This window comes from Cryptomeria japonica, chromosome 1 (genome assembly GCF_030272615.1).
Source record: "Cryptomeria japonica chromosome 1, Sugi_1.0, whole genome shotgun sequence".
NCBI lineage: Eukaryota > Viridiplantae > Streptophyta > Pinopsida > Cupressales > Cupressaceae > Cryptomeria > Cryptomeria japonica.
This window is the reverse complement of record NC_081405.1, coordinates 257,999,833-258,144,011: the sequence shown is the minus strand read 5'-3', so window position 1 is coordinate 258,144,011 and position 144,179 is coordinate 257,999,833. Positions and strand designations below refer to the sequence as shown.

Genomic DNA, 144,179 nt, shown 5'->3' with positions numbered 1-144,179 from the left:
AAGTGTTGTTGGATTCACAACGGGTTCACCAAAATGTATATGCTTAAATTCATCACTGCTTAACTAGAAATAAGAAAAATCACGAATTCCTATTCTAGCAATTCAAACATAAACCAATGAAATAGTTGCATAATAGAATCAAATTTAAACAATATAAAACTCCCTATTCTAGCAATTCAAACATAAACCAATAAAATAGATGCATAATAGAATCAAATTTAAACAATATAAAACTCCTTATTCTGCATCACACCTTCCATTGTTCTTCTCTTCTTTGTGGTATGATGGCTCTCAGATATTATGCTAGCAACCTGTAATTGACACAAAGATTTGAAGTTCGTGATTGTGATTGTTCTTGATTGTTCGTGATTGTTGAAAATGGAGATTGAATGCTGAATTTATAGGTTTTTGGAGAGGATTGATTGAGAGGTGGAACAAATTGATCAAGAGGTGGAACTCAAGTGAGCTCACATGGTGATTGATAGTTGAACTGTTGATTTGGAGATGGAATAGAATAGATTGAATAGTTAATTGAGTTAACTGATTGAGAAAAAAGTTGATTGAAAGATGAAAAAGAATGATTGGAGGAGAATTAATTGATGACAAAGAAAACTTTATTTAGAAAAAGCTAATTGGAAGATAAAAAAATGAATGATTGGAGGAAATTAAAGAAATGATGTAATTAATCAATTAAAATAGATGGAATAGTTAACTGATTGAAATCTTTATAGAAAAAAGAAAAGTGGAAGATAGAAATAAGAATTGAAAAGATAATGATTTAATTAATTAATTAATTTAGGATGTGCTTGCACTAAAACTTTGATTTTCAAATTAATCTTTGCATGAGATTTAATTAAAATATGGAATTAATTTTAATTTCAATTTGATATTTGAATATATTTATAACTTTGACTTTGATTTTCAATTTGATTTTCGAAATCATGCACATGTATTTGAAATTGATGAAATTAGAAGAATTTGAATTTGAATTAGGAGAATTAAATGAAATTAGAAGAATTAATTAGTTAATTAAATAATTTAAAGAAACTATTTAATTATTTAAAATTTTAATTTAATTAAATAATAAGGATTAAAATCATAATTAATTAAATAATTAATATTTAATTAATATTTAGAAAAAGGTTGAATGATTAATTGATTAGAAATAGAAATTGAGAATGAATTTATTTAAATAATAAAGATTATTTCAATTGAAAGATTAAAAATCATAATTAATTAAATAATAAATACTTAATTAACATTAGAAAATGGTTTAAATAATTAAACGATGATAGCATTGAATTGAAATAATTTTTATTTTTTTGATCGATAAAAGGCCGAAGCCAAAATTTTATTATTTTTTTATAAAAAATATTACATCTCCATTCAGTGTGGGCATCGGTAGGAAAGAATGGAGATAAGAAAACCTCCGGTCTAGCCCAGATCCCTTCTGGGATCAGATATTATAACCAACTATACATTTTTACAAATCCTCATCAGAGGATGGAGGCTGACATATTAAGACATTTTAGATTCTTTCTGTACATAAAAACTTTCAGCACTTTCCGGTTGAATCCATCTTCCCAACTTTGGCTAATCCACTAATGCTTCGAGCTTTAACTTCTGTCTTGTTTCCTGAATCTGCAAAACCTTATTGCAACTTACTTTGCCAGACTGTTAGAAGCATAGTAAACATAATAATTTGCTGCAATCATACAATGAATAATTACATCTTTCTATTTATGTAAGAGGATTATAGCCTGGATATCCCTTAGCTTGAAACCATCTTAACCTTTTGGGTTTCAATTTAAGAGATTATCCAGGCTACAATTCTGCCTACTAATGGAAAGGATCAATTTCTATCAGATTCTTAATTACTTTTAACTCTGCAGAGATCAGATTCTCCCAAACATAAATATTTTCATATGCATATGTATGTGTATTTATATGCCAATATGTGAAAAAATCTATCATTGAGTCTGCCAGGATCATAAGAATATACAGATGCACACAGAAATAAATATGCCTGGAGAAAGGAGTGAAACAACAAAAGGGCAGAGGGACTATCCAGATGCTTTCATCAATAGAACCAACTAATTATCTGAATCCATGACTAAGTCTGGGTTAACCTCTACTACCCTCCACAAAACCTCAACAAAAAACCTACCACCCATTCCTCAATCGTTTGAAAGAACCCGAATGAACCCTACACGATATAGACAGGGTATCTCAAAATCGAGATAAATCGAATGCTAAGCTATTCTGTAAAATCCTCTACTGTCATGCAAACATCGAGACAGAAACCAGAAATATCTGTCCCAGTTTTAAAACAAGGCTTGTATCCTAAGTTAGAAATATTACCAACTCTAACCGATATGTAGAATCTTGAAGACCGAATATCAAAAAAAGCCAGTAACCATAGCTCGAAGACACATAGCCTGGCAGACCTAGATTGCCATTAAAAGCTATGATTTAATCCTTATTTAAGTCTATACCTTCGCAGCCCAGGACCATCTTAACTCATATTACATGCATTGGAGGGATAACCTGCAAGAGCCAGAACAGAGAAACCAGACTTCTACCAATCACCCCTCTACACGACTGAAACACCCCTGGCACCCACTCACAGACTTGGTAGTCAAGGAATCGGTCAGGAGAAAGTATGCAATCATATATGAAGGTTCAGATATGGATCTATATAAATATATATATATTTATATATATACATACTCATATATATATAGATTCTGTATATATATATGTATATATGCGTGTGTGCAATTGTGTAAGTTTCTATTTACACCCACACATACACACACATATACATATATATATATATATATGAGAATATGAATATATGTATATATATATGATTGTATATATATACACATATCTATATATATGAATATATATATATATGTATATATTTATATATATGTGAATACATCATATACCATGAATCAATCCGATGAATATGGGATTGACTATAAATATATACATATATATATGTGAGTACATATATATATATATATGTGTATATATATATATATATATCTGAATCTTAGTATACCAAAATACTGATATAAGGAGGCTGTGGCCACCCTTCCTAGAGCTTATAAATGTGGAACTAGGAGAGGACTAGGAGAGGAGTGATATGAAGGGGTGACACGGCCATCACCTAAAATTAATCCATGGGGCTATCCTTCCTAAAAACATACGAATTACCATCTGCCCCTAAATTGGCTAACTTGTCTGCTATAGAATTGCCTTCCCTATAAATATGTTTAACCGAAGTTTCCTCAAAGTATTTGATCAAATCCAGAATACTTTTTAATTCCGCTTTCAATTTCCAGTTTGACACTTCCCTAGTCCTGACTGCATTTATAGTTAACGACGAATCCCCCTCTATTTCTAGATATTTAATCTTGAGTGATTTAGCTATAATCAATCCCTCCCGCAATGCTAAAAACTCAGCCATGTTATTCGAAGCCAAGCCAATAGGCTTATTAATGCTAGCTATCAGTACACCGTTATCTTGATGAATAGCACACCCTATACCTACTAAACCAGGATTCCCACGAGAGGCACCATCAAAGTTTAGCTTAGCCCAGCCCTTTCGGGGGGGAGCCCATTTTGTTAGCTTCCTATCTATCTCAGCCTGCTTACCTCCACTCCCAATAAACGGGGGGATTATCAAACCCCTCCACTTAGATCGAATAACCTCATCCCATCTGGTTAAATTAATAGACTTTTCCTGTGCATGTCTTAGTCTATTATTGACTTTTTCCACAATTGTTGCCTCGATCTTATTTAGAAGTGATTCCACCCTCAATTTTGATTCTTTAAAGATCCGCCTGTTTCTCTCCTTCCAAATTTCCCATATGAGAATTGCCGGCGCAATTTGCCACACTAAGTGGTATATATCCTTTGTGTGGGGAGGTTGCCAACTAATCAGCCATTCTGAAATGTCCCTAGGTCTCAGTGTCGGCCAGCCAAGGCTTGAGCAAAGCCAATCCCAACATCTCTGACTGAAACTACAATTAAGGAGCAGGTGATCCACATTTTCTTCCTCAGATTCGCAAAGAGGGCATCTCGATGGTCCCATGAATCCTAATTTTGAGAACCAATCTGAAGTAAGAATCCTTTTTTGGGAAGCTGCCCATGAGAAGATACCAGCTTTGGGTAGACCCACGTTATTCCAGCATAGGCTAATCGGAATATTAGGATTGGTTGCAGCTCTTCTGAGTTTCAAAAGTGAGTAACCTTCTTTGGCTTTATAAATGCCTGATGAACTACCCGCCCAAATTATCCTGTCTTTCCCACTATGTAATGAAAAATGCCTATGCCTCAAATTATTCCAGAGGATTTCCTTGTCTGCATTTGTCAAGTTCATCTCATCAAGGGGTTTCCACTCCCAACCCAAAGCGGGGTCATTGGATATAAGCTTGATATAATCCTTAACAAACCTGTCCCTGATTGATTTGCAATGTTCTATACCTTCTTCGCTTATTCCTATTTTGTCTAGGGCTGAATAACCCCCCCACGAGTCTTCCCAGAACAATGCCTCTGATCCTTCCGCAATATCCCAAGTTAGATAATCTCTGATCACCTCTCTACATTCTAGCCTAAAATTCCAAACTTTGGATCCCTTTGGCAGTATTTCCGTCCTTAGTATACTATCAGGGTTGGAATTAGTGAGATATTTAGCTTTGAGGATCCTTACCCATTTAAGATCCGGTTTCGAGTACATTTTCCAGACTAACTTCGCCCCCAGAGCCATGTTTTGAACCCCCAAATCTTTGATGCCAGCTCCCCCTATATTGATAGGCTGGCTAATTTTATCCCAAGAGATTAACGCAAATTTCTTTTTGTCTGAATTCATATTCCAAAAGAACTTCCTCATCTTTTTTACCATTTCTAGACGAGCACCTTTAGGTAATTGCTGGCAGGACATTGGTATATCAGGATAGCCGCCATAACAGCTTTTAGTAATGTAATCCTCCCAGCTAAAGATAGGCATTTGTTCTTCCAAGAATCCAACCTGAGATCCATCTTTTCAAGGATTCCTTTCCATAATGAATTTATATTGTTTCCCTTATCCATCAGAATCCCAAGATATTTACAAGGAAGTTTCCCTTTATCAAACCCTAATATATTACAAATATCTGTCTCTATGTTTTGCGAAGTGTTAAAGAAGAAGATTTCCGATTTATTCTTGTTCACTTCCTGACCAGAAGCTAATGCATAAATGTCAAGAATCCTTTTGAAAGCCATGGCTTCAGACCTATTCACACATCCCATCAGCATTGTGTCGTCAGCAAACTGCTGGTGGGTTATGGCCTCCATTCCATTAGTAATTTTAATGCCTTTGATAATCTGATTCATCCGAGCACTTGAAATGATTCTCCCAAGGCCCTCTGCCATTATGATAAATAAGAAAGGGGATAAAGGATCTCCTTGTCTAATCCCTCTAGATATCTGGAAGAAGCCAGCTGGGGAGCCATTTATAAGTAACGATACCCTGGGAGATGAGATGCATTCAAAGATTAAATTGATCCATTGTTTAGAAAAACCAAAGGATTCTAAACATTTACACAGAAATCTCCAATCGACTTTATCATATGCCTTCTTAATGTCTAGTTTGATCATCATAGCAGCTGATCGATTCTGTTGTAACGAGTGCATGACCTCTTGAGCAATAATAATGCCATCAAAGATAGATCTACCTGGTACGAAACCGGTCTGTTCCTCAGAAATTATGCACGGAAGGATGCCTTTCAGTCTATTCGCTAAAATTTTAGTAAAAAGTTTGTAAATAGTGTTACATAAGGAGATAGGTCGAAAGTCTTCAAAATTACTTGATTCCTCCTTCTTTGGAATCAAGGTAATGAAAGTGTTGTTGATCTCCCTTAAAATACTCCCAGAGTTTCTAACAGCTTCCAATGCTTCCACTACCTCCTTACCAATAATGTGCCAGCATTTTTGAAAAAAGCAAGCAGGAAAACCATCCGGGCCGGGAGCTTTATCAAGGTTAAGCTGCCCCAATGCTAATTTTACTTCTGATTCTGTAAATTTGTTGTTAAGCGCTTTGTTTTGGTTTTCAGTTATGATCTTAGGAATATTCCTAAGCAAAGTTAAATTGGCATCTTTAAGGGAAGATTCCGAACTGAACAGGGTTTTAAAATGGTTTACCGCTTCTGTAGTTATGTCCTTTTGATCTTCCAGTAGTATACCATTATTACTCATGATCTTGTGAATACTGTTAGTGTTCCTCCTAATTTTTGTACTGTTGTGGAAGAACTTAGTGTTCCTATCCCCATTTTGAAGCCAATTCTCTCTAGACTTCTGTTTCCAAAATACTTCTTCTTTTGTTAATGTATCCTCATATTTCCCGAGAAGCTCCTTTTCTTTGAGGAAGCTATCCTGATCCATTCCTAGTCTAAACACTTTTTCATTTAGATCTGCGATTTCTTTTTCTAATGATATTTTGGTTTCAAAAATGTTACCGAAAACTTCACTATTCCATTTCAGTAACTTGCTCTTGAGATGTTTTAGTTTATTTACAAGGCAAAACATCTTTGATCCCTGGAAACTTACCTCAGACCACCACTTGGAGACGAGATCATAGAAATCTGGATTTTGCATCCACATTTTTTAAAACTTAAAGGGGCAACATCGCGGCGTAGCCTCTCCCTCAATATTGAGTATAACAGGGTAATGGTCAGATCCTGAAGATGGGAGTAGCGAAGCTGAGAGGTTAACCGCTAGATCGCTCAAGTTCCCTCTAAAAAGGAATCTATCTAATCTTTCAGCGATTTGTGTAAAGCCTGATCTTCTATTGTACCATGTATACACACCATTACTTGTTTCTATATCTATCAGGTTGTTATGAGCAACCCACTCTCTAAAGTCTTTTAAGGACTGCGGTTCCCTACGAATACCACCCTTTTTTTCTGATAAATTCAGGATAGCATTGAAATCCCCTCCTAGAATAACAGGGGAAGAGGTATCTAGCCCCATCATAAACGAGATTTCTGACCAAACCCTGCGCTTTCCTGCATCCGGGATCGGGCCATAAATGTTTATTAGGGTGAATGTGAGATTGCTGTGTTTGCTAATTACCTTTCCCATTAGCCAATTTCTATTACCTGCTATAGGACGAAATATTATACTCCGCGGATTCCAAATTATTCCAATACCACCAGAAGCTCCCCTGGCTTCCACAAATTCGCAGCAAAGAAGACCTAATTTCCTTTTAAAAGCCTCAGCTTCTACCTGGGCTAATTTAGTTTCTTGTATGAGAACGATGTCATGTTTCCATTTTATAATGTTGCGTCTAATTAGACGCTGTTTGTTAGGGGCATTCATGCCCCTAACATTCCATGAAGAGATTTTCATGGGGCCGTGGGAAGGCCCTTCCCCTTCCCAGCATCAAAGAAGGCTGTTAATTTGCCTTGGTCTTTTGCATTTCCATCCTGCAATCTTAATTCGCTCAAAGATTTTCTGCCTCTACTTTTAGCTTCTCTAGCGCAGTCAGGAAAGTTTTTCCCGTCATATATGTTTTTTATCCCTAAGGTTTGCTGGGAAACTATCACTCCCTCTCCATCATCCTCTCCCATTTGGGACTGAGCTATTGTGTAGTCATTGACAGGAATAGGTATGATATCTCCTACCCTATTCTCATTATTTTCTTCCTCATCCATAGAAGCAAAGAGTTCCTGAATTAGGAACCTCTTCTCAGCTTCCTCTTCCGGGGAAAGATTTTCAACTACATTATTATCGAATACCTCAAGAACTACAGCCATTCTAGAAGACATTTCTTCTTGATCTGCCTCATTATCTTGTCCCAAATTTTCGACTGACTTTGTTTCAGATGGAAATTTCAATGAATCCACCGAATCGGAGATTCTTTTTGTCATCTCCACTAAGGCTTCTTCTTTTATAGAGTTTGCCTCATCTATTATTTTATCAAGATCACTAATGTTACTGGATTTGTTGTTACTATTTTCCTCAGTGTTAGCCACTGGAGGGCTACTATCATGTATAGGGGATGCATTTGATGTGATTTTTTTATACTGATCTGGAAGAGGGTTTTCCATTTGCTCGATACTATTAATCAGAACTGGGCATGATTTCAGCCTTATATCAGATTCATTTATAACCCCATCATAGAAGGTGGGATGAATGCTCCACTCCCCCCTGTTCGATACTAGCATGGTGGGTTCTAAGTCCGGGGAATTAATGTCAGATTCAACTAAGATTTTGATATTCTTGTTTAAAACCTCTTTTCCTAGTCCTTCATAGCCCAGAAAAGAACCAAACTGTTCCCCTATATATTCTAAGATTTTAAAATCCAAATATTCAACTGGTAAAGTACCCAGATTAATCCATCTAGGGCATTTATTTAAATTCTGTGAGTGTGGGTCAAAATTCGGTTTCCATTCACATCTAAAAAAACCATAGCCTTTATACAGTTTTACCTTACCATGGAGAATGTCATTTTTTGTATTTTGATTATCACACAAAATTGCAAGAAAATTATTTTCCAGGATAGAGATACTTACTTGTCCCGGGTATAGGGCCGTCCACCAATCGATAATTTTTCCTGAATCTTCTCCAATTCCTGCCCATTTTGCAAAAACCCCACATTCGCTATATAAATTGAATTGGGGTTCCATCAAATTTGTCGGGATATTACATATTCGCCTCGGCCTTATTCTGGGTTTTGGCTCAAAATTTCTAACTTTCCCGAGCGGCACCAGGTTTGCCCTAGTTGCCGGATATTGGTTTGTGGCTGTGGGTTTGTGCCAATCGAAGATTAAAGACATATTTCTACTCTCGCTCATCTTCTTCTTGGCATTTTTCGATCGAACGACTTGCCAATTTCCGTCGGAGGGAAGTGACAAGGCTTCGGTTTTTTTTGCCCTAATTACATCATTTTTCCCAAACTCGCCCGCTCTGTAAACCGAATCTCACCATTCATTTGTTGCAGGGTATCCCTTACATGGCGGACTGAAGACAGAGATGCTCCTCGGGCATGTGGCAAAGACTTGTCTGCAACTCCCCGCCGAAAACCTTGCCAAGTTCGCTGGGAAATGATTTCGCATTTCGCCAAATAGCAGAGCAGAACATCAATTGGATTTATTGTACTAGTCAAATTGAATTGAAATAATTATTAAGATTATGAAGAAATGTGAATTTAGAAGAATAAGATTAATTAGCTTAATTAAATAATTAGAGAATTATTTAATTAAGTGGACGAATAATCAATACATTATCAGTGAGACATTTTTAGGTATCTACAATGTGCTCTTCTTTCATTGAGCTCATAGTTTCATTACCTTTGGGGGATGAGTTCAATTCAATGAAATCATACTTGATATACATGGCTTTATCAAAAGCGCATCCTAAGCCTAGTTAGTGGATCCCTTGCATAGTTTCAATAAAAGGTTTTCCCTTTTTAGCACTAGTGGTGGAGATTGCCACGTGTTGGCACCATGGTGTTTCAAGGAAAGCATAAAAGAGAGACTACTAAAAAGTTTTGCTAGCACACCACATGTCTCAGTTATGGGATCTCTCGAAAGGAGAGTGAAGGGGCTCACACTACAAATGGAGTATGCCACATGTTGGCAAGGTGAAGGTCCTAGAGGATTCGGGTGGTAGATAAAAGACAAAGCATTATATGGGCTATTTGGAAGCGAAAACACTTTGAAACATGTTGCATAGCTAAATCAAGGGAATAGATATGCATGCCAATAGATATCTATGTGACTTAGGAATCTATCCCACTTGAATAGTATCTAGTGACTCAGGAATATGTCCCAGTCGAATAGTTGCAACAAAAACAGATGATATTACAAGTGGTGTCCATGTAGTGTGCATACAAGGAACGTAATGATGCAAAATCTCCAACACAAAGACAGTGTTGTAGACACCTAAAATTGTGCTTTAATTAAATATATTTATTATTTAATTAATTATTCTTACTCTAATATCTTTTATTAATTAAATAAATAGTTATTATTTATTTAATCCCATCCCTCTTTTCTAAATTAAATAGATATTTTTATTTATTTAATTTTTGTGGCCTTTCCTCTATTAATTAAATAAGTACTTTTATTTAATTAATTAATTCATTTAGCCTTTTCTTCTTATCCACATGACAACGCGTTTTTCTAAATACCTACTCCTTGATCTTAGCTTCTTATCTTTTACTTTTCCACCTCTTAATCTCTTCCCTTCATCTTTACCTACCCTCGTATCTTATTGACTCTCTTTCATCTATGTGATCATGGTCATTCATCCTTCAACCTCTTAATCCAAACCCTCCAATTTTAGGATGTTCTCTATAAAAGAAGCTTCTTTATCTCATTTCATAATCTTTTATTCAAGCATACTTACATTCTATCAAAATCGTTCTAGAATACATCATCACATCATCTTTGCAATCATAGCTATACATCATCACGACCACATCCATTCTTCCTTGAGCTCCTGTGCAAGTGCAATACAAATATGAGTGCAACCATATCAAACACAAGATCGTGGAGGATAGGAAAACAATGGAGACAAACCTATCATGAATGTGAAGGTATAATCTTGTTTATTTCATTTTATTTACATTGCATGATAGTTCTCCATTGATGTTGTATTGAATTAGTTTGTAGATCTAGGGTTTAGTGGTTGGATCTTTAGGTTTACAAATAGGATTCAAAATTCAAGATAAACAATTGCAATGGCCTTCATGATGATTATCAACACATGATAGATATGCAAATGTTCAGTCTGTTGTAAGCACCATCTCCCACTTGGTGGGATTTTCTATTTAAACCAAAAAGGTGTCTTGTATTAGAGGTTCAGTTCTACTTTTGGATCCCTTTCTTGAGAGTCAATCGTTGATGGATTCTACCATTTTTATACTCAAGAAACTAGTTGTAACTAGTTTAGACCTTAACATTATATGATTATTCTTTAGGAATAAAACATAATAGACTATGCCAAGTTTGCCTTTCTATGTGTCTTTCTCTATTTTGAATATTTCACAGTGTTTTGTGTTATTAACGTTGGATAAAAGTGTTGGTAAGCAGGAGTTTCAATTTTTGTAATTCCTAGAATAGTTTGTGAATTATGGATCATGTAAGAATCATTTACTCTTCCATTTTCCTCAAATTAGAAAATTAGATTGTGCCTTTAGGTGAGACGAATCTATAAATAGTTAACTATTAAAAGAGATAGAAAGGGTCTCACATTTTCACCAAGCCTTGATAGGTGCTTCCCACATAAAGGATATGAATGATATGCCCCACGTTTAATTAACTCTATGTATTCCGTTCTCCTTCCAACTATGAAGGGTTTGTGATGTGTTGTGCTCAATTTTGAAAATTGGCAGTTCCTTGTGATTTCATGAAAGATGATTTTAAGTGTTGTAATAGCTTTGCATCAATGCATTGCCTTAGTTTAGCTATGATAATATTTGATCCTTTTCTTTTCCAAATCCCCCTATAACAACGAATAACCAACTTCTAAAATCCTAGAGGTTGTTTCACAAACCGCAACTTGGTCCCACAATTATGAAAGTTCCAGAGTACCCTTATTTAAGTGGGAGTTTTAGAAGTCAACAAATACATTATGTAACAAAAAATTTACAAAAAATGCATGCACCAAATATTTATTTAATGATTGATATTTAAGAAAGTATGAATTGATCTTATTTCTAAAAATACTTATGTTGGGTAGGAGATAACACTTATTAAAAATACTTTAATACATAAAAAATAAATTATTCTGTAAAAATATACTTAAACATTTTATTTTCAAAAATTTAGTTCAAATCTTCTTTAGGTTCTTAATGGTTTGCTATCTATAAAAGATAAAAAGTAAACATTTGGTTAAACGCATTGATTTGATTGTTCTACTTAAGCGAAAAAAGTGTCAAGTTTTTATGCTTCTGCCCTTATTTTTAAGCTATAATGAGTGTAGAATAGAAATGAAGGCAAAATTGGTTAAGGTTTTACCTTTCAAAAAAACAAGTAAATTAAGTGTAGGTTTATGGATTAAATAATGATCTTGAGAAGAGGTTGTTATTGAATCAATAATGGGAGAAGGTATAAAGCCTAAAATAATCAATGATCCATGAGTGGAAAACTGAATAGTATTTAGAGACAAAATCTAGTTGAAAGGAAGATGTGTGTGTGTGTGTGTGTGTGTGTGCGTGCACGTGTGTGAGTGTGTGCGTGCATATGTGTGTGTGTGTGTGTGTGTGTGTGTGTGTGTGTGTGTGTGTGTGTGTGTATATGTATATGTATATATATATATATATGTATATGTATATATATATATATATATATATATATATATATGTATATGTATATATATATATATATATATGTATATGTATATATATATATATAAACACACATATATACATACATATACATATATATATATGTATATGTATGTGTATGTGTGTGTATATATATATGTGTGTGTGTGTGTGTGTGTGTATACATATACATATACATATACATATACATATACATATACATATACATATATATATATATATATATATACATATATATATATATATATATATATATATATATATATATATATATATATATATATATATCAAGTTAGTTTAAGTTCACAAAAGTTAAGGAAGAAAGTGAAATTTTAAGCAAATTCCTAAAATTCCTTACAAGTATTAATCAAGGCCCAACAAATGATACTCTAATTAATATAAATTAGCCTTAAATTAATATGAAGAATTGAATTTCACAACATGACATGTAAAAGCATAATTGACAAGGGGGTTCAAGATTGTGGATTTAAATTTCATTGGAGTTATTTAACTTGTAGGCTAACAAAGAATGGTTGTGAACCAAATAGGAAGCTAGGAGTGAGTATATATGGTTGTGATGAGCTAATCCTACTACTCTAAGCTTTGGATGGGATTATGCCTATGATCTTGATGAGCTTTTGTGATTGTGTCGTTTTTCTATGATCATGCCTATAAGACTTGTAGACCTATAGAAAGTGCTCATGTTCGCCTAGTATATGATCTCTATCATAGTGATGTTGAGTAACATGTTTAGAGATTGCTATGCAAGGGTTGAAGTTGGAAGCTTCCATACACATTAGTCAGGCCTCATGTTGTCACTTTTTATAATGCAAAAGATGAATACTCTAGAATTCCTCCTTTAAAAATATTTATATAAGATTTTAATCATTCTATAATGCTTTCATAATGTACAAAGTGACGATCTAATGATACTTCTGAATAATCTTTCCTTATTATGATTAACGGCCTAGAAAATGCCTTTAAATATGATAGCCTAGAACCTAATTCAAATAATTTTGTACATAAATCAATAGACAACAATCAAATTTTAAAGTCTACTTGGCCTAGAATGTGTAGGAAGCAAATTGAAATTAGATAGACATAATTGCACTAGCAATCTTGTCCAAGGGATAGTGTTGCAATAGCAATCATGTCTTGGAAGTGTAGATGGATGATGAAATGTGCTAATGAATGTGAGCTAGGGTAGATGAATGGATGGGTGTTTTTTAAATGTGAGTTATAGTAGATGAATGGATGGGTGTTTTTTAGGTTGTGCATTAATAACTCAATTTTAGTACTAAATCAACATTTATCAAGGAATGGTTAAAGTGGATAAAACTAGCAAGGAAATGTACAAAGTATGCAAATTTTCCTCTTCAAGTTGAAGGATCCAATGCCTATGATGTAATGGGTATTAAAAGCTATTTTTTAACTTTTAGATTGTTGGTTGTGACTTTAAGGCTATTGTTGGTGACTTTCACTATCAATAATTTATATATATATATAAGTCAAATAAAACAAATCACGTGATGCTACAATAAAAAAAAATGACTTAATATATAAATGTTGTGCTAGCTTGTATCTTAAATTTGACAATTATTTACATGTCAAAACAATAATATTTTAAATAATAAATATAATATTTTCAAAATAGCCCCAAATCTAAATTGATATTTTTGATATTTTTTTAATTAAACATATTTAAGATATTTATACTGATTAACTCTATGCAATCATTAACTTTACCCAAATTTTACAATTTTAAACTTAAATAATCAATTAGACATTTTGTCTAACTCAAGTAGGATGGAGACTTGAAAAAGATGGCCTCAATTAGTTAATTGCATTAGTAAAATCTAAAAAGACTGGTGAAAAAAATACTATATTCACTTTGGGATTGTATCTTTAGCCAATGGATCCAATGAAACAGGTCTGGGACCTTTCTTGGGTGCTGCTAAAATATTTCAGTAATTTTCATTAGCCAAACTGGTCCTTGAACGGCTTCAATTAGTTTTGACATTGCCATCCTAGACTCTAGTCCTAGATACTAGATTGAGACTCAAAATTGTTTTCTGCAATAACAGAGGAATGAGTGAGATTGATAGTTATCTTCCTTGTCCTCCAATGTAGACTCTAGTCAATAAACTAAAATAAAATACTAGCATGACAAATAACATTAGAAAGCTTGACGACTCACAGCAAATAAATGATCTGGGTAGAGAAATATTAAAGTGGGAAGGTCACAACAGGACGACCTAATCTCCATTTTTAAAGAGAATTATTTACAGCATAATCATGTTGAGAATGATTTTTGTGGGGTGGTTAGGATCTATATAATTAGGGTATGTGGTAAAAATCATTGCAAAGGCTTATGACTTCACTTATTGCATATGAGTGAACTGAAGAAGATATTAATGTCTGAGAATGTTTTTTAAGGTAGTTGGATATATATAAATAATGATTTAAGAGACTCCTAAAACACTGTTAGGAGCTCTTGCCCTGTGGTGATTTGATTAGATTCTTCTGTATCCATCAGTCAATTCAGCACAACGAACCTGCTTTGAGAAAGTTGCTGGAGTGGATGGGTATGTTTTTACTTTAATAGAATTTTGGATTCCATGAAAAGCCATTTGAAAAGACTTGAAACCCACCCAACTAAAATACCATAAGATGTCTAATGATGCCAAGAATTGTTAGGCCATTGGGGTCTACATAAGATCGGTCACATGCACAATAAATAACTTGATGGTCTATAAGCACTTGAAGATGCACGGCATTGGCAATTATTCAATGTTTGAATGTACTGAAGTATACTAGGGTCTTCATATTTGGGTCATTCTTATACTTAAGCTATTCACCAGTCCATTAGAACTTCTGACATTTCATCCCAAATTCCATGGGGAAACCTGAAAGTCAATCCACACTCCTATGCAGGGGAGTGCCTGACTGACTTAAACAGCTTTCAGTTGTTAATCAGGAATCTAGATGATAATTTCTTTTGTAAATGATTTTGATTCAAAAGAAATTAAATTATGTAAAAATTTGATGTAATGCTTGTGTTTTTTATTATATAAGCAGGGAAGGATCCTGATCATTTGGACAAAAAAGGCAATAACTTGTACAATAGGGCATTCAGTGCACCGAAAGCTGTCAATCTGAAATTACTTTTGGGTGGTAATTCACATGTTGATAAATAAATATTTCCATACCCTTTATTTTGTGATTATTAAGTGTATACAAGTGAAGAGTCACAGTGAATGAAATGTCCTTGCACAGAACAAAATTGGTATAGAATCTAGATATCTTAAATATAATTTAAGTACTTCTATTGAATATGTTGTATAGAACAAATAAGATGTATTTAAGATATGTATGCCAATTTACAATATACATATTATTATATATTATTCTTACATTTTATTTTTTTACTTTAATGAAACACATAATAGATATATATTATCAATTATAATAAATAAATAAAAAATAATTCAAAGACAATTTCAAAATATTTTGTTTCACACATTACTTGTTTTCTCTGCTGTTTTAAACTTTTTGTTACGCTTGCTAATTGTTCTTACTATTTTTTGATTGAATGAGACATCATTAATAGTATGTTTATTACTAAATAACATTACTAATATTATACTTATTATTAAATATAATTATTTGACATGTAAATAAGTATTTTTTTTATCACATTCACATTATTATAACCCCCTTCCTGCCACTGTAATTATGTCTCAATGTAATTAAATTTCTCAAAATAAAAATATCTAAACTCAAATGAGATCACAAGTCCCTCCATTCCACTCCAGATATTCTTGGTCTCGAGCCACATGAACCTTCTAGATTTTGATTGTAATCACATCCATTGATTTTCAAGCTATTGAATAGCAGCACTTTCGAAGGTAATAAATAGTATCTTAACAAAATCTAGGAATGATAGAACTGCGTTCTGTTCCTGTTTGGTTCTAGATGATTGGACATGTTTTGGAGTAGCCTTTCATCCTAAGAAACAATTGTGGGCCGCTCATGTCAATTGTGAGGCATGTGAGTTGCAATGAAGCTATAGATGTATCCTTGATATTTGTGAGATTTACAAGATGAGCTAAAAGATGCACCATGTAACTGTCCAAATTCATTCCCTATGTTTGGAGTAAAGCTGAGCCACTGCACATGGTGCATTTGTGCTTTCAGACTTCTGATCCACTAATCCCACTATTGGTACACGGGGCTTGTCACTCTGCATTGATACCTCAACAATGGAGATAACTAGTTGGCAGTGTAACCAATTTCACAATCTGCCTATAGTTCTCACCTTGACCAAATGTCGACATTACATTTGAGTGGGGTGATGGATGGTCCAGTTCTGATTTACTCGGCCTATCGATAATGGTTAGACATTCAATTCTTGCAGCAGTTATACTCTACTCCATAAATTAACCAAATGGTATTGGTTGACAACAACCACTTCCTTCCAATCCTGATTAGACTTCCACCTTCAGAATTTGAGGATCCAAAGTTAATTTGTATACACATTGAGAAACACCAGCAATGGTTATAAGCGACTGTTCTAGCAGCTCACTGCACAAATTCAGAGGCACATACATGAACAAACAGAAAACCGTGGCTTTTAATGCCATCAAATAGCTCAAAACAAAATAACTCTAGGAGAAAACAGCATATACAGAGTTTTGGAGACAACATCTCAAGTCACACTTCATAACCCATCATCAAACACTATTCATCTTAACCATAGGTCAAGAAGTCTGACCCAAATTATTGATTTCAAAAATCTTTGTATCAGAAGTTGTTCTGTTCTAAAAATTGAAGTCCATAAATTCAATTCAAATTTCACTTCATTTTAATCAATATATTACAAACAAGAATAGAAGTCCATAAATTCAATTCAAATTTCACTTCATTTTAATCAATATATTACAAACAAGAATAGAAGTCCATAAATTCAATGAACATACAAATACTAGCGTTTCCAATTAGGTAGATGCTTCTTTGCAGGGAACAGCAAAATGAATACCACAGCCACAAGAGCATTGAAACTTTGTTCATTTTCTATTTTCACATTTCCATATTTCAAAAAGTTACTATATTTTCATATAATTTTGTGTGCAAATCCTCTGAACATGTCTTAGTTCTTCAACTTTATAGACATCGCATATTACTGGATAGGAAAAGTGCAGAAGTATAGTTTAGTGCCATAAATCCTGGATAAAGAACGGTGAAAATCAGAATTCTAAGATTTCTGGTAATACTATTATAGCTGGTTAAAAGGTTCCACCAAATTTACATAGTAATATCTTATACAAACTATTAACACCACTCAAAGGCTGGACCATCGCAACCCTGGTGGGCATTTAGTTAATGAATCTAATCCTTTTGCAATCCTGTACAACTGGCCACTATTTAGTTTAGTAAGGCTTTTTCCTTTCATCTTCTTGCCTCATGAACTACAAAAAGTTTACAAAAACAGTAATAAAGTATAAAAGCTACAGGAAACTAGTATCGGATCTCAACCTCATGTCCCTGCCATTTCCTGCAAGACAGAAGAATGGAAGATGGCAATTATGAGAAGAGCTTCGGAGGCTTTGGAGCTGTCAGTTTAGTAGCATATGGTAAAGTCATTTACTGAGTCATTGCAATTTGGCGTATTTAAGAGAAGATCTTGGGTCATGCACAAAATGGCCATTGACTGCAGAACTAGGCAGAGTTCTCTTCTTGGAAGATGAACTAGTTGAAGCTGCTGACTGCAGTGGAGCATTAGCAGGTATATGAGAAGCGTCATTCTGATACAGAGAACAGAAGACAGGCCTAGAACTTGGGACTAATTGTTTTCCATTACGAGCAGGTGCATTTAGTTGGGTTGGCTTCAGAAGAGGGTTTATTAGGTTGGAAGTTGGCATAGAGACCAAAGGAATATCAAAAGAGTCCAATGGTGGTGGAGGATGTCGCCACTGTGGAAGAGGCCCTGCAAGTAGAAGGGTCTGCAGCAAAGGCCCAGCTTTCATTACAGCTTCCAGCAGCTTGCCTTTCTCTGGCAGAGATTTCATTATTACTTGAGGATCAGCTTCTGGTGGTTCCGGTAAATGAGCATGTACTGCATTAGAGATCAAATCTCCATGCTTCTGCAACTGCATGATATTTGAGGAAGCTCCAGCAATAGTTTGTGAAGATGGCATATTGACTGGCATGGTGGATATCCTATGATTTACAACTGGTGATAAGCAAGCAGCTGATGGAGGTGGACTGCTCTTTATCATCCCACACTCGCCCACAAAGGGTTCATGTGGCAAGGCATTTATTTTCTCTGGAAAATTCACTGAGCCAGCAGCTTGCCACAACGACTCATTCTCTGCACTGAATTGGGAGCACAGTTTTCCATCCTTAGATTGCAACCCCTTGTCAGAAATAAGCTCCTCTGATTGTATATGTTCAGAGGATCTCATTTGTATGACTGGACCCTGTGTTTCTCCTTCTGAAGGGGAACTGTGGTTGATTTCCTGCTGGTGGTGGTTAGCCTTGTTCTGTTCATTGACATGTTGTTGCAAGTTTAAAATATCTTGCTGCTGACATTGCATATCACAGCCATAATTAGATGCGTTTACAGTTGATTGAATTGAAGGTTGATGCTCAACATGCATATTGCGCTCTGCAACTGATGAGCTAACATTTACTAGAGATTGTGACTCCATAATCCGCAAGTCATTTGGCACAAAAGAAGAGCGATGAATTTCAGATATATTGGAAGAGCTTCCCATATTTTTCTGGCACAGCCCTAACTGGTTCTGAGTCCTATAATTCCCAGGTCTGCCTGTGTTGCACCCTAATGGCAACTGAACTTGTTGCATACTTTGTCCAGGAAATGAAGATTGGTGGTATTCTTCACAGAATTCAAATAATGGTTGTTGCAACAAGTCCATGCTATTAGAGTCTGTGAGGTTTAGTTTAGAAGGCTCTTGTATTGACGAGACTGCATCAAACATTGATTGCCCAGGGGATGACACAAAAGAGTGATGCTTGTATGTGCCAGAAATACTATCACATTCTGTGATAGTGGAGTCACCTCTGAGTGATCTTCCAGCAGGACTGTCAGGTGACAAATTTGAAAGACCAGAGTGGAAATCAGTTAGACCTCTCTGAATTAGCTTTTCTTGCAGTTTCTGGCACTGCTCCCTTGCCTCATCTCTTTCTTTGCAAGTTACATGGAGCAGTTGCATTAATTGCCTTGCTGTCTCTTCATGTCGTTTGATTTCATCCTTTGCATTTAATCGGGTAGATTCCAACTCCAGGGTCGTGTATATCAGCAGATGCTTCAATTCATCAGGACTCTGCACCATCAAAAGTTCGAGTATTTGTAAAACAAAATGAAATGTTGAGGAATATTTAACATCATGCTCATAGGTCTACCAAGAGTTAACAAGCTAAGAAATCTCAGAATTAATCATATCTCTCCTTACTTGTACTTGCTACTAGTTTCTTCTATTTAGTTGGAATAGGCGAATTATTAGGTGCATCAGTCCCATTCCCACCAGGTTTAAATATCTATTTCGATTAAGTGCAACATTTGCCAGCAAATAATGATAAATCTATTTATGTATTGCACATTTTTATACAGCTCAGAATTCAATCAAGACAGAAACGTGGTTTTTGGTTTCAATAAGAACATCTCAAGCGTGAGGGAAAAAACCAAGACTCCTGCATTAAACGTATCAACAAGAGAAATCCCATTGAACACACTGTATGTTTCCTTTGGCAAGCTCTGTTGTCCCCGTCTGTGTTGCATACTCTTGACAATGGATGAAATATCAACAAATGCACAGATCAAAATTTAGGAAAGCATGGAACATTCTAATCTTGTTTGACATTCCAATCACCTCTGTTCCTCCTATCCCACAGACTAGATTCACATTTTGTCTACATTTTATTAATTTCAGAAATAGACATGTAACTCAGAAAAAATTAGTATACATATCTTTAATAAATATGTTTGAATTACATCAAGAGATATCATTATGGGAAGCATCTATTTAATAATTTATGTAGAGCAAAAAAATTTATTTTTTATTTTTCACGTTTCACTAGAGTGAGGATTTGTGCAAAGGCATAAGCATATATCGTGCTCTACAGCAGAACAGATGGTACTTTGGTAAAAGGGAGTAGATGGGTTTCAATAGATCAACCTAGGGCACTCAACGATAAGCATCTGCTCTTATAAGCTGTCAGATCTAACAGCTTTCTCATGTTAGCTGATCATCAGCTTCTTTGATGAGGTCAACAACACGCCCAGCAATTTTCTCCAGCTTATTCCCTTGGTCCTTGAAAACACTGAAGAGAATGTAAAAACATAGCCAGTCCAAAGACAGGAAGAAACACTTCTGAAACATCCAATTACCCATAGCAAGTAAAGCCTTTTCTATCTGAAACGTTGGGCAGAGCCTCTTCCAATTTCTTCAGTGTGAGAGTGTTGAATTTTCCAGGTTGCTTATGCATTTGGAAGGCTCGAGCATGTTAAGCTCAGAGGGTTTAATCCCCCAAAACACCGGGACAATTGGAGCCCGGGTTTCAAGCACCCAACTAAGCTCATCCAAACAACAGACTCTGCATAGCGTAAGGAGAAGACCATAACATGAACTAAAGCTGAGCGTATTGCACGTTCTATTGACTTCGTTATGGTTTCCCCTCGTATAGAATTTTCCACGTTGCTTATACATTTGGAAGGCTCGAGCATGCTAAGCTCCGAGGATTTAATCCCCTAAAACACCGGACAATTGGAGCCCGGGTTTCAAGCATCCAACTAAGCTCATCCAAACACCACTCCGACTCTGCATAGCGAGGAAAAGAAATCACAACATGAACTAAAAGCTAAGCATACTGCACGCTCTATTGACTTCGTTATAGCTTCCCCTGCTCGTATAGAATTTGTCTAAAAATACATCACATCATCTCTTCTTTAGATTATAATATAGATGACTGGCAGTATTTTGTTTGGTATAGCGACCATGATGACTAATGAAACCTGACAAGTTCTGGGATAAAAATTGTAAGGCAGAGGATAGGCGTGAGAGTGAGGGGATGAGGAACGGAAGGAGAAAGTATTTACCCTAGCAGTGGCGATATGTGGCAGAAACTTTTTCATCCTTCTGCCAGCGCTAGACGATTTAAAAAGTATCCTTGTTATCCTTATCATCGTTTTGATTTTGTGAACACGGACTATCAAACCCCGTTGCTGTTAGTGATCAACGCCTCTCGGCGTAACAACAAAACCTACCGCTTGTTTCTGAAGGAACTTGCCTAGCTGAGATCTATCGTGCTTAGGACATAGACTTGAAGGTAAGGCTTAAGCTGCTTGAAAGGAAAAGATTACTGCAATCAAAATTGACTACAAATAAATCTTGGAGCTTGACAGTCAGAATGCCCTAAGGCACAAGAATGTTCGTCAAAATTATTGTTAGTCATAGGGACATCAGAGAGGTTTTCACGGCCAAAAAGTGAATGCATTCCCCTTGACTAACAGCTTGTTCCCAAAGAAACATTACCTAGTGTAGACACCTTGAGGTAGATCATTGGCTTAACAGTAAGGCTCAAGCCCAAATTTGATACAAAGAGGTTGTGCATTTGTAGCCATGTAAACCCAACCTAGAATAAGCTTGCTAGAAACCTTCTAGAATTACCTGGGAGGAAATTCTGAATGGAAGGCGAGAATAACCACTTAAGGAACAGGTACGTGCGGTCAAGTTCCCATATGATCGGCATAATTCTGAAATAACCGGGATGAAGCATTTTAATTTTAAGTTGTGATAAAGGGAAAAATGCTCAGGACCATTTAAAGCATGGAAACCAAACGTAGTTCTAAAATATTTGTTCTAAACTAAACAAAAGTTAGGGTATTTCAGGTAGATCAAACAAGAGTTCCACTCTGGTTTGGAAACAACTCATGGCCAAAACAGCAGTTCAAAGTTGAACATCCCCTGTTCATATTATATTCTAATAGAAGCCCCAAAGATCAATAAAAAGCTTTCCTTTTATCAGCAATTTTCTAGCAGTATCAACTCAGGTCTATAAATTCAAAAATGTAAAAATAGATACCCCAACTAAGAAGATGAAATGTGGTAGGCAAGCAAGTGTTTGTAAATAAGGATAGAATGTTTATAATCCCTGTGTACAAACTGCTGTGCAATCAAGAACTCGATCTGAGTTTCTTGCCAGGTGTAAGCAAAAATTTTTCTTGAAGGACATTAGAATTACGAAAGAAACTCAATGAAGCCATTAAGAAACTTTTTCAAACAGGCTAAGAACCTAATCTATAATCAGTATATAATGCATGCTATATGTTGTTATTCTGCTCTGGTGCATGAGTGAGCGAAGTAGAAATCACAGAAATATATATTGGGTCCTCCTTTTACGCCCTTCTCATTAAAATGGAAGCATGAAACTATAAACTCATTTGCATGGCAAGTAAAACAAACACTTGACACGCACAACACCAAATGATCTATTGCAAGAAGAAACCACTTCAACCTGCCATTAAACACAAGTTAAAAACAACCTTGAAATATCAGAACAATAACACAAGAAACCATGGCATATAAAAGAAACTAGACTAGGGAATTCTTCTGCTTGGACTTCTTGTGTAAAACAGATAACGAGGGGCCACTCGAAGAACATCAGAAATATAGAAAAATGAAAAAAGCAGAAAAATAGACACATTCCTCATTAAAAACCATAAATATTTGAATATGGATAACGTCAAAGGGATTTGAGACCAGTTTCATTAATGCCTACTAACAAGAGTTGGCAACGCAATGAAGCTTTTATCACAGGGATATATAACAAGCAACTAGGTTAATTATGTTCTGGTTTGTGGCCTGGACCAGGCTTAGGTTAACGAGGTTGGAAAGTATGCGACCTTCACCACTTTTTCCATCACAGCTACACTTGTCCATAAGGCTTTCCTTATGGAATCGTGGGATCTGCATCCTCTAAATTCTGCATTCTGACTATAAAATGAATGCATGGTGTATTCTTCATGTTTAAAATTTTATTTTATGACTATTTAATTTAAATTTCTATCATTACACCTATCATTTTAAAGATGGGGGATGCAGTCATAAGGCTGCATTCTGTTCCCTATCCGTCGTAATGAAAGCCTTTCCTAAACGAAAAACAGACAAACTCCTCTAGAAAACATTTCAATCTAAGACAGTGGCCAGAAGAGATGGATACTATCAAACACCCAACTTGTCTTTAAAAGCATGCCCCTTCTGGAAACAGAGGAAACACAAAAGTAATGCATTGATGGAGAAAGAGAGACATGGATACTACACAAACACTTTGGTGCATACCAGACCTTCCATAACACACTAACTTGCATGAACTTGACCACTATCACTCCGCAAATACACCTATTTTTCATTTTATAGATGGAGGATGCAGGACATTATAAGGATGTTATATCATCCTCAAATCCAAGATCATTTTAAGTATGGAGCATGCAGGACTTCATAAGGAAGACAATATCATCCTCAAATCAAGACCAACTTCACTATAAAACCAAAGTCCACCTGACGTAGCACTCTAACTTGCCACTAGACCACGTCCTGACATAGGATCAAGCACTCAGATAGTCATCATTGAGCAATGCCAAAAAGCCATACACTCAAGTTGAAAGGTAGTCACATTTGCATGCGTTGCCATTTAACTAACAAAAACCAAAGCAACTAAAACAGATAAAGAAACCACAGAAGTCTATTAAAAACTGAACAACATTATTACAGATATGGGAGTTGAGACAAGCAGGAGGGAAAACTCAGAATACTATAACACACCTGTCCCTGATAAACCCAGTGAGGATACATTCTTCCATCCAGCAGACTGCCCTGCATGCTCATTCTGTCCATTACTTCTTACTATGCCGCCACCTCTAGGGGAGCAGCATTTATCAAACCACTCGACAAATTGGGAAGCAAAATCTGGTATAATAGGGCCAAAGACGAATAAGATTGTACTAAAACAGCCAGAGAGCAAAACAGACAAGTTCCCACTTTGTGAATCTCTTCCCAAGTTCTGCACTCCAAGGTCTACTAAATATAGGACCTTACCTCCCCTGCACATCATCATCAGGAAGTAACTATTGTTTCACACATATCGAGGTCTAACCCCCATCCTAATCACTGAACCGACAGGTGACATAAACATGTACCCTACAAAGATCTAAAAGAGTCCAAAAGTGGCCTTATTTGTCCACCCACCCGGTCCTGAAAAGTCACACCCCCCCTAGCCCACATAATCTTTCCTCCATTGACACCGCTAGATTTCTTGTACCTTTCAGACACCCACCCTCCAATCCAATTACCATATGTTTTTTCATAAAATTTTCTGGGTACCTTCAAATTCCGATCCCGAGTTCCCAACGACCATATATATTTTTAACAATTTTTCCCTGCTCATAATTCCTTCCAGGGTTTCCAATGGCTGAAAATGTGTTTTTTCACCTAATTTTTCTTTTTATCCCTAGCATCCAACGTTTCCAAAAGGCAAATTATTCTTCCAATAAATTTATATCCTTTGTCCTAAAATTGATATGTTTTCACAAATTTTTTTTGGGTATTTCTCTAATATCAATCAATTTCCGCTTTTTTTAAACTGTAAATCCTTCCACCGGTTTTCATTAAACAAAAGTTTGTGGGTATTTCTCCAATCCAAAATTTCCCAAATGAATTTTCCCAGATTTTTGTGAGTAATCCATCCAATTCCATATTTAGAACAAAATTTTTAAATTTTTAAATCTGAACTTTATGCACGAATGGTATGCCTGCAAAGTGTTGACCGGGAGCAGTGATGTGAATCTCTAGGTCTGTCCCACAGCACATATCCCGGGGCGCCGTTGTCTGACTTTACTAGTTTTGACCGAGGTACTCACTGAACATTTGTATACTCTTTATTTGTCCGTATGTAGATGTATGCAGAAACCCTAAAATAATCACAAATGGGTTACATACATTATAATTTTATGCCCTATCTTAAGGTATGTGTCTCTATTTTAGCGCAGAAACGCCTCGAATATGGAAGCTGTGCATTTGCAGCTTAATATCTATCAATTCCAATTCCGACCCGGTTACTGAGGTTCATATGCACTGCCCAAGAAAACCGAAAAACCCGCCATGAAGCCCCCTACCCAGCCGCCACGGCCGCCGCCACGGCATGTGCTTTGCCCCCCTTTCAGTGCGAACAGTAGAGAAAATTTTAAGGTTTGCAAGTATTTTCAAATCCAGCTAATAATAAAAATGACATCTTTCCTTTTACAGACTAAATTCATGGATTCTGCTTCAAATTCGCGATAATGCTCATCTCTAGATCAGTTGATTTCAGGGTACAAGTTTTCCCTCCTCTAGAAGGTCTTTGTTTTCCATCTTACGCGACATTAAGCTATTATCATCCCCGAGCAAAACAAGACCAATTCTCGCAACATATTTTATTTTAAAAACAAATATTTTAAAAATGTAAAATTAATTGATAACTATGTAAGATATCTGAATTAGCTTCTTAGTCTTCCCTAAATAAGGAAAATTAAAATCTACTTTCCTTTAATATTCTTACCATGATATAAATATTTAGAGTTAAAAAGAGACAAGTAATTAAAAGTTTTAGAAATTTAAATTAAATAGACATTTAAAAAATTTAAACATGTATATAAATATTTTTAATATGAAGAAATTTTTAAAAAATAAGTATAAATTTTAAATAATAATAATTAATTTGTTCTAATTTTTGACAATGGTTTTTAAAAAGAAAGATGTGGAATATAAATAGAATGGGAGATAGAATACATGAATGTTTTATAATCTAATTCAATAGAACAACTTAATTATAAAATTAATAGATAGATGAATATTAGAAACAAAGAATTTTTAAGATATGTAAATTAGATGAACTAAAGGATCAATTATGATTTTAAAATTAAAACCAATTTATTTAAGCTATTTTTAAAATAATAATATGAAGTACCTAATAAACCTAATCTATAAATGTGATAAAGACATCTTGTTATGAAAGGATATTAAAGTTGGTGAAATGTGAAATATATGATTATAAATTAGAAAACAACTACAGAAATCATACTTTAGTTCTAGCAAATTGACTTTTCGAAACACATCTTAAATCAATTCAAAGAAACTAAAGAATATAACTAGTCAATAAACCTTCTAAGAGAGACTTCAGAAAAAACTATAATATGTAGGTGCTTAACTCAAGCCAAATAAAAGATAAAACTAATAAAAGATGGAACATATAATAAGAAATCTTAATTTTAAAAAAAAGAAGATAAAAGATATAATGTAAGCTTACCAGTGTTGAAAAGTACATCATATTGTTTGTATTGGACCTCATATTCTCTATATCACATTGAACTTTTTGCTTAGATGATGTTCAATTTACTTGATCGCTTGCTTATAACCACTACTATTGCTGAAATTTGAGCCTTAAAACATGTAAAGAGTCTCCCACTTGTGATGACAACTGTGGAATTGGGGTACACCTTTATATATGAAATGAGCATTCATGGTGTGTTCTCTTATATGGAGGGGCAGAACCAATAAGAGACCTCCCAACGCATTCTCATCGTTAATAAATAAATAAATAATAAAAAGACGTTTTTTTCTTTTTAAATTAAAGCCCCCGCTTAAAATTTGGTCCCAAAATGTCTTGGAAGTCACCTTCGCTTCAAATTTAAAAAATCAAACACACTCCTCAAAACTCATTTTCACTTGCATTATTTTCAAATTTGGGACGAGCCTTAAACAACACCATCTTTTAATCAAATCTTTACATAGTTTTTATTGAAATTATGGACAAGCTTAAGAGATGCAAATAAGTGTTTTTTTTAAATAAATTTTTTTTTAAAGAAGATTTGTATCGAATATATAATTGTTTTAGCTATTTAATATAAGAATTTGAATCTTAGGTTGAAATCTCTTTGATTAATGGGTATCCATTTCATCAAAATCATTATCGAGAGTACAATTGGTCTTATCTTTTATGTTGTCATAGTCTTGCACTCCATGACACTTGATATCTACTAGACTTATTTAGATCCATTTCAACTTCACTAGTATATCAAGGGCCCATTAACAAGAACATCTCTTTAAACTAAAACCGCGGATTAAAAAATATAGATATTGTCATTTTTAAAATTATTTTATTTCCTTACAAAATTATTTATTTATAAAAGAATTATTTTATATTATTATATTTATTTAAGAATTATTTTTAAATTGGGGTTCATTCTTAGTGTGATGGTTAAGTAGTTGCATTGTTAATGGTGCAACCAAGGTTCAAATGAGATATAAGATGGGCGTGTAAGAGGAGGAAGATGCATGTGAACGACATCAAAGAAACAAGGAGACGCCTACACATACCCAACATGGAGTATTAGGTTGGCAGAGGCCCTTTATTGATAAAAAAAATGAATTATTTTTTAAATTATTTTATTTTATTTAAAAACAATTTAAGAATTACTTTATTTTACTTCAAAATTGTTTTAAAATTATTTTATTTTTCTTTACTTAAGAAATATTTTATTTATTTGAGAATTATTTTATTGTTTCAATTTTTTAAAATATATGTAGACTTTGTTTTAGTTTTTATCTATACAACCATGACATAATGTTTAGTGCCTTACTATCACACATCTTAGTATGATAATAAAAAATTCATCGTCATATTTTTTTTTTAAATAAATACATTCAATATAGTTTATTTAGAGTGAATAGTTAAATAAAAATAAAAATTTAACTTACAATTAAAGAGTTTACATTGAACAATAAATATTCAATTAAATTTAAATTTTGTAAATAAAATAAATGTGAGACTTGGCTAAAATATATTGATAAAGATGTTAGGAGTCAATTCTATCAATTTGTAAAATTTTAAAAGGGTTTTATAAGATGAATGGCTTTAAATTTTATAAATTGGTTATAAATTGCTCTAATTTAAATCTATGCTTATAGAACTAAATGTTGTGCTTGTAAAATTGAACCTAATGTGCGTAAATGACCTTACCTATAGAAGTGGACTAGCAAAAAAAGATGATTTTTGTAGATGTGTTGTGAGTTGTTGTACTTGTGTCTAATATGAAGTATCATTGAGAGACACCATTTCAGAACTTACTAGAAAAATATTTTTTATTATTTGGTCAAGCTTCTAGATAAATCAATTTAATGATGAGAAATAAAAGTTAAGATAACAATCTAGCAAACATAATACATAGGATGATGTTGTCAGCTAAAAAGAAATAAAGATGTTTTATAATGTTGTGATGATACTCTCATGTGAATTTTCCTCTCTATTCAAGGCATAGACATGATTTTAAATGGATAAAAGTATATCTAAATATAACAACAAAGAACACAAAGATGCACTGGCTTAATTTATAATGACTAGTAGGAAAAGTACCAAGGCTCTATTTGAAATTTGAGTTTGAATGTTCAAGGTTCATATATGTGCATAAGGAAGTGATCTAAGTCAATTTTACACCCACAAATTTGAACTGAGATGAAAAATGAAAAATGTAGGGATTAGATTCAATTCTTGGGGATGAGTAATATTGGAGAAAACAAGGATAACAAAATGAGTCAAATTAAATACAAGAATAAACATATGCCCCTCAAAAACTTGTTATTACATAAAGATTAATCTATTTAAAGTGGGCCCAAATATATAGAGACAATGTAGTTAAAAATGGCAGTAAGGTTCAACTTTAAATGTGATTTATAAAAGCCTCAAGTTTAGATACATGCATGTGGAAGTGACTACATGGTCAATTTTAAACCCTTAAATTTGAATGAAGGTGTCAAACGAGAGTTTTAATTATCATAATTAGTTCTTAGGGATGCATGGCAATGGAGATAAATTAGGATAAGTTGACCTAAATTTAACAAAAGAATATACTAATAGAATTGTTATTGTATGAATGACAATTTAGTCGAAGTGTACCAAAAACATGAGAGAAAATGACATGAGTACATGATTTTCACCATCACACATGAGTTATGTTATTTTTATGTATCAAACATATGTATGGTGGTGTATTCAAATCCCTTAAGGGAGGGGATGTGGTCCTCTATTTGTGAATTCACTAGTTCTTGATTATTAATCTCATGAGCTGTAATGAATACACACATAAAAGTTTACACTAAATTTAACAACATTTCCACCTATTGAAGGTGTCTTGTATCTAAAGTATGTTAAATAAATAATAGATATAAAATTCAGGGTTACATAATTGAATTAAGTGTGCATAACATAATTTTTGGGTTTGGAGGCTAAGCATCCCTAATTTTTTTTTGCAAGTATATTGGTATCAAGTGCATGAACCAAGGACTAAGAGTAGGGGTACATCCATTCCACCAAAGTCAGATAAGATTGATGTTTGAACCTAACCTTATTTCTTATGGTACCAGAACATTTGCATACAACAATAAATGGTCCCTATTAGGCTATTTATGAACAAAATATTCTCAATAATAGACCAACAACCACTTAATGTTTGTAATTTTACAATAAAAAATGGCATTGAAAATGTTTTAGTTTATGTAATTATGGAGAGTTTTGAATTGTCTACTTTTAATTTTTTAAATGATATATTTTACACTTTTCCCTTTCATTTTGTAAAACACTTTAATGTGTTTATTTCTAATGTATTGGCTATAATGTTTAAAATGAAGTATTTTTGTGTTTAATAATAGAGAAATAACTTAATCCTATCATGATTGAATTGTGATTACACATCCCAAGGGATTAATCACGATTCTTTATGTTATCCATTATTTATCCTAGGTCATTTTATGGAAAAGGGACAAACCAAAATCAATTTTTTGGGTGCCAAAGTGACCCCAATTTTTTTTTTAATTTAAATATGGGCCTAATTCGACCACTTTCCAACTACCCATTGTGAGTTAACTTAAGAATGAAATATTTTAATTTGCATGCTAGGGTGTTATACGAAAAGAAAAACCTTAATTCATAGTGTGATAATCTAAAAATAAATGAGAGATAACTAGTAGACATATATGGTTGTCAAAGCATTACCATGTGACATCAATATTACATTAACAATCTAGGCATTTTGTATGAATACCTTCTATCTTCAATCATTATAATGTATTGAAGACTTGTTAATTAGGCTTTTGTGAAAGGAGAACAATCTTAGCCTAGAAAACTCCTTCATAGTGTTTATCAACTTTGCTTTAGCCCTGCTTCGGCTCTACGATTTTGCTAGAAGGTCTCACATTTGCTCTGTTAAATTGGAAGAAACGAAAATGGGGGGGGGGGACAGGCTCAGACTAGAACTCGATAAAGTTGATGATTTTAAAGCTAAATCGGCGGTGTGGTTCGTCTGTTTGGAGGGCGGCATTGATAAATTCATGGAAAGCATGAAAGGGAATGATGAAAGACTTTCCAAGCAATTTGTGAATTCCTAGGAAGATAGAAGAGTTACCATGGGGGGTATCTCTTTCGAAATTAATGACGAGGTTATTGCACAGGCGACAGGTCTTTCGATGGAGGGAAGAAAATGGAAAAAGAAGAGTCATATTGCGGATACCACCAGTCTAAACCAGTTCTTCTGTGATGGCAAAAACCCTATGAAGAGGGCGGGAGGAGCTCCCTTCTCTGTGGGATGAGGTATGTTACATTATGATGAAATACTTCACACTCGAGGGAAGGTATGGAATCTTCTATTACTACCATCTCCCTTTCCTTAACCATTTGAGAAATAAGGACTATATTTCCATTCCATTTTTCTTGTTGCATTCTCTAGATGCTAATGTAAAAGATATTGCCGAGGCCAAGAAAAAGGGTAAAGATTTCCCAATCCTTCACCAGGGCCTCATCCTTCATCTTTACAATTTCCACCTCGCCCTATGCCCGCCTCGCTCTATCTCTATCCAGAATGTGACTAATGCCAGTCCTTCGGCCTACCCTACTGCTAAACTTAGTGCTAGCCCCCCTCGGCTCCCAAACATTAGCTCTTGCAGCAAGAAAAATAAAAAGCACTCCCATGAAGAGGTTAAAACCCCCAAGAAAGTCAGAATCCAGGAGATTGATTCTAACATGGAAATCACTGATAAGGTCAACACCCCCTGCTGTTCAAGCAGACTAGCCTCTAAACCCTCAGAAAAACCTCTAAGAGACCCCTCCTCCTCACAGGACACTGGAAACTCAAGCCCTACTGATAATGTGGTTTTGTCCCACCCTAACTTGACCCCTTACTTTGTCAGTTCCACCCATGCTTCCGAAAGCCCCACAACTTCTAAGAGTCCAAAGACTGTAAATTCTCCCTCCCCGACTTTCAGGCTGGAAAAATTGATGGTTGTGGAGGAGGAAAGTAGCACAAAAGAGGAGGACGATAACAACCTGGCGGAAATGGGGAAAAAGGTGGAGGCCATGTCTAATAATGTGCAGGATATCACCAGTAGACTGGAGGCGATGGGAACCAAAATGCATGATGTTTCTAAATTCGCGTTGAATGTGATGCGATGTTCGGCTACCACTTTGTGCCTCATGCAGGAAAGTGCTTCCAAAGGTAAAGGCAAGGACGACGAGGACTACAAGGCCCTGTTCAAATTCCTCACCAAGGAATGGGCTAGAAAGCTCCTCCCCAAGAGGAACCATGGGAAAAAGAAATGATTTGTCTCTATGTTGTGGAAGGTTGGAATTTTGTCTACTTTTAGTAGCCTACGGGTGGATAGTGTTAGCTTATGTTTTTATTTGAACTTTTATGTTTATTGCCCTGTGTGGCATATGTCTAAAACTTTGTTTAAAACTGCTTTATATCTACTAAACTTACGTAGAATGATTATAGTTTTTGATAGAGGTAAAGGGTTGTAACTCTACTGATTTTATGCGAACAATGGTTCTACCACTGTCTTCCTTGTTGTTCCTATGGGTCAGCCCCCTTGCTTTTTGGCTGCTTTTAATATAAAAAACAATATCCCTTTCAAAACTTATAAGTTTCATTCATCAAGGTAAGTATAATTTGAATATCATTTTTAGCATAGAACTAATATTTGCATGTAAGGTTTGAAAATATGTCTAAGGTTTAGTTTTACAAGCCCATAAGTGAACTAGAATAAAAAAACATCAACTTTCTTATGCAGGGGAACCCCAAAAAACCTAAGACTAGACCTAAAGGTGGAGACGTGTGAAAAATTCTTGTAATTTGAAAAGCATGCACAACCTGACACATAATGGATATTGGGTCTAGAAACATCCAAAAGAGGCCGCTCTTATCCACGTCTATTTTTGGACCCTCTTCAAGCACTCGAAGGCAACACACATGTTATACCAACAATAGGACTTGGGAGGCCGATGCAGATCACTTCTAGTGTTTGGATTTGATATTTTAGCATTTCAAGACTCATGGGAGATCACCATCAATATATAGGAAGTAGTTAGGGGAAGGTAGATCCATAATACTTTTTGTTTTAGTAATAAACCCATGGCAGCTTGTGCACCTACATGTGGGGCCAATGGGTTGACTTTTATTATCATGTGAAGGCCTAGGGGCATGTAAGATTGCTTCATTAATCAATAAGATTCTTGCTTTTGTTTCGCATCCCATTCTTGGCTATGTTTTGTGTTTAATTCAACAACAAGGCTAGATAGTCCATTTTGGACCCTCCAACCTTGATCGTATCATTTATCAACTCTCAAAGTAATTTCCCAACAAGTTTTAGTTTCTTGGCACGTCAACAACATCTATCATAGTCAAAATATCTATCAAACCTAGAGCTCAAAGTATCATTATTTTATTTATTTAAATTATATTCATGTATTTAAATATCTTAAATAAGTATATTAGCTCACTAATTCTATGGTTATTTGTTATTTCATTCTTATTTAATTATTCTATTCTATGTAGGTGCACTTGGGCTACACATTAAATTGGTCAAATCAACATTCTTAAACCCATAATATTTTCCTTATGTTTTATCCTTTTGCATTAGGGTTCCAAAACCTATTTTTCTAATTATATATATTTTATTTTTATTTTATTTTGGGTTTATACCCACCATTATTTGTGGTTTTAGTATATTGCTATCTTGCTTAGTGATTAGGATTTAATTACTTAATCTATTTGTTCCTCACCCACCCTCCATTATTTGATTATGATTTATTACTAGATCATTTACAATTGATTTTCATATAGTTTTTCTTACACTTTTGATACATTCTTACACTTTGTATATATAATCTCCTCATCCTTTTGATATGCTCTTATATTTTTTATATATGATCCTCCCATCTTTAATTATTTTGTGTCATTATATCCCATGGATGGTGAGTATTTTCTATAAAGATGTTATTTCATCATGTATGTGATCTTTCCTCCATAGAGATAATAATTGCTTTTATTTTAATCACTTCATTTGTCCATGAATTTCAATTTGATCCTACCTTTCTTAGATCACTGGTGATAATGTTATCCATGAGCATGATGATATTATGTTTTTAATAAATTTTCCTTTACATGATTCATAATGGTGATTAATCTTGTACATGATGGTTACTATTGCTCAAAACCCCTATATACATCAAAAAATTATTTGGTACATGGCAAGATCCCATCTTCATTGGTTAGTAATGATGTTTAGATTAACAACAATGAAACTTGTCTTATGAATTATGACAATTCTATGCATTCACCATTATTTTTTTGTTCTATTGATGATGCATATCATAAGGATCCTAGAGAGTGATATGTGTGATTTATCTTCCATTAGGAATGATAATGATATGCTTTGTGATAATATTTCTTTGAAATCCCATGTTGACTCTATGGATATTCATGATGACCCTTGACCTTGTGATACATTACATAATGATTAGCATGCATTGTACATTAAGATAGCTCATTAGCCTCTCATGTATATATTATTGATGATTCATTGTCTCCATGTACATTACATGATGATATTATTTCTCTTAATGAGAAATTGTTGCTTGATTACTTGGATGGTACTAGTGATGTATCTTTACATAATAATTCATAATTGCTTACTCATTGTGAGGACTAAGATGATGGCATTTATTGATGCATGAATTTAGACTTACTTTGAGTGATAGATAATTATCATATTTGATTCATATTGTATGGTTTATCATTCATTTATGGAATTTATACGCGATTTTATTGCTTACTCACATATACCTATAATTCTCAAGGGTAGTTTGCATGTGTATATGCCTTCTTATGTTCCATATTTTGATCCTTGTTCATCCTCTTAACATAATATGCATATTGTTGCTATTATTCTCATGTACTCTTATAAAGAGACACCTTATTCACCTCTTCTTAGACCTACACCTATATTCTACAAGGCACCTGGTTCATAAATTTATTCTACAATAGGTTGCAATTATCAATGGATGGCTAGAGGTAAAGTTACATCTAATTAGAAAAATTGGATATTCACTAATGTCAATCTTCCCTTTTGCTTATATTGACAACTAAGATGCATAGGAACTATGACATTATTGATCAAATTCAAAACAATTAGGATAATACATCACTTTGATGCAATCACTTTTGGGGGATCCTATGAAGGACTATAAATTTGCATACCTTATTAATAATTCACTCATAGAGTCACTTATTATTGCACATAGTGGAAATAAAATCAATATAGTATGGGAACAAAATTATCCAAGAACAAATTAAATTGGAATTCGTAATCTTAATTTAGACTAAGAATTCTATTGCAAGGGGTCACATAATAGATCTAGATCCAATCTTCAATTACAAGAACTCTTGTGTAAAGTGAGTTTTTATTACTTCTAGTTAGCTTTGAGCTACACTATCTCTTAACCTAAGGGTTGTTACAAAACTATTGATAGATTGATCCTAGATGATCAATTCCCTAATAATCAATAAAGATGATTTTTTTTCTCACTTCATTATGTCGTCAGCCACATTTATACGGTCATAGGTGATGTGCTATGGTAGGACCAACCCAAGAACTACTAACCTTGAATCAAATGCTAAGAGATAAGGATTTTTCCCATGAATATTCATGCATCGCATGATTTACCCCCAAAAATTAAATGCTAACTAGTTCTAGAAGAATCACATATGATTATGTTTCTAAGGAAATTAAGTAGGTATTGATGTGCATAGCCATGTAATATGAAAATGAGCATTGGTAAGAAGGTTCAAATGTGCAAAAAGAACTAGGATTTTTAAATAAATTCATTACTTTAAACAAATATTTTTTCAGAGAATAATATAATTATTGCTAACATTAGAATTATTTGAAATAAAATCAAGTAACTTCTAAATATATAAGCTTTGTCTAAGGGTATGACAAACCATGCTTGATATGATATATCACATCATCAAATAAAACATATATAAGTATTTCTCATACCACCTTATTGAATTTATGGTAGTACTAAAAATATAAATGGATACCTTAGTGGTAATGCACAACCAATATCTATCTAGTTGTGCAAACAAAGTGTACTTTTTGATATAGTTGTGACATGCATATTGATGCAACCATAACCGATAAACCCTCAAAAGAGAACTGATCGGCTTATGGAGCAAGAGTAACACAACAAAAGCAACAAGAAAACATAGCAATATTACATAAACAAATCATATCATTGTCTTAGAACCTCCGACAACCAACCGGTTATCAACATACAGTCATCATAGAACATATGGTAGTTAATCGATTACATGCAGGCTACAAGCCAGATACAATCCATCTAAAACTCTCGGAGTCAACCAGATCACTTATCACCAATCTAAATCTTTATTATGATTTATACTTCCTTTGTCCTACAAATTATTATATAATACCCAATATATACCCTTTGGAACATATCCGGGTCAGCCACAAAAAATTACATTTACCAACACAGGAAAATGAAATGTGTAACTAGGTCGGTCCTAAGAATGAAAGAAATTCCTTTGAAAAATAACAACCAAGAAGTGCGGATCAGCAGGAAGGTTTGTCACATGCCAAATAACATCGGACAAGACCCCAAATAGATCCAAACACCAAGAAACCACTCTGAAAATGAAGGAAAACCAACTAGTAAGCACAAGAACTGTCCCAGAACCCAGAAACAGTCAAACCTAGAGTGATAACTAGCCAAAAAAGAATCCAAATGGACTGAAAATATGGAATTAAGTACATGAACCAACCTAGAGATCAAAAATAGGATATGCAATGAAAAGCAAGCAATGACCAGCACCTACAGATAGGAACACATAAAACTGCACACTGAACTGAACAAGAACTAAACTGAAAGGAAATATTTTTGGTTGATGTAAGATTGCTCATAGACCAGGGATGCTCCTACATCAAACACCCCAAGTAGAAAGAGATGTTCCATGAGAGGCAACTCATGAACATTGAAAATGATTCGGGATAAAGACTCCATGTTCATTTTTTATCCAAACATCTTCCTTATCTGAACACCTCTTCTTTAGCTCCTCTGGGATCTCAATTGGATTCCCTAACCCCTGACTCCCTTTGTTTCTCTTCCTTTGCTTCAGATCTGCACATTGTCTCTTCTTACTACTCTCTTTCTTCTACAACTCTGATTTGTTTTTGCCACAAGACTTCATCCGGTTTGTCACCATAAGCTTTTTGTCATCCGGTTCTATCTGTCCATCATGATTATCTATCAGATCCTTCTATAAACTCATGCCATCTTTCGGTATAACCTCTACAACTGCTTTCTCAGTACTACAACTTTTCTCAAGATTCAGGTTTTTCACCTCCTTCTCTTTCTCCTTCAAAGAAGTCAATGTGAACTTCTGCCCATTTTTCTCAATAGTGATTAGGTTTCTTCTACAATCATAAATAGCTTCTCTATCAAACTGCCAATATCTTTCCAACAAGACATGACAGGAACTCATAGATACAACATCACACAAGACCTCATCCCTAAAAGGCTCAATATTAAAATTCACCAAACATTGCTCCTTTACTTCTAACTTTTGATCATCTTGTAACCAACTTACCTTGTAAGGACAAAGGTGCTCAAGCCTCTTCAATCCAAGCTTCACGACCATCTCCTCGGATACCAAATTATCAGTACTTCCACTATCCATAATAACCTTGCAACACTTACCACCTAATTTACATAGAGTTCAGAAAAGACTCTTCTCTGAGTAGATCTGATATCTTCACTGCTCTGCTCCATCATGACTCTTCTGAACATAGGGGATTCTCCTTGCTCCAGTAGTTCTGGTAGCTTCACCTTCTTCCTTATTTGCCATACAACTTATTTCCATTCCTTGGTTACATTCATAAAATCTATGTCCAGTATCCCCACACTTGAAACATTTTGCTGGGAAATTTTTTGTCGGTACTGCCACTGCCTTTCCTCTGTGTTTTCTGTTCCGGTTCTTTACTCCACTTAGGTTTTGATTCTTCTTCAACATTTTGATTCTTTGTACTCATCTGCCCCTTGAATCTCTCCTTCCCTCTAGGGTTATTCGGTTGTCTTCTTCTCACCTTTTCCTCAGCCTTCAAAGCATACTGGTAAGCTTCTTCAACTATGAAAACCCTCAACATACTCATCTCATCCTGAATATTAAATGCAAGTCCATTTATGTACCTTGCCACCTTTTCTCTATCCATCTCTCTATGTCTAGATCTAATCATCACCTTGTAGAATTCCTCAATATACTCTTTCATAGCTATGTTTCTTTGTTTCAGGTTTTGCAACTTCTTAAACAATTCCAACTCATAGTCTCCCGATATGAACTCGGCCTTTAATCTTGCAACCATCTATCTCCACCGAGTGATCTTCATTTCTCCATTCTCCACTCTGTCTTTTTGTAATTCTTTCCACCATAAGGCGACATGCCCTTTCAACTTAGTATGTGCCAACCGGACTCTCTGCCGGTCCTTGACATCCTCAAACTTAAAGTAATCCTCCAACTCTTCAATCCAATCAATCAGATCCTCTAGGTTCAATGTTCTGAAAAAGTTTGGAACTTCCACTTTATGAACTTTATTCGCTTGCACCACTACTCTTAGGAATATTTCCTCTCTTCCGTCTTTCGATACTTCAACCTCTTTCGCTTCAATCTCTTCACCGACTTCTTCATATTCATCCTTAGACTCCGAGTTCCTCTGCAAACCAGCCAATGCGTTCCAAATTTTATTCCTCACCTCATTCTTGAAATCCTCCATCATCTACTCTACCCTCTGGGGGTTCGTCCTTCTAGGTGACATCTCCTCTCCTACTTTGGTGAATTGCCTCAACTCGCCGATCTGACTACCAATTTCAATTGCCTCTCACTCGACGATCTATTGAGCACACGCGCAACTTGCCTCCAATCAGTGATTTGTCCACCCAAAGGAATGCCTCAAGGTTCAAAAACTACTCTTCCACCAACCGGTTCATAACCAACTTTGATACCAATTGATGCAGCCATAACTGGTAAACCCTCAAAGGAGAACTAATTGGCTTATGCAGCAAGAGTAACACAATGAAAGCAACAAGAAAACATAACAAGATTACAAAAATAGATCATATTATTGTTTTATAACCTTCAACAACCGACCAATTATCAACATACAGTCATCATAGAACATCTGGTAGTTAATCAGTTACATGCAAGTTACAAGCCAGATACAATCCATCTAGAACTCTCAAAGTGAACCGGATCACTAATCATCAATCTAAATCTTTATTCTGATTTCTACTTCCTCTGTCCTACAAATTATTACATAATACCCAATATATACCCTCTGGAACATATCCGAGCCAGCCACAAAATATTACATTTACCAATGTAGGAAAATGAAACGTGTAACTAGGTCGGCCCTAAGAATGAAAGAAATTCCTCTGAAAAATAACAACCAAGAAGTTTGAATCAACAGGCAAGTTGGCCACACGCCAAAGAACATCGGACAAGACCCCAAATAGATCCACATGCCAAGAAACCACTCCAGAAATGAAGGAAAACCAACCGGTAAGCACGAGAACTATCTCGAAACCTAGAAACAGTCAAACCGGGAGCAATAACTAGTTAGAAAAGAATCCAAATGGACTGAAAATTTGGAATTAAGCACATGAACCAGCCTAGAGACCGAAAATAGGATTTACAATGAAAAGCAAGCAATGATCAACACCTATTGGTAGGAACACAAAAAACTGCACACTGAACTGAACAAGAACTAAACTAAAAGGAAATATTTTTAGTTGATGCAAGATTGCTCATAGACCGGGGATGCTCCTGCATCACATATGAACAATGTGGCATACAAGAGAACTTGCAAAATAGAAAAGTTTGTTTGGGTGAATCAAAATTTCCTGTAAACTTGGGTGATGCAAAGATTTTTTATTATGTACATCACCTATATATAAAGGTATCAAATAAAGATATTTAGAAAATATCTAATTGAATTCTCATATTCTATTGTAAATAATTGCTTCTATGATCGAGCCTATGACATTTAAATAGAAGGATTATATATCATTTGATAGAATAGGTCATCCTCCAAAATTTTCTATCAACGAACATCTACCTTTTATAGATTATGGTGAAATATAAAGATATAAGTAAAATGTGCCTTGGTTGATAATTGATCTAGATTTAAATATTATAGCAAGGGTTGTTTAATTAAGTGTGGATGTCATAATTACAAATGTTAGATGTTAAACATCAAAGAGTTTGATGATATTTCTAAAAACTGTATGTGTGCTATTATTCATTTTATTACAACTAGACCACTTACTATTGATTCACTTTTCCATGTAATGTCCAGAAGCTTATTGTATGATATGTTGTCGGGTCATCTATGTATACATGATAAGAGTTTTTCATACCATCTACATTGTATTTGGTTGGAAAATGTTCATATGGCAATGAAAAATATAATATATTAGCTCATTATCAGCCATATAATAATTGATAGATACTTATCTTTGATGTTTTATGTTTAATACGATGAGAGCTACCCATAGGTAGCAATTTGCAAAATAATAATAATAATAATAATTGTTATATGGTTGAACAACATAAATTTATTATAACACAAAATCAATTTACATAAGTGATGTCTAAGAAATAACAACATGAACTTAGTAGAGAACAAGATTCCCAAAACAATGATCTAGCACTTTACATAGTGATGATTTGAGTATACTAGATTACATGCCTATTGGTATAGGAGAGTACAAGTTTGATATAAAATTGTATAACATGCCTTTATATGATCAATTGCCACCTCCCAATTCAAATTGTGTTAATGAGACAAAAGCAACTTTTGTAAATGTGATAGTGAACTAGAAGGTGGTATCTCTAGCGATCTGATTATTCTACTTCTTCTATAGTATTTGATAATATTATATGATCTTACATATAAAGTTATGTGGATAGGGTGTCCAAATAAAAAGGGAAGGAACATTTGGTATATATAGTTTGTACATGTTTGAAGTTCAATGATACATCTTTTTTATCATTTCCTACAAGTACTTCAAGTTATTATATACTTAGTTATTCAATTATGCATGATTATAGGACCATTTTTAGTTTATTTCTTGGTTCATATTATTATATTATTCCATTATGAGTCAGAATTCTTATTGATTTTTTAAATTTTAGTGTATTTCTCATTATTAAAGATGCATCATTCACACACACATAGCAAGAAAAAAACAAAAAAAGAAAATATAATAATATGTCACTAGTCAATATAAGTAATGACTTATCACATGTATCAAGGGTTCAAAAATTAGAAAAATTAACACATCATGTCTAATACTTATCAAGTGGGAGGAACTTTTGTTGAAGACTCATCTATTGTCACAATCCTCATATTCTCTATTGAACTCTACCTTTTTGGGTGGCGATGTCTTGGGCCTACGTTAAGACTGATTATACATAGCCAAGATGATCTACAACCATCCAATCTCATAAAATATTTTCTTTCCTTAAGATACTTTACGCTTAATTTGAAAAATAAATGTTTCCATTATATCACTTATAAGTGGCCCAACATAATTACCATCAATTTGTGTCTATGGTAGTTCAATATAAATAACTCCCCTCTCAACATATATGGTGTTTCTTTCCACTCATAATGAATTTCAATCACCATCTAGTGCAATACACTCAATTATGGTTGCTAGCATGCCAGTTGTGTGTAACTAACTAGAGTCAAAAAATTAGGTGATGTGATCATAATGATTGTAATCACACTCAATCTACTTAATGGGTAAAACTGATATGCCTTGATAAAATACTTTGCCATCATAGAGATAAGATCTATCCATTCAACTATTCTAACTACATATCACATATGACACATGAGTGTTATAATTTTCATCATATTTAAATACTTTGCCATCATAGAGATAAGATCTATCCATTCAACTATTCTAACTACATATCACATATGACACATGAGTGTTATAATTTTCATCATATTTAATTGTGTTATCTATAATGAAAAAAGAAACCAACCTAAAAGTTTATCTATCACACACATGAGACATCAATTCATAATATTAATCTATTATTACCTATCATAATAGGGCTACATTTAGTAGGGCCTCTCCCTCTCCAATATGCATGGCCTCATCTGCTCCCATACTTTGGGTAGGTTTAAATTATTATATCTACTCGATCTCCTCCTACCTCCTCAACTTCTCCATCCTCTAGTGTATATAATATGTGGGGCATACTTTCTTCTGATAATATTTGTTTTCACTTGATAAATCAATATCATATCCCTTGACCATAGTTATGACATCATCATCTTTCTCATCCATATGTCCTTGCATGGAGAATGTCTACCACTCTTGGCCTAAAAGACAACCTTTGATGTCTCCTATAAAGTGAAGGTCCTAATGACAACTTATTGAATGCTAAAATATCATAGGATATTATCATACTGGAATATATTCACATATATGGTTTTAGTATTATCATATTGTCATTATGATAGATTAAAATTCTCTCGAGTTGTATTTAATCCTATGTAATGCTTGTAAGAATCAATTTGATAAAGCTCCCCATTAAAATCAAGAGAGTATAACTCCCCCCAACTATCACATAATGCTCATATCCTATTGAAAGACCTTGGTTGGGCTTCATAGGACCCTATATATGCTTATATTCCCAACAATGTAGTAGAATTATGAATTAGAAACTCAAACTGCTAATATGTGTGAAACTATGTAAGTTACCATACAAATATGTCAGCATTCATCTCCAACACAAGTATACTCTCCAAAATACCTCCATATTTTGCATTGGGTGGATCATGATGTATGAAATTAATTAGTACTTATTGTTAGACAAGACCAGAATAATAAGGATCATCAAGAGCCACCTACACCCCTTGGGTGCATTTGTAACTCTAATTTGTTCTAAGAAAACATCATCACATGCAAGTCCCATGCTACTAGTGCAATATTAATACAAATCTCTATCTTGTTGCTACATGGTATGGTAATTTTCCACCACTTTCCTACCTTAAATTAGCAATGTTAGAATTTACCAACATTCTCCAACGTGACAATCGTCTCACTCTCATGGATAGATATACAATATTGGTCTTTGTACCACCATTTTCTTAGTGGTAACTATCTATCTTGTTGTTAGGTGGTGTAGTAATTTGCCACCACTTCCCTAACTTGAATGCAACATTAGAATCTATCAACGTTCTCCACTATGATAATCATCTCAATCATGGGTACAAATAAGGTATTGGTCTTTGTAACACCACTTTGTTACTATTTTCAATATGTGAACATTATGGCCAAATATTGGAAGCTCACTTATATGACCAAATCGCACACTATCTAACATCCATATATAAACATTTATGAGTTATAATAATAATAAACTCTATAATTGATGATTATGTGACCAATCCTTCATCTTGAGCTCACTTTGCAACCATTACAAAAATAAATAAATAATTGGTAACATATCATGTTACAAAATGATAATTATTGACTAAAAATGAAAAATATTATAGAATGAATGTTGTAAATCATTTTCATGCAAATTGGGTCAAATTTGTGAATCATTATGCGGATCTTGCACACATTTGTGGATTACTTTAGTGGGAATTACTTTTGTGTGCATAAGAGTCAACTTCGACAAAATTGAGGTCATTTCAACATATTCTCAAAATTTAGAAAAAAAGTGTTTCCCCCATTTTTATGATGATTTGAGAAATTTTAATTTTTTAAAAACTCAAAGATATGGTCATACAACAATGAAATGTCTCCAATAGTGATGTATTCTAAAAACCTATCATCTCAGTGTGATGTGTTTGAGCAGTAATACAGTGTGATGATGCTCTCTCTCAAGGGTGATAATAAAAATCGAATGCCTCTTTCTTTCTCACCTCTCCCATAGAAGGTGAATGGATGTTTGCCTTTTGTGCCCTTGTGTTCCTAGACCTCTTTATATATAAACCATTTTCTTAAAAAGAAAAGAATTCCAAATAATAATAAATGATTCTATTTTAAAATAAAAAATACTTTTAATTTTGGAAGGAATTCTATAGTTGAGAGCACTTGAGTTGGAGTAGTACCAAGATGGGTGACTTTTTGACACATCTGAATGCTTCACCCTTGTGAGCATCACCTTGGTGCAATAATTGTTAAGTGGATGTACCACCACTCGTAAAATATGAAAATATAAAATTGACATAAATATATGATCGAGTCTATGCATTAATGTGACACATTGTGAAAAATATCACCAATTTGATAATACATGGTTATCTTTTTATTTTTAAAAATGAAATTGACTTGAAAGTTATGTGATTAATTAATTTTTATTTTTCAGAATTATCTATTATGTTTTTACTTATATAAAAAAACTATTTTCTCATGTTAAAAAAAAAAGAAAAGACAAAGAAGATAAAGAAATGGAAATGGATCCTTTTATCATCCATGATATTAGACAATATATTTTTAGGTCTACAAATGACTTACAATATATGAGATTGAGGCACCTCCAAGATTTAAACTTGTGACCTCTCTATAAGAGTACATATTCTCCACCATTAGACAAACATAAAAGATTGAAAAAGAAAGCAAAACCTTAAACCAAACCATAAAGGGTTGAATAGTAATAACAAATAATTTGATAAAATTAAAAAATAAATAATAAAATAAGACTTTTCGACAATTGTAAAACCCCCACAATACCGATAGTACCTTAAAACTATTTCATAGCCAAAATAGCTTACCTAACACCTACATTTTTGTCCCAAGTGGTGCTCTTCCCCTACAGTCCATGATATCAAGTAATTTGTTTTTGTGTCTACAAATGACTTACAATGTATGAGATTAAGACACCTAACTATGCTACAAACAAGGTGTATGTACCCCACCTACAAGATTTACACTTGTGACTTCTCTTTCAAGAGTTCAAATTCTCCACCATTAGACCAACATAGAGGGTTGAAAGAACACGAGTAAAAAGAGAATGCAAAACCTTAAACAAAACATAGAGGGTTGAACAATAATAACAAATAGTTTGATATCAAAATTTAAAAAATAAATAATAAAATAAAAGACTTTCCGACAATTGTAAAAACCTAACCATACTGATAAAACCTTATAACTATTTCATAGCCAAAATAGCTTACCTAGCACCTCCATTTTTGTCCCAAGTGGTGCTCTTCCCTTCTAGTCTATGATATCAAGCACTCTATTTTTTGGTCTACAAATGCCTTTCAATGTATGAGATTGAAACACCTAACTACGCTACAAACAAAGGTGTACGTACCCCACCTACAAGATTTAAACTTGTGACATCTCTTTCAAGAATGCAAATTCTTACACCAACATAAAGGGTTGAAAGAAACATGACTAGAAAGAGAAAGCAAAAACTTCAAACCAAAACATAGAAAGTTAAACAATAATAACAAACAGTTACGTACCCCACCTACAAGATTTAAACTTGTGACATCTCTTTCAAGAATTCAAATTCTTACACAAACATAAAGGGTTGAAAGAAACATGACTAGAAAGAGAAAGTAAAAACTTTAAACCAAAACATAGAAAGTTGAACAATAATAACAAACAGGAATGGAGGACGAAGACTACAGGGACCTCTTCAAATTCCTCACCAAGGAATGAGCTAGGAAACTCCTCCCCAAGAGGAGCCATGGGAAAAAGAAATAGCCATTTTTCTATGGTTTGAGTTTCTGGTTTTTTCATTGGCCCTAATGGCCTATCGGCTTATAGTTTTAGTTTTTGGTTATGCTTGAACTTAACTATCTTTTGCCTTGCGTGGCATACTTTAATTAAGACTTTTATTTACTTGGTTAATATGCATAGAATGATTAAAAATTTTGATAGAGGAAAGTTTAGAAGGCTGTGATTTTGTTGTTGCTGTGTTGACAATTGGCTTGCCACTGTTGGGTCAGCACCCTTGTTTTGGCTGCTTTTAATATAAAAAACAAATAATTTGATATAAAAAATTAAAAATTAAATAATAAGATAAATGACTTTCCGGCAGTTGTAAAAACCCCACGATCCCAGTACAACCTGAAAACTTTTTCATAGCCAAAATAGCCAAGAGCACCTCCATTTTTGTCCCATTTCTATATCAGTATCTCCGTGTCCCGCCACTTTTAGACTCATACGCGGCCGTCCGATTTATAATCCCGCGTCCCAGAATACCAAATTAAAATTCCCGGTACTAATTTCCCCGCGAGGGCCCCACCACCTAGCTTAATTTTTACGTAAAGAATTTTAATGCAGTGTCCAATCATGAGAACTTACTCACATGCAAAATATTCTTACTTCAGTAAAAAACTGTACTTGTTCATTCCAACAAATGCTCTCTTCAGCGAATCCAAACAAGCCCAGGTCTTCCCACGTGCTTGGAAGCCGTCCTGACCGTCAGATCTTCATCTACGCATTTTGTACTTTAGCGAAAAAATTTCACTGGCCGAAAAGTGCAGCCCGGTTAAAACGGGAAAACATTTACTTCGATGTCGGCAGAAAGAGAGACAATTAAGTCCGTGTTATTATAATTACTCATAATTTAACCGCTTTACCTGTCAACGTACAGTCAAATTATGTTTACGTTAAGTAACTGCCGTCCTACGTTAGGTGAGACTAAGCGAGTCAAAGGTTATTTTTGAATTAATCTTTAGTAAGCACGTGGGTTGTCGCGGCCCGATGTAAAAAACAAAAGTAACATCGCGACAGACGGAATCCAAACTGATTATTAAATAAAGCGAAAAAGTGAAGCGTTTAATTATTGTTAAAATCTCTTTCTATTTCTTTATTTGTTTTTGGCGCGGCACAAGTGTCACGTCTGCGTTATTTTGTGGAAGGCACGCGGTTTCGTACCCAAATTCTTCTCTTCCCGCGTCCCGCCTCTTCAATACGATTTATACAACTTGTCAATTCCGCCCCAAGCTCACGTCACATACTAATTATAATGTTTGCATGTGCATGTGGGAGCCTTCACCCACCTTCAATCTTGTCACTCAAATTTCTACATCACTTTGTAACTTTCACATTCTATCTTTTTTAATCTTTTTCATAATTAAGATATTATTATTATATTTATATATATTATATGTTTTTTTCTTTTTTTATAATCTAGGGTTGTTCCCACGAGACTAATACTTTGGGGATGACATTAATGGTCTATGAACCACTATCAATAAATAAGGTCGAGCGAAGAAAATCGACCTCAAAACTTATATGGGAAGAACTCAAAGCCCTTAGCCAACTATGTCACCAATTCAAACTTTTATCATATTGAAATTAGGTTTCAAAGTACAAGGTGAGGTGAAAGTTTACAATAGTATTATCATAAACAAGGTTTTAAATGTAGATTAACTCTCATGATAGCTTAGTCTTACCTAAGTCTCTCTCCTAGGGTGAGATTAATAACCTTAGGGATGATAGTTGTGAACCACCATAATCAGGTAAGCTTGGGCAAAGAGAATTGACCTAAGGACCTATATGGGAAGAACCCAAAGCCCTTAGCCAACTATGTCAATATCATAAACAAGGTTTTAAAGGTAGAGTAGTTCTTATTATAGTTTAGTATGACCTAAGCTTCTCTAAGAGCAAGACTAATACCCTCAAGGTTGACAACATCAACCATGAGCCATCTTCATTGGATAAGCCTGGGCAAAGAGGATCAAGCTAAAAACCTATATGGGAAGAACCCAAAATCCTTAGCCAACTATGCCACTTGTTCGAGCTTTTTCATATTGGAATTAGGTTTCAAAGTGTGAGGCAAGGTGAAATTTTACAATAGTAATATCATAATTAGCTCTCATTATAGACCTAAGTCTCTCCTAGGGCAAGACTAATACCCTCAAGGATGATAACAATAGTTTGTGACCCATCATCATTGGATAAGCTTAGCAAAGAGAATCAACCTTGGGACCTAAATGGGAAGAACCCAAAACCCTTAGTCAACGACAACACCCATTTAGGCTTTTATCATATTGGAATTGAGTTCAAAGTGTGAGACGAAGTGAAAGTTTACAATAACTATATCATAAACAAGGCTTTGCATGTGAATTAGTTCTGATTAGACCAATATACTTAAGTAATAAGGATACTAAATCTGACATAGATAAATCTTGATTAGATGGATATACTTAAGTAATAAGAATAATAAATTCTACAATGGTAGATTACAATTTCGAATTAGGTTTCAAATTGTGAGGCGAGGTGAAAGTTTACAATAACAATATCATAAGCAAGGTTTTAAATGTAGATTAGTTCTAATTAGATCGATATACTTAAGTTATAAGAATACTAAATTTGACAATGATAGATTAATTCTGATTGGACAAATATACTTAAGTAATAAGAATAATAAATCTGACAATGGTAGATTGTGATCTTCACAAATGTCCCATTCAATCAATCAACAAGTCATGACTGGTAGAATGGAGTCTCAATCTTCTTTATATAAAACTTTAAAACAACATTTAAGAATCTCTTTTATTTATAAAAAATTTCAAAAAATAACATTTTCTAAAATTGTTTGTAGAGTCTTCCGGTTTTTTTCAACTTCTCAAAAAGTCATGTATGAAATTTTTGTATAACTTGATTTTAGAAAGATCTTGTATGAAATCTTTTTATGAATTTGATTAAATTGATGGAAGGTCATGCATGAAATAGACTTATAATTTAATAAATTTGATAAATTTGATGAAGGCCATGGACTTGTAACTTTGTAAACTTGATGGAGGGCCATGTATGAAATGGACCTTATAGTTTTGTAAACTTGGTGGAGGGCCATACAGATGCAACAAAAGTCCCTAAGGATACATTTGCATGGTTGTCATATGAAAGTTTTACTTAGGAGTTCTTACTCCATGTGGTGAATCATGGCACAGGGGCGACTTTTCCAACAAGAATGGAGTGCATATGGTTTGGTTGATAAGTCTAAGGTGGGGGTTGATAACCTAATATTCCCTTAATAAAGTAAGTGGACATTGAATGAATGGAGAACTTGGCCATCAATTCAACGCTAGCCCACCATTTCATTTTTTGGACGATTCAAACATTAAAAAGTAGTGCAAATTAGTTTTTAATGAGATCGATGATGGATTTTGTTTATTCCTTTACTTTAGTGTGGGATTAATCAATGATGGATTTTACCATTTCTTTAATTTTTGTGGGCTTAATCATGGTTTCATGGGTTTAATTTTACCTTTGTGTCTTTGTCTATTTATGTTAATTTTTTTTTTCCACTTTATTTAAATCTATTTTTATATAATTGATTTTACTTTAGTTATATTCGTACATATCTTTATGTATTTAAAAGTTATTATGTTTTAAGTTAATTTTTATTTTTTGGTCTTATTTTGTTTAAATCTATTCATATATATTTGATTCACTTTATTCATATTTATTTATATTTGTATGTATCTAAAATTTATTATCTTTCATTGTTCATTGTGTTTAGATATTCATTGTTTAAATTGATTTTGTAATTCTTTTATCTTCAATTAATACTATAGACATACAATTAATCCCAAACTAGACAAAAAAATGAATTTGATTTTCAAATCTCAAATTTACATTTTACCTTTCATTTTATTGATGTTTTATATGAAATGTTGTTATGTAGAGGTATTTAAAGACATTCAATATTCATTGATTTATTATCAAATATCATGGAAAATAACATTTGTATTTAATGAGCATTCACTACAGGAATATATTTTAACTTAGATAAATAAAAGGAAATTAAATTTGCATATTGACGTTAGCACATTTGCATGACTAGAGATTTCTATCCTCGATCATTTTCATGTTTGTAAATCCAACCACTTCAAAGGGATTGGTTTACAAGAACTTGGTCATAGTGATTTGATAGTCTCCCCAAATATTTCTAAATACAGTTGATACTTAACATTTAACATAGAGTGAAACCAATTTTTCTTGCGCTTTGCTTTCTCGCTTTGCATCATTTGAATTTCCTGCACATGGAAGTTGCTTCGAGGGGGGGGGGGGGGGGACCTTGTACCTCCTCCTCCTATGCCTCTTGTCAATCGAGTCCTACTCCTAGGGCTCCAATGGTACTTGTTGGGGGCTTGGTGGGTTCTTCCATTGTCCCCACAATGTCTGATAAGGAAAGACTTGCATGCACCGCCCAACTTGACAGAAACCCAAGTGCGACAATGATGATAGTCCTACGATGACTGAGAATTTGGAGCATGTGCTTCTAAAGGGAATCCCAAAGCCCAATGGGTGGAAAAATGTGCTCACCAGGGAGTCTCCATTTCATAATATTCCAAAAGTTACCACAGGTCACCTACAAACATAATATGGAGCAGCTATTGTATTGTCTGACTCTATAGTGAATCGTATTGTCTCAACCATGAGCTTCAATCTGGTTTTTGCCAAGTAGAAACTCAAGGGGAGTGTGACAACCAGTGCCATGCCTGGGGGGCTCTTTTTTTTCAAATTTACAACTGAAGATCTCATTGCAGTTCTTACTAAAGGACCATGGTCCTATGGAAAACATTATTTGTTAATCTATAGATGGAAGTCAGGTTTTGATCCAGTTGCAAATTTGAATAAAACAACACCTGTGTGGGTTTGGCTCCCAGGTCTCCCACTCAAGTTTTGAGATGAATAGATCTCTAAATGGATTGGCAACACCTTTGGTCACTATGTGGCTACTAATGGGGTGACAAAATCTAAGACTAGGCTAGTATTTGCATGCTTATGTGTGAATGTGGATATTAACAAAACCCTTCTTAACTTCATTTCTTTGCAATATAAGTTAGGAAGTTAGACTCAAGCTATTGTTTATGAAAATGCTACGATTTTTTGCAAAAAACTATTTAAGTTTAGCCTATCTGATTTTTGAATGTAAAGACCCTCTTAAAAAGCCTCAAAAATTCAAATAGAAATGCATTCTTGAAGGAGAAACCTCTCAAGATGCTATGATTCTCATAGGGGGAGGCTATTAGTGGTGACCTTCCTTTCATTGAAGGGATTATAAAAGTTATGGAGACCCCAACCAGATCTGTCAAACCTTTCACTCTCTATCTCTAATGTGATGGGGAACTATGTGCTCTCTTTAAAGCCTATGACTCATAATTAGATGCTTTCCCCAAAGCTCCCAATTTCTCCCCTTGCTAGTAAGGCCATCTTTTCACCCAGTGACCCCTCTAGTAGACTGATACCACCAACTAACATCTCAAGTATTCAACCTTAGGATGAGGAATGGACAACCCAAAAGAGAAAAAACTATAAATATGAAGATTGATGTGGTAGTGGATTCAAAATCTGGTCGATCATCCTAGAGATTAACAAGCTAAAATGAAGTCGCAAGGGAAATTGCCAATAGAAGGCAACGAACCTTAGAATCTACATCCAAAATCTATAAATGAAGTTTCTAACTTGGAATATGAGAGGTCTTAATAGCCCCAAAAAATAGTATGCCTTAACAAATTGCTTTCTATAGAAGAAAATTGACTCATTTCAAGAAATCAAAATAATTGATGCTACATTTTGAAGAGGGGAAAAAGACCTCACACAATCCTTTTACCTTCTCCTTTGGATGGAGCTTGATGAAGTGAAGGCGCCCTTGGATGATGCTCCACTTGATGTGCTCCTCTTGCTTGCTTGATGTGGATGACTCTTCAATGTTGTGCACAAATGGAATGGATTTGGAAGATAATGGAAATGAGATGATTAAGTGTGGATGTAGGATGATTTTGACATGATAAGGATGCTAAAATGATTTTTCTAGGCTCAAAAGGGCAGCATAAGATTACTGAATTTGGAGATGAAAAATGAAGGGATGGAGTCCTCAATTTATAAGAGGAGAGGAAGAATGGACGGTTGAGATGGATTCAAGATGAAGGGCTAGGATTGCTTGTGAGCTCACACAAGGTCCAAGAGAGGGTGTGGAGACCAAGAGATATGCCTTAAAAACATTTCTTGTCTCCACACTCCTCAAGGTACATTGGGAAGACTTCCCAAGGTACCTTGAGAAGAGAAAAGTGCATTGGGAAGACTTCCCAGTGTGCCTTGAGAGGAGCAAGGGATGTGACATTCCTTGAAGAATGGGGATGAGGAATTTAAAATTCTCCAAAAAGGGATAATCATGGGGATTGGAGGAATAAGAAGGAATTAAAAATTCCTTGGGAGAGGAGATGCCTAGAGGATTGTGAGATTTTGAAGATCTCACATTCACCTAGGAAAAGAGCATTAAAAGCTAGTGGTTGGATGGAAGGGACAAGGAGTTGACTTTGTGGCTAATCATGATGATTAGCCATTAGCAACTCATTAGGAGGGGGATTAGAGGAAATGTTAGGTGGGATTAGGATTTGTAGGAGGATTTGACTAGGAGAGAGAATGAGTGGAGAGAATTAAAATTAGAAGAATAAGGTTAAGTGAGTTTAGGGAGTTTCTAGAAGAATTTATTAGGTTAATGATGAATTAAGAAGATGATTTGTAGGAATCATGTAGGTTAGCTAATTAATTGAAATTAATTAGCCAAGAGGAATATTTGTGAGGATTTAATCTTTTAGAAGAATAAAGAAAGGGATTGATTTATTAAATAAATCAGTCACATGCTATAGTGACAATATCAATTATATTTAATTAATATTGAGGAGAATTTGAATTAACATAATTAATTAATTAATTATGTGAGGAATTAAAAATAATTATTTTTAAGTGTCTACACATTTCAAAAAGAAGTTGACTATATAATTTGGTCAGGCTCCTTCTTTTCATCAGTGATGCTACTGGAGCCTTTGGTGGTGTTGTCACTATGTGGGATCCTCGAAGTATAAGGGGAAGTCTCATCTTAAGCTCTTCTAATAGTTTGTCTATAAGGCTTACTTCTCCCCATGCCTCATGGTGTTTGGTGAATATTTATGCTCCAAACACCCATTCTGGTAGGAAAACTATTTGGGAGGATATTTTTGCTCAAATTTTTGCTACTCTTGTAGTGTCCTAAATTGGGCCTAGTGCATTTATGACACTTATGCATGGTGCCTGGTGCATTAATGGAAAAATCATGATCAAAATCCCATCATTTTGACATCATGAGCCTCAAAGATAAAGTGCCCCCGTTTGCCCCAAAATGCCATTTGGGCCTATTTTTGGAAAGACAAAAAATGCGCTACGTAGGCATCTGCGTGCCATGCTAACGTCTTGATAGATCTGTTGGGTTAATATTTTGTCACTAGTGTACCAATGACAAAATATATGATTCACACATAGCTATGTTGAGAAATTAATCTCTCCTCTCATCAAGGGGAGGTTCCCTTTGAAATTTCTTCTCTAATTATTAAGAAACTAAAATTTGTGGGTAAGTTTCAGGCATATAACTCTCTTTTTTCAGAGTCTATGTATTCTCCCTCCACTTAATTACAATTCTCTGTCACTTTTGATACTTAAAGAAATGAACAAACTAATCCAACAAATTAAACCAAAGATTACAATCAAGAAGCACAAAGTCTTTCTTGAATGTAATTCTAACTAAGCTAATTATCACAAATGGTAAGAAATCCAACTTGCAGCTCAAAGTCTTCAAGTGTACTTCCCCAATCCTTAAAACTACAAGTAATAGCAGCAATACAAAGCCTACCACTAATCACTTAACATTAGAAAATTTACCAAATATGTAAACAACACAAAGTCTATTTGCACAATTGGAAAACTCTTTCATAAACTTTAACAATTTCACCAAAAGATTCAAGATCACAAAGAATGATTATGAGAACTAAACATAAGAATGATTCCAATCACAATCACAATCTTCAGTCCAAGACAAAGTTTGGAAACTAGCGGATTGCTATCTTTATTTCCTTGAATCCACTTTTTTTACATCAAAAGCACAAAGTCTTAATTGAGATAAAAATTGGGCAAAGTTTTGCTAAGCATATTCAAGATCAATATGTACAAATGAGGGTCCTCTTTATATAGGAAAAGAGTGGAGAAAAATGTGGGCATAGTTGACTAATTCAACTGCACAGTCCCACTTGACTACAACTACAACAAAAAGAAAATATGCAGCTGCGAGAAAACTTGCAGCATCTAACAATGCAACTATGTGAAAAGAAAGTGTAAAAAAGGGGACACTTTATTCATCTTTCTCCTCCTCATTGGATTTCTGAAATTATTCGAACTTGACCAGAATAGATTCTATCTCGGCTTTGTCTAGTATTGGGGTAGAGTCGGTGATGATGTGAACACGGGAAACTGCATATTCAGCCTTTATGTATTTCTTTTTTCCATCTTTCAACATTGATGCCAGAACTTCAAAACTAACTTGTATTTCTAGCAATTTATCAAATACATTCAATGAGAAATCGTATTCTGTATAGTGATCCATTAAGGAAAGGAATTCTTGTATGATGGCGTCACTGGTCACAAGGTTTTGATTATCATCATACAAGTAACTGTAGATAGGAATTTGGGAAAACATCAAAGCAAATAGATATTAACTAGCTCAATCACAAAAACTAGATTGCAATGATAAGAAATCCTAAAACATTCAATAGAGATATTGAAAATAAGACATTCAAACCAAATGCAAACCATTACAAACGCGAATGTCTCCTCCAGAATTCTCCATTGTCCTTCTTTCTCCTTCAAATTAGTGTGTTTGTGGATCTCACCTACAAGTGCATAAGCATAATATGAAAGCAAGATTGACAAGACAACATAAGGATACTAGAAGCGTGATTGATTCAGGTCCCTGATTGAAGAAATTCATCCAATTTATAGATAAATTGGAGAAAAGAAAAGATTAGCATGAAGAGATTTGAAAGGAAATTCAAATCAAGAAAAACAAAATTATGACAAGTGTATGACAAATTGCTATGCAAGGTGTTATGACAAATTGCTATGCAAGAAGTTATGAGAAGAATTTGAAATAGAAATAGAATTTAGGAATTTAGGAGAAATTAGAAAATTAGGTGAATTAATTAATACTTTTTCATTCATTAATTAATTCACAAAAAGAGAAGGAATTAATTAGCCAATTAAATAAAAATTTAATTGTGACAAGAAGACTTAGGATAAATAAATAAATTATTTAACCTAGAGGGAAAATGACAAACAAGATTAAATGAATAAATCATAAAACCCTAGAAGATGAATTAGAAATGCAATGACAACAATTAGGTCAAGACAAAAGATAATTGATGTCAATTCAATCATGATTTTAATTGACAGAGGATCAAATGCTGATAAACTATTGAGATTGGTTGACGAATTGACCAAGATTGATAAAGAGACCAAATTGAAAGGCGCAAATTGACGAGGAACAATAATTGATCCAAATTGACATGATTGAAAAGAACAACGATCGATGACAAATCGATCACAAAATTGACGAGATTGACAAGAGGACAAGGATCGATGACGAATTGATCGCAAAATGACAAGATTGAAAAGAACAACGATCAATGACAAATCGATCGCAAAATTGACAAGAGGACAAGGATCGATGACAAATAGATCGCAAGGTGACAAGATTGACAAGAGGACAAAACCCTAATTCTATCATCGATTAGGATTGACGATGTCCAAAATATGACAAATGAGCACGCACATTGATGCGATAGGATAAAATCGACCAAAATCATGACTGAAGATTATTATCAACAAGACCAAATTCGAAAGTGAGACAAATGAAGAATACAGAAGAAGGACTTGATGCTTGCAAATGATAAAGACCAAGTGCGCAACATAGAAGAAATGTCAATGCGATGCAAAAGCCCTAAAATAAGGCAATGCACAAATGTTAAAGTATGACTCCGCAAGCGTTGACCATTTTTAGACGTCTACATTTTGCCCCTCTTTGAGACAATGCGATTCTAAGCGTTGTTTCAAAGAACAATAATGAAAAATGTCCCAGACAATAACAATGACATATGCATGCCCCCTCGAGGAATTGGCCGGAAACATCCAGAAAAGAGGCCAATTGATCGATAAGAATGATAGAAAATGATAGGAGCAAACGGATGAAAGATTGGAGGTCAGATACACAAATGACAAGCAATGGAAGGTGCAAAAGACCATGACCAGCATAAGATGGAGAGGGTGCACGTCCATCTAGGCACTGACAAAGATCTATAAAGGAGACAAGGAGAAGGAAAAGAGCTCATTTGCACTAGCCAAAGTGGAGGAATTGTTGCTCTGGAAAAGGACTCGTGCATAGAGATGGCGAACATTCCAATGGCAGATCACCTCGGGGAACATGTACGCACTTACAGACGACTAGACGACGTGGGAGTAGTGGTATGTATCTCAAAAACCCATATTGTCAATTTCATGAATTTTACTGGATTGCGGGACATTGCGGGGTCCACAGGGAAGGGATTAATTGACATCTGTGCCTGTGTGGGTGCATTCTGCACTTGTGTGAAGATGTTCTGTGCTTGTGTAGGGTACATAGGTGCAACTTGATGCTGCACAGGCGCAGGGCAGGGTACACAGGCACAGTTGTGCACTTGGGACCCTAATTTGACCGAAAACAGCGCGCAGACGATCCCAAAAAGAGGGATAAGGGTAGAATAGGTCAAAATAGATAAGAAACACCCTGATTTGTGCAGGAAACAAGGAAATGCAGCCCTTATGAGAAAACCCTAAAACTGACAAAGTGTGCCCCAATTGTGATGCAGAGTCGACAATATCCATTGATTATGTGGGAGAACAGACCCAACTGCTTCATGTTGCGACATAGACTCAGGAGTACGGACAAAGATACATTAGTAGGACTTGGATTATACTATATTACATTCATGCCCGAGATTAGAGAAAACACAGGACTGCTTACCGCATTGGCATAGCGATGGCATTCAGAGACTTCCTCTTTCCATCTACCGACTGGAGAGACAACTGTGACACTAGAGGACGTGTAGCGTATCCTCCACATTCTGATTCATGGGGAGATGATAGAATATGACCTAGCGACAGGGAGAGATGCGTTATGCACACTATTTGAGTGCAATGCAGAGGACCTTGATATCGTAGAGAGGGAGATCCGTTGGGAGACCATGGCGGCAGAGTACGATCAGCGATATGTGGTGATAGCAGTGGTTATAGCATGCCTATTAGCAGGGGACAGACGAGGACATGGATTCCCTATTGGATGGGGAAGAGTGCTAGAGCGGATGGCGACAGAGGGGACTGTGTACGCATGGGGACCATGTGTGCTTGCCATGCTATATTTTCAGCTGCATCAGATAGCATATCAGGGGGTGTAGACTTTGAGCTGTGGGGTTACACTGTTACAAGTATGGGCATTTGAGCACATAGCCATATGTCGATCGATTGTAGAGAGATAGGTAGTACCACATCGACCATATGTGTACTACTATGGGGGAACGCTAAGACAGGGTCCATTCAGATACATATTGTATTGGCGACATGAACTAGACAGATTGAGAGAGTTCACATGGAGGCCATATCTTGATTGCCCTGGATGGTCAGATGATAGTGATGAGCTACCATATTGTAGACAGGAGAGATACCTGATTGGGTGACCAGTGAATCGCTAGAGAGTGATTGAGATGTACCTACCAGAGAGAGTTAGATGACAGTTTGGAGAGAGGCAGGATGTACCGAGAGGGACTACACACTTTGCCCGATCTCACAGAGAAACGAGTCAGTGGGGGAGGATGATTCAGCCACACATAGCATATGCTGACTTCACACAGCTACAACAGAGATAGTGGGATTGGAGATCAGATGTGGTGGACGCCAGGATGACAGAGGAGTATGAGCGATGGTTTGCACGACGATGGCCAGTGCCATTGACAGATCCTGATATTCCGGTACCTAGGAGACAGGAGGACTTCCCACTCGCTGGAGAGGAGGAGGGAGAGGATGAGGACAGAGATGAGGATGAGGGAGATGATGAGGACAGAGGGGATGATGAGGAGGATGATGAGGATGGAGGGGATGATGAGGACAGAGATGAGGACGAGGGAGATGAGCCAGATTCAGCCGATCAGGAGTCATTGCAGGATATACCCATAGAGCCGGAGACAACTAGCATAGAGGAGATGGAGATATGTAGGGCCACCATAGCGAGTCAACATGATCACATTGTGACATTAGAGAGACATAATGCTATCTTGAGGACAAAGCAGGATCAGTTCAAAGCAGAGATAGCCAAACTAACAGTGGCTCGAGATACAACAATAGCCCAGGCACAACAAGCAGAGCAGAGAGTGACCGAGTATATTGGGTCGATTAGGGATGCCAGTGCACGTGAGATGGCATAGATGTTGGTAGAGACTGGAGAGGAGATACGCCATTGGAGGACACTATATGAGAGTGCAGTTCCATCAGAGCAGAGAGCAGCGTCATATCGGGCATGATTGAGGACAGAGAGCAGGCCACGTTCTCGGAGGTCAGTGAGCAGCATGGGGGTGAGTGGACCTAGGAGACCACCACAACCAGGACTAGGGGCAGGAGGGACATCATCCTTTAGACATGGCAGGGATGAGGAGGACAGAGGGAGCACCTAGTGACAGAGGCACATACTCCTTATGACAGAGACATATATAGTTTGACATTATATACTCAGCCTGCGGGCCATACTTAGGACAGACAGTCCAATTTTGTACTCCGATATTGTTTTGATATATGATATGATATGCAACTATATGATGGGATGCAATGTGTTGTGGCTTATGTTTACTTTCCATGTATGGATAGCTTATGCACTGTTTATGTACCATTGGGGAACATGTATGAAAATATTTTTATGTGTTTTTTGAAGCATTTATAAAATGAAATGGATAAAATGTTGTGTATAATGCAAATGTACTAATCAATGGATGCAGGAGGCAGCTTATGTTTTTTTGGAGATCGGAGAACTAGACCGAACTGACTGCCCAAACTGATGGAAGAAATGTTAGTAAGAAGAAATTAGACAGAGGACAGTTAGAGATTAAGAAAAACTTGCTTTCACAAATGCACAGAAGTAGGTGAGAACCTTTATTTAATGTAGCAAAGCGGATGCAGAGCATCATGGCATTGAAGGCCAGAGCTAAAACGCAACCCCTTTTGCAAAAGACAGACACATCGCACACAAGGAATGAGTGAATCATCCTAGGGTGCATACATCAAGGGTCGAGGTATGTGCGGTGTTCACAAAGCGAATGTACTTATCACAGACACCCAATGATATAGTGGCCCCAGTTTGTGACAAACATTCCACAAACAACAAACACAACAAAAAAGGAAAGGGACCATGAACCATCCCGGTCACTCTAAATCACTCAGTGACATCCTCGAGCAACATAGGAACATGATCGAAGCCAAAGATAAATTAGTAAAAGTATAAGACGCACAAATTCGACCAAGTCAAACAAACAAATTGTCATTGTCAAAAGTGAAAAACAAGAATGATCATGCTATCTGGTTTCAGGGAATGCGGTACCCCGTCTAAGACAGGACACAGTCTGGTTTCGAGTATACCACACCCTGTATAAGACTCACGATAATGTTGACAAGGACCAATGGTAATGTTGATGCTAGTTTGATTGATATGACAACTATGATCAGGTTGAATTCTTGCGTGGTCAAACAGTTCATCTGTTAATGCGTGATTTCATTAAAGCATAGTGTTGTAACATGTGATCTGTTTGTTGTCGACACAAATCTTTGATCGATCGTCGTTGGATGTATGCTCAGCAATTTGTCTATGCACAGGGGGATATTTATTGACAAAATGCAAAATGCTTGTTTCTAGATTTTGAATGTTTTGAAAAAATTTTGTTTTTGTTTTTTCGAGTTTTTACAATTTTTTTGTTTTGTTTTTTTTCAGGACTTTATTTGACTTTTTAGGGATTTTTTCAGGACATTATGTGATTTTTTATGATTTTTTTTGATGTTTTGAATGTTTTCAGGATTTTTTTTCAATATTTTTGATTATTTCAAGACATTTTTCAATTTTTATGATTTTGCCCCCAGTGTCTAGCAAGGCAAGGAATATGACAGGTGAATAAATAGGCTTTCTGAAATGTTGGTGGATAGAGGGAAGAAAAAGGCCTTTTATTATGGAGACAATACAGATGCAATTTTCAAGGGCTATTGCGTGATGGGACAAGAGACTGGATATGACAATGTAAAGCAGGAACATGGCATGAGGGACATGTCAAGAGGTTTTGACAAACATGTTTTGCATTTCACGTCCTTATGTCAGATCAAGATCAAGGAATGAAAAAGAGTGTATGGATAGTGATAAGATATGGATAGGATAAGCAAGACCAAGAATGGATAAGGGACATGGACTAAAGGTCGGGGTAGGATACGGGATAGTGGCAGAAAGTTGCAATAAGCTAGGGAATATGGATGAAAGGTTGTACTAAGCAAATGGATAAAGACCAAAAGCTATGATGGACTAAAAGCTGCAAACAAGATGCATGATGCTCATGAAGATCATTAGCCTTGTCAAGATCAAATGTGGAAAGGGAAACTGGACATGAGGGACAATAGGATATGAAGGGTAATGACAGGGGTTCAATAGAATAATGGAACAATGAAAGACAAAAGGATATGATAGGATAAAACTTGTCCCCAAGTACGACATGCAAGAAATTCATAGATTACGCATGACACCTGTTTGCCAGGTTTTCATCACGGTACTTGCCCAAGGCACTTGTTTCCCAGGTTTTCACCAGTGGACGAATTATTTTTTGCGTTACGTTTTTTTTTTGGGTAGTAGCCTTGAAAAAAATGGACCATGACCTTTAAAAGTATGCTCAAAGACGTTGGTAGGATAAGGACATGGAAAATAAGATGAAACTAAGGCAAGGATTTATGTAAAGGATTGGATCAAAGGGATCGAAGGATGGAAAATATGCATTGGATAATGGATAGGGTATTGGAAGAACTATGCTTGAGTGGATAGAAATGTTGGCAAGATTGACATTGGCACACACCTTGAGGGGTGATGGACTGATGGAGGAAAACTGTATTTTGGATATTGAGATTTTGAGGAAGGAAAGGCTATGGATTTTGGGACATAAGGGCCCAAAACGGATGAAGAAGGTGGGGGAGTAATAGACTTGGAAGGTTTGGATGGAGGAATAGCAATTTTAGATGCCAATTTTGATGTTTCTTTAGGTTTTTGTGCTTCAAGGAACTGCTTAGGGATCCACATGGTTTTTGATTTTTCATGCTTTTGTGGTTCCTTGGAGTGCATTGCTTGCACAAGGGATTTAGGAACCCATATATATTTTGACTTTTGTTTTTGAGCAATGGGCCTTTGTGGCCTTTTGGATATTTCTTTTTCTTTTTGGATCATATTTTTCTTTGCTTTGACATGTCGATTATATTGGACATGTTGATCCTTGAATACATGTGGATTGCTAGACTTATGACGTTTATACTTGGCATCCAAATTGCTTGGAGGGGGAAAGGAATGCATGGATGGATATGAATGAAGTGGAGGTCTTTTCGATGGATGAAATTTACTCAAATATGTGTTCCATTGTTGACCTTGCATACAGGACGCAGGGATATTATAAGGACCTAAGATGGATGGAAGGGATAAAGGGGAAGGGGTATGTTTGGACTTTGAAGGGATGTTGGATTTAGTAGGGGTACCCATGTCTTGAGGAATTTCACTGAGGCCATGACCCTTAATATTTTCTTTAACATGAAGGGATTCTTGCTTATGGAGATCTACTCCTTTGCCTTTATGAATATCTTGACTTGTAGGATACTCTTTTCTTTGGGAAGAAGACGCGAGTCCATTATGAGGTGGATATGATATGAGAGAAATAATGAGATCTTGAAGTGGATCGGATTGCACCAAAGTGGAAGAACCCATTATGCATGTTGAGGGTTCATGAACATCTTGCACCATGTTAGAATCATGAGGGGGATTAGGATCACGAGGGGAACTAGGATCGTGTAGTGGACATGGTTCAATGACAGGCTCTTCAAGAGATGGAATGGGAGAAATAATGGGATCATCACAAGAAATGGTATCTTGGAGTGTGTATGGAGCATTAAGACAAGGAGATGGAGGAACAAAAGGATCTTGTGGAGGATTTAAAGAAATAATTTGATCTTGACAAGGAGGAAGATCATTGGAATCCTCTTTAAAGGTGCTTTGCTCTTGACTTTCAATGGGATCATTTGAAAGGATGAAAGGGATATCTGGATCTTTCTTAGGAAGTGGAATGTCAATGGGATTTGAAAGGGTGTTGTGTTCTTGGATAGAATGGACAGGAATAATGGAATCATTGCGAGTGTCTGGGGAAATGGGATCTTGGTCAACAATTGGATGGGATGATAAGGTTTCAAGATCTTGAACTTCATCTATTTCAAGACACGTTTCTTCATGCTCTAAATTATCCTCTTGACATGGGGTTGGACTTTGGATATGCATGGGGGAATTTGGCAAGGGATCAATGCTTTGGCATGAAGGAAATGCACTTTGAACATTTGTGATGGATTCTGGTAAGGAATCAACGCTTGAACATGAGGAAGAGGGACTTCGAATGGGGTCGTCTAAAATAGGTAATGACAATAAAGTGCATGGTGGCATTGGGTCTTGTATTTCTGAAACATGACAAGGATGTGCATCATGAATTGGATTATCTTGGCAATCAATTATGGATAGCTCTTGGATAATTACATCCTTGGGTGTATTATTTGATGAGGACAATATGGAAGGTTCTTGTGAAACTTCTAAAGGTGTAGGGATAGATGCCACTGGAGAGTCAATTTTCTTGTGGGGGGATGAGGCATTGCTAGAGATAAGTGTATTATCTTGATCTTCCTCAAAGAACTCACTTGGTAGTTTCCTTAAGATCCTTGCAATAAAGCCACCTTTCTTTCAAGGTTTTGACATAGTTGTATCTGGAATTTGAACTTGTTTGGCAAGGAGTTGGTTCTGGTCTGATGTCATGTTTTGATTTTGAACTAGATGTTGATCAAATTGGTTTGACATGTTCAAAATTTGTCTTGGTGCACATTGTAAGTTTTGTTTTTGAATTTGTGATTGTAGTTGTTGATACTGATATGTTGATTGAACTTGTTGATATTCCACCATTGGTTGAACTATTTGTGGACATTGTATAGTTAGTTGGACATATTGTTGAAATTGGACCATTGGTTGTGTCTATTGGAAATGTTGAACAATTGGTTGTGATGGTTGAAAATCTGATTGATAGTAAACACCTTGTTCTTGTTGTGAAGGCACATAATGTTGTTGTCTCTTTTCTTGAAATTGTTTCATCATCTCTATTTGTGAGAGGAGAGCTAGTATGTCTGATCGTTCAATAAGAGATCTTATATCAATTGGCTCAATCTTTGGATTTCGACCTGGAAATTTTTGAAATATTTTGGACATTTGTGATCTATTCTTCTCAATGTTTTTCACTCTTTGTTCCAATATCTCATTTTCTTGAGCTAGTTTCTCCTCTAGGTTTTGTATTTGGAGACTTTGTTTGATCATAAAAATTTTGATCCAAGTTTCGAGACATGTAGAGATTGGATTGACATGATTGATTTCTGAATTGTGATGACATGGCTTCGTAAGAAGGTTGAGACCTCATTTCAACAAACATGTCACTATGCAATGCAACTAATGGGATTGACGAATGAAACCTAAAAGGATGACAATGCAACTTAATGTTTTTGTACCTTTTTGAATTTTTGGAATGACAACTAGATGGAACAAAATGCAATGAAAATGGGACCTTGCTTTGGACCTTTGAGTTTCTATGGTTTGATAATGTTATGCAACTAAGTGCAATCTATTTTTTTGTTATTATTTCAAGAATTTTTGGAAATGATATGCAATCTTAAGCAATGGTAATGCAACTTATTTTTTTTGTTGTTTTTTGAGGTTTGGACAAACTTTTTGGAATGTAAACCTAAAGACTCAACCTTGGGAAGTTGAAATGAAGCCAAGACCTTAAAGGACAAAGGACCAAATGACAATAGGACAAATTGACAATGTCTCACCTATATGCTTTGATACTAAGCTAGGTTTGACAAAAATGATATTAATGAAAGGACAAATTTTAGACAAGGTCAAGACTCCCTAACAACAACTTAGGGTATCATCCAAAGTTTTGATTTTTCAAGTTTGACAAACCAAATTTTTGAGACTAAATGCAAGAAGGCAATGATTATCAAAACAAAATGGAAATCTAGCTTGGGTATGACAATGAAATGCAAACTTAGGGAAATGATTTTAAAACCTAAGTGCAAAATGAGGACACTTGCAATGACAAGGACTAAAATGAAGGGAGATGACAATATGTCCTAGGACCTAAGTTGGACTATGCAAAACCTAGCCTAAAGTGACATGAATTTTGAAACAAAGACATTCAATGTTTTGACAAGCCATGTTCAAATGTTGGATGAATACTTGGACAAATTTGGACTTTTTTTTGGATTTTGTTTTGAATTGAAGGTTGTTGATTTTGAAAAACCCAAGTTGATTATGAGCACTTTTGAAAGTTTGTTTTTTATTTAACTTTTGACAATCACGAAGACAAAATGTTTGTTTGACTTTGACTCAAGACAATCAAGCACATTCACAACAAATCCTATCGCTGGCAAGGGCAATATCTGTTGAATCCTCTAACCATAAAATACAACACTCAGCTGGATAGCTAGACGCTTGGTAGCACTGGCTCCCCCTTACAGTGCACTCACTTCTCGGGCATACCAAGCTTCGAGTTCAAGGGGCATCACTTCCCAAGAACTTGCTATCTCTAACTGAGGAGTACATGAGAGGTGTCTTCGGCATGCACGTATCACAACACCCAAGCCAACAGATAGAAGGATTTTGGCCTTTAAAAACTGGAGATTCTAGTAAGGGCATCCATTCGGGTGGGTATTGATCCGGTGAATAAATCGTCGCAATACCATTCCAGCACCCGTTGTCTACAACTTTCGTTGCATCCACAATTATTTAGAGTGGTTCGGAAGAGCTTGGTTTTAGCCCGTCACCACTTAGGGTCATTCCCTCTCACCAATGCCTGTACGAAGTGCCAGACAAATCGGGAGGCAGGCCCAATTCTAAGGCTTAAAACACACAATCAAATTGAAAAAAAACAAAGCATGCATGGTGTTCATTATCCTTTAAGAAACGAAATGTGCAACTACTTAAAAAATTTGCAAGCAAAATGTTGTTTTTAATGTGAGTCTTTGACCGCGTCCTACATGAGATTCGTTAGTAGTTGTATTCTTAGTCTTTGTCACACGTAACGCCAAGATGCTGCACAAAGAATTAGTACCAAAAAAACCATAATGCAAGAAACAAATTGCAAACAAACAAACTCGCAAGTGAAAACAACTATTTTTACCCCTATTTCTGGCCTCACACAGGCACAGATCTTAGCTAAACAGGTGCAGATCTAAGCTACACAATCGCAGATCTAAGCTACACAGGCGCAGATCTAAGCTACACAGGCGCAAATCCCTTCTGTACAGGCGCAGGAGTGTCCAGAAAGGTCTAAATTGCCCTGTTTCTTGAGTTTTTTACTTGCAAACAACTCAAAAAGCACTCAAAACATGGTTAAATGGGCTAGATTCACGTCAGGTTCACCAATTAATGTAGATAGGAATTTGGGAAAACATCAAAGCAAATAGATATTAACTAGCTCAATCACAAAAACTAGATTGCAATGATAAGAAATCCTAAAACATTCAATAGAGATATTGAAAATAAGACATTCAAACCAAATGCAAACCATTACAAACGCGAATGTCTCCTCCAGAATTCTCCTTGTCCTTCTTTCTCCTTCAAATTAGTGTGTTTGTGGATTTCACCTATAAGTGCATAAGCATAATATGAAAGCAAGATTGACAAGACAACATAAGGATACTAGAAGCGTGATTGATTCGGGTCCCTGATTGAAGAAATTCATCCAATTTATAGATAAATTGGAGAAAAGACAAGATTAGCATGAAGAGATTTGAAAGGAAATTCAAATCAAGAATAGCAAAATTATGACAAGTGTATGACAAATTGCTATGCAAGGTGTTATGACAAATTATGACAAATTGCTATGCAAGGATGTTATGACAAAAAATTGAAAATAGAAATTAGGAATTAGGAAATTAGAAATTGATGAAAATTAGGTGGATTAATTAATAATTTCTCATAATTAATTCACAAAAAGAGAGAATTAATTAGCCAATTAAATAAATATTTAATTGTGATAAGAAGACTTAGGATAAATAAATAAATTATTTAACCTAGAGGGAAAATGACAAACAAGATTAAATGAATAAATCATAAAACCCTAGAAGATGAATTAGAAATGCAATGCCAACAATTAGGTCTTGACAAAAGATAATTGATTTCGATTCAATCATGATTTTAATTGACAGAGGATCAATACTGATAAACCATTGAGATTGGTTGGCGAATTGACCAAGATTGATAAAGAGACCAACGATTGAGATTGGTTGATGAATTGACCAATATTGATAAAGAGACCAAATTGAAAGGTGCCAATTGACGAGGAACAATAATTGATCCAAATTGACACGATTGAAAAGAACAACGATCGATGACAGATCGATCACAAAATTGATGAGATTGACAAGAGGACAAGGATCGATGACGAATCGATCACAAAATGACAAGATTGAAAAGAACAACGATCGATGACAAATCGATCGCAAAATTGACAAGAGGACAAGGATCGATGATGAATCAATCGCAAAATTGATGAGATTGACAAGATGACAAAACCCTAATTCTATCATCGATTAGGATTGACAATGTCCAAAATAAAATAAAATTGACGATGTCCAAAATATGACAAATGAGCACACACATTAATGCGACAGGATAAAATCGACCAAAATCATGACTGAAGATTATTATCGACAAGACCAAATTCGAAAGCGAGACAAATGAAGAATGCAGAAGAAGGACTCAATGCTCGCAAATGATAAAGACCAAGTGCGCAACATAGAAGAAATGTCAATGTGACACAAAAACCCTAAAATAAGGCAATGCGCAAATGTTAAAGTATGACTCCGCAAGCATTGACCATTTTTAGACGTCTATAGTGACAAGGAATATCAACTATTCTGGCTGAAATAAGATCGATTTCTTCATCACCTTCCTTCTTTTCTCGATCCAGCTCCATAGTCATTGACTTTATTGTTTCTTTCTTGTCAGACAATAATGACAGAATTTGGATATATTTCTCTCTGGTTGGAATTACCTTATTCTCCACGAGGACGTCAATTCTAAAATCCTCCATTTTATTCCAAAGGGTTGAACTTCTTTCAATATCTTCTATTTCTTGAGATAAAGAAGTTTTAACACCTTGCATTTGACTTTGGATAACTTCAAAGTCAGCCAACAACTTAATCGTTGAATCTAGAAGATGAGAACCTTTTGATTTCAATCGAGCAATCCACTCATCCACTACTCGACCTTTGATGCCCACCTATTCCACCTTCTTGATGTTGGCATTCTACACTCTTATGAGAATGGTTTATGAGAATGATTGTGTTGTCATTGATGACAAACTGATTGACAAACTAATAGGCAATCGACTGGCATTCACTGGCATTAAGATTTCTACATACACCAGCAAGCACTGACACTGACAGACACTTACATCAGCATTCAGATTACATCGACAGTAGTATACCGACACTCAAGACGACATGAAAATATCTTTTATTGTAATATAATTATCTTTTTGTAAGCCGACTTGGTATATTGTAAAAGACTCATATATGTATGAAGTCTTGTAGGTCATTTTGGTAAGTGATGTGTGTGATGAAAGAGGAATGATATGATCTGAAATTGATAAAGGAATTTTGTATAAGGACAAAAAGGTTTTGGTTATAGACTAAGCTTAAACCAGTACTGAACCTGACATAGTTGATGCTGATTTGAGCAGTACATTGTATTGGATTTAATAATCCATTTTGTAAGTCAGTGAGACTTGTATTTTGTAGTTGAGCAATGAGCTCTAGGCTGTTAGCCTTCCTGCATGTGCAGGCCCCTCATGTAAGTAATATTTATTCATTGGCCAGTGAGTGAATATTGTGGGTTACAAATCCCACCAAGGTTTTTCCTACACTAGGTTTCCTCGTTAAATATCTTGTGTTATGGTGTATTCTCTATGCTGTCTCTGTTATTCTTATTTGCTGCATTAATTCTTATTTACCGGTACACTATTTTGGGATGCAAAGTTTTAAATAAGTATAAATATTCTCTTAACCCGTTAGACATTGATTCACCCCCCCTCTCAGTGTCTTTGGGACTGTCATTGATTCTAACAATGTGTATCAGAGCTTGGTCCTCTATTTGAAAAGGCCTAACAACTTGAGGAAGATTTCGACATCGGTATAAATGGAGAACTTAAGAAAATAATTGGAAGGAGCTCTTGAAGATTTTGATGTAGAAAAATTGAAGAATATCAAACTTGAAGATGATCTAAGGACTGCACATGAATTCATTAAAGGACTTTAGAAGAACTTTGCTATAGCACAAAATAAAAGAAAAGAACTTCATGAGAAGATGCAGAAATATGATGATGAAAAAGAAACTCTTAGAGAACTTGCAAACAAGTTGAGACAAGAAAACAATAATATGAAGAGTGAAATGCAAGATATGACCATGAGGTTATGTAAGCATATTTAAGACAAGAAGAAGAATGAAGAAGACTTGACTAGGAGACTAATGATGCTGGAAATGAAAATATGAGACTTAGTCATGAAAATGATATGTTGAAGACAGATCTGATTCACATGCAACATGATAAAATTGATCTTATGAGACGAATGGGAATTCTGGAAAATGAGTTGGCTACTGCATACAAACACAAAGAAAAATTCAAGAAAAGTTTAGAGGAGCTTGATGACATGCTGAAGAGTCAGAAGCCTAATGGAGATACTAATGGACTTGGATTTGAGATTGGAGAAAGTTTCGGTACTGTAAATAATCATGATCATAGTAAACTGGCAAGACAACCTAATGCTTATAGGTTTAATGGGAAATACTTTAACTATAACAAGTATGGTCATAGAGCAAATCAGTGTAGACTTAGAAATAATCAGAATATTAATGCACCTACCAGTCAATGCTCCAAATGCAACAAAATTGGTCATAATTCATAAAATTGCAGAATGAGTGTGAAATGCTATGTTTGTGGAAGATTTGGGCACTTATCTAATCAATGCAGAACACAAACCGACGTAGGATATGGAAAGGCTATTCAGAAGAATAATGTAACTTGTTATGCTTGTAACAAGATTGGACATATTGCAAAATTTTGTAGAAGCAAGATTTCACCGGCTAACAATAAAGGATCCAGTTTGAAAGGCAAAGAAAAGGTAGATGAAGTAAAGCAAGAATTTTCAAAACAATGGATTAAGAAGAGAGATAAAAAAGTTGATGAAATTATCTCTGCAACGGTAGAATAGAGTAATTCTCCACAGGTAGGAGATTCTTCATCCAACTGAGAAGTAACCCTTTAGGGGTATTGCAGCAAGTTAAAAATCATGCAAATTACCCTCAGTTGATGATGAGAAGATAGATTTCTTCTTTACCGGTAGATGTGTTAAGTTTTCACTTAACCAACGAGCATTTAATGCGGTTGGTGGAAGATATGTCATTATAAATCATCGGATTTCGCTCATTTTGGACTCACTGAACATTCAAATTATTAGAGAGCATGAAAACTGAGCGAAGACATTCAAGGCAAAGGTGCGAAGTGATTTCTTCAGATATTCAAAATATTTTCAGGCAATAAAAGGTATTTTTCAATGGCTTCTTCTTCTGTTCCCGAGTTTATTGCAAACCCTACCATTGTCGAGAACATTAAGAGACCTAGGAACATGTTTAAGATAATTCCCGAAATTGCTAAACAAGATGACTCTGTCGAGGAATTTTTGAAAATTCCTAAAGGTGTAGCATCTGTTGAAGACCCTAGGATTTACATACATTGCAATATAGATGATCTAGGATCTGAGGACTTGAATAAAATGTATGGTGAGGTTATAACTGATGAGCAAGGAGTTATTAAACTGGATCACAAGATTGTGGAAACCTTAGGTTTTGTTGATATTTTGAACTTCCCTGTATTCCCTAAGGAGGTCGCCAAACTTGTGTTAAGTAGAGTTCATGGAGAGTTCGTATGGCTGGAATCGATTTGAAAAATTACCAAAGAAGCAATTAGGGCAATTACATGTTTACCCTCATCCGGTAGTAGACCTGATCAGACAAAGAAGATTCCCAACAAAATGGTGACAAGCCTAATCGGAGCAACATTTGATAGTAGATCACTTAGAGTAAATGATATTAAGGATGCAAATGTGAGATTTGTAAGTATGGTGCTAGGATACAAGACCACTCATGCAAATAGGCTAAATTATGTTTCTAGTCTCTGTATACACAGTGCTTATAAGATGGTAAACAACAATGCTATGATTGATGTTTGTGAATGGTTGAAAGATGTGCTTATTGATAACTTGAAAAAGATTAAAGGAGACAAGAAAGGCATGTTCCGTTTTGGAAATTTGTTGGTATGTTTGATGTTGTACTTTGTTAAGGAAATACCTGGTATTGGTCACAAGGACTTTGCATATGACATCCCGACAGGTAAGAAAATTATGGAATCTTTCACCAGTATGGGATCAAACTGTGAGAATAACATTTTTGAGTATTTCAAGACTTTCAAAGCTGAGATGAGAGCTAGAGAAAGGTTACCACAGAGTATAGTAGATAAATATGACAAAGAAATTTGTTTTGTTATCAAAAGAGATGAGACATGGATGGAGGTAATACTCCCTAGGACTATTTGGGTCACCGAGATGGGATATGAAGTAGATCTTACTATTATGGAGACATATGCTAAAGCTTTATTGGATGCACCGAGAGAACCATTAGAAAAATTCTTTGGTAGTGCTGAGACCATTGAGAGTGATGTAAATTTGTTGAAGAAAAGAAAGAAGAGAGAAAAATACATAAGAGATGCTTCTAAGAAGGTAAGTGAGTTAAAATAAAATGTCATGAACTTAAGCGGTATAATAGCCAGTGAGCTTGAAGGATTACAACTGGAAGCACATGTGTCACCAGTTAGGACATCTTCTGGAACTGATAGTGATAAGGCAGTAGAATTTAAAAGAGTTGAAAGAAGGAAGAGAAAACCTTCACCGGTACCCTCTCCTTTACCTAAAAGAACAAGGACCTTGAGAAAGAAACAACAAGCAGTAAGGGGACCACCCAAGAAACTAACACCAAAGAAGAAATAGCAACCGGTTACCCCTTCTTTGAATGATTCATTGAATGAAATAACTGAAGATGACAATTTGACTAATGCGCATAAATTGTATAATACATTTAATGATTCTGATAGGCAGAGTATTGAGGAAAGCATTATTTTACACTTAGACATATATAAGAAGGTTCTGATTGAAGTTGTGGATGATTTACCGAATGAACTTTATAGAAGATTGGAAGCAAAAAGGATAGCAGTAATGGAGCTAGATAAGAAACTAAAAATTGAAAAACTTCTAGCTGTACATCCTGTTAATTCAAGAGAAGAAATTGATGAATTGATATTTGAAGCAAACCGGTCCATTGCTAGTGGGCACCAGCAAGTGAGCTTGATGGCAGGAAGAGTGAAAGAGATTGTAGATGAGACTGCAAATAATTGGGATATGTTTTTTGTGGAGAAAGAAAAACAAGAGGAAATAAACAGACCTAAAAAGACATTCAAAGTGTATCAGAAAGACAAGGACAAGGGAAAAAGAAAAATTGGTGGAGTTCCAAACATTAAGATTACTGACAATCTTCCACCACCACCTTTGGATACTGCACCGGTACACTCAGAAGATCCACAGGTTATTAACACTGGAGGTATTATACATGATGATACTAATCCTGAATTAGAGATACTCTTTACCATGAATATGGATACTCAAGAGGTAAACATTGTTATGGATAAAGATAATTCAGAGGTTAAAGTAGACATTGTTGATAATGAAAAGATTTCAGAGGAATCGGCACAAACAGTTGACTCTCAGGAAGCTAAGATCCCAACCCAAATAGAGAAACCGTCAGAGACTGAAAAACCCACTAAAGATAAAGGTACTTGCACAGGGCCACCAAAGACAGAGATACCGATAGTTGAACTTTTAGAGAAACAAGCTGAGGCAGAGGTACACACAGAAATAATGAAACCGTCAATCATAGAGACATTAAAACAGTTTGAGAAACCTTTCCAGGTTGAGATGCAAACCTAGGTTGATCCACCGGAGGAAAATGCAAGCAAAATGGATACACCTGATGGAAGCAAAGAGGTAATAAAGATAATTGGTCAGACATCTGACACATCTATAAGTGAATTTAGACCTAGCAATATTACAGAGGTACTTTTGGATTCAATCAAGAAGATAATGAATTGCAATGCATTAGCCTACAAGGCAATTGAAAACACTTTACCTATTCTTAAGTTGATTGCACCAAATTGTAACATAGATCATATTAAGGATTCTCTAGGTAAATTGGACACATTGTCCAAATTTATTGCTAATAATGTAATAACTATTGACAAGGTGAGTGAGGACACAATTAAGGAGAGAGTTGAAAAAGAGAAAAACAAATTCTTTGAAGACACTATAAAGAAGTGTACGAAACACTTGAATACATTATTACTGGTACTTAACTCTACAAGTTTGGAGTACAAGAAGCTACATAGGGAATCATGCAAACCTCACCTTTTGACAGAGGACATAGATAAGGAGATCAGTAAAACACAGAAAGAAATTGATGACATAGCTGATAATATAATTGGTTCATCCAGACATATATCAGTTATTGAGCAGGAAATGGCGGGTTTCGAGGAGAAATTAGAGAAACTTGAGAAAGAGAAGGAAAGGATAAGGTCAAATGCCCGTGAACTTAAAGATAAACTTGGTCCTAAGTTGGAGAATCTTATCTCTCAAAGAATTGAAATCTCTAGGTCATTAGTTCAAGGAGAGTGATCATCAGAAGAACACATGCATTAGCTCATTGACACGATCCAACAAACTGAGGCAACCTTGAATGATAGCAAAAGGTTTATGCAAAGTTTGAATTTAATTTTGGCAGACATTTTTCAGATTGTAACCAACTGGTTACAGACCTTGAGGTGAAATTCTTACACTCGTTTGACTATTTTTGCAATCTTTGTCATTGATGTCAAAGGGGGAGTAGTGGAAGGAGAAAAATGCTTATACAGAGGAGATCACTTGCTCAGGGGGAGCACATCTTTTTGGATATCAAATTTTGGATAAAAGTTTTTTATTTTCTCATGAGTGTTGCCATCAATGCCAAAGGGGGAGATTGTTGGCATTCTACACTCTTATGAGAATGATTGTGTTGTCATTGATGGCAAATTGATTGACAAACTGATAGGCAACCGACTGACATTCACCGGTATTAAGATTTATACATACACCGGTAAGCACTGACACCAACATACACTTACACCGACATTCAGATTACATTGACAATAGTATACCGACACTCAAGCCGACATGGAAATATCTTTTATTGTAATATAATCATCTTTTTGTAAGCTGAGTTGGCATATTGTAAAAGACTCATATATGTATGAAGTCTTGTAGGTCATTTTGGTAAGTGATGTGTGTGATGAAATAGGAATGATATGATGCGAAATTGATAGAGGAATTTTGTATAAGGACAACAAGGTTTGGGTTATAGATTGAGCTTAAACCAGTATTGAACTTGGCATAGTTGATCCTGATTAGAGTAGTACATTGTGCTGGATTTAATCATCCATTTTGTAAGTCAGTGAGACTTCTATTTTGCAGTTGAGCAGTGAGCTCTAGGTTGTTACCCTTCCTGCATGTGCAGTCCCCTCATGTAAGTAATATTTATTCATTGGCTAGTGAGTGAATATTGTGGGTCACAAATCCCACCGAGGTTTTTCCCACATCGGGTTTCCTCGTTAAATATCTTGTGTTATGGTGTGTTCTCTATGTTGTCTCTGTTATTCTTATTTACTGGTACACTGTTTTGGGATGCAAAGTTTTACATAAGTATAAATATTCTCTTAACCGGTTAGACACTGATTCACCCCCCCTCTCAGTGTCTTTGGGACTGTCATTGATTCTAACACTTGAGAACTTTAGTATCTATTGAAGAAACAATTGGCTCAATTTCCTGGGAAGATTGTGTGACCTTGAGAAACACAATGGTTAATTTCTCACATTTCTACTTTAATTCATTCTTTTCATTTATTTCTTGATCAAATCTTCGCATCAAAGAATTTAAAGCAGTTTGAGAATCTAGTTTGACACTTTCATGTGTCTTCACTCCAAGCTCTATAGTCTACATAGTATAATCCCCAGGTTGTAAATCATCCTTATTCTTGTTTGAAGAGGGCACCATAACCTCAAGACATTTCCTTTTGGTAGTCGAATCCACTAGTACCCGAGAAACAGTCTTTGGCTTTTTAGTACCTTTGTATTTGGGGGGAGTCAATTGTTCAAAATCAAATTCATCTGGTGAAATTACTTGTTTCTTTCTTTTGGGTGCTACTACATCCATCCATGGTGGTAATTCTATGTTAGTGAATGGAGTTGTGGCCTCCTGATGAGTATCAACCAATATTTGAGGAGCATGCTGACTTGAAGTTGCAGCAATTGTAGATGCCATCACTGGTATCAAGACTAAAGTGCCCAGTTATATGCCAGCTGATGTAGCAAAAATAGTTTCTATTGATACCTCCTTTGTAACAACTATAAATGGAAGAGTGGAAGGTACACTAGTGGTAATCTTAGTACTTACAAGGGGTGGAACTTCTGCTACGATTGTTGTGGAAGGTAAAGTCACCATCTGTTGTTCTGCAAATGCTTGCTCCATAGTTTCAGTAAAATCCAACATTGAGGATTCAATAGTGGATGAAGGAATATCATCCAAACTAGAAAAATTGGATAGTGTGAAATATTGTTGAACAGTCTCTGATTGTGGCATTTCCATATTTAATTCTTCATCATCAAATCCCTCATCTTCTTGATCTGAGTCAGATTCAATAGAATGAATAACAACCCCTAAATGAGTTGATACCTGTGAGGCGGTGGGAGTATTACTCTCTCCTTGATGTGCTGGTTCTTCAAGCTATACTTCCTCTTGATGAGGAATTTCCCCTTCTTCTGGTTCTTTTTCCTTCTCAGTTTCCTCAATAAACTGTTGCTCTGTCTCCTTTGTTGTTGTCTCTTGCACTGCTGAAGAAGACTCACCCATTTTAGACCCTTTGATTGTGAATTTGATTTTAGGTCCTTTTCCCTTAGATTGTGTCGAAGAGACTGAGGGTTGTGCTTGTAGATCTACTTTTCTTTTTGTCCTTGTTTCAACTGTAGCTATTTTACCAATTGGACCATCACTATTGTCATCATCACCGGAACTGGCAGGAAGCTATTTCATTCTGATCTTCTTCTTTAGTAACCATGATGTAGACACATAAATCTGTCCACTTAATTAAATGAATATTTAGTATTTATTTGATTATTTAACCATCAATCAATAATTAATTAAATTAATATTTAATTAATTCATCTTAACCCTCTTCTCCTATTAATTAAATAAATTATTCAATTTATTTGATTTAATTCACTTAACCAAATTCAGATCATTAATTAAATAAATAAATCATATTTATTTAATTAAATCTTTTCTCACATTTAAATAAATTAATATTTATTTAAATCCCCCAAAATCCCATCTCTCACATTTAAATAAATTAACATTTATTAAAATCACCTTTATCCTCCACCCACTTGCATTTTCCTACAAATGAAAGTTGCACAACTATTTTAAATAAATAAATTATTTATTTAAAATCCTATTTATCCTCACCCACTTGAAACCTTTAATGGCTTCCCTTAAAGTCTTCAAACTTAATGGATTCCTTCTAGAGTCTTCTCAAGCCTTTAATGGTTTCCCTTAAAGTCTTCAAACTCAATGGCTTCCTTCTAGAGTCTTCTTAAGCCTTTAATGGTTTCCCTTAAAGTCTTCAAACTTAAATGCTTCTTTCTAGAGTCTTCTTAAGCCTTTAAAGGTTTCCCTTAAAGTCTTCAAGCATTTAATGCTTTATCTTCCTTTTTCTCATGTAAATAAATTAAGATTTATTTAAATAAAATCCAAAATTTACATTCACATTTAAATAAATTAATATTTATTTAAATATCTATCCAAATGCAAATTACACCATTTGATTGAAATAAATGATTTTATTTTAATTGAAAATCCCAAAATTCCTCCCACTTGCATTCTCCTACAAAATCCACTTGCATGCCTAAATCCCTTCTAGATTCTTCTAACTCTTCTAATTAGCCTAATCCTATCCTAATCATTGTCACATTCCTAAATAAAAGGAAGTCACTTCTCAAAAACCTCCAAAGTCTTCAATAACCATTAAAGGCTTTATGTCTTCAAATGGTTAACCTCTAAAGTCCTCCAAACCATTAAAGGCTCTTACATAACCATTTATGGTTAAATCACCTTTTACCTTTGGTTAGAGACTTTCCTCTAACTTAACCATCCTTTTGACTCATGGATCTCTTCAAAGCATTTATTTCTTTGACTAAGGTAATCATTTAACCCTAGCACATTCATTTATCCCTTGGATAAAAGGAATATCCATTAACCTAACCCTAACCCAACCCCCTAGGGTAACCATCATGTCCCCTCAAGCATTTAATGCTCCTTATCTCTCCTCTCAAGCCCCCTCATGGTGACACTTGTCAACATGGGATTGGGTTGAAAGTTTCACATGGATTTACTATCTTTCAATCCTAACCCTTGTTAAGATTGCTCAATCTTAACCCTTCATTTCCCCATTTCTTCTATAAATAAAACCCTTATCCTCAAACAAAGAAGAAAGCATTAGAGTATTGTTACTATACAGGTATTAGCATAAAGTTTTTTCATAGCACCACTATCTACACTTGCATAGCATTTGTTTATCATATCCAACCATCTTGAATCTCCATATGGCATCCGTGGCTAGTGCTAAAAGTTGAGAGCTACACTCATTTGGGACTTGGGGAGGGGAGAAACAAGGGAGAAGCATCAAAAGGCATCATGGAAGCATCTTAGGGAGGCTCTTCTCCTTTCTTTTGTTTTGTTAAACTTCTTTCATGCTTTTTGAAATCTCTTTTGATATGTTTGGAATGGTTTTTAGTTCTTTGTTTTGTTTTTATGGTTGAAACTAACTTATTAACATTGAAATTTGTTGTTGCCTTGTCCCCATTTCCACGACATCATTTGGTGAACCCGAAGTGAGTCCAACACAAGATTTCTCTATAAAACTACTAACTTTTTTGTTTAAATTGACACACAGGTTGCGCTTTAGCATTTTCGAACACGTTTTAGCACCTGTGAAAGTTCACGATTTAGTGCTTTTGTTCACCAGAATAGCCTTATTGTCTAGGAAATAGTGCTATTGTCCGTATTTTAGCGCTTTTGCATTTAGAGTAGCGTTCTTGTTATTAATTTAACGCATTCGCACACTCTGTTTGACAGAATTTTATTCTGTCCAACAAAGTATTTTTTGCGCTTTTGCTTCTAGTATAGCGCATTTGTCATTGTTTTAGCGCATTTGTCGGTTAAGTAGCGCTTTTGTGTTAAATAGCGCTTCTGTGTTTACACAGAGTGGCGCTATTGTAACAGAGAGTTGTAATTTTTTTTATTGTAACCGGAAATCAAAACCTAGGCTTGTAGAAGCCCACCAATACCTCACTTTTTTATTTTTGACTAACTATTTGTTTGTTTGTGCAGGATTGGAGGAGTTAGATTAGAAAGCATTGAATTATTTATTTCACTTTGTTTTTCAAACTTGGATTAAAACAAATTCATTGTCTCTTTTGGCTTAAAAATTGAACCTCACATTTTCATTTTGGATCATAAAAAGAATCACATCTTTAGTTTTGGGTTTGTAAAAAGAACCCCACTTGCAAGTCAAAAAGAACCACAAACTTCACATCAAAATTTATTTGCAAGTTAGGAACAATATTTATTTTGGTGCTTAAAATCAACAACACAACTTTCATTTCTTGCATCAACTTAAGGAAACTCACAATCAACATTTCATTTTGGGCAATCTAAAAAGAATAAGCCATTTTTCCTTCAAGCTCATAAATGATTTTACTTCAAGCAAGACGTGTTTTTAATTCAGTTGACCAGGATTTTCAAAGTTCCTAGATTACAAAACACTTTGCCTTTGAAGTTAAAAAGAACACCATGATTGTTGGAGCAACATCTCCAAATAGTTAGATCACATTGCAATGAAAATTAGTTAAAAAGAACAAGTGCTTTTGTGGTTGGCACACTTGTACAAAGTTGGTCGAGTGGTCCTACTTCTAACATACACTATCCTCTCCCTTGGCTTTTGTGGTCCTAGGTGCAAGAGAAAAGTGTTAGTAACACTCAAATTTTATATTTTTAAGAGAGGCTTGCCAAGAGACACATCACTCTTGGGAACAACCTCGCACGGTAAATCCTTTGAGCCGCTATAGAAATCAGGTGTGAGCGAAAGCTGTAGCCTTGGGTATAGCTGTTCCTACTGTGTAACTTTTTGAAAGGACAAATGAGCCCCACCACAAGCTACAAGGCTCTTAAGTGAGTCACTGCAGAATGAACTTATGTCCAAAAACATCAAAAAATTACTAAACACATTTTTATGTAGAAACCCACCCATTCTATTGATTGAGGATATTTGTGATAAATTCAGTGCAAGATCATAGATGGTTTTGCTCCTAAGATACTCACCATAAATATTTCCTTGAGTAGAAACATAGCTTTTTGAAAGGCTACTTGTAGCTTGATAAAAGTGGTGACTCCCCCATCATAGGGATCATCTATTTGTTATGCTTGCGCAAGACTTAGTATATCACAACTGTTGGTATTTTGGTATGGTTTTGTCATTGATGTCAACACCTACTAAACACTTATCAACTCTGGCACTTTGGAGAATCAACAACATTCACCGGCAAGCAAGTGACTCATGCACAGTCACCGATATCTGGTACACCGGAAAGATATAATGATCACTGGCACTTGGAATGATATGGAAAACACTTGGTTATGCCAAAGACATTGTGTGGACACTTTGTCCTGGAGTTTTGTTTATTGGTACATTAGCATTTGCATATTTGCTGTTACCGACAAATAGGTCCAGGGTTACACCGGTAGGTTTATCTTTTCCAGATCAGCATGACATGCTATGGAGATGATTAATTATTGTTGTAAATGCATTAAGATGACATGTTGAATCAGTTATTGCATCGGATATTGTATTGTTTGTAAAATGTTTTTATTGTAATATCTTGTAGAGCCAACCTACTAAAATTGGTCTTAGGTTATGGTACAAATGTAAGATCTTATTTGTAAGGTCAAGTGTGTAATATGAAAAAGGATTGTTTGAAGGTATATGCGAGAATAATCAGATCTATACACGCAGACATCATTTGAAGATTGAAGGAGGGTTTTTGTGAAGACAATCAGAACTACACCAGTACTGAATCTAGCATATGAAGATGCTATTTTGTGCAGTACATTCTTATTGGATTTAACCATCTAACTGTAGTCAGTGTGACTCCCTTTTGTGATTGAGCAGTGAGCTCTAGGCGCTTGGCCTTTCTGCATGTGCAGACCCCATTTATGTACACTTACTATCTATAGTAGTATCATCTGATTGTGGGTAAGGTTTCCCACCATGGTTTTTCCCCTTACAAGGTTTCCACGTACAAATATTGGTGTTATGTGTTGTGGATGACTTTGTCTTTATGTTTCTTGCACTAATCCTTACCGGTATAGCAGTTAACTGTTAAATCTGTCTACCGACATATTAAACTAGTTTACCGGTATTAAGCATTAAGTTGGTTAAGTTGTTTTTGGTTTGAATTTATTTGACAATTGATTCACCCCCCCCCTCTCAGTTGTCTTCGGGAGCTAACAACATCCTTACCTACCACAACGGGATTCATAAGGTATGTAGTACCAAAGTTGAAGAAATATCAAGATGTGGGCTGAAATTATCGCAAATGGCCATTTGACCTTAGGAATAAAGAGTGTTTGAAGTGTCTTCGTTTTGCGTCAAGACCAGTGATAAAATGATCCGACTTCAGGCTTTTTGGAAAAACATACTCAAAAACATTTTGTAAAGGGTAAAAAAGTTCAAAGATTGGGTTGATTTAGACTCACACCCATTTGTGCCTTTTGAGGCAACATTATTGCGTTTGTGTGCTTGCTCTGTTTTCTTGTCAAAGAAAATCAAAAACTTATTCAAAAACAAGTATTCATCCAACACAAAATTTTCACAACCAACCTTTTGGAAAACAAATCACAACAAAGTGCAAAAACAAAGTATCACACTATATGACCATCCTTCACATTTTGAGAAAGAGGAATCTTCATCAACATATCAATTTGAAGAAAGACCATTAAGCTCAAAGGATTTCCTCAAAAGAAGGAGATTTTTCTATCTAAATAGGCAAATCTTTGCCTCCCATAGAGCCTTCTTACATCACATGCGTCTATATCTTCAAGGAAAATCTAATGAGTTTGATCAAGAGTCTTTAAACCGCAGATCTTTTACTCAATATAGAGCTTTGAGCTATCATAAAAACAAGGGAGGCAAAATCAATCTTGACTTCTTTCCAGACATTTGCATCACATATAACATAGCTCGGGAAGAACCACCAACCCCCGAAAGAGAAGAGGAAGAATTTGTCCCATTTGTAACACAAAGTTTTTATTAAAGTTTAAACTTTCCATCCATTCTCACATTCATACATCATCAACCCATTTCAAAATCTCAAAACATAAAAAGGTCTTGTCCTAAGTTCCTTTTAGTAATTGTTTGAATAAAAAACAACACATCACTTTTTAGAGTGTCTCTACATCTAGGATAAAATCATCCCAAGATGCATTTCTATGAAGGTTAAAACTAGTCTATGAGTGCATCCTCTCATTACTAGATAGCTTGGTTTGTAACACATCTCAGATCTCTTTATACCTTATCATCCCAAACATTGTCAACAAACACAACAAGCAATTCATAGAAGAAATTTGGTAACATCAAACCTTTAGTGCTAGAGGTCCATATGCTAAATACTTCACCAAACATTTATCTCTCATTTCATCATCAACTCATCATCATTTTCATCAAAATTCAACAAAAAATTTCAAACAAAATGGCTCAAACCAGATCAAGGACTAGACAACAAGAAATCAAAGAGGAAGAAGAGGAAAATCTCAATGAATTCCAAGGAGCTCTTAGAGGAAACTCAAATGATGAAAATCCTCATACTCCCACTCCTGAAGCAATCGAAAGGGCACAACACAACCCCCTCTTCAATCGAATTTTTGATGAGATCCTCAAGAATAATGTTGATGCTCACTTTTTAAGACTTGCCCAAGAGGGAGCCAAACTACCCTCTGATTTTGATACAACACAATTATGGCAAGCATCAGAACACTAGAGTCATAATGAGGATGGAAGAGGTTGGGATCACATCAGATACAACCTTCATCAAGGAAATCCCCCACCTTGTCCTCCTCCAAATGACATTGACATGCTCAGACAACAAATCGAGAATCTCGCCCAACAACTCCATAGTGGTGTGAAAACAAACCAGTTCTCAATTAATGATATTTGTCCCTATCCCTTTGATAGGAATCTACATATGCCACCTTTTCCATGAGGGTTTGAAACACCTAAGTTTGAAAAGTATTGGGGAAAAGGAGACCCTTGAGATCATGTCAGGGAATTTCATTCTGCTTGCCTAGAAGTGGCATATGAAGACACGTATCTAATGCGCCTCTTTCCTTAGAGTTTGGTAGGAACAACCACGCAATGGTTTTCCTGACTAACAGGCGGCATAAGGATGTTCGAAGAATTGGTCCAGAAATTCATTGCACATTATTCCCATAACATAGAGCGCGATGTCACCATGGCAGACCTTTGTAACACCAAACAAAAACCAAGGGAGCTATTTTTCATCTTTCCTGCAATGATGGCGATAAATGTCTAGCAGACGTTCCCTTTAGCTACCTGAAAGAGAGCTAGTGGAAATATTTATTTCCAAATTTAACGAAGAAATGGAATTTCATTTAGACATGAAAGGCACAAAGTCTTTTAATGACATGATCACACATGGTTTAAAATGTGAACGGGCCCTCATCAAAAAGGGGCTTATCAAAATATACAATAAACCAAAAGATGCCCCTCACTCGTGCTTCAACAGTGATAAATTTAACTTTTGGAATAAAAACAAAAACATCGTCAATGATGGGGTTGTAGATACAAGGACTATCAAGAGTGCACAACTTGTGGTCCAATTTGTGATGCAAAACCACCCTCCTAAGAACAACACGGTTCCTCCCCCACCAAATCAAGGATGCAATCTACCACAAGAAGAACCAAGGTAAAGCCAATAGAATTATAAACCAAAATGTACATACACTCCCTTAGGGGAAACTATTGAAACAATGTTACGTCAATTGGTCTCGTCAAATCTAGTGACCTTACCCAAAACATCTAATTATGAAACTCAGGTCAAACCTCCATGGTGGAGGGATAATGAACATTGTGAATTCCATCAAGGGAAAGGGCATAAAACAAGTAATTTCCATAGATTGAAAGATCTTATTCGGGATCTTATTGATCGAGGATAGATTGAAATTAAAGGACATGACCCCAAAACCATGAATAATGATCATCTTATGTTAAAAAATCCACTTCCATCACAAGATCAAAGGGGTCCTTCCACTTCAGGATGAAACATATATACCAATGATTATATGCGAGCCACTTATAATTACACTGTGAATCACCTATATGATATCGATGAACAAATTGCAACCATTACCATCAAGATCCAAGCTCTACCTACAATGTTGTTACGAGTCGTAGCAAGATCAGCATTAAAGAAGCTCCACAAGGCACCACCTCCATCCCAAAGTAGTATAACCTTGTGGAACAATTAGATAAAACACCTACACTTATATCCATTTTAGAGTTGTTGGGCCTATCCCCATCTCATAAAACAATCTTGGATCAAGCTCTCCAAGAAACGTCAGTCCCTACCAATCTAAACATAGATCAATTTCAAGCTATGGTGGGTAGTCTGCAGTCGTCACCATGTCTCACTTTCTTTGAAAGTGATAATACATCCTTCCAACAACCTCATAATGTCTCACTCCATATTGAAGGATTTATCAACCAACACAAGATCAAGCGAGTCTTGATCGATAATGGAGCATGCCTAAATATCTGTACAATACAATTGGTCACAGCATTGGGATATGCAATTAAATCAGTGGACCCCCACAAAAAGATAACAATAAAAGCCTATGATGATGCAGAGTGTTCGTTAAAAGGAGTAGTTGTGTTACCAATCCGAGTGGGTCTAGTGGTGAAGCACATCATATGTCAAGTTCTAGACCTTCCTCTGTCGTATAATTTGTTGTTAGGAAGACCTTGGATACACGTCATGCAAGCCATTCCATCTACCTATCACCAATGTATCAAGTTCCCTCATAATGGTGTAGAAATTACAATCTTGGGCGATGCAAACCCATTTGCATATTGTAATAATATCAACCATCAGCCAGAGATCACCATTCCCAACAACAGAGAAGCTATCCCATCCACATCATATGTAAGTCTAGACTCTCTTTCTAGTTCAAACACCACTAAACCCAGCCAAGAGAAGCTAAAAATGAAAAATGGTAGAGGAAGGTCCAGGGGAGTACAATCTAAGCCAACTCCTTTGTGTTGGGAAACTACCCACTTCTCTTAGAACTCATTGTAAGCCTCAAAGGTTACTTCAAGCACCATTGGTCAAACCAGCACGCACTTTGACACCTTTTATCCTTGGAAAGAGTCAAGAAGAAGAGACCAGAGATGAAGACTTAGCAGAATGGATCAATAAAGACCCTATCACCATGAAAAACCCACAAGCTAAACTTCCCACAGATCAATATGGAAAAGGCCTTCTCATTATGCAAAGAATGGGCTATGATGGTTAGAGTGCTTTGGAACCTTGCAAGAAAGGCTGCCATGAAATGTTGCAGCCTAAATTAAAGCCTAAAGATAACACTGGATTAGGCTTTCAAAAGGAGACTCTTCCTAAGCTGCGATTCAAAGGGAAACCTAGCAAACCTCTATATCAGCCTAAAACTCTAAAGAGGCCACCTTTGATTATATTAGCAACACCAAGAACCATATCAACTACCCCACTGAGGCTAAAGATCCCAACAATATCATCCACAACACCAATCATCCCACCAATCACAACAACAATTCCATCAACAACAGCAACTGCATCAACAACACCATTAGCAGTATCAGAACCCCCAGCAGTATCGACAACATTGACAATTCCATTAGAAGAAACATATCCAACAATCTAGATACTCCTAGTATCAGATTCATTGATTCCCATAATCCTTCCCGCAGTACCAACCATTCCATCTGCAAAGGTACATAAGCCGATTACACCAACAGTGTTTAATTCAAAGGATATCCCAGTTTGGTATAGTAATTGGATATTGGAAAGCGACTCAGAGACTGACTCACATGAGTGGGAATTTGATTCCATCTAGCTCAATACTTCAGATGAGGAAGATGCATCAACCCCTCCACCTTGAAAAGAAATCCCTATTTATGATGAAGCACATATTAAAACCTCTTGGGTTCCTGAACTGGAAACACCTTCCACAGACCCTACATCACATCCTACGCCCGATTCTGACAGGGAGAGTACCATCAACGACCTTCACCACAACATCTTAACCCTCACTAACCCATCCCATGAACTTAACCTGATCAATGAGGTGATGCCCATTATCCATCCTGAACTCATCGAATGGAACCAACCTAATCCCCCATGCCTGGACCAATTCAAAAATGATGAGGCGATCATTGAATTTTTGGAACTATGGGATAACATACCAAGTAGAGATCACAAAGCTGGATTCACCATTGAACTTAATAGCACAACCTACTTCAGGGCAGATGCCAAACCTTTCAGCTACAAAAACATTACAATAACACATGGATCTTCCAGCGTAAACCACACTGTGGCACTGTTTGATCCCAAAAAAGTAAAAAGAAAGAGCATATCCAATGGTGAAAACCTCTCTGAGGCATCTACGGATGAAAGGTTTGACATTCTCCCTTCTGGTGCAAATCAGGAACGATCAACGACCCTTATTGAGGAAATAAAAGAATTCAACGTAGGGACTCCTGAGACTCCTCACCACTTACATCTGGCATCTCTTTTAACTCTAGAGGAACAACCTAAGTTTGTAGAATTACTCCAGAAGCGTCAGATCAACTTTGCATGGTCATATGCAGACATGCCTGGTCTCGATCCTAATTTAGTCATGCATCACCTTATCATAGCAGAAGGAGCTAAGCCTGTCAAATAGAAGCTTCACAAGATGCACCCTTAGATTGCGGTGCTCGTCAAAGCAGAACTCAAGAAACTCCTAGATGTTGGTTTTATTAGACCAATTGATTATGCAAATTAGATATCTAATATTGTACCTGTTGGCAAACCAAATGGAGGCATTTGTATCTATACTGACTTTAGAGATCTAAACAAGGCATGCCCTAAAGATGACTTCCCCCTACCAAACATTGACATGATTGTAGACCTAACAACAGGACATGCCACACTTTCTCTCATGGATGGCTTTTTAGGGTACAACCAGATAAAGATCACACCAGAGGATCAACATAAGATGGCCTTCACATGTCCATGGGGAACATACTGTTGGAATGTAATGCCTTTCGGTCTAAAGAATGCAAGGGTGACCTATCAAAGAGAAATGACCACCATATTTCATGATATGATGCATACCATAATGGAAAATTATGTTGATGACTTATTAGCAAAATCCTTAACAAGAGAAGGTCATCTAGAAATATTAGATAAAATATTTGATCGACTAGAACAATATCATGTTCGACTCAAACCCAAAGAAATGTGTCTTTGGAGTAACCTCAGGGAAGCTTCTAGGATACATTATCTCAAGCAAAGGCATTGAGGTCGACCCAACAAAGGTTCAAGCAATCATGGAAATGCCACCTCCAAAGAACATCAGTCAGCTAAGGATATTACAAGGGCGGCTACAATCCATCCGAAGATTCATTGCACAATTGGAAGATAAGTGTCACCCCTTTACACACCTGTTACACAAAAACATCCGCTTTCAATGGGATGCCAGATGCTAGCAAGCATTCCAGATGCTTAAAGATTATCTCATGAATACACCACTACCGATCCCACCAGATCCAAGTAGACCTTTATTGCTCTATATTTTAGCAACAAATACGATATTGGGCATACTAATGGCACAACATAATACATAAGGGAAAGAGTGTGTTGTTTACTACATCTCTCGCACACTGGTCGGCTATGAACTCAATTATACACCTATTGAGCGAGCTTGCCTAGCAGTAATCTTGGCAGCCACTAAATTGAGGCACTATCTATTAGCACATAAAGTAAAACTCATTGCTAAGATTGATCCACTAAAGTACTTACTCAACAAAGCAGCATTGACAAGATGCTTGGCCAAATGGGTGATGATTCTAAGTGAATTTGACATCGAGTATGTGGACCGTAAGGCTATCAAGGGCCAAGTTATTGCAAATCAGTTGGCCGATGCATCTCTCATAGGTGATCATCCTCTCATTTCCAATTTTCCAGATGAATAGATATTCATGATCACAACAACACAACCATGGAAACTATACTTTGATGGTTCATATACTCGGCATGGATCGGGGGTAGGCATTCTTTTTATCACACCTCAAGGTGACAACATCCCAAAGTCTTATAGGATAATTTTTTCATGCACAAACAACATAGCTGATTATGAAGCCTTGATCATAGGACTATGACTAGCCATACAATGGAAGTTAAAAGAGATACAAGTATATGGCGACTCCCAACTAGTCATTCGATAAGTCACAGACGAATATCAGACCAAGGATGATAAACTCATGTCGTACAAGAAAATGGTGGATAGTTTAAAAGCATTATTTACTACTATCACCTTTGAGTAGATACCTAGAGATCAGAATTGAGCTGCTGATGCTATGGCTACCATCACATCTCTCCTAGATCTTCCAAAAAATTCAACACGCTACAAGTTCTTGGTAGAACAACTTTGGATTCCCGCTTATGATATCCCCAAATCCAAGATGATCTTTGGCCTTGTCGGTTCTGAATCCCCATGGTACGACGAGTTCTACACCTACCTACGTGATCACACACTTCCTCCTAACCAATCGAATAACCAACGCAAAACCTTCATTCACCAAACCGCTTGATACACCATCATTTCTGAAACCCTAAACTGACTTAGTCTTGATGGTACTCTCCTTTGATATTTGGAACAAGATGAGACAATAAAGGCCTTGGAAGAGGTACATGAAAGAATTTGTGGAACTTAGTCAAGTGGTCCTTCACTAGCAAAGAATATCATGCGCGCTGGATACTATTGGCCATCCATGGAAAAAGACTCCTACTATTTTGTCAAAAAATGCAAGAAATGCCAAGTTCATTGAGACCTGATACATGCACCAGCACAAGAATTGCAACCAATCACAACACCATGGCCCTTTTGTCAATGGGGACTTGACCTTGCAGGTAAAATTCATCCCTCTTCATCCAACGACCACAAATTCATCATTACCGCTATCGAATACTTGACAAAGTGGATCGAAGTTGTTCCACTTACCCAAGTCACCAGCAAGCAGATCACCTCATTCATCCTTAATTACATCATCTTCCAGTATGATGTACCCATGTCCATCATCATAGATAACAAACTTCCTTTCAAAAATCAGGATGTCCGTGAGCTCTATGAGAAGTATCACATCCAACACCGCTTTTCCACTCCTTATTACCCACAAGGCAATGGTCAGGCCGAAGCATCGAACAAGAACATATTGAGAATCCTCAAGAAGATAGTCAATGATGTCGGTCATGATTGGCATGTTCAATTGAATCCAACACTATGGGCATATCGAACTAGCATTCGAATCCCTACAGGCGCAACACCCTTCTCACTGGTCTATGGTGCAAAATCTATCTTACCTATTGAGGTTGAGATACCATCTCTATGGGTTTCCTTGCATAATCTCATAGATGATGAAGCATACCGAGTCTCCCGCCTTCAAGACTTGGAACTACTTGATGAAAGGCGACAAGCTGCATACAACCACCTCAAAGCCTATTAGCAATGCATGAGAAGAAGCTATAATCATCGAGTTAGACCTCGTACATTTGAGGTAGATGATCTTGTTCTTTGAGTCGTAACCAACCAAAGAGAGAACATCAGGGAAATTTTGAATCAAACTGGTTGGGTCCATATGTTATCACTACTATATTTGGGTCTGGGGCATATCAGTTGGCTACTTCAGAATGGGAACCACTAGCAGATCTGATCAACAGCATGCACCTCAAACGGTTTCATACATAAGCTGTATAGAGCATTAGGCTCCAATACATATCAGAAAAACACCAAAAATATTTAGATAAATGTCCTAAAGAAAATACAAAAAAATCAAAATAGTAAAGAAAAATCATGCATCCAAACGGTGAACAACCACTTCGGTGGCACCTTGGGTAAGTGTGATGGTGAAAACGTGGCAAACAAGTGCCACTCGTAAAGGCTATGGCTCTATTGTCTTTCAGACTTGTTGTGATCACATTCATTGCATACACTCATCCATCAACAACACCATGGCTTGTTATTAATCTTCCATCAAGGATAGTACTTCATGCGTCTTGCCTCCTGCTTTTTCATTGTCATGTCTAAATTGGGGGCAATGCCTTTAACTATTGATGGAAGTGGATTTTTGCATTACTTGTGATTCATTGAGTTAAACATTCAAAATTGTCTCACAAAAATCCAAAAACATTGAAAACAAATCACAAAAATCCAAAAAACATCGAAAAATATCAAAATCAATCAAAAAAATGGCAACGCATAAAAAATCCCTTGTACATACACAACCACAAACAGACACCAAGCAAAAATTTTGAGTTACTCAAATGATGATCACTTATCAAATCAATCACACAATCAACACAGGTATGCACAACATTCTTAACAAGGATGCATCCTTCCTTACCAAAACAAAGACATGATAATATTTTCTTTGACAAGAAAATTTTGTTTAAGATATCAAGTACTTGGTCTAATTGATACGCTATTTATTCGTTTATATCAGGTTCCTACGCTACTCGAGATATCCACAAGTGATTAGAGTAGCCAGGATGGTTCCTAAGCATTATTTGTGTATCTTCTGTGAATTATTCCAATGAAGTTCTAGGGCATGTACTAATGGTGTCTATGTGGGAAGTTCACTAAGCTACGTGATGTTATGCAAAATACAGTCGTGGATCACTATGGCTTGCTGACTACAGGGTATACCTCAACCATATGAGCATGAACCATTATGGAGGGTCCATATTCTTTATCTATGCTACTTGCTTACAGGTACAATACTCCAAACTTGGTTCCTACTGCCTCATCCAAAATTGATACTACCATTGCTCGATGATGAAAATTACGCACTGTGAATAAGCCATGGATCGCAATTTCGTCTCATCTGTTTATATTGCATTTCGTTGCATATCACCCATCCATATCATTGCATATCATTCATACATAGTAATGACAATGGGTGCATACTTTATTTTTATTTTATTTTATCTAACATTCAACCTTGCCCACCCTCCCTATCTTGATAATCAACATCATCATAATCCCTTCATCATTTCCCATCAATCCTATAAGCAAGCTGGTTACTCTATCTACACAGGCACATCGACTCACACACACCTAGACTATCAACAAATACTCTGATCAAGTATCTTCGGGTCTCAATAGGTAATCAATCATGGTGATCCTAAACTACAATAGGCATTTATCATAATGACCTAGTCTCAACGGGGCTGCTATGATTCACCACAACCATCCATCACAATGCACACACTATCAATTGATCAACCAATTAAACACAATTAAAATGGACAATTACATCAATTGTATAAGTCTCAACGAGTATTTTTCTTCATATACCTTGACTTCATCGGACAATTACATCAATTGTCTAAGTCACCAACATGTCACTTTGATTCACTTACTTGGACTTTATCTTGTCCAAGCAAATAAATGACATCAACTATCATGCTTTGACTCGACCAGGGCAATTAAACCAATTACACTAGATTGTTCAACCAATTTTGATCAATTGTACAGTATCAATCAAAAGGACAAACACTACATTTGCACCATGACCCCGTGTACTTTCGAGGCTTGCCGTTTCCCCATAGTCACTTCGTCTTCTCCCATTCTTTCACCCTAACTTCTAAATTCTTCTATTCTACCTCTCCCCAACTTCTTTCTCTTTTTTCGAGAGATCGCCCAATTTTTCAAAAAAAAATTCGGCCCATTTTTCGAGGGGGCATACCACCCACTAAATTAACATTTCTGGGGCATATTTCTCATACCTATCTTTCTTTCTTTGAAACGACGTGATAAAACCACACTGTCTCAAAGAGGGGAAAATGTAGACACATAAATATATCCACTTAATTAAATTAATATTTAGTATTTATTTGATTATTTAACCATCAATCAATAAAGGTAACCTTTAATGGGATTTAAATGGTTTCCCTTAAAGTCTTAATAACCCATTTATTTAAATCACCTTTATTTAACCATCAATCACTCTTAAATAAATTAGCATTTATTTATTTGACTAAGGTAACCATTTAACCCTTGCACATTCATTTATCCCTTGGATAATAGGAATATCCATTAACCTAACCCTAACCCAACCCCCTAGGGTAGCTATCATGTCCCCTCAAGCATTTAATTCTCCTTATCTCTCCTCTCAAGCCTCCTCATGGTGACACTTGTCAACATGGGATTGGGTTGAAAGTCTCACATGGATTTAATATCTTTCAATCCTAACCCTTGTTAAGATTGCTCAATCTTAACCCTTCATTTCCCCATTTCTTCTATAAATAAAACCCTTATCCTCAAACAAAGAAGAAAGCATTAGAGTATTGTTACTATACAGGTATTAGCATAAAGTTTTTTCATAGCACCACTATCTACACTTGCATAGCATTTGTTTATCATATCCAACCATCTTGAATCTCCATATGGCATCCATGGCTAGTGCTAAAAGCTGAGAGCTACACTCATTTGGGACTTGGAGAGGGGAGAAACAAGTGAGAAGCATCAAAAGGCATCATGGAAGCATCTTAGGAAGGCTCTTCTCCTTTATTTTGTTTTGTTAAACTTCTTCCATACTTTTTGAAATCTCTTTTGATATGTTTGGAATGGTTTTTAGTTCTTTGCTTTGGTTTTATGGTTGAAACTAACTTATTAACATTGAACTTTGTTGTTGCCTTGTCCCCATTTCCATGACATCAGGAAATATATAGAATGGCTTTGAGTGGAAGAGTAGGAAGCCCTAGTTTTCAAAATGAGTATGATGGTGGTGACTCTAACACAGACGATGATGGAGATCCTCATGTTCCCTCTTGTCTCTCCCTAGCCAGAGCTACTGAGGGAGGCCATGTATTTCATTTTTCATTGGTGCTAGCACCTTTTTCCCCCAGAGTGATAGAAGTTTGGATGATCTCCCCATATTTTATTTTGGGATTGTGGCTATTAGGGAGGTGTTGGAGATAGTGTTGTTGGGAACAAAACCTAGAACTAATATTGCTACTGGTCGGGACTCTTGCTTGTAGTGGGAGCTGGATCTCCTCTCCCACTGTGTGTCACGTGTGAGGATGGTCTCCATGGTTGTTGTGTGGGCCCTATCTGGGGTGTATGGCTTTCTAGATTGGGTACTAAGATAGCTACCTTTCTCTCCTTGGCACCTTATTTTGGACTGTCTGATGTGGTGTTTGTGGTCGTTGGTTGTGGCTTGTGTTTGTAGAATCCCTAATTTTTGGGTTCTACAATTCAGGCTCTTTGTTGGTGTGTTACAATGTGTCCTTCCTTTGATTAGAACATGCCTCTGAGTTTTTTTTTCATTTCCCTTCTCTATGAAGAGATTTTTTTCTCATAGTTTTTGATAACTCAATGATGAATGAATAGTACCAAACTGGTACTGAGAGGGGGGGGGGTGGTGAATCAGTACAGACAAAATACAGACCTAAACCGGTTTAGCAGCAATTTCTCCAAATGACTGGCAAACAGTGACACCAGTTTGAAATAGAGTGCAACCGATAAAACTCAGAACAACTAAAACAATCATAAACTGGTTACTCACTGAGTTTTCCACTCAACTCAAAACTACACTACCATTTCACCCTTATGCATGAACAGGTAATCTATCATCATATCTTCACAATAGTTAGTTCAACATGTTTTATTGACAGGCATAAAACACAGAACCATCATATGCTTAATAGGCAATAACAAAGCATCACAAGATAAAAGCATCACACATGACACACATATTTTTCACATGGAAACCCAACTGGGAAAAACCACGGTGGGGATGAATACCCACAAGCTTGTTGTTGAACTCTTTGGAAGTCCGCTCTGTTAGAAGCCTTGTCCGGTTAAAGACATTACAAAAGGTTCTATTAGGAACCAATCCTGTTAGAGATCACCCAGTTAAGAGCTGGCTACAATACTTGGTTAAGGGTTAAACCCTATTAAGGGTACCTTGTTAGAGGATTTCAAGAACTCAATAGCTAAAGGATTTCCAGAGCTTTCTAGCTTTCCAGATCTCAATAACTTTGAGTTAACCTGTTAAGAGATTTACAGCAAGCCGGTTAAGGCTACCCTATTAGGGGATTTTCCAACTGTTGAGGTGGTTAGAGATCAATAGGTATTACAATGATCTAGTAACTACACTCAATGCCAATGCAGATCTGCTTAAGCTTCTCTTCACCTTCTGCACTTACACTCTGTAGGTATCACTTCTCTCCTCTGGTCTGGCAAGGATCTCGTATCCCTTCTCTTGGATACTCACACACAGCTTTTGCCAACAATAACAAAAAGAAACACAACATCGACCTTATAGGAAATAGATAGGTTGGTAGCATAAACCCTAAACCCTAAACCTGTTAGGTTAAGCAATTCACACGGTTCAATCCTGACCGTTGAGCATACTGCATTAAATGCAACAGTTCTTGATCCAATCTCAAGACTTCCTCCATCATCCATTTACCACCGATTTCATGGTGGTTGATAATCCATCATGCGTTTTCACCGTTTACAAACTTCGCACATTCCCGAGGTAGATAGGGATAGTCTTCTTCATGGAAGATCCTTCATGCACACAAGGCTAACGTGGCAACACCATCTATTCTTTGTTATACTGATAACTCATCACACAAAGATCACCGATTGAGTCACACAGGCTTGAGGTGCTTCAATCGGAAACCCTGAAGTGGAAACTACCTACCAATCGGTAGTCATACAATGCTTCCATGTGCCGGTTCTCATAACTACATGCTGGTTCACCTTGAACAAATATACCACTTCACTTTGGCATATATACCAGTTCACACATATGTCGATTCTCTCTTCTCATACTGGTACACTTCATATCTCATATTGACATCAATGACAACATACCATATCATTATGTCCTTATACCGGTTCACATAATGCCAACAATCTCCCCCTTTGGCATTGATGGCAATATACAAAGATATCTCTCCACTTAACCAAAGATATCTCTCCGCTTCACATCTTCTCAATTTCTGCAGATATCTTCTCCTCTTTACATCTTCTCCCCCTTTGACAACAATGCCAAAGTGGAGGCACAAGCTTCCCGGTTCCATTATGTTGCTCCCCTTGAGGAGTAGCATCCTTCAACACATCAATCTTGAAGAAAGATTTGACTATGCAATACATGAATGATGTGGAGCATATACCTTTAGTTCACCTCTTGAAGGGGCAGTACCCCTAATTCACCTCTTAAGTGTGTAAATGTAATCTTTGGAAGAGGCTTGGTGAATATGTCTGCTAACTACTCCTTACTGGACACATGCTCTAGTGCAATCTCTTTGTTCTGAACCTTTTTCCTTAAGAAATGATACTTAAGCTCAAAGTGCTTGGTTCTAGAATGTAAAACCTGTGTGGGGGAAAAAGTGACACTAAGCAAACATGCCCTAATCTCACTTTCAATCACACACTTATGGAATACGAAAGAGCCTAGAGGTATCACACAATTGGCTACTTCTTTTTGTGGAAGAGAGATCCACGGGCTACCTATTAGGATTTCTATTCCTTTGTTGCAATTGAAAGATGAAATGATGCAAGTTCAATCCCTAACCCCAAAGTGCAAGTATGAACTAATAACAAGATTGCAGAATTGAACTTAAACAATGGAAAGCTGTAAACACAAGGATAAGACAAGAATGTAAATGCGTACCCGGAGTCAAAATCTGGGTGAAAATGTTCGGGACGGGGGCGCGGGCGCCACTGTCTTGATTCTGCCCCTGAAACTGCTCCGAAAACTGTTGTTTTGCACTTTGGAAAAAGCTGTCAAAAATGCTGAAAATGCTGTCTGTCAGGAGGACCAGGGCGCCCAGCGCCCCTGTCCCAGGGACCAGGGCGCCCAGCGCCCCTGTCCTGGCAGGACCAGGGCGCCCCACGCCCCTGTCCTGGTCTTTTTCTCTGAGATTTGGTGTGTTGTTTGGTCTCCGTCTGCTTCTTCCGGATCTGTAACTTGCGGCATCGTCCGAGTCCCGAAACCTGCACTTATATCTGAAAAGGTGTGGTGGGCGGCTATATAGGGTTTTGCCTTAGTCAAACCCCTGCTTCGGTGATTTCCACCTCCACGAATAGCCAAGTTGTATTGTAAAATGTATTGTGTGTGCAGACCTAGTGTGTGTGCAAGGTCCTAAAATGCAAGAAAGCAAACTAGAGCAACTTAGAAATTAAACCCTAATTGCTTGTAAATGATAATGTAAATGCTCTAAATCAAGATGCAAAGTGATCTAAAGCATGAATAAAGGATATATTGAAGCTTATGCAAAGACATGAAAACAACATGAAATCATACCCAACCCTCAAGGGAGGAGTACAAGCCAATCTTCAGTCGGTAATCTCCTATTGTTCTTCAATGTCTTCAAAGCCCTAAATGTATGAATGAAATTGATGAATGCTTGATGGATGGATGTTGAATGTTATTGAAGTCTTCAAAGATCTGCTCTTTCACTGCATATGAGGTCCTGAAATCAAAAATCGGATCCCTTCAAATGAAGAAAGAGAGCTCTTATATATGAAACCCTAGGTCATAATTTCGACTTTTGGCCGACCTAGAGATTGAATATCCCGCCAATTTCTTGGGGTTAAGCTTTATTTTATGATTGGATCGCGCTCCTAAAATTTTGGGAAAAATGTCCGGGACCATGTTGCACTCCGGGCGCCATGGTCTCGACAACTTTTCACCAAATTTTCAGGACTGCCAGATATGATGATTTTAGAGAGAATCCCAAAGTTACAGGTGATTTCGAGATGTTTTGACCCCCGAAATCAAGCCCCCAAGTTCAAAATAGGACCTAATTAGGGTTTTTGATTAAATGATGTATAGGAAGAATAAAATGAAAGGGGCACACTTTAATGAAAGGGCCCAACTTTATGATGTGGGAGATGATAAAATAGGACCTTAGACCTAATTAATTTAATTAATTAAGTGCTAAAGGGGAAATGCAATGCAAAATGCAAAATGCAAAATGCGCCAAGGCAGGTGCTAAACTAGGTGTGAAATTGTACCACCCTAGCAAGTGCGTACAATTTACGACGCTACATTTAGCCCCCACTTTAGCGGTCATATGAACACTACATGCATATGCAAGCTAAAGTACAGAAAAGTAAACATTATTTGAAAAAGGATATATCCATAAGTCTGTCGAACGAAGCCCCCAGCGGTATCTGCAGTACACAGTTAGGAACCGCACCCTACAAAACACACGTTAGATCACAAAATCACCTAATGCTTACTAAGGAAGGTGATGAAAATTCGAGGGTAGCTATATGCCCCCCCCTGTTTCGGCTTGCTAATTTTAGTGAGTTGAAACAGGGTATCATGTTTACCACTTCAAATTGTTAAAGAAAATTGATGACAAATGCTCACAAGAAGATTTGATATGAGATCAAAAACTGATGGAGAATCATTTGGTAAGAAAGAGGACTAAATCTCAATTCCAACACAACAAAGAGTGTGAGGATTTGAGAGTTCTCTAACACAAGATGAAGGATGTAAATGGAAACAAAATGCAAAGAGAAGAAAAGAAAGGAAAAAAAGCATGAATACACACATTGGTGATCCATGAGAAGAATAGTGAGAGAGAAAACACGGACTTCTCGCCCCTAGATCTTGTCTAGGTGATCCATGTAAGGGAGGAGAGTGAGAAAGTCTAGCCTTATGCCGCTAGTTCCACTCAACCTCGTGCATGTGTGTGTTAGGGAGGTTAGAAGCACCTCATAGGAGTCTATGCCTGAGTATGCTACAACCTGTATATGTATAGTACAAAAGCGTGACATCTCACTCTAAGAGTCTGTGCTCTAGTTCTGAGAATAATCACCTTGCATAAAAGAAAAATGGAGACATCTCGCTCTAAGAGTCTGTGCTCTGGTTCCGAGAATAATCCATTGCTCAAAAAGGTGTAATGTTTATGTCATAAGAAAATTAGAACAAGGATACCTACCTTCATCACAAAAGAAGATACCCCAAAAAATGCAACAATGTCATAGATCCAAGCAAGAGAGTTTTGCACTCTTTAAGCAAGGATAAGATAGTTGAAAAGGGATATCTTGTGGTATGTGTAAAGGAGATCCTTAGAGGAGAAGAGATCTTTGTACAAAAGACACCTATCCCCGAGAGGAATTGTCTTAGACAAATATAACATCTTCTAGAATAAGACAAAGAAGAGAATAAGAATGCAATACTTCCTTCTTTTGCGAGGTGAAAGTGATTCTTAATGAAGGATGACGCTCTTTTTAACCCAATTGGGAGAGTGAATTCATTATGGATGTATTTTACCAAGTGCAAAAGAGGTTGTAGTCAAGGACTTACACCTCTTGTAAGAGAGAATCCTTGAACAAACAACAACAAATGCATACAAGGAATAACATCAAGTAATAAAGTTCACACCATCCACGAAATAGGAAAAAGTGGATCCTTAGATAAAATAAGGAAAGATCATTGCCTCAATGAGAAGGACTTACACAATCTTCTAGGGAGAGATTTGGACATAAGCAAAAGAAGAGATGTATGAAATCACTCTTGTCCCCATAGGAACAAGAGATAACATAGAAAATTAGGCTATTATGTTGCTTCAAAAATATGATTGCACTTGAAATTGTACCATAATGAATGACAATGAGCCCCCAGTAAATGAGCTACCAATGTCACATAATGATGAGCAACATAATAGCCATTAATGTTATTTAAAGACATGATGGATTGAATGAGGTATTTGAATATGACATGCTAAATGCTCAACTATAAGTGAGATCAAAAACATGTGTAAAATGATAAAAATTGAACAAGAAAAGTCACAAGAAATCTTAGGAGAGGGATGAGTGTAATTTATTAGAGCCTTATCCTTGGAGGAAAGGACTTTATGATGAATAGGAAATAAAGATTCATAAGTGGATTTAGAAATTTGAGGGGAGTCATAAAGAGATTTGTTCATCGCCAAGATTTCCTTATGAGGGGAATGAGAGTTGATAGAAGTAGAAGATGATTTAGTTGAAGTGAGATCATCATCACTACTAAATATAGCATTCACACTGAGAGATGGTCTTTTAGATGCTTTAGTGTGTTTGCAGGGATTATAGCCAAGTCCAAAGGCATAATTGTGAAAATTAGTCTCTAGAGGAACTTTTATCCCTTGTTCATGAGCACCACAACCATTTCCATGATACCCATGCTTAGCAAAAATGCGAAAACCACGACCATAACGATCAACCATTTCAGGAAGAGAGGGTGGTTTTTCATAAGACAAAGAATCAAACTCTTCATAATTAGAGGTGTGAGGAGAAGAAGTTTGAGAGGTGGCCACAAAATTATTGCTCATAGGTTCAGGTAAGACTGATTGATCTCTAGTTTCTTCCTTCTTTTTACCTTTAAGATCTCTAGGAGGAACCCTATATTCACCTACAAAGGTGGGATTAAAATCAAGAGATCCCCAATCGTCTTCTGCGAGAACCTTCTCAGGATCAAAAGCCTTTTCATGTGTAGATTCAAGTCGAGAAGAATCTTCTTCAGGAGCTCCAGACTCATCCAAAGAATTTTGATTATCATAGGGTAATGATTTGTTCATAGGTATCTTGTTTAAAGAGTCATCATTAGAAGAGGAAGATTTATAAGAACTCCCTTTGGAAGTAGATGTTTGCAAACAAGCTTGAAAATTAGTATCACCTATCAAGGTATATGTCTTATTGTTATAAATGAATTTAACTTGTCTATGCAATGTAGAGGGGATAGCTTGCATACCGTGAATCCAAGGTCTCCCTAATAATAAGTTGTATGTTAGATTTCCCAACATAACATGGATAGGAGTGGGCAAAGTAACAGGTCCCACTGTGATGGGTAAGGTGATAATACCTAATGAAGACTTAGCCACATTATCAAAGCCTCGAATGGGATGAGAGTCAGGCTCAATGAGAGATGTATCCACATTCATTTTATGCAATAGACTAATGCTACACACATTAAGGCCAGAGCCATTATCTACCAGTGTTCGTCTTATAGCAGTGTCATTTATGATAACCACAATCATCAAGGGATCATATTGTTGTTGAATTTCACTAGTAGGCAACTCATCTTGGGTAAACACAATTTGAGCTTTAGGATTCATCACAGAGTTAACCAAAGATACTATATTACTAGATGTATTAGGTGGAGGAACATTCAAATCTTTCAAGGCATCTTGTAACATTCCATGATGAGGGGAAGAAGTTTGGATCAAATCCCAAAGGGATATCTTAGCAGGAGTAGTTTTAAGTTGTTCTATGAGATCATAGTCCTTACTAAGCATTTGTGAAATACGAGGAGCTTGCGGAAGAATAGGTTGGGAAGGAGGAAGCGAAGTTGGGCTAACTGGAGGAGGATTAGGTTGCCTATTGTTTCTTGTGTTATAGGTATGAGCAACCGCATGATAACTCTCTCTAGTCAGTTGCTTAGCATACTCAAAAGGGCTCTTAGTAGAATAACCTCCTTGCACAGTAATAATAGGTTTCTTAGGAGTGCAAAAAGAATCATTAGCATAACTACCTTGAACCACTAAGATAGGCTTATTTAAAGGTTGAGAATTTTGAGAAGGACAAGCACCTTGGATAGTGAAGAGAGGTTTGTTAGGTGTTCCATTCACATGTATCAAATTAATTGAGGATGGTTTAGGAGAATGAACAAAAGTGTTGAAAGAATTATTGATAGTCTTCTCTTGCACTAAAATCTTATCATGGATCCAATCAATTTTAGGAGAGAGACAAGGGATAGGCATTGATGTTCTAGTAGGAAAAGTAATACTAGGAAAGGCCATATCATCCTTTATCATCAAAGGATCTACATGGGGAATAAACTCTGTAGGAGAAGGATCAACATTACTCTCTAAAGTATCACTTTTGAGAGGGAGATCTTTGAAAGAGATGTTAACCATCTTGCTTTGAACTAAGGTATCCTTATGAGTAGAACCAAGTTGAGGAGAGGGAGAATAATTGAGATTCAAGGAAGGTGAGAAATTATCAAGGGAGAGAGAATAATCTACACCTTCTTCTAATGGTTCATCCCAAATAGTGAAGTTGTTGAAAGGAATGTTTGAAGTATTGTCAATTTCGGGAGAGGAGATAACATTGTTTATTAATTCCTCATCCTTAGAAGGGAGAGCATCAATAGATGTGTTAAACTCATCCTCTTTCCTCAAAATATTTTCAATATGATATTTAGGGGAGAGAGAATTAAGGAAATTGCTTATTATTTCATCTTCTTTCTCTAAGGGATGCTTATGGGTAAGACAAACTTTAGGAGAAGGGTAAGCATTTATCATTAATTCATCATCTGTAGTGAGAATTTTGTTAGAAAAGGAAATGCCATCAATAGGAAATGTAGGGATAATGTCATCTTCTTGCACAAAAGGATCCTCATGAAGGGAGTGTTTTTTAGGAGGAACATGAACATATTTCTCCAAAGATTCATGCTTAGGAAGGAGATCTTTGAAAGAAGTGTTCATAACCTCTTGTTGCACTAACATGCCCCCATTGGAAGGACCGACTTTAGGAGAAAATAATTCAATGGCCATCAATACCTTTTCACTTAGAGAGGCATCATGGAGGGAAGGTGAAGTAACATTAAGGAAGGTGTTTATGATATCATTCTCTTCCTCTAGGATAGCTAAATAGGAAGGGCACATTTTAGGAGAATTATCAAGATCACTCTTAAAGACTTCATCCTTAGAGCATGGGAGAGTCTCAAAGGGATTGGTAGCAACTCTTTTAGGCACTAAAATGTTGTTATAGATGGGAGGAGGTTCTTTAGGAGAAGGAAAAATTGAAACAAGGGAGGCTAACCCACTATCACATCTATGAAATGAATGCATCATGACAACAATTTTCCTCTTTCAAATGATAACACATGAAAAATAGAAGGAAATGTTTAATTTTAACCAATGCAAGCACTTAGAATGTAGATTTAGAAAATGAAATTTACGATTCAAATGAGTTCCTAAATCAGATTTGAAATTATTGATCCCAATTAAGCTATTCACAAGTTCAACTTTGAATTGAAAAATTAGGGTTTTAGCAAAAATTTCCTCTAAATTTTTGAATCTTGCAAGAAATTAAGACTTGTAAATACAAATTTGAATTTCAAATAGCATAAACACTCAAATTTGAAATCATAAATCAGAACTAGAGAAGATTGGAATTCACGTCGGGTTCACCAAAATGTGTGGGGGAAAAAGTGACACTAAGCAAACATGCCCTAATCTCACTTTCAATCACACACTTGTGGAATACGAAAGAGCCTAGAGGTATCACACAATTGGCTACTTCTTTTTGTGGAAGAGAGAGCCACGGTCTACCTATTAGGATTTCTATTCCTTTGTTGCAATTGAAAGATGAAATGATGCAAGTTCAATCCCTAACCCCAAAGTGCAAGTATGAACTAATAACAAGATTGCAGAATTGAACTTAAACAATGGAAAGCTGTAAACACAAGGATAAGACAAGAATGTAAATGCATACCCGGAGTCAAAATCTGGGTGAAAATGTTCGAGACGGGGGTGCGGGCGCCACTGTCTTGATTCTGCCCCTGAAACTGCTCCGAAAACTACTGTTTTGCACTTTGGAAAAAGCTGTCAAAAATGCTGAAAATGCTGTCTGTCAGGAGGACCAGGGCGCCCAGCGCCCCTGTCCTGGTAGGACCAGGGCACCCCACGCCCCTGTCCTGGTCTTTTGCTCTGAGATTTGGTGTGTTGTTTGGTCTCCGTCTGCTTCTTCCAGATCTGTAACTTGCAGCGTCGTCCGAGTCCCGAAACCTGCACTTATATCTGAAAAGGTGTGGTGGGCGGCTATATAGGGTTTTGCCTTAGTCAAACCCCCACTTCGGTGATTTCCACCTCCATGAATAGCCAAGTTGTATTGTAAAATGTATTGTGTGTGCAGACCTAGTGTGTGTGCAAGGTCCTAAAATGCAAGAAAGCAAACTAGAGCAACCTAGAAAGTAAACCCTAATTGCTTGTAAATGATAATGTAAATGCTCTAAATCAAGATGCAAAGTGATCTAAAGCATGAATAAAGGATATATTGAAGCTTATGCAAAGACATGAAAACAACATGAAATCATACCCAACCCTCAAGGGAGGAGTACAAGCCAATCTTCAGTCGGTAATCTCCTATTGTTCTTCAATGTCTTCAAAGCCCTAAATGTATGAATGAAATTGATGAATGCTTGATGGATGGATGTTGAATGTTATTGAAGTCTTCAAAAATTTTCTCTTTCACTGCATATGAGGTCCTGAAATCAAAAATCGGATCCATTCAAATGAAGAAAGAGAGCTCTTATATATGAAACCCTAGGTCGTAATTTCGACTTTTGGCCAACCTAGAGATTGAATATCCCACCAATTTGTTGGGGTTAAGCTTTATTTTATGATTGGATCGCGCTCCTAAAATTTTGGGAAAAATGTCTGGGACCATGTTGCACTCTGGGCGCCATGGTCCCGACAACTTTTCACCAAATTTTCAGGACTCTCGGATATGATGATTTTAGAGAGAATCCCGAAGTTACAGGTGATTTCGAGATGTTTTGACCCTCGAAATCAAGCCCCCAAGTTCAAAATAGGACCTAATTAGGGTTTTTGATTAAATGATGTATAGGAAGAATAAAATGAAAGGGGCACACTTTAATGAAAGGGCCCAACTTTATGATGTGGGAGATGATAAAATAGGACCTTAGACCTAATTAATTTAATTAATTAAGTGCTAAAGGGGAAATGCAATGCAAAATGCAAAATGCGCCAAGGCGGGTGCTAAACTAGGTGTGAAATTGTACCACCCTAGCAAGTGCGTACAATTTACGACGCTACAAAACTAGATTCTTGGAGATATTAATTGCACTAGTATTGTCACAAAATATACTTACCGGTTCCGATACAGGAACTTTGAAGTCTTTCAATACAAGCTTCATCCAAATTGTCTGAGTGCAGTTCATGAAAGCTGCAACATACTTCGCTTCCGCTGTAGACTGAGAGATACAACTCTTCTTTTTACTCATCCATGAGACCAGTCTACCACCAAGGAAGAATGCACCACCGATTGTGCTCTTCCGGTCATCTACATTACCAGCCCAATCAGCATCTGTGAACACTTTCAAGTTGAAGTCCTTGCTATATGGATACCACAATCCATAGTCAACAGTTCCCTTTAGATACCTAAGAATCCACTTGACTACAACCAAGTGGGATTCTCTTGGACTTTTCTGGAACCTTGCAGTAATGCCAACTGCATGTGCAATATTCGGTCTTCTATACACTACATAATGCAACTTACCAATCATTGATCGGTATTCCTTCTCATCAACCAATGTAGAGTCATCCTCTTTGGATAGTTTACAACTGGTCACCATCGGTGTACCAACCGGTTTGCTATCTTTCATGCCAAAGGTCTTCAACACCTCTTTGACATATTTGGACTGAGTGATAAAGATTCCATCCTTCATCTGTTGGATCTGTAGTCCAATGAAGAACTTAATCTCCCCTATGAGTGACATCTCAAACTCTTTCTTCATCTCATCAGCAAACTCATGACTCATCTTGTCATCACCACCAAAGATAATGTCATCAACAAATACCTCACAGATCAGGATCTGATCTCCTTCAGACTTCAAGTAGATATTGCTATCGTCACTTGTTCTCTCAAATTCAATCTTCACAAGATGGGAATGTAAGCGCTCATACCATGCCCTAGGTGCTTGCTTTATGCCATATAAGGCTTTATGTAGCCTACATACCATGTCACTATCTTCAGATAGGGCAAACCCATCTGGTTACTCAATATACACCTCCTCTTCAAGTACACCATTTAGGAATGCAAATTTTACATCTATTTGATATACTTTGAAGCCTTTAAAAGCTGCATATGCAAGAAGCATACAAACTCCTTCCAATCTGGCTACAGGAGCAAAGGTTTCTCCATAGTCTTCTCCTTCTTCTTGAGTATATCCTTTGCACACCAATCTGGCTTTGTTTCTAATCACTGTGCCATCCTCAGTTAGCTTGTTTCTGAACACCCATTTGGTGCCAATGACTTGTTTATGCTCTGGTTTGGGTACCAAGGACCATGTACCATTTTTCTCTATCTGGTCAAGTTCCTCTTCCATTGCCTTGACCCAGTCTTCATCTTTATGAGCCTCTTTGAATGATTTAGGCTCAAATTCAGAGATCATACATGAGTTTTCTCTGATCTTTCTTCTTGTAAGGATTCTTGTATCCTTATCTCCTATGATCTGCTTAGGATCATGATTCAGCTTGACATACCGAGGAATAGTCTTGATTGGTTCTTCTTGCTTTTCCTCTTCATCCCCATCTTCATCAGTATCAACTTTCATTAGTTCAGGAACACTGTTACTGGTACTTGGTTGACTGACAACCAGTTCCCAGAAGGTTGCAACCGATTCATTTACAACTTGCTCACTGCCGGTTTCCTCAGTTTTCTCAAAGGATTCATCAACTCTTACATTGATACTTTCCATAATTCTCTGAGTCCTATTGTTGTAACACTTGAGGGCTTTACTCTTGGTGGAATATCCTAGGAATATTCCCTCATCACATTTAGTTTCAAATTTGCCCTGATGTTCACTCCTCTTAATGTAACATTTGCTACCAAATACCCTAAAGTAGCTAGCCACGGGTGTCTTACCGGTCCAATACTCATACGGAGTTTTGTCCTTACCTTTCTTGATGAGTACTCGGTTCATTGTGTAGACTGCAGTGCTCACCGCTTCTCTCCAAAAGGTGTGAGCTACCTTTCCTTGAATCAACATGGTTCTAGCTACTTCAACCACAGTCCAATTATTCCTCTCTGCTAGGCCATTCTGTTGTGGAGTTTGGGGGGCAGACATTTATCTCTTGATGCCAAATTCTTCACAATACTTGTTGAATTCACCAGAAGTGAATTCCCCTCCTTGATCAGTTCTTAGGCACTTGATCCTTTTACCGCTTTCCTTCTCAACTAATGCTCTAAAAGCTTTAAACTTTACAAAGGCTTCAAACTTGTCTTTCAAGAATGTGACCCACATCATTCTTGAGCAGTCATCAGTGAGAATCATGAAGTACCTATCACCCTGCACACTCCTAGTTTTCATAGGACCACACAAATCACTATGCACAAGATCAAGCAAGTTGTGAGGAGTGAAAGATTTACCTTTAAAGGTTGAGGAAGACATTTTCCCCAATTGACATTCTCTGCACAAGGTATTATCCGGTTTGCTTAGCATCGGCAACCCTCTAATTGCCTTGATCTTACTCACTTTTACAATGTTGTCAAACTTTACATGGCAGAGTCTCCTATGCCATATCCAGCTATCATCAAATTTAGCCATAAGACATGTACTTATATTTGCATTTAGATGAAATAGGTTACCTTTGGTCTGCATGCCTGTGGCCACCAATTCACCATCTTTTCCTTTGATTCTGCAAACTCCATTCTTGAATTCCTGAGTGAGGCCACTGTCATTTAGCTGGGCAACAATCAGAAGGTTGTGTCTAAGACCATCAACCTAGTACACATTGTCAGCACTACTCTTTCCATTCAAAGAGATGGACCCTCTGCCTTTGACCTTGCATGGTGCATCATTATCAAAGCGAACCACACCACCATCATACTCTTCCAAGGATAGAAACTTGCTCCGGTCACCAGTCATATGGTGAGAACAACCACTATCAATGATCCACTCATTGGAATTATCAAACCGAGAGACAAGAGCCTTCTTGTCTGACACTTCTTCTTTGACAGCAACAAATACAATATCTTCATTTTCTTCATCCTCCGATTCTTCATCTGTGACACCTTCATCAACTGCCACAAAACAGTTTCTCCGGTTTCCTCTTTTGAATTTCCTGAACCTTTCCGGTTCGTCCTTGTTATTGCCATTAGGAAAATTTATAGCAATATGTCCTATCCAGTTACAAGAAAAGCATTTCAAATTTAGCTTACCTTTGTATTTACCAGTTCCTATAGGAAGCTTCCTGGCAAGGAGAGCTTCAAATGCCATCAAAATCTTCTCATCATCCATTTCTTTGCTCTGTCTTGGTTCACCACTGGTGCTAGCTTCTTTTCCTTTTCTGGATGGACTAGCAAAAACTTTAAAAGCTGATTCAGTCTTTTGAATACTGCCATCAAAACTATTTAGCTCATAGGCTGTCAACTTTTCTATGATGGAGTCCAAGGATACCTTAGTCTTGTCAATTGATCTCAGCTCCTGAATAGCAACAACCCTTATTGCATAGACCGATAATAGGGATCTCAGGTTTTTGCTTACCACAGTGGAATCTTCTATTTTACCACCTGCACTCTTGATATCTCCAACAACGGTTTTGATTCTTATTCCATACTGTTGAATGTTCTCACCTTCAACCATGCACATATCTTCAAACTTCCCTCTCAGACTTTCTTCTTTAGCCTGTTTTACATGTTCATCACCGCCATAGATATTTTCAAGAGCATCCCATACCTCTTTGGGATTTACCTTGTCCTGAACATCAATAAACTCAATGTCAGACAGACTACTAATAAGGGCTTCCATGACTTGCCCATTTTCTTGTATCTCTCCTTTTGGTCATCGGTGAGAGAATCGGTAGGGGCAACATAGGGATTCTCAACATAGCTCCAGTGTTGAGCACCCATGCTTCTGATGTATATCTTCATTCTGTCTTTCCATATACTGAAATTTTCCTTGTTAAACTTTGGACCTTCCCTCTTCATCATTTGACTGGGATCTTTACCTCAAGCGGTTAAGCTTATAACACAAAGGACCTGGAGGATGCTTTGATACCAATTGATAACTCAATGATGAACGAATAGTACCAAACTGGTACTAAGAGGTGGGGGGGGGTTGAATTAGTATAGACAAAATGCAGACCTAAACTGGTTCAACAACAATTTCTCCAAATGATTGGCAAACAATGACACCGGTTTGAAACAAAGTGCAACTAGTAAAACTCAGAACAACTAAAACAATCATAAACCGGTTACTCACTAAATTTTCCACTCAACTCAAAACTACACTACCATTTCACCCTTATGCATGAACAGGTAATCTATCATCATATCTTCACAATAGCTAGTTCAACATGTTTTATTGACAGGCATAAAACATAGAACCATCATATGCTTAGCAGGCAATAACAAAGCATCACAAGATAAAAGCATCACACATGACACACATATTTTTCACATGGAAACCCAACTGGGAAAAACCATGGTGGGGATGAATATCCACAAGCTTGTTGTTGAACTCTTTGGAAGTCCGCTCTGTTAGAAGCCTTGTCCGGTTAAAGACATTACAAAAGGTTCTGCTAGGAACCGATCCTGTTAGAGATCACCCGGTTAAGGGATGGCTACAATACTCGGTTAAGGGTTAAACCCTGTTAAGGGTACCTTGTTAGAGGATTTCAAGAACTCAATAGCTAAAGGATTTCCAGAGCTTTCTAGCTTTCCAGATCTCAATAACTTTGAGTTACCCTGTTAAGGGATTTACAGCAAGCCGGTTAAGACTACCCTGTTAGGGGATTTTCCAACTGTTGATAGAGATCAACAGGTATTACAATGATCTAGTAACAACACTCAATGCCAATGTAGATCCACTTAAGCTCCTCTTCACCTTCTGCACTTACACTCTGCAGGTATCACTTCTCTCCTCTGGTCTGGCAAGGATCTCTTATCCCTTCTCTTGGAAACTCACACACAGCTTTTGCCAACAACAACAGAAAGAAACACAACATCAACCTTATAGGAAACAGACAGGTCGGTAGCATAAACCCTAAACCCTAAACCTGTTAGGTTAAGCAATTCACATGGTTCAATCCCGACCATTGAGCATACTGCATTAAATGCAACAGTTCTTGATCCAATCTCAAGACTTCCTCCATCATCCATTTACCACCAATTTCATGGCAGTTGATAATCCATCACGCATTTTCACCGTTTATAAACTTCGCACATTCCTGAGGTAGATAGGGATAGTCTTCTTCATGCAAGATCCTTCACGCGCACAAGGCTGACGTGGAAACACCATCTATTCTTTGTTATACTACTAACTTATCACACAAAGATCACCGATTGAGTCACACGGGCTTGAGGCGCTTCAACCAGAAACCTTGAAGTGGAAACTACCTACCAACTGGTAGTCATACAATTCTTCCATGTGCCAGTTCCCATAACTACATGCTGGTTCACCTTGATGTGCCAGTTCGCCTTGAACAAATATACTACTTCACTTTGGCATATATACTGGTTCACACACATGTCGATTCTCTCTTCTCATACCGATACACTTCATATCTCATATTGACATCAATGACAGCAAGTGGGTTTTCTCTGGTTACCTTTTAGGTGGAGACCCCTATTGAGGAGGAGGTCACTTGTGCAGAGATTTTTAGTGGAGTTCGAGATTATGAAGATTGGTGACTCTGACATTAAGGTATGACATTTCCTTGTTTAGGTTGATGTCTTAGTGTGTGGATACCTGTAGCTTGGGGGTTCCAGGCTTGGTATGGGTGTACTTGATAGTGTTGCAGTGGTTTCTTTGGACTCCTATTAGTGTTTGGGGCATTTCCTTTAGTGTTCTTGGGAGTTGCATCACTGTGAATGCCTTTTGTGGTATGTTGGGCTGCGATGGGGGTTTGTCCTGCATGGAACTTGTTGGGTCCTATGGATGACTCTTGGTGTTTGTTGAATGGGATCTTCTTCCTTAAGTGCTTTATTCATTGTATTTTTGATGATGGTGCCTATTCCAGATTCAAGAGTTAGGAGTTATGCTTTTTGGAATCATATAGTGGTGGTTACTACCAACACCATTGGTTTGCATTTTGTCTTCTTGACAAGACTATCCATTCTAGTTTGTAGAGAGAGTAGTCTTGTTATCTCCGGTGGCCTATGGCTTTTTGTTGATTTTCAAGGGCTAGCTCTGGCCTATGTTAGTTTTTGGTTATGGATTGGAATTAGTTTCAGGGTTGTGCTCACCTTTGAGGCTACTTTGGAGTTTGATTTTTCCCCTATTGTGGTGGGGTGTGTTTTGTTCGCCATGATGAGAGGTTGGCTTCATCGATTTCCTTCTTCTTCTTTCACAGATCCTATGGAGGTAGATGCATCCCCTATAGAGGTGGTGATTGGCTACATGAAAGAGGTTGATGTTTTTTCATGGTGGTCTTCTCTTATTTGTGGTAGTTTAGCTTTTAAATAGACTCGCGGTTGGCTCTCTAGTTAGACGGTCTTCTCCTTTTTTTCTCCTATTGAGGTAGGCTTCTTTTCAGTTAGGTGAAAAGGGATTTTTCCAAAGGTGGTTTGACTTCTTGTTGGGGGGTAACCATTTTTATCTTCTCATTAACTTAAGGAGCCTGACATCCCCCTTGTAAGGTTGCCCCACTCTATGAGTTGTCTTTTTATTGTTCTTTGCAAGGAGTTTTTTAATTTTGTGCTAATTTTGGCCTTGTTGGCCTTGGCGCTGTATGTTTTTGTGGCCTCTTTCCTTCTGCATCCATTGGGTTGATGTTGTTTACAGCCATTTGGACCTGTGTGTTGTGAGGGCTTGTGGCCTCTTCTATTCTTTGGGGTGAGCACCCTTGTTTTGTTCCTTATGTAAAGGGTTAGTGTTGGCAATTGACACTCATTCGGTGATTTCTGGTGGTTTTCGATGACTATTTTTTGGTTTAGGGTTGTCTTTGATGGCAAATCTTCATGGAGATCCCATCCGGCAGTCGTGATTTTTCTTATCTGTAAGTAGGTATTAATCAGTAGCGTGTTAACCAGTATTTTAGGAGGATTAGAGCATTTTTGGGTCCAGATGATTTTCAATGATTGTGGTACATTGAATCATGTTTATGCTGATTGGGTCCACTCAGATACATCATTTTATTATCATTTTGGTGATCCGCATTTATCCTTTTGAATCCGGTCAAGTTGACATGTGAATACACATTACATCTTCAAGTCGACATGGTGAATGACCTATTTTGTAGGTGTCGGTAAATAAAATTGGTGTGGGTGATCCTTTTGGTGGATGTTGCAAATTTTGAGAGCAAGAGGTGATCGAGAATTGGTTTTAGCGCAGTTCCACGTGTGCACTCTTGATCTGGTAGCTAAGTAAGACAATGTAAAGGATAAAAAAGAGCAAAAAAAAGAAGGTGATCCAGTCAGTTAATTTGTGCTCAACTAGAACTCGTCCAAGCATAGTAGATGCTAATTTAGAGTTCATACATTATAATTAATCATTGTAATCATCTTATAAGTCACTGAGACTTCCTTGAAGGTTGTAGCCTTCTGAGCAACTATATTTGAGTAGTGAGCCTGAATGCATGTGCATTCCCCATTTTGTAATATTGTTTTTCTATTGGCCATAGTGAAATAATATTGCGAGTTCAAATCCCACCATGGTTTTTCCCATTTGGGTTTCCACGTAAAAATTCTAGTGTTATGATCTTGTGGTTGTTTGTTATTTATTTTTGCATTTCAGTTTTAAGTATTTGCTTTCGGTGGTTAAACATTAAGTTTGTAAATTTCAAAACCGGTGGATCACTGATTCACCCCCCCTCTCAGTGATCATTGATTCCAATAATTGGTATTAGAGCCTAGCTCCTCTAAGGAAGCTTAACCACTTGAGGGAGATCCAAGAGATTGATTCAATGGATTTCGGTTTTTAGAGACAACTCATTGTGGCGTTTGAGGATCTTGATGCAACTAGAAATTAGATTTGTACCTTGAAGAAGAACCTGAATGTTGTTGATGAATTCATTAGTGAGTTGAAGGATCAAGCAAGTGTTTGTAGATGGAAGATGAAGGAATTAATGGACAAGTTGAAGGAGAAAGAAGATCAAATCATGGAGTTCTAGGACAAAACTGATGAAGTTAACAAGCTTGAGAGAGAGAATGTTGTTTGAAGAATGAGATGCAATCCATTGTGATGAGGCTAACTAAGGAGATTGAGGACTGAAAGAAGAATGAGGAAAATCTGACACAATCACTGAAGGAAAGAGATGATGAATACTTCAGTCTTACCTATGAGAATGATCAGTTGAAGCTTGAGTTGACACAATCAAGGAATAATGGTCAAGAACTGGAAAGACAAATTGCTACCTTGAGGGATGAACTTGCCACTGCTAATGAATACAAAGACAAATTCAAAGCTAGTTCAGCAAGGCTTGATAAATGCTGGAAAGTCAGAGACAGGGAAAGGACATGCGAGGTCTAGAATTTGAGAAGGGTGAATCCTCCGAATCTAGAAAAGGAAATGCAAAACTTGATCAGAAGAAGAGCAATAATCCTCCGGTAAGACAACCTAATGCTCATAAATTCAATGGTAGATGCTTTACTTGTAATAAATTTGGTCATATAGTGAATCAGTGTAGAAGTAGGATGAATAATGGAATGAACAACATGAATAATGTTCCTACCTTTACTGCTCAATGTTTCATATGCAATAATTTTGGTCACAAGTCAAATATGTGTAGAGCAATAATGAATAACTTTAAAAACAAGAGATGTTATGCTTGTGGAATGTTTGGACACATCTCTAATCAGTGCAGGACAAGACCAAATTAGATGAACTTTAGACCTATGTAGAATAATGTTGTTTGCAGAGCATGCAACAAAACCGGTCACATTGCAAAGTACTGCAAAAGAAAGAACAGTGTTATGGTAGATAAGAACAAATCAGATGAAAATAGAAAGGTGAAAGTAGAAGAAATCAAGGAGAAGCATGAGAAGATGTGGGTAAGAAGGGATGAATCTAGAGTTGACAACAGGTCTGCACCCAAATCCGGTGCAGAATCCTCATCTGACAACTAGAGCTTTATGCCTTAGGGCGAGCTTTTCATGCAGATTCTAAGAACCCCCTCTTCGGTGGTCTACAATCGATTTTGGAAGGTTGCAGAAGGACCGAGTCACATGTATTGATGATATCTATAAATTTATGATGAATCTAGTGCTTTGGTATGCAATTTCATGAAAATTATGGTAACCGGTTGTTGCATTTATTATAGTGCAAAATTAGGTTTTCGAAGGAATAAAGTGCATTTTGAAGTCTTATTTGTCACAATGTGATCAAGCGAATATAGAAGAGAAGAGAGAAAATCTATTTGGCAATTTCAACAACAATTTCAGCGACTTCAAGGCTAATCTTAGTGCTCGGTTGTGAAACAATGTACTTATCTATTCCAACTTTCAGTTTCTAGCAAACCATAGGATTTGAAATTGCTTCAGTTTCTGGTATTGCAACTCCTTTGGTAGTTGAGATCAAGGATAGGGCTCATCCAGTCTTCAAGAAATATCCATTTAAATCAGTTGAGGATGATCTAGAAGGTGCATTCTCATCGGTGCCCTATGATGTGCTACACAACGAAGATATTAGGGCATACATTCATTGTGACCTTGAAGAGATGGGAAATGCAGATATGTTGGATTTATACAACAAGCATTTGGCCGACGGTTTTGGAAATCTCAAACCCGAGTATAAGGAGTTGTAGGATAAGGGTTTCTCAAAGTTCACGCATTTTTTAATGTTTGATGAGGTAGAATGGATCCGCTACATCCTTAGTCATGTGCATGATGGGTTTATATGGCTTGACAGTGTTGGAATTCGACATAATTGATACAAATGAGGTTATGCAGTTTAAGTTGGATGACTGCACCGGTAAAAGGATAGAAGTCTATTTGTGATGAAGAGATTGAGATTCTATGAATAGATGACATGATCAATTATTTGTGTTGTCATTGCTGGCCATTGATGTGAAATGATGTTTTTATTTTGTCATCTAAGTGATTTGGTTTACCAAAAGATAGGGTTTATTGGCAGAGAGCTAAAGTCTATGAAATAGGACATTAACCGATAAAGCAGAGTTGTTTTGATTGGATCGTTTGATTGACGATGATTGGTGATTTGCGGTTTGGATGGTGAACTTGTATCATGGAAAGATATATGTGACTGGAACTGGAACTTGTGATGATTACCAGAAAGTGTGTTTCAAATTTATGATGATGTTTTGCTAAGGTTTTAGTATGGTTTAAGGACCGGTGATGAAATCCTCAAACCGGTAATGATTTTTGTTATGACGGTAATCAACAGTGAGTATACATCAAGTTGGTAACATGACACAACCTGTGTGAAAGATTTGACAGTTGTTTTGGCGCGATTCAAGGAATATTTTCTTGGGAATCAACGAAATACTTAGTAGAGTGTTTTGTGGATACAAATCGGATTTCCGTGATAGGTTATGATCAACCAATAATTGATATTGCATTGTAATTTTTTGTAATGATCTGTATAACGATCTATGATGATCTCTTATGATCTAATTGTAAATTCATGATGTAATTAGGTTTTGTGGCCGACCTAGTTGAGATGGCTATTTAGGATGACACAGTTGATGTTCATTGTGTCTGTGCTCTTAGAGAATGTGTTAAGCTGTCCAAGTGAAGGAAATTTGCCTAGGAGTTGAAGAGTGTTGTGTATAACTAGATCTGATCAAGCAAGCGGAGAAGTGCAAGTAACATATCATTCTTTCATTATTGTTCCCTAACATTTGCAGCAGTGTTAATCCCTTGATCGGGTAGGTTCTAACATGCCTTAAACATTTAAGTCCCCTAACAGGGCAACTCTCAAAAGAGTACTAAATCCTATCATGAGATTGATCCTAATAGATCATCAAGCTCCTAACCGGTCTGCAAGGCAAATCCCCTAACCGGGTGACTCCTAATAGTGTCTACTCCTAATAGGGCATATTGTAAGCTCCTACCAGGATGTACTTCAAAAGAGTACAAATGTTTGTGGGTGCCAACTCCAACCGTGGTTTATCCCTATTTGGGTTTTCATGTCAAAAAATTATGGTGTTCATGTGTGGAATGTTTTTCATGTGATGTTCTTGTTTATATTTCATTTCATGCATTATTTTTGAGACACCGGTTATGATGTTTTATCAGAAGTTTATCAGAGATTACCGATACTGATAAGAAGTTGTTTTAGAAAGTTTTTGAACTGATTGATAAGTTTAATGAGTTGGTAAATGATCAAGTTATATGATTTCTTTGGTAGTGAAAGTTTTGATAAATGATTTGGCAAATCTGATAAAGAGGTTATTAGATCTAATTACAAAAGTTGAGATATTTTAGATCTAAGATAAGTTTGTTTTTTGAGCTAAAGTTTGAATTGGTCTTAATATTGATTCACGCCCCCTCTCAGTATTAATCGGATCCTCATAGGATTAATAATTGGTATCAGTGCTTTGGTCCTCTGTGTGTAGAAAGCATAATCGCTTGAGGAAAATATTTTTGAGGAATTCAAGATGATGAAGAAAGAGGGTCACAAGTTCAACAAGGATAATTACAAGATCTAGAAAGACAGAATGAAGATCTACATCAAAGGTCTTGGTGCATAATATTGGAAGCAAGTTGAAACAACATATGTTGCTCCTACCACTACTCCCTTGACACCAGATGAACTTGGAGAACAACAAGATAACATGCAAGCCCTAGAAGCTATTGTAAGTACTTTATCTGATTCAGAATATATTGATGTTCAAGGATTGGAAACTGCAGGTGAGGTTTGGGAAAAGCTAGAGATAATTTATGGAGGATATGAGCATGTTCAAAGAGCCAAAGAAGAAAGCTTGAGAGGAAATTTTGATGACATGAGAATGCTTGAAGGAGAGAATATTGGACAGTATGGTCAGAGAATCAAAGAAGTTGTTGGCAACATTAAGGGTGTTGGAGGCAAAATAGAAGATGATACAATAGTAAGTAAAATGCTCATAACTCTTCAACCTCAATATGCTATTAGAGTATAGACAATCCAAGAACTTAGATCTATTTCAAAGGATAAGGTAATTGTTGACTCATTGATTGGTAAGCTTACAACTTTTGAATTAAATAGTTTTGACAATAGTGTGACAAAATCTAGTGAATTTGCCTTTAAAGCTTTAGTTACCGGTTCATCTGCTAGAAAGGGAAAAGACATATGTCAAAATCATGAGTGTGGGAAAAGTTGTGGAAGCAATTGGGGAAATGAAGACAATGAAGATCAAGTGATGGAACTTGAGGCATTGTTAGCAAAGAGATTTCCAAGAGGCATAGGTAAGTATAAAGGAAAGCTACCTTTGAAGTGTTTCTCTTGTAGTAAAATTGGACATATTACTGCTAACTGCCCTAACATTGATAAGAAAGAAAAGTTTAGAAGATTCAAAGGAAAGGGCAAGAAACATTGTTATGTTGCAGTAGATGAAGGTGTGACCAATGGGGAGTCGAAAGAAGAAGATGACAATGAAAAAATTGTGTTTATAGCCGTGAAGGAGGAACTATCTGATGAAAAGGCACTACTATCTCATATGGAGAATAGAGATAAATGGATTATAGATAGTGGTTGCTCAGACAACATGACCGAAGATAAAAGTAAGTTCATAACCCTTAATGAATTTGATGGAGGTGATGTTAGAATTGGAAATAACTCTCCCTGCATGGTGAAAGGTAAAGGTTCTATCTCACTAAATGGGAAGTGTAATGTTGATGATGTATTTTGGGTTGATGGTCTTAAGCATAATATTTTAAGTATTGGTCAAATCAATGATAAAGGTTATTTTCTTGAATTTAAGAGTGGAGTCTGCAAAATACTTGGAGGTAATGGTGAACCGATTGCTACCGGGAAGCAAACTAGAGGTAACTTATTCCATTTGAATAGTAATATTAATAATTGTCTAGTTGCAAGAATGGAAGACAGTTGGTTATGGCATAAAAGATGTTGTCATGTTAATTTTGATAACTTGGTTGAGATAAGAAAGTCAAGTATTGTAAGAGGATTACCCCAACTTGTCAAACCGAATAGTGTGATATGCAAATATTGTCAAATCGGAAAGATGACCTCTATTTCTTTCAAGAGTAAGAATGGTATTTCTGAGAATGTTTTAGATTTGGTACATACTGATCATTGTGGCCCTATGAGAACAAAGAGTTATTATGGTGATAGGTATCTCATGATCTTCATCGATGACCATTCTAAGATGATGTGGGTGACATTTTTAAGAGAGAAATCATAAGCATTTAATAAATTTAAATCATTTAAAGCTATGGTTGAGAAGGAAACCAGTAAGAGTCTGAAGTGTTTAAGATCAGACTAGGGAGGTTTCATGGAGTCTAACAACAATATTTAGATATTGATGAATTTGTTAAGTATTGTGATGAACAGGGTATAAAGAGACAAATGTCAGCATCGAGGACACCACAATAGAATGACATAGAAGAAAGCATGAATAGAACAATAGTTGAAGCTACAAGAACCATGTTATTATAGGGTAATGTATCCAAAATGTTTTGGAGAGAAGCAGTCAGTACTGCTATATACACTCTTAACCAGATACTGGTAAAAAGAGGTAATAATAAGACACCCTATGAGCTATGGTATGGAAAAACTCCTTGTGTTAGTTATTTTAAAATCTTTAGAAGTCAATGTTTTATTAAGAGAGATAACTACACTGAGAAGTTTGATGCAAAATCTGATGAGGGAATTTTTCTTGGTTACTATTCTAAGAGTAAAGCATATAAATATTACAATAAGAGAACTAATAATATTATTGAAAATGCTAAGTAAAGGTTAATGATCTATCTGATAAGTTTGAACGTACAAGCAGATTTGAACCTAAAAATGATGATAATGAGGAAAAGTTTGTGATCATTGAACTGGAAGCAAAGAATAATACAAAATCGGCAAATGCAGAACTAGGTTCTCAACCGATAAGTGATGACAGTGAGGAAGAAGATGAAGAACCTGATGAAGAAGATAAAGAACCGACATAGACAATACCTATATATGTCAGATTGAATCATTCACAAGAATATATAATTGGTGATAAGAATGCATGTGTACAAATCGGGAGAAAGATCAGAGAGAACTCATGTTTGATATCTACAATTGAACCCAAGACAGTTAAGGAAGCACTAAAGGATGATGATTGGGTGAAGGAAATGAATGAAGAATTAGATCAAATTGAGAAGAATCATACATGGTCACTTGTTCCTAGACCGGAGGATAAGAATGTGATTGGAATAAAATGGGCCTTTAGGAATAAACTGGTTGAAGAAGGAAGGATTGTAAGAAACAAGGCAAAGTTAGTCTGCAAAGGGTATGCTCAAGAGGAAGATGAGGATTATGGTGAAAAAATTGCATCTGATGCTAGATTAGAAGGTGTAAGGATGCTAGTAGCATTTGCTGCATATAAGGGATTCAAAGTCTACCAAATGGATGTCAAGTCTGTCTTTCTAAATGGGATTCTAGAAGAACAAGTATACATTGAACAACCAAATGGATTTTCCTTGACCGGTGATAATGATATGGTGTGTAAATTGTATAAAGCTTTGTATGGTCTTAAGCAGGCACTAAGAGCATGGTATGAGAGATTGCATGCACATTTGATCAAGATTGGATTCTAACGTACCAGTGAGGACAACAACATTTATTTGAAGACTGATGGAGACAAGATGCTGATAGCAGAAGTGTTTGTTGATGACATAATTTTTTGTGGAAATGATTATATGTGTATGGAATTTGATGATATAATGAAAAAGGAATTTGAAATGTCTCTAATCAATGAAATTAAGTTCTTTATTCGCTTACAAGTTCAACAACTGTATGGTGGTATCTTTATTTGTCAAACCAAGTATATCAAAGAGGCGTTGAAGACTTTCAGCATGGAAGAATGCAAACCGGTAGGTACACCGATGGTGACTGGTTGCAAGTGTAGACACCTAAAATTGTCATGTCTAATTAAATAAATATTTTATTTATTTAATTATCTAAGCCTAATTCTTCTATTAATTAAATAAATCCTTATTTATTTAATTAATTCATTTATCCTCTTCTAGCCTTATTTCTCATTTAAATAAATACATTTATTTATTTAAATTATCCTTTTCCTAAATTAAATAAATATTCTTATTTATTTAATTATCCTACTTCTTCTATTAATTAAATAAATCTTTATTTATTTAATTAATTCATTATCCTTTTCTACACATGACACATGTCATTCATCTCTTAATTCATACACTACCTACCCCTCTCATTATTTTATTATTTCTTTTACCTACCCTTTAATCATAGCCGACCTCCTTTTTACACCTCTCAATCTTATTCCTCCATTTCATATTGTGTCTTCTATTTAAGGAGATGCCTTCTTCATTATCAAACCCTAATCGACAATTTGGAGGACTTGACTACACTATGATCCTACTTGCAACCACATTCCGTTCTTTGTTGAGCTCTTGTGCACATAAAACTGAGAGCAAATATATCAAGCAAGATCAATGGAGATAGGAAGAATGGAGATCAAAACCCTATTGGACATGTGATGGTATAATCTTTGTGATTTCATGTGATTTGCATTGTCTTAGGTAATCTTCATATGTTATGGTGGATCTTTGTTGATTGTTAGGCTAGGGTTTTGTGGTTGAATTCATTTAGCCTTTCAATGTTGTTATTATTGTTATCCATTTTCACCATATACATTTTGGCACGCTCGGTGGGACTCTTGTCCCTTTTACATTAACATCTTTGTTGCAGATTTTGTGTTTGAAGTTGCAGATCGGACATTTTCGGTAGCATTTTTTTTGGTATTTTTGCGTCTGCGCACATTCGGATCGCATTTTTGATTTTCAGGCGCGTCTGAGACAACTGGATCCGCGTCTATGTTTTGGAAATATTTCATTTTGCAGGTTCTGGGAGAGGCGCGTTTGTGTCTTTTTTATCCACGTCTGTGTTACAGAAGCGCGTTTGTGTCGTTTTCACCCGCATCTGCGTACAAAAAGCGTGTCTGTGGTCTTTAATCGCGCCTGTGTCTCACAGAACTGCGTTTCTGTTGCGGAGTCACGTCTGCGTAGGAGGTAATCGCGTCTGTGTATTGCCTGTTTCAAAATTTTGGAAATTTTATTGATTCGGTTTTCGGATTTTGCATTTAGGGTTTTCAGATCTGGTTTATTTTTGGACTAACATTTTCAGATCTAGCTAACACAATTGGTGCAGCTTGCCTTGGAAGCTAAATCATTTGGTTGAAGGCCCCTATTTTCACAAAGTCTTTTGGGTTTTAAAAATTTACCTAACTTGTGTGCTTGCAGGAAGGGGTGATCATTTGAAACAACCCAAACTACTAACAACTCTTTGTTGCAGGTCCTTGGCAAGAGTTTTTGATTTTTATTGTGTGCATTGTTTTCATAGACTAGCAAACACTTCCATTGGTGCACTAAAATTGAATCATTGTCTTTTGTGTCTTGAGCAATAGGCTCTTTTTGTTTAATCTTTAGAGGGCCTGTCTTCCCGTGTGGTCATTAGGACTACTAGTGAGAAGAGGATGACCCAAGTGGTAGCGAGGAAAACCCACCTCATCCGAACCACTATAATCAAATATATTCATGGTGAAAACTATGAATAACGTGTGTTGATTAGTTCATATCGACACTATGTCTCCCCATAAACCCGTTTGATCAAATTTATTTGATCAGTTGTAGGGCGTAACCCCTACCGGCTGGGAGCCTTCTGTATTTACAGAGCTGAAAGTGCCACATGTATGGCCACACGAGTGGATGCCCTTACTAGCACCATTTTGTTTTAGAGGCCCAAATCCTTCTAGTTGTTGGGGCAGGAGGTCGGACCTCTGGTAGCGGCCCACACACATACAGTTCTTAGTAGAGATACAAAGTTCACCATGGGGAGTTTTCATGGGGACTGATGCTTGGCTGACCCGAGAAGTGAGTGCCGAGGGTGGAGCCAGTGAGGTCAAGCATCTAAGTATCCGCTCTAAATAGCGTAGCCTCGGGGGTAAAACCCCATGTGGGATCAACAACTATTGTCTTGGCCAACCATAAGAATTGTGCTTGACTTATTTTAAACATTCAAAACATTCAAGACCAAACAGCAAAACATTGTGTCTTTTGTGTCTTCAAGTGTATGCAAAACATTTTTACATCAAACAACACACTTTTCTTGGAGTCATTTTGGAGTCTAAACACTAGCAAACATTGAGTCCTCATCAACATTGTGTCCTCTTGTCACGAAAATTAGTCAAACAGTCAGATTGAGTCACAACAAAAATGACTTCACATATTGGAAAAATTGCACAAATTTTACAGAAACCCGTCTGTGTCTGTTTTAACCGCGTCTGTATTGTCTACGCGCGTCTGTGAAGGGCAAAATAGCGTCTGTGTTTATAACCGCATCTGTGAAGTATACAGTCGCGTCTGTGTCCAGAATTGCAAAAAAAAAACTGTTACAGCCCAGCAAACATAAACAAGAAATCTCAGAAGCGCGTCTGTGTTAAATAGAGTAGCGTCTATGTCAGGAAACCGCGTCTGTGTCCAGAATTGAAAAACTGTTACAGTCCAGCAAACAAACACAGTCAGTTTCGGAATTCTTGAGCTTCCTAGGTCATTTCTCCAGGGTTTCATTTAGCATTCAACCTGTCTTTGGGTCTCACAAAGTCCATCATTGCTTCACATCTCACTTTACATTCACATTTGTCTAAACTTGAGTCAAAAGGTCACTTGCTTGTCCTCATCATACTTTGTCAACACACTACATACAACAACACTTTGCTAGGTGGTCCCTCATCAAGGTTTCTTACCTTTGGGTCTCATTTGGTCTTACTTAGGGTCAAGGTCAGCTTACCTCATCAAGAGAAACTATCCTCTCTTTGGAAGTCACACCTACTCTACTACATACATACTTGGTCTTACACTTTGGGCATTGCAAGTACACTTCAGATTCATTTACATTCCATCCAACTCTTGGTCTTCCATACTCTTTCCATTTTTCATCTAGTCTCAAACATCTTGGTCAATACCTAGTTCATGGTTGAAACCCGTCTTCAAAAATCTAGGAGAGAAACTAAAGAGGCTCAAGAGTCCGCAAACATGAGTTCTTATGAGTATGACAATGAGATCTTTTTCAATTCTGATCATACTACATTACCTGACATGGATGTCTATAGAAACATTCCAAATGTTGAGAACATGGACACTATAAACAACAATGCTACACACAATGACAATGTGGACAACTTTTCAGTACATTCAGCAGATGTGGAAGAATCCATTATGAATCCCCATTTCAATCAATTGGTTGAGGAAATAATGAGGGATAGACAATACTTCTTACACATGATGGCACAAAGTGGAGCCAAGATACCTCATGATTTTGACATGTCTCAAATAATGGAACATAGACCTTTGCAACAACCTCACTCCAATATGCATCAAAGGAGACCTAATAGTGGAGGAAATAGAGGGCCACACATGGTACCTGAATCACCATCAGCTTTGCTTCAAAAACCAGAGGTCCCACATACACATGGTCAAACATATGATACTCACCTTCGCAGACCATTATGAAATTCTTATGGAGAAAAATATGCTCAATCACATATCAATGCTAAGGATCAACCACCAAAGCAATGGGATATTCCAAGGCATGCTCAAAATTTGGACACAAGGAAACCTCATGTCAAATTTGGGGGCAACACAATAGAACATGACATGCCTGTAGAATATGGTATACATGCGCAAAATAGATATGGGGTTCCTCAACATGAATCTATACCAAGTGGTCCATATACGCAGCATCATTATAAACCTCCTCCATATGAACATGTGTATGATCAATATCATCCATATATGCAACATGTACCTCCTCCAATGGGTACCTCAAACATAGGATATGGTCCAAGAAGTCGATCTCCACCTAAGAGCAGTTTGGAACAACAAATCAGGGACTTACAAAAGAAAATGGAGGACATAAATGCACCAAAGCCAACATACACAATGAGAGACATATGTCCTTATCCATTTGACAAGAGCATTCCAATGCCTCCTTTTCCTACACACTTTTTGACGCCTAAATTTGATAAGTATAGAGGAAAAGGGGATCCTAAGGCACACATAAGACAATTTTTTACAGCTTGCATTGAGGTAGCAGCAGAAGAGACATATTTGATGAGATTATTCCCACAAAGCTTAGGTGATCAAGCTATGGAATGGGTCTCCCAACTTCCACCTAGTATTAAGTCATGGGGTGACTTAGCAGAGGAATTTATTCAACATTTCTCCTACAATATAGAGATAGACATATCAGTCACTACTTTGTGCAATACTAAGCAAAAAGAGGGAGAATCTTTTGCATCATTTTTACAAATATGGAGAAATCGAGCCAGCAGATACTCTTGCGAAATTCCACAAAAACAAATGGTAGAAATGTTCACTCAAAATGTTAACAAAGACATTGGCTATGATCTAAGGAAAGCTTGTTTGTCCACCTTGAAGGACGTCATTGAAAAAGGCTTAGCAATAGAGAAGGTCCTAATTGAGCAAGGAGTCATTAAGATATTTAAGGAATCATTAAGATTTTGGAATAAAAACAAGAACACAGTCAATGATGGTGTTGTTGATGCCAACACGGTGCGACCCAAATTCATCTTTTCAAGATCAAGTTCTACAAACAATCAAGTGAATACTCAAACAACTTCTAGGTCACGAAGGAAGTACACTCCTTTGGGAGAACCACTTGAGTCAGTCTTCAAAAAGCTGGTGGCAAACAAGGTAATCACAGTTCTAGATTTTCCTCCATATGAACCAAAGGTTAAACCAAATTGGTGGAATGATGATGAGTATTGTGAATTTCATAAAAGCAAGGGTCATAAAACAGGTAATTATCATCGACTGAAGAATATTGTGCAAGATCTCATTGATAGAGGTGACATTGAGATTGAGGGACACTCATCCAATCAAGAACATGAGATGTTTAAGGAACCATTCCCAAAGCACGACAAGGGAAAAGCTAAAGTCACAGATGATCAAGCCAACTATACTAGAGCACCTTACAACTATGATTCAACTATCAATCATATCTCGATGGACAATCATATCTCTACTATTACCATCAAGAACAAAAACCTTGAGAATCCTCCTCAGCGACCCAAGATTGTCCTAAGAGGTGTTGGATCTTCTTCCAAACCTACTTCTGAATGTCATGTTACAACTCGTCGAGGTAAAATTACTTTGCCAGGTGCTTCAACTAAAAACACTACTTCTTCATCTACCAAACCTGAGTATGACCTTGTAGAATAGTTAGGGAAGACACCCGCGCTCATCTCCATCCTTGAGCTCTTACGCATATCCCCCTCTCATAAAGCCATTCTTGATAAAATCTTGAGAGACACCACCATTCCTACTGATCTGAACGTGGACCAGTTTCAAGCCATGGTGGGACACCTTTCCATTCCACACTCCCTTACATTCACGGAAGCTGATGAGGCCTCTGTAAGTCAGCCACATAATGCACCATTACATATTGAAGCCTTTATACACAAACATCGAATAAAGCGAGTCCTGATAGATGGAGGAGCTGGTCTAAACATTTGTACATTGAGCACCATTAAACAATTGGGATATTCCGATAAAGCTGTGAATTCAAAAAATCAAATCACCATCAAGGCATATGATGATGAAGAACGCTCATCCAAGGGCATGGTCACCTTACCTCTAAGAATTGGGCCAGTTACAAAGGATGTGGTTTGCCAAGTCCTGGATTTAGATCTCACTTATAATATATTGCTAGGACGTCCTTGGATTCATGAAATGAGGGCAGTCCCATCGACATATCACCAATGCATTAAGTTTCCTCACAATGGAATCGAGGTAACAGTTAACGGCGATCCTAATCCATTCATATATTGCAATAACTTGAGATCACATACTGAGATCATCATTCCCAGTAATTGTGAAGTTGTTCCTTCTTTGGCATACATTGACCCTGAGTCATTGAAACCTTTGACATCAAAACAGGGTGAACTTAAAGGCAGATTTCAGGACAAAGGCATGGGAGAATACACTTTAAATCAGACCATATATTTACGACAAGTCATGAGCTCTCCAAAAGAATATGGAAGGCCACATCCTAACAAGCAAAAATCCATCATGACGGTCAAATGGGACCCTACTACCTTTCAAAGATGGGGCGAACTAGAAGAGGAAGGTTTATATAAAATGCTCTACAAAGACATTGAAGATGACACACAAGATCAGATCAATATACCCTGTGAGAAATATGGCAAAGGCTTCAAGATTCTACAAAAATTCAAGTATGATGGAAAAAGCCCTCTTGGGTTATGAAAAGAAGGCGTTATGGAGCCCTTACAACCTGAATTGACTGTAAAAAGGGAACGCTCGAAGGGACTTGGTTTTCTGACTTCCAAGATCCACACTAAAAGGACAGAAGAGGCATCACGAATCAAAATTGCCAAAATTCAACAAGAGGATCGCCATTCCACAGACTCCAACGAATGGGAATGGGGTTCAGACAAATCCTCGAGTGACTATGACCTCACCGAGACATTCAGAGAGCCAGATGAACCCACAGAAGAGGAGGAGTTTTATAACAAATTCAGAGTTGGTCAAGAAACAACCAATGAGGAGTCTACACAGTCCTTGTCTCAAGGTTCTAGGTTGAAATCACATAGGATGAGAACACCTGTTCCGGAATGCGCTACAAGTGATGATAATTTGGATTCGTTCACGATCGAGACTGATGAGAAGAGTGCCATCGATGACCTCGATAATTACCTTGACATACCCGAATATAACCACATCTTCACTCTTAGCCCCGCTAACTTCGAAGACATTAACGGTCTTCCCCTTGTTCATCACCAACTCATTGACTGGGATAATGAAGGACCTGTACAGTTGGATACATTCCAAAATGATGAAACTTTTATTGATTATCTAGGCATACGAGATGATCTTCCCCCTGGAGACCACAAAGAGGGATACACCATAGAACTTAATAGCGTGGCATATTTTGGTGAGGGTGTCGGACCTTCCAGTCGCAAAAATGTGAAAATAAGAACAAATCAAGGGTCTTATGGCGAAAACCACATTGTGGCGCTATCTGACCCCAAAAAAGTAAAAAGAAAGGACGTATCTGAGGGTGAAAACCTCTCTGAGGCACCCGAAGATGGAAGGCTCGACATTCTCCCAGCATCATATGAGGAAAAATCATCCATGTTGGTAGAGGAGACTATCAAAACAAACATTGGTACAGAAGAGGTTCCACATAACATATTCCTGGCTAAATCATTGACAGAGTCCGAAAGGTCAAAATTCATAAGTTTCTTCAAAAAGCGACAAATCAACTTTGCCTGGTCATACGCTGATATGCCTGGATTGGATCCGGATTTGGTAATGCATCATTTGACGGTCAAACAGGGGGCAAAACCAGTAAAACAAAAATTGAGAAAAATGCATCCACAAGTGGCATTACTAGTCAAAGCAGAACTTGAGAAATTACTCGATGTCGGATTCATATGTCCAATTGATTATCCTGAATGGATCTCTAACTTGGTACCTGTCAGTAAACCAGATCGCAGCATCAGAATTTGCACAGATTTCAGAGACATCAACAAAGCTTGTCCAAAGGATGACTTCCCATTACCAAACATTGACTTGATTGTTGATCTCACAGCAGGTCATGAAATGCTATCATTAATGGATGGATTCTCTGGCTATAATCAGATAAGAATTGCACCCGAGGATCAACATAAAACAACATTTACTTGTCCGTGGGGAACTTTCTGCTGGAATGTCATGCCTTTCGGGTTAAAGAATGCAGGTGCTACATATCAAAGAGCTATGACTACTATCTTTCATGATCTCATGCATGTAACTGTGGAAGATTATGTTGATGACCTCTTGGTCAAATCAATAGACAGAAATACACATTTGGACATACTTTTAGTTGCCTTTGATCGGTTGGAAAAATACAAAGTAAGATTAAACCCTAAGAAATGTGTCTTTGGAGTAACCTCTGGGAAGCTCCTAGGATTCATTGTATCCAAAAGAGGAATTGAAGCGGATCCAGCAAAAGTCAAAGCTATCTTGGAAATGCAACCACCCAGAAATATCAGTCAACTTCGATCCTTACAAGGGAGACTCCAGTCTATACGAAGATTCATAACACAACTGGCAGATAAGTGTAATCCTTTTCAGCACCTGCTACATAAAAACATCAAATTCAAATGGGATGACAACTGTCAATAGGCTTTCCAGACGCTCAAAGATTATCTCTTGAATCTGCTTGTTCTGATGCCACCAGTTCCAGATCAACCACTATTACTGTACATATCAGCTACTCCAACAGCACTGGGGGCACTCTTAGCGCAACAAATCGCTGAAGACAAGGAAAAAGTAGTATACTATATCAGTCGCACATTGGTGGGATACGAGCTAAACTACACACCAATTGAGCGCGCATGTCTTGCTGTGGTCTTTGCTTCACAGAAATTACGACATTACATGCTCACTCATAAGACTAAGTTGGTTGCAAGAATTGATCCATTAAAATACCTTCTCAATAAAGCAACACTTACCGGGCGACTGGCCAAATGGGTAATGATACTGAGTGAATTCGACATTGAGTATGTGGACAGAAAAGCAATAAAAGGACAAGCCATCGCAGATCAATTAGCAGATGCTCCCATGATAGATGATGTTCCTCTAAGTTCAAAATTTCTAGATGAATCCATTTTGACAATGTCACATGCAAAACCATGGCAACTGTACTTCGATGGCTCATACACACAGCATGGGGCAGGAGCTGGTATTCTCTTTATAACTCCTCAAGGAGATTCTATACCAAAATCATACCGCTTATCATTTCATTGCACTAACAATATAGCAGAATATGAGGCATTAACGACTGGATTACGGATTGCAGTTCAGTGGAAGATCCAGGAACTTCATGTTTTTGGGGATTCCCAACTTGTCATCCGTCAAGTAACTGATGATTACCAAACAAAAGATGAAAAATTACTGCCTTACAAGCAAATGGTGGATGATTTGAAACAATACTTCACAAAGATAGATTTTGAGTAGATACCAAGAGAGCAGAATCGAGCCGCAGATGCCATGGCTACAATTGCTTCATTGATTGATTTACCTCCAAACGAGACCCGCTATGAGTTCTTGGTGAATAACCTTTTGATCCCTTCATATGAGATAATGCCTACTGAGATGATATGTGTTGTCAGTCCCGAATCCCAGTTATATGGTTCCATTTTTACATACCTACGAGACAATACTTTACCTCCTGATCTATCAAATAACCAACGTTGTACTTTCATTCGCCAATCCTCTTGATATGTCATTTTAGCTGATATCCTATACTAGCGAGGTCTAGATGGCACTCTTCTTAGATGTTTAGAAAGCGACGAAGCTCAGATTGTGTTACGGGAAGTGCATGAAGGGATATGTGGTCCACATGCTAGTGGTCCTACCTTGGCCAAGAAACTTATCAGGACTGGATATTACTGGCCCAATATGGAGAAAGACTCATATCAGTTTGTCAAGAAATATAAGCAATGTTAAATTCATGGAGATCTCATACATGCGCCAGCACAAGAACTTCAACCACTTGAGTCTCCTTGGCCCTTTTGTCAGTGGGGACTCGATCTCATAGGCAAGATTCACCCTCCTTCTTCCAATGGTCATAAATTCATTATCACTGCCACAGAGTATTTCACAAAATGGATTGAAGCCGTGCCTCTCACACAAGTTACTGGAAAACAGATTGCTACATTCATCCTTAACTATATCATATGCCGATATAGTATTCCTGTTTTCATTATTACTGATAACGGGCGTCCCTTCAAAAATCAGGATGTTCGTGAACTCTGTGACCGCTTCCATATTTCCCATCGTTTCTCCACACCGTATTACCCCCAAGGTAATGGCCAAGCTGAGGCGTTTAATAAAACAATCCTTAAAATCCTCAAGAAGACAGTCGATGACACTGGCCGTAATTGGCATATCCAACTCAATCCTGCACTTTGGGCCTACTGCACAAGTGTTTGCACGCCTACAGGAGCTACACTATTCACTTGTTTATGGCACTAAAGCCATCTTGCCTATTGAGGTCGAGTTACCCTCTTTACGGGTCTCTTTGCAAAACATCATCACTGATGAAGATTACAGGGTCTCTCGCTTACAAGAACTAGAACTGCTGGATGAACGGAGACAAACTGCTTTTAATCATCTCAAGGCTTACCAACAACGAATGAGTCGCAGCTACAATCACAAGGTCAAGCCTCGCACATTTGAGATAGGTGACTTGGTTCTCAGAAAAAACCCCAAGAATCAGCAAGACAGAGAGAAGAAGGGCAAGTTCGAACCAAACTGGCTTGGTCCATACATTATTACAGCAACATATGGATCTGGGGCATATCAGCTCTCAATTATAGAAGGTGAACCTTTGGAGGATCCTATCAACAGCATGCACCTTCGCAGGTTCTACACATAGCTCGTCGGAATATCCTAATTCAAAAATATAAAAAAATCAAAAAATTCAAAAATACAAAAAAAAATTATAAAACAAAAAAATCGTTACTTGGTGAAAACCTGGCAAACAGGTGCCTTGTGACACAAAAAACATTGAAAAATCAAAAAGAGTAAAGAGAAATAATTTTGTCCAATGGTGAAAACCACTTCGGTGGCGCCCTGGGCAAGTACCATGGTGAAAACTGGGTCACCAGTGCCATGCGTAGAGACATTGCTCCTCCCTCCTTCAGGATTCTCTTTCATCATTTCACTTTGCACACACTCACAGCCTATTCATCCATAATAAACTTACCCATTCCCATCATGGCTTGTTATTGATCTACCTAAGATTGGTTAGCCATTCATAATAAACCTCCCTTTCCATCCATAATAAATCAGATCCTATCCGTGGCTAAGGCAAATCCTACGTCTAGTGATGGGTGTGGAACTGAGAACATCACATGTTTCGAGGAGTACAGTTTCTTCCAGCTTTCTTCAGTCTATTCGCGCACAATCTGCAATAAAGCAACATTTGCATCACAGATCCGTAATAAAGTTTCATCTTCTCCACAATAAAGTATCAGTTTCATGGATTCAGTCAGTTTCAGATGAGATACAGCAGCAACAATGAGTTTCAATAAATCAAATCTTTCAACAGACTCAGACATATGGTTCAGTGCTATCTATCCATTTTGTGAAAGTAAACATTGTGACCATAATCAAATAAGACTTATACAAGTGACAAGAGATACTAAACTTGAGGACTACAGTGGATGTTGGTGTCGAGTCTTGGTTTTCTTTTGATTTCATCTTTTTTGGTGACATGTCTTGTAGCTTTTCCAGGATGTCTTTGACTAGAGATTCTATCTCCAGGATGTCTTTGACTAGAAAGGCGAGGATGGGGTATCGTCACCTATTTGTATTTGCTGTCTATGGATTGTCTCTTAGTAATGCTATGACTTGTCCAAGGATATGAGGACACTGTGAGTCTAGTGTGAACTGGGGCATTTCTTGTTTGTGACTGTCTTATCTCCATGCAAACAGGTACAATGACTTTCTGGGTCGAACATATGCCTCGATTGTCATAACCTACTTGCCATAATAAAGCTCAATGATGATAACACACAAGAAGCTCTTTCACTTTCATATCTTCTGTCTTCCATCCCCCTTTCTCGATTGACTTCCATCGTCCTTCTCAAGTCCGCGTAGCCTGCTATCACATGACTGAGTATAATGACACACCAAAAACATTTGCATTTCATGTAGCTGCACCTGCATTACCACATATAAGCATTTCATACATACATATAGATATCACAACTGCATCACATCCTACACACAACACCTGTTAGCACAATTTACATTTGCATTATCATATTCATATGCATTACATACATTTACATTTGCATTGGCATAACATTTTAAAACATAAAAGAACAAAAATATTGCATTACATCCATATTTGCATCCATATCATAAGCATCACATAAGAACATCTCATCACATAGGTACACATGCATATAGCTGCCACAAAAAATGAATCATCTCATATATATAATCATAAGTGTCATGATACAATGATGTCAAAAATACATATGGCTACAATCACCCGCAGGTGTCTACAATACAAAAAGAATGGTACAACACTGATACAATGGGAGCCCTCTATGGCTATGATGAACTCCCTCCCTCGGAGCCGCCTGGCCTCAGTGGAATCTAAGCCCCTAAAGGACCCGCCCCAGGATCACCCTGCCTATCTCCTCTATCTGGTGGTGGTGGTGGACCCATGACCCCACCACTAGATGCCTGCCTCCTCCGACTCCCTCCCGTAGCTGTCACTGTACGCAACGGTCTATGGAAGCTCCTCGCCCGCTAATCTGCTGGCACTGCACTGTAGTAGAGGTCCCTTTAGTACCCTATCTCCTCTCCAGCCCGCAGGACATATGCATATCCTGCCCCTGTGTCCTCCGCTGCCTGTCTCCCTGCCCTCAGCGCTATCTCAGCCTCTGTATAGCACTGGATAACCTGATCTCTCTCCCGCTCAGTATCTTTGAACCTCGTCCTGAGCTGATCTCTCTCCCTCTCTAGCTCCTGTATCTCATCTGCCTGGCCCTGGCAGATCTCCCTGAGCTCAATCAGCTCATCCTCCTCTGGGTCAGCCCCCTCTGCCTCTGCCTGTGGCTCCTCCTCTGCGGGTGCCCGCCCCTGTACTTGTACCTGTACTAGTGCCTGTATGGGTACCTATCTTTGTACCTGTCCCTATCTCCGTCCCTGCTCCTGTGCCTATACTGGCACCTGTCCCTGTACCTGTCCTTGTCTCTGTACCTGCCTGGGACCCTGTGCTGCTGGTACCTGTAGGGGAAATCCACCGCGACCCCTCACCACCTGAGCCTGCCTCTCCTCCCCACCCTCCCTCCGAGGTGCAACTCACCTCTCTCCCACTACTTCCCTCCGCCTCCGTCGGCCTCTACCCCCATCACCTCCACCATCATCATCATCGTCCCCACCTCCATCTCCATCCAATAACTCCCCTGGATCTGTCAATCGTGGGAATGGATGCTCTGCCCAATACGTTGTATACTCTGCATCCATCCCGGCGTCCTCAATCTCAGGCCACATGTCCCAAGGAAGAGGTATCATCTCCACCAGCTGAGTCACTACCTGATCATACGACAGTAACGGCCCAAACTGCGCCTGATCTCTGACTGTGCGGGCATACATGCTTGAGCCCCATGGCATCCTCTGGATCCGGCCAAACTGTTGGCCAACCCTGTCCACCAGCTGCCTCTCCAGCACATAGGGCGTCTGCCCAATCAGGTACCTGCTCTGGAAGGTGTAGGGCAGCTCCACTGCGTCATCCTCCCACTACTCGTAGCCCAGATAAGGTCGCCATATGACCTCATCAATGTCATCAATCACTCGTCGCCAGTACTCTAGCCTGCCAATCCGTGGCTACGAGGTGATCATATCATACAGGTGCACAAAACTGCGTCCATGTCCCCGGCCTCTGAAGTGTATCGGCCTCGTCACTGGCAGATGCTCATAAGCCCAAACCTGCAATAGTGTCACCCCGCAGCCCAATCCAACTGATCCATGATACACAAACTGATGCAGCTCATAGTACAAGTGTGCCAGCACACACGATCCCCAGGCATATCTAGTATGCTGTGTCATCAGCATCTCCAGTGCTCCCCCCTAGCCCACAGCCAATCCCCGTGTCGCCCTATCTGGACACAGGAAACCACTGATAGCTCCTCCGATCACCGCCGGCAATGCTAAACCTGTGGCTGTCATGGTATCCCAGGCCACGTGTCCTGCCCTCATCTCCAATCCAGGGTCCTGAAACACCCGCCTCAATGCCTCTCTGTCACCATCTCGATCGTATGGGATCAGCTCCCCATCGATCGGCACCTGCAGAATCCTGTATACATCCTCCAGGGTGACTGTCATCTCACCCATCGGCAAGTGGAATGTGCACGTCTCAGAGTGCCATCTCTCAGCCAGCGCAGTCAGCAAACCCATGTTTGCCCGAAACTCAGGCACATACAATATATGTCTCAGACCCATCTCCTCGATGGCAGCTCTATCCTGAAACGACAACTCAGGTGCAACCGCTGAGTCGATGGGAATCTCTCCTGTGACTCCAACATCGGCAAATACTCCTGCAGTCAAGCAAATCAATCATGTCAGTCATAGTGGCATTCACTGTTTATCACAAAATGCTACTCGTTATCTAAATGCACATGGCTATTTATTCTAGTGACACTCACTGTTCATCACAAAGTGTTACTATCTATCCTAGTGGTACTCCCTATTCATCACAAAGTACTACGTGTGTGACACTCACTGTTCATCACAAAATGTTACTCACATTTGCACTCACTGTTCATCACAAAGTGCTGCTCATATTTTAGTACTCCCTGTTCATCACAAAGTACTCTATCTTGGTACTCATTGTTCATCACAAAGTGCCTTGATCTATCCTAGTCTTCCTAGAGGACCTGCTTGAGTGTATCCTCTCAGTAGCTTATCCAATCGACAGCGTATGTTCATCACAGAACTGCCGATTTGACCTAGAAGACCAAAAAAACTTGCATTTTTCAACGCAAACGCAGTTCCAGACGCAGACGCGCCTGGCACCTACACAGATGCGCCTAGCGGACACAGACGCGCCTGGCACCGACACAGACGCGTTTCAACGGTTTTTGACATTTTTTCACTCTACTTCTAAGCGCATTTATTGCTCTATTCGACATGCATTAATGAGAAAATTAAATGCGTCAAAGTACGAGGAAGTTTGGTGGTACTTACCGGCTCTCCTGCCTCTGCTGGCCTCTGAAATCGGCGAACGCGGTCGAATCTGTGAGTGAAAGCCATCGCTGCTGACTACTCCTGCTCTTTTCTCGCTCTGCACTTTGATCTCGTGAGGGTGTAGATGACAATGAGGATGTATTTTCCCCCATGGTCTATCTTATAGACTGCCCTAGCCCTCGTTCCCTGAGTCAGTCTTCATTATCTCATGACTTTGTCACTTTATCCGGTCAGTCCATTCTATCCCATCTTTCTTATCGAGAGATTGTCTGCAATCTTTTCAGACATTTTCATCCAATCTCTCGAGGGGGCATATCATTCCCATCTTGGGGCAACTCTATATCAGTTCATCTTATCTTCTTTGAAACAACGCGACAAGCCGCATTGTCTCAAAGAGGGGCAAAATGTAGACACCTAAAATTGTCATGTCTAATTAAATAAATATTTTATTTATTTAATTATCTAAGCCTAATTCTTCTATTAATTAAATAAATCCTTATTTATTTAATTAATTCATTTATCCTCTTCTAGCCTTATTTCTCATTTAAATAAATACATTTATTTATTTAAATTATCCTTTTCCTAAATTAAATAAATATTCTTATTTATTTAATTATCCTACTTCTTCTATTAATTAAATAAATCTTTATTTATTTAATTAATTTATTATCCTTTTCTACACATGACACATGTCATTCATCTCTTAATTCATACACTACCTACCCCTCTCATTATTTTATTATTTCTTTTACCTACCCTTTAATCATAGCCGACCTCCTTTTTACACCTCTCAATCTTATCCCTCCATTTCATATTGTGTCTTCTATTTAAGGAGATGCCATCTTCATTATCAAACCCTAATCGACAATTTGGAGGACTTGACTACACTACGATCCTACTTGCAACCACATTCCGTTCTTTGTTGAGCTCTTGTGCACATAAAATCTGAGAGCAAATATATCAAGCAAGATCAATGGAGATAGGAAGAATGGAGATCAAAACCCTATTGGACATGTGATGGTATAATCTTTGTGATTTCATGTGATTTGCATTGTCTTAGGTAATCTTCATATGTTATGGTGGATCTTTGTTGATTGTTAGGCTAGGGTTTTGTGGTTGAATTCATTTAGCCTTTCAATGTTGTTATTATTGTTATCCATTTTCACCATATACAGCAAGTTATCAAAGGAAGATGATTCTCTTGATGTTAGTGAAAAAGAGTACAAATGTATGATTGGCAAGCTACACTATGTTGTCCATGCAGACCATACATTGCTCTTGTTGTTGGATTAGTTGCCAGAATTCAAAAAGAGCCTAAAGAGAGTTACATGGTGGTTGTGAAAATAATTTTGCGGTACCTCAAAGGCACAATAGACTATGGTTTATGGCATCCCTATAAAGGAGATTTTACTTTGGATGCCTTTACTGATGTTGATTGGGTAGGTAATGTGGATGATCAGAAAAATACAAATGGTGGAGCTTTTCTACTCAGGGAAAGATTAGTGGCATGGACGAGAAAGAAACAAACTTGTGTTTCTCAATCTATAGCTGAAGTTGAGTATGTAGTTGCATGCATGAATTGCACACAAGCAATATGGATGAGACATGTGCTAGAAGGATTCAAGATAGATATGTCAGAACCAATGACTATCTATTGTGATAATACAAGTGCAATCAACATTGTAAGAATCTTGTACTTCATGCTAGAACCAAGAACATTGAATTGAAGTATCACTTCCTAAGGGAAAGAATTCAAGAAAAGGAGGTGAAGATGGAATATGTGAAGAGAAAATATCAGTTGTCGGATATCTTTACTAAGCCCTTAGTGAAGGCTACCTTTGAGTTTCTTAGAGGTAAACTAGGGGTTAGACCCCTACACCAGAAGAACTAAAATGATGGAGATCCATAAATCCTGTGGAATTCATATTTATTTTAACTAAGGATTGATGAAGGTGCAAGCTACTCCTTTGGGGGAGTGAGTCTGATATAAAGTTCTGATTTAATGCTCTGTTATAATTTTTTTTATTTATGTAGCAGAGATGATGGAAGAGGCAGTAGCTGAATTAAAGACAAGTAATGCATTTACATCTTTGGAATTGTTGTCAAAGGGGGGGAAGAAATGAATTGAAATCAGATATGGAAGACATGTGAGAAGTTTATGATCAAAAGACCATATCAGAGAAGCATTGGTTAAGGGAGAGATGACAAAATAAGGAGAACTGGCAAATGATGTAATATCGGCAAGCAAGTTGCAAATGATGATGTTACTATGATTGTATATCTAATTAGTGTTGCCATCAATAACAACGGGGGAGATTGTTGGCATTTGGCATAACTGATACAAATAAGGTGGTGCAGTTGAAGTTGGATGACTGCACCAGTAAAAGGATAAAAGTCTATTTGTGATGAAGAGATTGAGATTTTATGAATAGATGACATGATCAGTTATTTATGTTGTCATTGCTAGCAACTAATGTGAAATGATGTTTAATGATGTTCCTGATGTTTTGTTTTGTCATCTAAGTGATTTGGTTTACCGGAAGACAAGATTTACTGATAGAGAGCTAAAGTATGTGAAATAGGACTTTAACCAATAAAGCAGAGTTGTTTTGATTGGATCGGTCGATTGGCGATGATTGGTGATTTACGGTTTGGATGGTGAACTTGTATCATGGAAAGATGTATGTGACCGGAACTAGAACTTGTGATGATTAACGAAAGGTGTGTTTCAAATTTTTTATGAAGTTTTGCTAAGGTTTTAGTAGGGCTTAAGGACCGGTGATGAAATCCTCAAACCGATAATGATTTTTGTTATGATGGTAATCGACGGTGAGTCTACATCAAGTTGGTAACACAGAACAACCTACGTGAAAGATTTGATAGTTGTTTTGGTGCGATTCAAGGAAGATTTTCTTGGGAATCAACGAAATGCTTAGTAGAGTGTTTTGTGCATACAGATTGGATTTACGTGATAGGTTATGATCAACCAACGGTTGATATTGCACTATTACTTGTTATAATGATCTATGATGATCTCTTATGATCTAATTGTAAATTCATGATTTAATTAGGTTTTGTGGCCAACCTAGTTGAGATGGCTATTTAGGATGACATTGTTGATGTTTATTATGTTGGTGGTCTTAGAGAATGTGTTAAGATGTCCAAGTGAAATTTTCCTAAGAGTTGTAGAGTGTTGTGTATAGCTGGATCTGATCAAGAAACTAGAGAAGTGCAAGTAACAAATCATTCTTTCATTGTTGTTCCCTAATAGTTGCAACATGTTAAATCCATTGATCGGGTAGGTTCTAATAGGCCTTAAACATTTAAGTCCCCTAACAGGGCAGCTCTCAAAAGAGTGTTAAATCCTCTCATGAGTTTGATCCTAATAGATCATCAAGCTCCTAATCAGGCTGGAAGGAAAATCCCCTAACCGAGTGACTCCTAATAGAGCGTATTGTAAGCTCCTAACAAGGCTAAGCTCCTAAAAAGGCATACTTCAAAAGAGTACAAATATTTGTGGGTGCCAACTCCCACTATTATTTTTCCCTATTTGGGTTTCCACGTTAAAAACTTATGGTGTTCGTGTGTGGAATTTTTTTCATGTGATGTCCTTGTTTATATTTTATTTCATGCATTATTTCTGAGACACTGGTTATGATGTTTTTATCAGAAGTTTATCAAAGATTATCGGTACTGATAAGAATTTGTTTCAGAAAGTTTTTGAACTGATTGATAAGGTTAATGAGTTGGTAAATAATCAAGTTTATATGATTGCTTTGGTGGTGAAAGTTTTAATAAATGATTTGATTAATGTGTTAAGCAAATCTTATAAAAGATCTGATTACAAAAGTTGAGATATTTTAGATCTGAGATAAGTTTGTTTTTGAGCTAAAGTTTCAATTGGTCTTAATAATGATTCACCCCCCTCTCAATATTAACCGGATCCTCATAGGATTAACAGGCAGGCCACACAAAATCACCAAGCAAGCGATCTGTGTTGTAACTAGGTTAGTTGAAACCGGTGATGTGCCAAGTTAAAGGAAAGTATCAAACGACTCCATCATGGATACCACTAGATCTAAATTTGATGGAAAAGTCATGACTGCTAATGGCATCTTGGAGAAGAAGTGAATTTTTCTTCAATGATGGTCGGATATAAGATTTACCAGTCTAGTCGGTACATGTTTGTCTCTAGTACTACTATTTACTCTGCATACCAAATGCTCAAGGAGGATAAAAGGTACGATCCATGCACTTCCCTCTTAAATGAATTACTGAGTAATCTGATGAAGATCAAGAAAGATAAGAAGCATACATTTAAATATGGTGCACTCCTTATTTATCTTGCATTGTACTTCTTGAATGAGATACCTGGTATCAACGGTAAGGTCCAATGGGCCTATGATATATCGGTAGCCATGCAGATCAAGGAAGGTATGTGGGGAATTGGTGATGCAAATATGAGGATATCTTCCCTCTGGGGATATTTTAAAACATTCCAAGCCACAATGAAGAACAGGGAAAGGATTACTAAGGAGGTAGTTGAGAAATATGAGCAAACCATTTGCTTCATGGTTGACAAGGACCAGTGCCTGATGGGAGCAGTGGAGCCCTAGATAGTTTGGATCATGCCCATGGGGTATGAATTTGACTCTATTACGTTTGAGGCATATGCACAACACCTTCTTAGTCAACTAGTAGATCCCAAGGAATGGAGATTTGGCACATTCAAGGAGAAGGACCTCAGTCTACATATGTAATTCATTGCCCCAACCCGAAAGATAAAAGTCATTAATATGGTAAAAGAAGTAGCTTCTTAGATGACTTTCACCAAGGAGGAGGTGAAGAAAGAGAGAAATATGCACAAAGGTATTCCAAATAGGAAACCAAGAAACCAAAGGTTGATCCGGTTCCCTCCAAGGACAAACCTAAAGAAACCAAGTCTGCTCTTGCTCAAGTGGCACAACCTGCAAAGCCTAGCCCATCCAGAAAAGGTATGCTAAAGAAGAAAGGAAAGCCAAAAATAACCTATGTTGCAGTCTCTCTGGTGCACTCAAGAACTGAGTCTGAGGAGGAAGCAGGAAGAGAAAAGAAGAAGGGGCAATTTTTTAGACTGGTGAGGAAGTCGCAAACCGGTGGAGCCCAATAATCCAGGATGGCAAAATATGATCCTGCTCCTATTGGAAGATCCAAAAGAGGTAGACAGGTGAAAAGTCAACTTGACAAAGACCTTGAGCTTGGAAACATACAAGGTAAGTACACAATCATTCCTCCACTATCAACAGATGAGTTGATAGATGAAATAATAGTGGATGGCAATTTGAAGAATCTTGGAGTATACTTTGAAAATTTTGATGAAGGTGACAAGAGAAAATTTGAGGAAGCAGTTGTACTTGCACAATTTTAGTAAGACATTGATTGAATTAGAAAAGTCCATTCCAAAGGACTTGTACAATATAATAGATGCTAGAAGAATGAATGCAAGAAAAATTGACAGAGGAATGGAGGAGAGAGAGCTAGTGAATGTATGTACTTGTATTACTCATGATGAAGCAAAAAGGTTGATTGAAGATGCAAATAAAAAGGAATTTTCAAGTAAAAACAAGATCAACAGATTAATGATTGGGAATGTAGAGAAGGTGAGGAAAGAAACGTAGGAGATATGGAGAAAAAATATTTTGAATGGTCCTCTATACAAAGATGCACTTAAACCATCTCAACTAGAAGATAAGCAAGGTAAGTCTAGAAGTTAGAAGGTTGAGACTCAGTCTGAAGATCAATCAGAAGACCAAGGTAATACCACACTAGATGCTAAGACCGATGACAATCCTCTGGTAATAGATAGCTCTTCAGCCCCCGAGATTCAAGAAGTTGGCATTGCACCAAGTGGCGACATTAGTGCAATAGATAAAGGGGATAAGGGAGAGAAGAAGGATGTTGTGACAACAGAGACTAAGGTAGCTGAGGTTGACAAAGGTAAAGGCATAGTTGATCCGGAAATTGCCACTCCTCTGGTTATTGGGACACCACCTTAGATTCCAATTAATCTTGATGGTTTAGTTGATCTTGGGAAGATGTCCCCTACAAAAAATCTTATGCTTGATGTTGCAGTGCAAGCCCAAGCCAGTCAAGATATGGTAAAATCATAAAATGAAGATAAAAGGATAATTTTGATGTCTATAGATGTCTTGTAGAAGGTTTCTCCTAGTGTAGAGTTAGATTTAAAATAACAATCCCTCCGGTAAATTATTGCAATTGATTAAAAGTGTAAATACCAGTTTTGATTCTTTAGAGAAGAGGGCTACTCATAAATTTTTGGATAAGTTTAAAGAGGTTAGAAAATAAACATTCTGGAAGATGATAGGGTGACTCTGAATAAGAGATTGCAACTTATTTTTGGTACATTGTCAGAAGCCAGAAAATTGTATAAATCTTGCCTCATTTTGCCTAAGTTCACTATTGATATTGATAAGTAGATAGGTGTTTGCCAAGGAAAAATTGCTAGCATTTCTCGATCTTTTGACCCTAATGTGACATTAACCAAAAGTATTGAAGGACAAATTATATCCTTAAATGATCACATCTCAAGTCTTCAAGCAGAGAAGGAGAAAATTTTGAGGAAATTGGGTGAACTCTAGAACTTGATTGCCACCCGGTTAGACACCATACTAAGTAATAAGGTGGACTATATGAAGGAGATGTCCCGACCTGTATCATCAGATTTAAGAGAGTTAGAAATTCATGCTACTATATTTAATGCATTTATCACAGTTTTGGACAACTTGAAGAGTGGTTGGGATACTCACATAGGATTTTTGAAGGTTGTTTATGCTGAACTCTTCAAGTATCTGTAAAGTGTTTTCTATATATAAATTTTGGACAAGACCCCATCTTTGGCAATGTTGTCAAAGGGGGAGAGATAAGGTGAAAATGTACAGACTAAGTGTATAGTTCTGTGATGCAGATTTTGGATTGTTGATCTAAGGGAGAGACTTAGAATTCGTTCATTCTTGGTCTGGTGTACAAGCTTCACAAGTTTCAACACTTAGCCATTTTTCATAGGTGTTGCCATTAATGCCAAAGGGGGAGATTGTTGGCAATTGACACCCATCCGATGATTTCTGGTGGTTTTCGGTGACTGGTTTTTGGTTTAGGGTTGTCATTGATAGCAACTCTTCATAGAGATCCAATCCGGCAGTCATGATTTTTCTTATCCGGAAGTAGGTATTAATCGATAGCGTGTTAACCGGTATTTAAGGAGGAACATAGCATTTTTGGGTCTAGATTCTTTTCGATGATTGTGGTACATTGAATCGTGTTTATGATGATTGGGCTGACTCAAATACATCATCTTATTATCATTTTGGTGATCCGCATTTATCCTTTTTAATCCGGTCAAGCCGACATGTGAATACATGTTACATCTTTAGGCTGACATGGTGAATGACCTATTTTATAGGTGTCGGTATATAAAATTGGTGTGAGTGATCCTTTTGGTGGATGTTGCGAATGTTTGTGAGAAAGAAGTGATCGAGAATTGGTTTTGGCGTAGTTTCACGTGCGCACTCTTGATCCGGTAGCTGACTGAGACAGTGTATAGGATAGAACAGAGCATAACAAAGAAGGTGACCCATTAAGTTAATTTATGCTCAATCAGAACTCATCCAAGCATAGTAGATGGTAATTTAGAGTTAATACATTGTAATTAATCATTGTAACCATCTTGTAAGTCAGTGAGACTTCCCTGAAGATTGTAGCCTTCTGGCCAACTATATTTGAGCAGTGAGCCTAAATGCATGTGTGTTCCCCATTTGTGATATTGTTTTTCTACTAGCCATAGTGGAATAATATTATGGGTTTAAATCCCATCATGGTTTTTCCCATTTGGGTTTCCATGTAAAAATTCTAGTGTTATGATCTTGTGGTTATTTGTTATTTGTTTCTGCATTTCAGTTTTAAGTATTTGCTTCTGATGGTTAAAAGTTAAGTTTGTAAATTTGGAAACCACTGGATCATTGATTCATCCCCCCCTCTCAGTGATCACTGATTCCAACAGTCAGGGCCCTATAATCCTTGCTTTCGAATCAAATCAAATAGGTTTTAGAATTTTTTTCTCTATTTTCTTAATAATTTTTTGCATGTGTGAAACAAAGACCTTGATCTTTAGTGAAAAACATACATTCACAAGAAATAAAAAATAAATATAATAATCATATTAATTATATTTAGAATTATACTATTTGAAGAGCTTACAAAAGTGGTTATTTGTTAGTATTTTGTAGGTGCAAAGGAGATTCTATTGTGAGTGTGATATAAGACTATAAAGATACTATCCAAGAAAGTTTGATCTAACTATCCTTAATTAAAAACCTTAAAAAAAAAAAACTTTCCCACGAATCTAATCCCTACACTTTCTAAACAAATTTAAACTTTTTAAATAAACATATAATTTATTCCAAGATAAATGTAAAGCACCTACACATGATATACTATGGTGTAAATTGTTTATACATCAATTTAGAGGTTTATCCCATTGAGTCTATTGGCACAAAAAACAAGCCACTTACAAAACTTATCTTTTATTATGACAAGAAAATAATATATATTTAATTAATTGAAGGAGGAGTAAGTGCAAGCAATTATTTTTGTAAAACGAATAATCATATAGTTTACTAAAAGGTATGTATAATTTGCTTGTAATTTTGGGAATATGCATTGGATTAACAGGAAGGTTTACATATTATATGCATACCTCATATGTATAGATAGATGAAGAGGTGTATATTGAGATAAATGATTGAATAAATATTGTATAAGAAAGATAAGGAAAGAAGAGAAAGAAAGGTTATGTTTATGCAGTTTATTTGTTGTGAGAATAATGGGAAGCTTTCATACATTTTTTATTTATGTGTATTATTAAGTTATTATGTCATGTGTTAGTTGTTGGAGTAGATTTGCAAGTTTAATTTCCATGTAGTAGGAAGAGAATTAGATCTTAATTCCACATGTACCTTAGGTGAAATTTATCTTTGGGGTTGTCATTGGTAAACCAATTTTTAGATGTTTAAAATTTGACCACTAGGGTCAAAGTGTAGAGGGTGAAATTTCTTGAAAATGTCCTAACTCAAACTTCATTGAGATAAAATTTATTTTATTAGTTTAATACAATTTAATTACCCCATAATAGAATAAGATGATGTATTTACTCCATATTATGTCATCTCCATAATTAATCATCATTGGCTTATACCTATATCCTTCATACTTGATGCACACATCAAATATACTACATATAAACTCATTATTGCATTAAGGATACTCTAATTGAAGTGTGCCCAAAACATAAGAGAAAAAGGTATGAGCATATAATTTTCACCATTATAATGGTCTTATTTTGTTGTAGAAATTTAAAAATCTAATCATAAGAATAAAATGTAGCTTACATATTTTTTTTTTGTTTATTTATCAATACACTTTAAAAATTAAATATATAAAGAAGTTGAGAATGAAAAAAATAGAGATAAAAATAGTTATGTCATGAAATTAAATTGATATAAATTAGGACTTACCTTGAATAAATGAGATGTACAATTTTATTGTTGTGATAAAACTTTGATACTTGAAATCTACAACTAGATAAGTGATGATAATGACTAATATTTAATAATTCAAGGGTCTTGGATAGGATCACAGTCACAATTCAAGCTAGATGGCATGATTTATTCTTATGTAAAATGTATATTCAATACATGTAAAAATGCTCACTTGTATGATATATGTAATGGAAACAATGCGGTCCTAAAGAGTACTATTAAGAGCTTGATATTGTAGCGTTGAATTGTGATATTGTAGTCCTGTAAGTTAAGTTACCAATAAAGATATAATGATGATGTAGTGAATGCCATTGAGATTATCTCTAGATATTAGTGAATTTTCATGCAATAAAATGTGTGATTGTGCTTGATACACACATCTACAATGATATTTCATCATAAAATTGACAATGAAAGTAAATAGTTGAAAGTTTATTATTATTGATGCTTGACATCAATAGATGATGACCAATGCTTGACTCTTATGTGAAGAGAAATTATTTTGGTGCTCCACTGACATTTCATAATCTTTTAATTTTATTATATGAAAGAGTCTTCAGATGATCACTTTAAATATACAATCTTAAATGCATAATGTAAACTTTTTGGTGTTCAAATTGATGGGTAATAGTTAAATCACTCAATTTATTTTACTTTAGAAAGTAAAAATTTAAATTTTAGAAATTGAGGAGAAGACTACTTTTGTGATCTAATTTAAGGGATACAATCATAGGTTATGGTTTGGATCTATTTATATTGAGAAAACTATTGAAAATTGAATCAAACACATTATAAACTGGGAAAGATTGCATAAAGTCTGAATTTGACCCTAACCACTATACCATAAAACATAGATAAATGAAAACTTTTAAAAATATAACCCATATTCATATTCACACATCAATGTGAAAAAATTCTCCTATCTCTAAATATTAAAAATACTTAATAATCTTTTCACAATCATAAAAGATATTTTTGGTAAACCACCACCACTAAAATATAAATGTATGAAAATTAAATCTAAACCATTTTATTAAATCTTAATAAATCACCACATAACGTAATAGTAAAAAGTAGCAACATATTTATCACTTTAATATTTTTGAATGAGAAGATATTGCAATTACTATCATACTTGGTCATAAAGTTCAATTAATATTAATAAGTTAAGTGGACACAAATATCTTTTAAAATTTCCAAAGTTGATGTGTGTCTTTGTCGTGGATAAAATTATCAAGAAATGGATTTTAAAATTAGTAGATTCTTTCCCTCTTAGAAACATTAAGTCATTAGATTTGACAAGTCAAGCAGACCAATCTTATCACATAGCTCTATGATAAACTATCCACATTCCTAAAATCGTTCCCTTGTTTTTCCTTATGGATGTTGACTAAATTTAGCCCACTTTTATAATTCTTCCACATCGTGACAATTAATGGGCTATGTTGGCGGGAGAAAATAAGAGGATTTTCCATGTGAGGAGGGAACTATACACACAAGGCAATAAAAAGAGGATAAGACTAAGAAATAGTGGAGAAATAACATGTCAAATTCAAAATTAGACCAATACCAACCCCATGAGAGAATTGAGAATTGGGAACCTGTGGTGTCTGTTGTGGAAGATTAGGTTTGAATTTCTTAGAAGCTTAATTATTTTGTTTTACATAAATAGGAATACATTTTTAATTAGAATTGTGTGATGGCGACATTTGAATATTTACGTTATTTTTTGTTTAGTTTTGTGTTTATTTGACAGAATGTCTTGAACATCATTGCATATTGACAAGTGATGCATCCGTATGATAAGTTTGACTTGTATCTTGATTCTTGTCTATTTTTGTTTCTTTTTACTTACTCTTCATGTACATGTGTCATGTAGTCGTCATATTGCACCTACATTCATACTTGTTCCAATACATTCATCTTTAACTTGAGATTATTGACTTCCCTACAAGTTCATTTTTACAATGCTTGGGATTAATCTCATGCTACATGAGAATGAGTCAAGAATTGATGCAAGAGCCTCCCCAGTTCTTGGCAATCTTGCATCAACCAAAAATATTTATTTTTTGTTTGTTTTTTGTTTTGTCGTTTCAACATTTTTTTCTGTATTTTCTTGCATTGGTTCACCGGATCTTGTGGAGTTGGATTTTGCTTGAGGACATGATCATCTTCCTTATTGCTAAACCGCAGAGCATTTGGATCATTTTTCGGAAAGTTATCGATTCCGGATTTCGAGACAGTTTTCTGGCACCGGAACCACTTGGACCTATTTGCATCGGTGAAT

General features: G+C 36.7%; 2 protein-coding genes across 2 annotated transcripts; one reads left to right on the top strand and one right to left on the bottom strand.

Annotated features, from left to right (window-relative positions):
* Nucleotides 1-17,592: 17,592 nt before the first annotated feature.
* Nucleotides 17,593-24,603, bottom strand: LOC131073775 (uncharacterized). The gene is made up of 2 exons (XM_058010270.2): nt 24,187-24,603; nt 17,593-19,689 (listed from the first exon to the last, which is right to left on the bottom strand). The coding sequence occupies exons 1-2, from the start codon at nt 24,256-24,258 to the stop codon at nt 17,995-17,997; spliced, it is 1,767 nt and encodes a 588-aa protein (XP_057866253.2). The 5' UTR covers nt 24,259-24,603; the 3' UTR covers nt 17,593-17,994.
* Nucleotides 24,604-31,468: 6,865 nt separating this feature from the next.
* LOC131857300 (uncharacterized) lies at nt 31,469-116,435 on the top strand. The gene is made up of 3 exons (XM_059209579.1): nt 31,469-31,940; nt 71,778-72,013; nt 116,232-116,435. Exons 1-3 carry the CDS (start codon nt 31,469-31,471, stop codon nt 116,433-116,435), a joined length of 912 nt encoding a protein of 303 aa, XP_059065562.1.
* Nucleotides 116,436-144,179: the final 27,744 nt, after the last annotated feature.

Coding starts and splice junctions, on each gene's coding strand:
- LOC131857300 (XM_059209579.1), top strand. CDS start 31,469: ATGGAAATCACTGATAAGGTCAACACCCCCTGCTGTTCAAGCAGACTA. Junction 31,941..71,777: donor GCAGGAAAGTGCTTCCAAAG/GTAAAGGCAAGG, acceptor TGGATACTCAAG/AGGTAAACATTGTTATGGAT. Junction 72,014..116,231: donor AGAAACAAGCTGAGGCAGAG/GTACACACAGAA, acceptor TGCTAAGTAAAG/GTTAATGATCTATCTGATAA.
- LOC131073775 (XM_058010270.2), bottom strand. CDS start 24,258: ATGGACAGAATGAGCATGCAGGGCAGTCTGCTGGATGGAAGAATGTAT. Junction 19,690..24,186: donor ACTGGGTTTATCAGGGACAG/GTGTGTTATAGT, acceptor TTGATGGTGCAG/AGTCCTGATGAATTGAAGCA.